The sequence below is a fragment of the Manacus vitellinus genome, unplaced genomic scaffold (assembly GCF_001715985.3).
Source record: "Manacus vitellinus isolate BGI_N305 unplaced genomic scaffold, ASM171598v3 scaffold_7_pilon, whole genome shotgun sequence".
NCBI classification, from domain to species: Eukaryota; Metazoa; Chordata; class Aves; order Passeriformes; family Pipridae; genus Manacus; species Manacus vitellinus.
Window position 1 is genome coordinate 16051597 of NW_021940813.1, and position 144179 is coordinate 16195775.

The 144179-nt window shown below is 39.3% G+C and overlaps 1 protein-coding gene across 1 annotated transcript; it reads left to right on the top strand.

The window, feature by feature from the left end:
- The first annotated feature begins 12749 nt into the window (after positions 1-12749).
- On the top strand, positions 12750-75889 carry ARHGAP6 (Rho GTPase activating protein 6). The gene is made up of 12 exons (XM_008926814.3): positions 12750-12903; positions 33339-33410; positions 42636-42892; positions 47768-47963; positions 50978-51033; positions 54645-54795; positions 55981-56129; positions 59417-59596; positions 64224-64321; positions 70481-70743; positions 72413-72493; positions 73745-75889. Exons 1-12 carry the CDS (start codon positions 12765-12767, stop codon positions 74449-74451), a joined length of 2349 nt encoding a protein of 782 aa, XP_008925062.2. The 5' UTR covers positions 12750-12764; the 3' UTR covers positions 74452-75889.
- Positions 75890-144179: the final 68290 nt, after the last annotated feature.

The window sequence follows — 144179 nt, forward strand, 5'->3', positions numbered from 1 at the left end:
TCTTGACAAGCAGTGACAGTACTTCTGAGGTTATTCAGCTATCTTTGCAGATAAGACAGGTTTTTTGCCTTATAAACCTTGTGTGGTTTGATGCCTAGTGTGCAACATGATGGCTGGCCTTAGCACCTCTCGACCCTGTGCAGTGATTGGAAAAAGACTGGAAATGGAGGTGAGGAGCTGCATGATTTGAGGATTTGGTGTCTGATTTAAGAGGCACTGAAAATGCTGAGGCCTCTGCATCGGTTTCCCTGGGCTCCAAAGCATCTGACATTGGATGTCTGAGTTTGGTGCTACCAGGAACCAGGCTGATGGCCAAGATGTCAAGTCAGGAAGGGCTGTATGTGTTTCAGAGCCGTGAGCGGGGGCTCTTATACCCTGGCAGGTGGAAGGCTCTTCGGTCTGCTGATTTAGAGGTGGATGAAGTGTCTGCATAGATATTTGAAAAGAAAAAAAAAATAAAAAAAAAATTACACTACATAATCTCCCTTGCCATTGCCATGAATTGTAGCCCATGGTTTTTCTCCTGTTCTGAGCAATCTGATGAAGCACTAAGTCGTGCCAGCTGACAAACAAACTTGTCACTGAAGAATGACTTGGTGAAATGCCACGTAGGGCAGAGCTGCCATCAAAATAATTGGTGATTCACTGTTTGTTTCTCACAAATTTCCTACGCTCCCTACCCACGCATTATAGATGACAGCATTTCTGTATGGGGACTGTGAACATGACAGACATCATTTATGAAGCAGAGCCTTTATCAAGGATTTTTTTTTCCCTAGCAAACTGTGTAAATTGCTCAGTTTCTAAGTTGCTATTGTCAAAATCATGTTGTAAATTTAGCTGGCCTGCCTGCTTGAGTAAGTTTTCAAAGGTGTTTTAAAAAGCTCTAAACTGCGTGAGAAGGTCAGGCAGAAGCTGCTGAGTGCTCCTCGCTGTCCTCCGAGTGCCATGGCAGTTGCGTCCAGCACTCTTTAGGCTAGTTCTGGTAGAGGGAGAGTTGGGTAGTTGGTTCTCAGCTTGCACAGCCCCAGGCTGAAGGATTTTTGGGCATTTTTGCCCCTTCCTCACTACCACTTGCGCTGCCTCAGGACATCTCTGGAGTCAGAAGCTGGGAACCCAGTCACAACCTGTCTTTGTGCCTGGGCTTTTCCTTAGGCCTGGCTCTGAGCTCACTTCAAAGCGGAGAAAGGAAATGATAATTTTTCCTCTTTAAGATTCATGACGTCTGGCAGCAAAAGGTGTCCTGGGAGTCGCAGCTGCTCCAGCTGGGCTCACTCTCAGCTGTTTAGTATGCAACTTCAGGTCAATGACATTCTTAACTTGTTCCTGTTTTACGAAACGGCGTATCTGGACCTGGGTCCTTAATTCAAGTCCAGTTTGGTCAAATACTAAAGGACACTGAAGACACAAGAGAGCTCAGTTAATGGGTAAAGAAATTGAATATCTTATATGTCATAGGATGGAGGTAAGTGTAATAGACAACATGGGCTGAATGTGGGGCTCACGGTGCCACGGGGTTTAACTTTTTTGGACTTTAGCTGAATTTGAAGAAAAGTGAACAGCTTTGATTCACTGGGAAAAAAAGCTGGCATTACCAACTACTTACCGTGCTCTGGAAATTCATCAACAAACTGAGAGCCCTCATATACTGTTTGTTTTCAGACCAGTTTCATGACCTTCCCTGTTTTCATAGCTGGACTGAGAGGAATGAAACTGTGGAATGAGAAGTGGCATTAACATTTTCCATCCAAACTGTGTAATTAGACCGATTTGTATTTGAGTGGCTTCGTCAGGTGCTTTCCTTTGAAGTCTGTGGTGACATGTTTATCCTTTTTTGTATGCTCTTTGCATAAAGGGCAAGTAACCCAGGCAGTTGTGAGCAAAATATGCTGAGGATAAAGGGTTTTTGAAAACTGACAGCTGCAGTTGCATAGGTTTGGTTTGGCAAATATGTGGCAAATTTGGCAAAAAAATTTGGCAAATAACAGTTTCTGTAAGCATCAGGGTTTATGGCCATGACTTTTATTGTTGCATTTTTAAATTCAAGTTAACTGCATACAAGAAAGTAGAGACCAAGAGCTGTTCATCTTCTGGCTTTGTCTGTGAGGAGCTTGTAACTCTAGCAATTGTTTCTGTTTTTCATAACAGTGGGAACTTTATGGCTATTTTCCCCCTTTTCCATCCAAAGTAAATGTGCTGCTTAAAAAAAAAGATGTGGTGGACTGTCTGGCAGGCACACAGTTTGCACTTGGGGTCCTTCAGGTTGGAGGGGCAGTTTAGAAAATACACCTTTCTCCCGAAAACTGATGTTGCAGCACAGTGCACTGTGTTGCAGCACAGTGTTTTTAGTTGTGTGCATCCATTTTACATTTCTTACTTTGGAAGTCACATTTTTAACAAGCCTCCATGTTAATAGACAATGATGAGCTTCAAGCTACTCTTTAGAGATCTTTCCAGGTATATACACTGATCCATCAGTCTAACCTATAGCTATATATACATTCAGAGCTGTTTGTATATTTTCAGTGTAGCTGAGGTGATTTCTTGAAAAATATTCAGACTCTTGTTTGGTATTTGGTATAACTTAATGGCAAATCAGCAGATTTGTGTGTACAAACAGTAATTTGTTTTATAAGAAATGATAAAATAGTGCTTTGCAATAAGGTGAGGTATTGTCCTGTGCTGTGCTTTGCAAGAAGGGAGCACGTGCTGTTTCAGTGAATAGAGAGAAGAGAAAAAGTAATTGCATGGATGAAAAGTATTCGTGATGCTAGTGAGTGCAAAGCCACCTCTTTGTGCTTGCAGTATTTTTCCTTATTATTAGACTTTCTTTATTTTCTTATCTTTTCCATAGAGGATTGTCTTTGCAGGGTCTTCTGGAAAGAAAGAGTCATCCAAACAGCTGCTAGTATGGGTGGAATTTGATATCCCAGATCTTATAAAAACGCCATCAAAACAAAGCAAGAAATACCATCCCAATAAACTGGAGTAGATTGACAGAGCACTGCAACTGACTCAGTGGTACAGACTTGTCCCAGGCTGCATGACATAAGTGTGTAGGACAGGGTAGTGTTTGCACCTGTGAACATAGTGCGAGAGTGATAAAACCGAAGTGGAAGTGTAGAGTGATTATGTAGCAAAAGAAATGAAAAATCCTATCCTCTAAAAGCTAATTGCTTACTTTTTGCATGTTTGAAATGTACCCGTCCCTTCCTCCTAGAGGCATCTGTTGAATTCTTGTGTCACTGACACTGCAGCACTGCTGACTGGTGATATAAATTCGTGACTCAAAGAAAACTTCCTTAAATAAGAAAATGGCTCCTTCAACCTTTTTTTTCTGCCTTTATTTCGACTAATTTATGAAAGAGAGAATGTGTGTGAGAGAGTGCACATGGTCACACTACAGAGTGAGTGGGTAGTCACTGTTGGAGGTGTTCAAGTCAGCTCTGAGAGTAGCCATTCATGTAATGAGTCTGCAGGTTGCTCTGGAAGGGGGATGATAATCTTTAGGAAGGTTCAGTATAGTAGTCAGGGTAGATGTTAGAGCAGTTGGTACCCTCCTGATTGGGGCATTTGCCTGGGATGGGATAAAGCTGGATCAATGGGCCAAGGCCAACAGCATGAGGTTCAAGACTAAGTGCCAGGTCCTGCACTTTGGTCACAACAACCCCATGTATCGCTCCAGGCATGGGGAAGAGTGGCTGGAAAGAGACCCAGTGGAAAAGGGCCTGGGGGTGCTGGTCAAGAGTGACTGAACATGAGCCAGAAGTGTGGTCAGGTGGCCAAGAAGGCCAGTGGAATCCTGGCTTGTATAAAATATAGTGTGGCCAGCAGGACCAGGGAAGTTTCCTTCTGTACTTGGCACTGGAGAGGACATACCTCGAGTACTGTGTTCAGTTCTGTGCTCCTCACTGCAAGAAAGACATTGACGTGCTAGAGCGAGTCCAGAGAAGGGCAATGAAGCTTCTGAAGGGTCTGGAGCACAAGTCCTATGATGAGGAGCAGATGAGGGAGCTGAGGTTGTTTAGTCTGGAGAAGAGGAGGCTCAGGAGTGACCTTATCGCTCTCTACAGCTACCTGAAAGGAGATTGTAGCCAGGTGGGGGTCAGCCTTTTCTACCTTTTCTACCAGGCAACCAGTGATAGGACAAGAGGACATAGCCTCAAGTTGCAACTGGGGAGGTTCAAGTTGGACATCAGGAGGAGTATTTTCACTGAAAGGGTTAAGCATTGGAACAGACTGCCCAGGGAGGTGGTGGAGTCACCATCCCTGGAGTTATTCCCTTAGGGCTGTGATCTAGTTTACATGGTGGTGTTTGGTCAAAGGTTGGACTTGATCTTGGAGATCTCTTCCAACCCAAATGATTCTGTGATTGTATGAAAGCTTGGTTCAAGGTTTTGCTCTAAGCCATGTAGTACAGACTTCTTCCCAAGTCCTCTGTCTTAGCTGAGTAACTGAGAGCTCTCACTCTACTTCCAAATGTAAATATTTAGAGATGTCTTACATTTTGTTCCTGTCAACTAGATCACACCCACCCTCACTCTCCCCCGCAAAAGAAGTGAAAAAAACCCTAGAATTGTTTTCCAGCCAGACCTGTTATGTAGTTAATTGGATGGTTGTTTTCATATGTGCAACAGATCTCATTTTCCTTTCTGTGAGTTTTACAGGTATAAAGAAAATACTGGCATGAACCACTTGAAACAATAAGAATAGGGGTTTGTATTGAATTAAAGACTTCACTATTAGTCAAATCCTAGTTCTTGGAGTAACATAATTATTTGACTTTACCTTCATTACGAGATTCTGACAGTATGCTAGTCAGACCATACAATCTACGTGAGTCTTAGAAGCTCAAAATCCAGGAAGTAAACTAAAGTACTCAAATATGTATTTCTAGCCTTGTATACAATACTCAGGCTGATATGGTTTTTGCATGCTTGGAAATGACAGTGTGTCCTCATACATGCCTTCTCTCTTTCAAATAGTAGATAATTTACTTCTCTAAAATGTTTCACTTTTTTTTTATAAGGAACATAATATAAATAGATGCCACTCCTAACGGTTCAAACCGTTGGCTCTGGTCACATTGATACTTATTGGGTGCAGAAACTGTTAACTTTTGTGCTGTGCTAGCAGAGATCTTTATTGTTTCACCAGGAGATTTTGTACTACTTCAGGACCATATATCCAAATAGGATATGTGATTATATTTGTTTCCTCCAAATTGTTTAAATACACTTCACATATAGTTTCAACCTTACTATTTTATTTGCTTAACATTAATCTCATTAGGCTTAGGAGAAAGAGCACTATTTCATATTCAAAATCTAATTGGAAGTCTTTACATTTAGTAAGAGTGTAGCTTGAATAGATGGCATTCGTGGGTACTGTAAAACCTGCATATTGTGTAAAAGTTGTCCTCAGGATGGAGTCCACCTTTTCCATGACTTGGGGCACAGGACAACTCAGAGAGGACATGACAGTCTTCAGTATATCGTGAGTTGTGGTTCCTTGTTCAGCTTCACAAGCACCTGAAAACTGAGGACTATTGGAAGCACACTCGATAATCCTGCAGCTGTAGTGTTGGATTTTGGGTCAGCTACCATTAGCTTGCAGAGTTCCTGTTACTCTTGATGAAGCAGGAATCTGTTTTAACACTTGAGAAAAACACAGCACCAGCCTCTCAAAATGTACACTATATGAACTGATAAAAGGGATAAGAATTCTCCTCTTAATGAACCCAGGCTACCCCGATCTTTTGTCTTGAGATTGATGAAACCTCTGTAGCCCATTAGTGTGCTCTCAGATGGTTTAATTACTGCAGTTCAGCTTGTTACTGCATGCATTCGGGGTTGTGGCAGCACTGCTTGTACCCTCAACCTGCAGCAAAATTTAGAGTATTGCAGTATGGCTTCATTCTCTTTTACTCACAAAAATATCTTTACGTGAACACTGACAAAATTTCAACTGTAATTTTAAAGTTGGATCTAGGCTTTTTAAGGTGTTCTGTCTTCATTTTGCCACCTCCAGAAAAGCACTCACACCTTCTGGTTCTAATTGTGGTGCTCCTTGATAAATCCCTTAAGAAATACTGATATCCGCTGAAGTAAGAAAATCTGACCATGTATTTTGATGCATTTTAATGGAGTTTTCTAGCTTCTGGAGGTTGGTTTTCTGGACCTATTGAAAAAGTTCGGTACAGAGTGGGTATGCTAGGGATGAATATTTTGCTAGGCAATACCTTCAACATAATTAATGTTTAATAATGTCAGAAAAGAAATTAAATACATCTCCGTTATGCATCAGTCTTTTTAAGAGAATGCTTTTTAAATACTCTAAACATGAAATAGTATCCTGAGGCATTTGGAAAACTTGGAGAGGTTGCTCCGGAAATATTTTTCTCTTTATTTTAACAATTTTAATACTGCTGTGAAAGCATGCTCATTGTTCTGCTCTCTGTTTATCCTTAGACTAAAGTTAGAAGGACTATTTTTCCCCCCGGTAAATGGAAATCACCACTGTAATATTCTGAAATATGTATCTTTGCCTGGGCACGGGTTCATGCCATCTTGCTAAGTGAAGTATTTCTGTTGTCAATGTGAATTCTGTCTTCCCTGAGTGGAATACCAGCTTTCCAGTGTTCCCACAGTGATTGCCTTGCAGTATTGATCCTGGGTACATGGATTTCCAGCCTTGGGAATGAGAGAGGATGTTTGCTAGGAGTAAGGAAGTGTCTGTCTTCGGCAACACTAAACTGCCATTAAATAGTTTTGATATCTAAACCTAAACAAAATCTTTTTTTGTAAAGTGTGATCTTTCTGACAAAACTACACCTAAGTGCAATATAGCATGAGATAAGGCCACTAGTGCAAGGCTTCAAACTGTAACACAGGATCATCTGGACTGTACATTCTTTTCCTAGTGGAGACATTATATTAATAATTTTGCCACTGACGTCAAGGGGAACAGGATGTCACCCTAGATAACAACCTTACTGAAGTCAGTCTTTCTTAATGAAGATTAATTGTGCATCCATACTTGGTGCATACATGTTCAGACATCTTCCTCTGAATGCTTTGGTGTCACACAGCAAGTCTTGTGCTTCTTTTTATAGTGTTTAGGTGCTATGTGCTACTAGTAGATCCTTGGGAACAACTGTGTGATCTCAGAGCATCCTAGGTTGCAGTAGTTTGTAATGCCAACTGCAAACCAGTGCACTGCCCATAATACCCTGAACTGACTATGGAAGAGCAGCTGGAAATGGGATGGCAGGCTGTAGCACACTTGTACCATCCTGTTTCTTCTTAACTATTCATTAATCTACAGGTGGTTATCTAGGGTGGCAATAGCAAAGAAGTTTCCATGCAGTCCTTAACCTGTGTGTAATGCTAAAAAGGCAACTTTATTTAGCTTATTTCTCCCTTCTCCTTAATTCTCATCCTGTCCAGGAACAATGTTCTGTACGTTGATTCAATAGGACAGAGTACTTAGCTGTACTGAAGTGACTAGCTTTCATTTCAGAACTGGTTTTGGTTCTTCCTAACAGCAACACCAGGGAAATGAAGAAGAGAGGGATTACTTGTACCAACAGCCAAATGTGAGAGTTTATGCCTGAGGAATCTGGAAATAATTTTAGAGAGAGTTGAAATAAATGACCAGGGTAAGCAAGAGGTTGTAAAGTGGCAATTATATGTTGTTTCATGAAGCTTAAAAAAGTAATTAAGCAAACAGAATTAAGACACTGTAATGCTATATTTGCCATGTTATTTGCAGTTTAATCTTTTAGTGTGCAAAATCACTAAATTCTTTTACAGTGGACACCCATCTAAATACAAGCACATAGCTGAGTTGCTAGAATAGGATAAGAACAAGTAAGCATAATTGGTTTTGATCTTAGTGATTTCAAATGGATTTGAGCAAAAGACTAATGAAAAGTAGACAACTAATGAGTAAAGACCAAAGTCATTAACAGTAACAATAAGTCAGTAAGATAAAAATTGTTTTCTCTATCTTGCAATAAAATCTGTGTTTTCTAAAACTATGATGTGTGGGGGTTCTTATTTCCCACCCTATGCACCATCCACATTACTCCCAAAACCTTAAAACTCCACAGAAATCAGCAGAGGTTGGTCATTGCCCATAGTTTCACATTTAGCATTCTGTGCAGTAGTTGTCAGCTGCTTTCTGTATTGTACAAAGGACAGGAGAACAAGACTTTATTAAAAGACATCTGAAAGACTCTGTGTTGGAGTCTCAGGAGAAAGAGGTCAGGTACACAAGAATAGCTTAGACATGCTTAAGAGTAATTTAAGCACACAGTGTTACTTAAGTCAGGATGTACCACTTAATGTTTATTTTGGAGCCACCAAACATCCAACCTATTAAAAAAAATGCCTGAAGATATATTAGTAAAACTACAGTCTGCATCCTATTAAAAATATGCTTATGACTGTGGACGAGAAGTACGGGGAAAATTGATAGATTCTTCAGAGGCAAAAGATGCAGTTTTTCAGTCATCTCCTTTGCTGAGTCATCTGCTCTGGTATTTTAGTTAGTTACCTGGTACGTGAACTGCTCGGTTGAGTGGAGGAAAGATGTTAGATGTTAGTGGGAGTGCCAGAGAGAAAATGCAGCTGAAGCTGGAGGCTTGAGAGGAAAAATACGTGACTGATTGATGTAAGAAACCAGAGAAGGCTTTTAGTCTGGATTAAGGTTTCGTAAAATTCATTTATGAAAACAGCTTTGCAGTTAGCAGTTCGTGTCCTATCAGGCTGATCACTTTATCCCAGAGCAGTATTTCTGTTTGCACTCTTCTTTCTGTGTGTTGTCTTTTTTATCTTCTTGGTTATGAAGAAGTCATTTGCAGGTCATATTTAGACCTACAGTCCTACAATCTAAATAATAAGATGTGTACCTGTGTCTGAACACATATGCTGGGCATGAACTTCAAAAAAAATAAGTCACTCTGACTTGTTGCTTGAAGATAATCTGCTCCTTTTAAGCTTGCCCAAGGAGCTATATCAGGTTGATGTTGAAATAAGCTGGTGAAGTGTTGCCCCTCATATGGAGAGAGAAACAGAAAATATTCTTCATGTCTGTGCTGCCCTTATCGTCCTTTGGTTGCCCCACAGTGTGGAGAATAGCTTCAGGCAGATGAATTACACCGGCACCCATTCTTCAATGGAGCTTGACTTTTCTGGACCTCTCCCAAGCTTGTTTGATTTTGCAGTAATTTACAGTCTGTTTGTAAAACTCAGCAGTGCTTTGGGAGGAAGATGAGGCCTTTAATTTACTTTGTGTTATATAAAGCATAGGAGTATTTTAATAGCTTAAATTATGAAATACTGTGTTTTGACTCATAGAACACATTGATTTTTATTTGCAAAATGAAACAGACTTCTTTGAGGAAATGTTTCTTGAGCCTCTAGCTTCTTTAAAGATTAAGAGATTCCACTGGCCCTACCTACCATATGATTTTCCAAAAATATTTTAATTTATTAGTCATGTGTTCCATTAGCATAATAAAAGCCTGTGTTAATGTGACCTAGCACAGCTGTTATCAAACCCATCAAGTGTTGAAGAGTAATGTCTTCTTCAGTGCACTGCAACTGGACTGTGATTCCACATTCTTTATCGATGCTCGGCAACCTGTCATGCCATTGTAAGGTGCAGAAGTTGCATGCCACAGTTTTCAGCTAAACTGTGAACACCAGGAGCATGCTGGCAAACTGCCAGAATAAAAACCTGGTTGAAAGGAACAACCCTCAGTCTTGTTTGGTGCTTTCACCTTTCTGTTGGTTTTAAGCCCTTGAACTCCTACCAAAAAAAGGAATAGAAATAATTTTTTAAAAAATCATAGAATCATTTATGTTGGAAAAGACCTCTTAAGATCATTGAGTCCAAACATTAACCCTACACTGCCAAGTCTACAACTAAACCATATCCGTAAGTGCCACCTCTGCGTGGCTTTTAAATACCTCCAGGAATTGTGACTCCTCCCCCTCACTTCCCTGGGCAGAAGGATGGGTTATTCCCATATGAAGATGAAATTAGCCTGGTAGTGCTGAGTTGGGTGCTCTGCTCGTAAAATAACAGCACAGCTCTGTGCAGGGGTTACTGGAGTCCTCAAAGCAGAATCTTAGTGCAGAGCTGTACCACAGCTTGCAAGCCTCATCTCTCCAAGGTCAGCTGTTTTAGCAGAGCTAATGTTAGAACTGGGCATTGCAGTGATACAGCTCACTGCTTGCAGTTACAGAGCTAACTCAGAGGATGTGGAGTTACCTCCAGAGTTAAAAATTGCCAAGGGCAAATCTGTCTGAAAAAGAGGAATAATTTATGTGTCCGTGCAAAATTCAGTTAAGGACCATTTGTTTAATTTGTGGTAATTTCTAAAAGTCCCATGCAGCCTTTGGTTTTTTGTGGTCTACAGGAAACAGGACATGTTCTAAATAGTATAAGTATTCTATTAGCTCAGCTTCTTCTAAGGAGCGTCATTTTTGCTTCCCATTCCTCTTTTAAGTGTTTCAGTTTGAAATTTTTTATGGTAGACATATCAGTGATATTTTTGTTTATGAAAATGCTCATGTCAGAGAAATAACTCAGATAAAATAGCCTTAAACTCCGCCATAAAGATGTATATTTGTCTCTCTGTACCATTTTGACTGTAGAATATTTTATATATTATATGTTCAGAGGACTGTATTGCATTTTCTGTACTTGTAAAATTTCTTTTGCATTATCAGGGTTGGAAAGGAATTAGTTTCATAGTATACATTATTTGGTTGTGGATTCTGTTCTTGATGACTTTTATCTATAAATGACAACAGCTTTTTAAAAAATGTAAATGTTTACTTGCAATTTTGCAAATAGGGTTTGTGTGACTTGCTGCTTTGGTTTTGCTTGAGTTAAACTGATCAGCTGGGCTTGTGACACCGTGCAAACCTTTAGTTTGAGATTACTAAATCTGGTTAGTCAACAGTAAGGCTCTAGAAGAGCAAGAAGAGGTGAAGAGGCAAAAAATGAAGGAACAAATTCCGGTAGTCAAATAAATACTGGGCTAACACAGAAGTTTGCATATGTGGCCCATGTGTATATAAATGTCATAAAGACATTGAGCATAGTACATCCACTGAGTATACAGAGGTGCAGCTGTTCATGTTGAGGTAACATCTATATCTATTATGGTTGCACGATGACTTAAAATAAAACTACTGTGGCAAAAAAATCTTCCTAGATGAACTCAGATGTACTTCATGAATCATAAATGTTGTTTATTGTGTAATTCTATATTGCTAAATGATGCTAAATCTATATTGCTAGATGATGCTGCACATTTGTGAATAATTTTTGTCTTGTACCTATATGAGAATACACACAGGCAGTCATAAGTGTGCATATATATGTTTGTATACAAAAATGTATATACAGGTTGTGTGAATGCATATAAATAACATGCACATATATAGGCAAAATATGTAGACTGTTAATGAAGATGTTTACATGCAACAGGATGCATAACTCTTAAGTAAAGTCAAAATTTACTGATTTTCATATTAAGGAGTTTCAGCCAATATCTTTTAAAGTCAATGGACATCCTTTGCAGGTATATGTGCAGAACAGTGTTCAGTGAAAAAAATGAATATGCAGTGAATGTACAGATGTTGAAATGTAAGCTGAAAATGAGAGTGAAGTTTGTTCATTGTAAATCTGCCATGTTGTGATGAAAGGCAGGTTGGTGAGTTTGTTGTTACAGCCCAGCAGATGTACATCAGAGCTTTTCATTATCTGCAGGTGCATCAGGTTATACCTACTGACAAGACTAATGCTTATTTTTTAACATGGATAGAATGAAAAACAAATTTTTCTTTCTTTCCCTGTAGTGCTAATGTGTGCTCTTTGATGGTGCTTTGATGAATTCTGAAAGCCTTGCTTGAAGTTAATTGTCATCCTTTAAGCTTGTTTTGTGCTTGCTCTTCTCTTTGAGTAATGATTACTTCTCTGACCCAAGCTAAGTACTCAGAGAATAGTTTCTTGTATATTTTTTCGCAGGTGGGAGATAGAAAAGCTAAAGCTTTTTGTTTGCTTTCCGAGAATAATTGGTACCTTGCAGAGATGTAACATATCTTAACGCTGTTTTCCTCTTTAAATGTTAACACATACGTTGTTATTACAGCTCTTCAAAAACATGTCCTTTAGTCAATCGTATTCTAAACACAGTATCCTCATAAGGAGGGGATGGGATGTGCCAGAAAAGAGGCTCTACCAGGGTACTCTCTGAACAGTCTGGTGGAATGGGATTAGCAAATTGAGGGAGATAAAATCTGTGTTGTCCATGGACCTGTGGAGATCTGACAGTGCAAGAAAAGGAATTAAGTGATGATCAAGTACTGTACAAAGAAAGCAAACTGGGAAAAGCAGATAAAGGTTGTTTGGGCTGTTTTTTACTTTTTTATTTTCCCCTACTTTGTGCTTTTTTTCCACTGGAGTCCTAATGTTTTTGCAACAATACTTGATTAAATGGTTTCAGATAGAATTGACTTCTTGTTTCGCATGTCTGTACCCCTTTTAAGGAATGCTACTCTAGGGAAAACAAAGATATTTGAAAAGTTAGAAGTGTCCAAGAAAATTGCATTTTAGTACGAAGAACCTGTGTTGTTTTTTTCTAGCAGTAAAAGAGATGGTTCTGTTTATTAAACTGTGCATACCATATGATGCTTGATATTTTTCCATTTGATTTCCTGTAGGGTGATTTCACTTGGAACAGCATGTCAGGGCGCAGTGTTCGGCTGAAGTCAGTTCCCGTTCAAAGCCTCTCGGAGCTGGAGCGTGCTCGGCTGCAGGAAGTGGCTTTTTATCAGTTGCAGCAGGACTGTGACCTGGGCTGTCAGATTACTATCCCCAAAGGTAAGGGCCTGATAAACTGTCTCTATTTAGATTGCTAAGCCACTGATTTCATATCACAGCAATAAACATTAGATTTTTTTTTATTCCACAGATATTGTCTTCTATTTCAGTTTTGCTTAAACATAGTCACTGTGTAAAAGTGACGAGAAAAGTTGTTTGTCTGCTGTGTCCAATTCGGGCCACCTGGGGATGGGATCATCTGATCAAGGACAGATGTCTACAGGGTAGATAATCTAAATCAGACCTATTCATCCTAGGATGTCTTGATACTCAGTTGAGGCAGAAAGGTTTTTCTCACATTTCCTGACATCCTAAAGTAAAACTCTATGTAGGTCAGATAGATCATACCCTAGAAGTGGCATTTTCACTCTGTATTGCATTGTCTATGAAGAAAGCCAAGTATCATTAGTTCAGACAGACAGTGAAGATATTTACATCAAATAAGATGAATCCTACCCAAGTTTTCCTAAAGACAGTGGTGTTTATTTCCTAAAAAACAAGTTAATCTTCAGCATAAAACATTGAACTCTTAGGAAACAGGAGGTTAACTGAAAAGGAGAAACTCAGCTCTTAGAATCCTGATGCAGGATGTGTGCTTAGTTTACTATGGAAGAGATCTAAAACTAATGAGAAAGTTTCTGTTGTTTCCTGTAGGCTGGAGATCAAGGATAGCATAGACAACTGTTGTGCAGTCATCTGCAAATTTGGCTTTCCTGTTGTTTCTTTGCAGTTGTATACTTATGTAAGGAATATCAAGGGATCACTGAATTCTCACCTTTGGCTATGAGCAGAGGTGCTGTGTGCCACAAGACCAATTTTCTAATGAGTCAAAGTTAAGCAGGAAAAAAGTCATCCAGTCCATGAAAATAATGATGTGGGAAAGAAAAAATGTGACAGAGACAGGCTTGTGTATTCATCAGCTTTTCAGCATCTGCAGAAAAGTCCTGCCAAAACCAACAAAGTCCAACTTACCAATTACAGGAAGGCATCAGTTTGTAGTGAGATGGATTCAATCAACTTCTTCAAGTCCCACCAGCTCCCCTGGTGCCTCAAAAAACATTTGATCAATAGGACAACAATTTTACAGGATATTCATAGGAGGAACTGGATCACTAAGGGCACTGCAATAACTTTTGACAGTCTGAACTGCCACAGGCAGTTCCAGTGGGAGATAAAGATACACAAATGGAGCTGATACCATCAAAGACAATAGAGTATACATATTCATAGAATAATAGATTAGCTTCGTTTGGAAGGTACCTTAAAGGTCATCTAGTCTAACTCCCCTGTATACATACATATATATATATATATATATACACATACCTGGTCTAAATACCTAGTCTAAATCTACCTAGTCTAAATCTACCCTCTTTTGGGTTAAAACCGTTATCCGTTGTCCTGTTGCAACAGACCCTACTAAAAAGTCTGCCCCCATCTTTCTTATAAGCCCCCCTTTCATTACTAAAAGGCTGCAGAGTTTTCTCTCTCTGAGCTGAACAACCCCAACTCTGTCAGCCTGTCTCTGTAGAAGTGCTCCAGCTCACTGATCATTTTTGTGACCCTCCTCTGGACCTGCTCTAACAGGTCCATGTCTTTCCTGTGCTGGGGACCCCAGGACTGGATACAGCACTCCAGGTGGGGTCTCACCAGAGCAGAGTAGCGGGATAGAACCACGTCCCTCAACCTACTGTCCACACTACTTTTGATGCAGCCTAGGATGTGGTTGGCTTCCTGGGCTGGGAGCACACGTTGTTAGCTCATGTCCAACCTCTCATCCACCAGCATCCCCAAGTCCTTCTCTTCTCAGTAGGGCTACTTCGAATTCATTCAGCTCCAGCCTGTATGGATGCTGGTGGCCGTCCAGGTCCAGGTGCAGGACCTCATTGGGTTCCCATGGGCACACTTCTCAAGCTTGTCCAGGTCCCTCCTGATGGCAACGCATCCCTCAGGTGTGTCAGCTGCAAATTTTTGGAGGGTGCACTTGGTATCACTGTCTGTGTCACTGATGAAGATGTCGGGCAGTGTTGGTACCAATATGGTGCCCTGAGGGACACCACTTGTCACCCGTGTCCATCTGGGCATTGAACCATGTTCAGAAACTTTGAGCTGTGAAGAGTGAGTACTACTTTTGTGTTCTTCTTGCTGTTTCCTCCTGGGACTGCCATGAAAGGCCAACCATCTGGGGAATCTTTCAGGTTTGAATCACACACAAGAACAGTTTTTGTTTTCACCACACATCTATACATGGATAAGTGTATAACATGAAGTTAATTTTAGATATATGGAGTCTGAAAAGTGTAATTTTAGGCATAAAAACTAAATAAGAATATAAATTCTTGTTAAACATCTTAAAACAAAAGGTATTTCACAAAGTCAGGAGCTCTGGGCTCCTGTTTTATCTCTGCTGCTGGCCCCATCATTTCATGTATCTTTTGGAGCAGTTTGAATGGGAAATATTCAGTTCTGCTCTTCAGGTTAGAGGTACCGGTGAGATTATTGATAAGAGGTAAATCATTTCACATTTGCATTCTTACCTTGAATGACCAGATTATGAATTTTTCTGTATTCTAAGGTATGGAGGAATAGTTGTTACAATTGAATTTTAAAATGTTTTAGTACCATCTATTGAAGGCAATGAAGGTACATCTAGTTTTTAACTGTCCATCCTGTTTCTGAGTCTGTCACCAATTTTGACAATAGGTATAAATAATATTTTGCAGTAGGTATTACAATAATCATACTATCAGTCCATCATGCTACATGTGTGCTGGTACTTTGGTAGGAGAATAAGAATCTGCTATATTCTTGAATTATTACAGATTGACTTAGGCCCTCTGCAGAGACACTCTGAAGTCCACCTCATGTACCCATCATTTTTGAATGGTGGGGAATGAAAACGTATGGTAAGAGATTACAGGTGACCATCCAGTTGATCTGCTAACATCACAGGACTGTGTAAATGGAGAATTCAAGTTTTATCAGTGTGAAACTGGCTTGGGCACTTTGGACATGTGGGAATACAAATAAAATAAAACTCTGTCACAGGCATTTGTGCCTCAAGTTAAAAACACACTGAAGGCTGTTGAACATTTTCTATTTAAAAATCCAAACCCACAGCAGTGAGATGTAGAGCTATTACTGTCTGCTTGAGTGAGTTGGAGGAGAGATCCAGAGAGATCCAGAAAAATGAAAGGTGTACTCTACAACTCTCTTCTACGTCAGAAAATGCCATATGAAAACATTCATGAGTAGAGGTTAATGGAACAATTTATGTATTGGAAAATTTAGAAAGCTGTTTTAAAAGTTGAACTTCTTTGACTATTCTTCAAAACTTGCTGGAAAATGACATTACAACATACATGTGCCTGCTAGGCATTTGCTTCCCACAGGCATTTGAGTATTTGCATTTACTGGCATAAGTACTGTAAAAAGTAAAAATTTATTGTTCTTGGGTAACAAGTGTTTGCTCCAAACATGCTTGTGTGGAACATTAGTCAGAGTACAGAAGCATCTGCCTTATTGTTACAACCACAGTGATGTTGTTACTGGTTGCTTCTTCATAATGTTTTGATCTTCCCATGCTCAGAAGGCCCCTTTGTCACAGCAAGTGCAATTAACACTTCCAGGACACATCTGGCTATTCCCACACTTGTAGAGGAACTCATAGGTAATCCCTCTCCTTCACGGTATTGCAGCCATTACCATTAATGAAGAACATTACTAACATCTCCTAGTAAAAAATCCTGTGGTTGCAGAGAAGGGACCACCTCCCACAAGAATTTCTTTAACCAGTATGTCATTTCAAATATACTACAGTTACACTGCAGTAGGTAATTAGAATAAATTCAAGTTAAAGGTTAGTATTTTTATATGTATGATAGAGATACTTCAGATTTGTTTCTTGTTCTCTTGTTTTCCTGTCTCATATATTCAGATTCTGTAATCATCATCTTTTTCGCTCCCGTGTCACTCCTTCATTTGCCACCAGAAACTAGACCAAGAATCATTTATCCTCTCTGGGTTAATGTGTTAAGTTGCAAGGTGCTACAGGCTGGGGACAGAGTGGCTGGAGAGCAGCCAGGCAGAGAGGGACCTGGGAGTTTGGATTGACAAGAAGCTGAACATGAGCCAGCAGTGTGCCCAGGTGGCCAAGAAGGCCAATGGCATCCTGGCCTGGATCAGGAACAGTGTGGCCAGCAGGACCAGGGAAGTGATCCTTCCTCTGTACTCAGTGCTGGTGAGGCCTCACCTTGAGTGCTGTGTCCAGGTCTGGGCCCCTCAGTTCAGGAAGGATACTGAGGTGCTGGAGCAGGTCCAGAGGAGAACAACGAGGCTGGTGAAGGGACTCGAGCAAAAGTCCTATGAGGAGAGGCTGAGGGAACTGGGGCTGTTCAGCCTGGAGAAGAGGAGGCTCAGGGGAGACCTCATCACTCTCTACAACTCCCTGAAAGGAGGTTGTAGCCAGGTGGGGGTTGGTCTCTTTTCCCAGGCAACTATCAGCAAGACAAGAGGGCATGGTCTTAAGCTGTGCCAGGGGAGGTTTAGGTTAGATATTAGGAAGAATTTCTTTACAGAGAGGGTAATCAGCCATTGGAATGGGCTGCCCGGGGAAGTGGTGGATTCTCCGTCCCTGGAGGTTTTTAAGATAAGACTGGATGTGGCACTTAGTGCCATGGTCTAGTAACCGCAGTGGTAGTGGATCAAGGGTTGGACTTGATGATCTTGGAGGTCCCTTCCAACCCAGCTGATTCTATGATTCTATGATTCTAGGATGGTGGCATTTCCAGGCAGAGTATTACACGGTTTCTTTACCAATATAATTACTCTGTGCATGATTTTTAATTTAGTGTCTGATATTTTGAATGGCACAACAGTACCATTCTGGTGATGCTCCTTTACAGTTCCTGTTTAGAACATACTGTGTTTTTTCTCATTTTAGGGAAGTAAATCTTCTCTTTGTAATGGGAGAAAACAAAGGTGATGGAATTCACTTTAGGTATGCTTACATTTTGGTGACATTTCAATTCTTTGTGTGTCATGGTACACAAGTAGTGAGAAAAGCTAAGCTTTTAGAGCAGGTCTTCACAAAAAGTGGTAAGTCAGATGGCTTTTATGGGGTAAAACTGGGATCAGAGCTAGAGAGGAGCTCATTTTCTTTTGTTCATTGGCTCCAGGTATCTCTTGAGTAGAGGAGTGATTGAATGAAGTTTATTTATCTCTTTCACAGTCCTGTCCTACTTCACTACACCTGCATTTGGAAGCACTGGTAGGCAGTACTAGGACTTTTATGAGTTAGAGCAAATGAGGAATTAGGGCCTCAACCCTAATTCAGCTCCTCAAGCATCTGGCTGGGTTTTAAGGTATAGGGTCTTGATTGGGATTTGGGGGTCACAGTTGCAGTTTTCACTTCTCTTTACACAAGAAGAGAGAGTGACTGCTCATGTTGTTGACAGTTTCCAACAGGATATGCTGCTGTCATCTCAGCTGTGCAGTGTCGTAGGGAGAGAGGGAATAAAGGAGGGGAAGGGGGGAAATACTTGTTATTAATTCTGAATATTGCCTAGGTAGGTGTCTGTTTACCAGTAAGACATGCAACCATACGTGGCTGAGCTGCTTTTTGTGGTCACTTGTTAAGAAGATAAATAAGGGGGATACACACATAATTAGGAATAATGAAGCATTTATAAATACTACCATAGAAAAAGAGAAGATGAATGGGAATCACTATAAGTACTGTCTGCAAATGGTTCAGTCTACATGGCCTGTGTTCTGAGGCATCAGCAGACACTGAAATTTCATATTTGTTGTGAAAATCTACTAGGGAAGTAGGAAAAATACGTAGGTACTACCAGTGTTCAGACAAGTAGATACACTGTAGCTGAATTGTTACTGAAAGCTTGACCATCCCATGAAAGTCCCCAAAAGTACTATATGAAATTGTTTTAGGGATGATTTAGCACGTGATTAAGTTCATCGGACCGTAAGGTGACCAATGACTTGTAAATAGTGGCTCTTGCTAAATGGCAGGGTATTGCAGTGAAAATAAAGGTCAAATGGGATACTCAGCAGATATTTAGAAGTCTGTGTGTTTTCTTCTTTCTTGTACAGATTGAACTATTGGACCTGGGTTTCTCATATACTGATTTCTCATTTGTTTGAAAACTCATATATTGGAAGTGAAAGACAATACAGGGGGTGTGGATGCAGGAGGAAGAGGTAGGAGCTGGGCATTTTTCAGGTCCAGTTCCCTACAGCTGTGTGTCCTGTGGCTACTATGTGCCACAGACCCAGCCCCTCCTCCTCTCTGCTGACATTAAAATGGTGTGATAACCACTTTCTGCTGAGCCCGGTTGTCTTTGTTATTCCTATACTTTGGGTGAAGTCCTGACTTCTCATCATAATTTTGGGATTGCTGATTGATAGCCAGCTTTATATGAGCCAGCAGTGTGCCCAGCTGGCCAATGAGGCCAATGGCATTTTGGCCTGTATCAAGAATAGTGTGGCCAGCAGGACAAGGAAAGTGTTTGTCCCTCTGTACTCGGCACTGGTGAGGCCGCATGTCAAGTCCTGCGTCCAGTTCTGGGCCCCTCACTTCAACCATTGAAGTTCTGGAGCATATCCAGAGTAGAGCAACAAAGCTGGCTAAGGGCCTGGGTAAGTCCTATGATGAGCGGCTGATGGGGCTGGGGTTGTTTAGTCTGGAGAAGAGGAGTCTTAGGGGAGACCTCACTGCTCTCTGCAACTATCGGAGTTTGTAGTGAGGTTGTAGTGATGTGGTGCCACGGTCTGAGGGGGGATGGGGCCGTGACACAGCACGGACAGGTCCAGAGTCGAGGTAGAGGTGCAACTGGAATACTTTATTGAGGTTTCCAGAGGTTTTAAGGGTTCAGGCAGGGAAAGGACTAGAACATGGGGTGGAGCGTGAGACAGACAAACGGGGGAACAAACTGGGGTAGGGACACAGGCAAAGGGGGAGGAACGTGGGAGGAACCAGGGAAGGAAAGAGCAAATGGTAACTGTCTCCTCTCTGCAGCTTCTTCAGCCTATCAGAGGGGGGAGCAAGGAAGCAGAGAGCAGGCAAACTCGTGGCAAACCCGGGCATGGCCAGGCTGTGCACTGTGTAGTGTGGGTACAATGCGATACACATATCTGAAACCACATAATAACGGTAAAGTCCATATAATAAAGTCCTGTCAATTGCTGGATGTCTTTCTCCACACCTGGAACCGTTCCCATCCTGAATCTTGCTCCTTCACAAGGTGGAGGTTGGTCTCTTCTGCCATGTCTCAAGTGAAGGGCAAGAGGAAATGGCCTCAAGCTGCATCAGGGAAGATTCAGATTAGATGTTAGGGGAAAAAAAATCGCTGACAGAGTAGTTAGGTATTGCAATAGGTTGCCTAGGAATGTGGTGGAGTCACCATCTCTGGAGATGTTCAAGAAGCATCTGGATGTGGCACTTGTGTTTAGAGGTGCTTATGGTGGTGCTGGGTTTACAGATGGACTAGATGACCTTGAAGGTCTCTTCCAACCTTGATGATTCTGTGACATGTGGGTAGAGAGAAGGTAATCTTTAACTTTACTGCCAAATCTCATTTCATTCATTTAGTTTTAATGAATATGATCTAAGGTTGGGTTTAGAAGCCCAAATGCAGTCCCAGTCATTTAAGAGAAGGTATTACTGATGCTACTTGAACATATGCTGGTGTACATTTTTCCATGCAAGATTTGTAGCTCATTCCACCAGGCATATGACACTGTGCATCTGCTCAAATGAAGCGAACCATTGTCTCCTGTACAATTTGTAAGGTAAATTTGAAGGAGCAGGGCTGGATAAGTGTGTGATTACAGCCTGAGAGCTGAGACAACCCCATCTCTGAAATGAGAGAAAAACGCAGTTGGGCTTTCTGAATTTTTACTCTTCATTTGTGCACTTTGCCCCCAGTACATTCCAGTTAAACTCTGAATAAAAATGGAAATTCAGAGTTACACATTCTCTCCTTCTTATTTATTTTGGCAGGGAGTAGCTCTTTGGATCTGTTTTTTGCTTACATTACTCGCCATTGTATTTCTTGATTCATTTTCCTTAACACTGAGATTGACTGTGATTTTTATCTGGGCTTGCATTTTTGTGAGGGCTCCAAACTGCTCATTGTTTTTAATCACTGACCATGTTATATACTTTATAGGCTGTTGCAGCAGTGGAAAACATCTAAGTAAACTGTAGCATATACATTGTGGAGCTATGGGCTTATAGTGATGCCAAATCAAAAGCATCCAGTCTGTATCTTTTAAGGGAAGAGGCTTATTACCACATCTCTTAATGCCAACTTCTACTGATTGTTCTCATATAAATACTGTCTCTAACATGGTCCTTTACGCTGAATTAGTAAGTCTTGGATATGCTGTATCAGACTGGTCAGAGATAAAAACTGTTTATCTTTCTGATTTTCAGATTGAAACTTCCCTCCTGTGCCCTCCAATTCAAATTTTTCATGGAAACGTATTTTTCTGAGGATTTTTTTTTCCTCCCAGGAAAACAAAACCCAATATCACTCAGTCTGGAAAAAAAAAAAAAGAAATAAAATTGACTTAATGTTTTAAGCTAGGAGAAGTCCCAGCTGCTGCAGGGTAGAGGTTGTAAGACACAGCCTTGCACTCTGCTACACAGGCATTTGTCAAAGTGAATGTGACAGGAGCTTTTACAGGCAGAGAGATAAGAAAGCAAATAAAAAACTTCTATTTTTTTTTCTCCCAGTAAGGAAATTTGCTGAAATTTTTCATTTTTTTTTTTTTTTTCCCAAATTCAACTTTGTGCCACTGTTGAGACAAGAACTAAATGGAAATACATGAAGCTTGCAAGAACGTGGTTTTTCCCACATTGGAACAGGGAAATTAATTTACTATCTTCAAAACTTAAAAAGTTTGTAGAGCCCTGTTTCTTTTTTAATTTTTGCTATGAGGCATTTTTTTAATAGAAGACTGCGCAGTGCTCAGCAAATTGATTTCCAAGATTTTCTTGTGTCACATAGCAGGTTTTTCTTGTCTGTTTACATCAGGAAAACTTTATTCAACATATCTATTTCGTCAGTTAAAGACAAGCTAATATGTTTAAAAGGAAATGTTTTTGCTGATTACAAAACTCACTACAAACAAAAAAAGTTTATCTTTTTACTAAACAGTATTTTGGTAAATAGCTAAGAGCTTTGGTTGAAAAGCAGCATGCGTTTTCTTCAGTGCTATATGAACACAGAACAGAAGGAGAAAATGCTATAGGCTTCTTGGGGAAATCAGTGCCACTGCTAAATGTAAACATGGAAAAATGAGTGTATAACTCAGCACGTTTAAAAGAAAGATTTGTGTAACTTCTGAAAATCTACCTGTTGTGTAGGCATATTTTGTGAAGGGGGAGAAAGGGAATGGAGGTAGGGATGGATGTTGAAGGAATGCTTTGCTGTAGAGCTTGTTGGGCAGGATAGGCAGGAGTCTTTCAGTTTCCTTCACAATGAAGGGAAGAGGTCTTGCTGAAATTCCTAAGATAAATAGGGCAATACTACAATCCACATTTTCATTTACAAATGTTGTGAGACATAGTTACTGGAGATGGAGTCATGACCAGAGTTCTTCACTATTAGGGCAGTTGCTTATTTAGATGCTGACTCTGGTGGATTTGGGGTACTGCTCTTAAAAATTCAGATCCAGAGACTGCTGCATGTATATATTTGATGATAAGTCCCATTGAACTTAGAAATTATTTCTGAGACAAAAAAAAAATCCTATCTAATGTCATTTTCTTATTAGTACACTTGAAATAGCTATTGATTTTAAGTACATATAAATATATTTGGTATTTTGTCTGTGTTAGTGTTACACATGGAAATCTCAACTTTCATTTAAAAACATTGCTCATGACCATTGGCTCTATTGCAAGGTTGAGACACATGGTTGAGAGAACCAGTGTTGGGAAGCAAAATACACATACAGAGGCTCTAAAACATCTTGCACAATTAGGTATATTTGATTTTTTTTTTCCTAAATCTTTGTGAGAACAGTGGTGTAACAGAGGTATTCTTGATTGTGTCCTGCCAAATTTGTCTTTAGTACTTGATGTAGTACCGACCCTTTGATTCATAACTAGGCTGTTCTGTACTTTGCAAATAATCCACGTAACTGTCTGGTGATTCTATAGTGACTTAAGAATTTGTGCTTTATTATGGTTCAAAGCCAAAGAATAAATACCAATAAATATATCCCATGTGAAAAGCTTTTGAACCTTTATAGAGAGTACTGAATTGCAGCCTACCAGTTTCCGTGTTCTACTTGCCTTTGGCAGAGCTTTGCTAGTATGTAACAGGAATATAATGTGTATTCTTCTGGTATACTTCTTTAAAAATTTCATTTGAAAATCGACCTTATTTCTGTTATCTTATGTGTTTTGCTCCTTTCAAAAATGCATTAGGGAAGTATTCCTGGTGATTTCTTCTTGCCTTAGGTAGAAAAGTTTTCTATAGTTTTTTCAAAGGCGTTGTTTAAGTGGAGTTGTTGTGGTTGGTGCCAGAAGTGTAATGTCTCTAAATACTGATTAGAAAAGATAAAGTGACTCCAAGTAGATTTATTATATCAGAGCTTTGGTACTATATATGTCTCTGTATTAGGCTTTTACACTGAAAAGGCTACCTTGAGATTTAATGAAGACCTAATCTCTTGCTGAAGGTTTTTAAGAATAGATTAGACAAACGTCCATGTGACTCTATTTCTGTGCAGGAAGTTGACCTAAGTGTTCTCTGCAGAGCTCCTCATGTCTTTTATCTGTATGGTTTACATTTTCAACACCTGTTCCTGTTTATTAATAAAAAAGTATGTAAGCTAGATGATTGATGATACAAAGGACAAGTAACTATTACAAAGAGACATCGTTAGAAAGAAGCTCCGTTGATTGTGGTTTTCATCTCAGTTATTGGGACCACCAGCCTGTCCAGAGAGAGACCTACTGCACCATGATTTCACTTCCTTGTGCTGAGGGCTTCTCTCTCATTTAATTTCTTCATCAATGCTCTGAGCAGGAGTATTGTAATGGACTAGTTTAATTAGACCTGGATGCTGTGAACCATCTCTGTGACCACTGGTGGGACTCCTGAATTCCTGCATGAGGGGAATTTCCTCTTCATTTGAAGAGCTCAACCAATGTTCACACTGAGAGCAACCTGGGGGGAAAGATCTGAGTGAGATGTAAAGAAACTTGGTTGCTGCTTCACCTGCCTGTACAGGCATGCAGACCACTTTATTGGTACGCAGTAAGTCCAATGCCAGTTCCATGGTGGCAATTGTGTGTCTGTTCTGCCCCAGCCCACCCTGTACTATGGGGATTAAAGCTAATTTTCCTTCTTATCAAACAAAAATAAGATGATATTTTGACTACCAACAGCATCAAACTACTCTGTTCCCTCCATATTATAAGATTACTTTTTATTTAGGTTATTGATGCCAGGAGACAGTCAATTTTCCCCTGCCCACAGTGGGCTGAATGCAGTTTTAGAGCTGTTATTTGTAGTTTTCCTATCTCAAATTATAGCATCAAGGCTTCTGTTTGGTGTTCTGAATTTTTTTTCAGCACATCTAAAATATTTTCATTGACTGTAGTTGTTTTCATGTATTAGTGTAGACAGTTTTTGACCTGTTTTACTGTTGACAGTTTATTCATCAGTTATGAAAGCACTCCAAGAAGGAAATGTTGTTCAATCCTTCTCAAAGCTTTTAAGCCTCTGCCCGTCATTGTGGTTTCTGAGCGTCTTCCACTTAGAGAGAAGGGCGGCAGCAAGGTCCCTGACATACCACAGTCTGTTTGAGTCTGGAACTTGCCTACCTTTTGAGTTTAGAGAAACTCTTGTCACACTGTGGATACTGCTATAGTATGAAAAAGTAGTGTCTGTATTTTGTCTTGCACCTGCTACTTGACATTACTATTTCATGAATCCTGTCATCAGTGTCAATATAGCAAATATGCCCTGAAGCATAGAAGGAGTGGTTCCCTCTAATTTCAGTATGCCTAGACACATTTTTTTCTTCCAGTATTGACACAAGGCATGTGCTCCATCAAAAGGCCTGGCCCACTCTCTCAGGGGGTTTTTTTAAGGATTTTGTTGGGGGGTGGGGTTGGGGTTTTGGTTAGGTTGTTTGTTTGGGGGTTTTATTATTATTTTATTAGGTTACTATGGCTTGGGATTTCTTATGACACAGAAAATCCTACACCAATGTAGGTACTGAAGCAAGCAGAGCTTTTTATGAATTGAGAATCTGAGTCTGTCTATGCACAGGGAAGTCAGACCTGACATCCTGCATCTTTATCTGTTCTCCCTGTCCAGGCATTTACCTGCTTTTTGCTGCTCTCCACTGACAGCTGCAAAAGGGAATGCAAAGGCATTTGACCCTTCCTTTGTAATCCTCTAAAGGCTGCCAGGTAGCTTTGTGTGCTTGTTTTGAGTTATTTCCATTGTCCCTTCTATGTATGGCAGCAGCAGCCGTTTTCCTCATTCTACCATAAAAAGAGGTTTAAGCAACTATTTATTTTCATGTCAAAATGAGTTGTTTTCCTTAGATCCAGCTGAAGATTTAGCAAGTGCAAATCAGCTTCTAAACAATTATAATTTAGTGTTATGATTTTTCATTTATTCTAAAACTCACTAATTATCTTGTTCCTCAGAGTAATGCAGCCATTTTAAATGTATTGTTAGTTTAAAAATATTTAAATTATGTAAACTACGTATGCTTTCATTCGGTAACGTCAAAATAACTGAAGAGATTTTTTTTTCCCCCAACTTTTCCAACACAGTTATCTCTACTCAAGAGTCCAAATGCAAAATTGTTAAAGAATACATTAAACAAAAAAAAATCAAATTTAAAAGGAAAACAGGGAAATTTATTCTTAGTTTTGGTGTGGTGGTTTGAAGAATTATGAAACTATATTAAAGATTCTGTTATTTTAAGGATATTTATGCACCGCATGCACAAACTGAAGGCAGGCATCCTCTCTGTACTCCCTTAAGTGTTTCTTCTGGTGCAGTTGTGCCATGTTCATCTGTTAGACCTGCAGTTTCCTGCACAGCAGGGATGCATGGCCTGGGGCAGGCCTGGAAAGCTGCTCCTTCCTGGTTCTTCTCCTCACAGGGGTGGGCTCTGATGACATCCCCTCCCTCCAGCTGTGGCTTCTGCAGCCCTGACCTCTCTCCAGAGCCCAAATCCCTTATTCCCTCTCTCCTAAGGTTTGGTTCTCACTTTTAGGGTACGTTGCACCTGCAACATTGTTTTGGTTTGATTTTTTGTGGGGTGTTTTTCAGGTTTGTTTTTTGACTTTGTTTTTTCTGGTGTTTGTTTGTTTGTTTGTTTGTTTAAGAAGAGTTCATACCTATGTGGTTACAGTTACAGTCTAAATCTGTATCCTGCTGTTTTCTAACATGCAACACTTTTTGTTCAGCAAGTTGGGACATGGCTCTTTCTGATAGAAATAGACATTGAGAGTAAGTTTCAATAGAAATGGTGCATTTTTCTAGATTTCATCTTAGTTTGGAACTACACTTCTTAGATTTGTTTTCCTAAAAGACATGACAGTCTACTAATAATACGTTCAGCTAGTATAAATTGATATATCACCTTTGCCTTCAGAATAGCTGTGCAGTATCAACAAATGTGCATCAAAAAGTCTATTAATACCTGGCAAGCAAATTATGAAGGATTGCTTTTTTGTTTTTTAAATTTATACCAGAACTATTGGAGGTTATTGTAAAGTGTTATTTCATTAACAAAGCTGAGGTTCCTGTGGGAAAACAGCTCTCTTTTGTAGTAGGTGAGGTTTCCAGCAGTTTTACCTTCTAGGCAGGTTCCACGGCAACTTATGAATACTTCATAGATAAATAATTTAATTCATATACCAGTATGACTTAATTCTTACTGTTCTGCACTTAAAATTTGTGTATAATGAAGGTTTTAAACTTCTAGCATCTGCATCACTTAAACCTGTGCAACTGGACTTTGTAATTCCTCTGGGTTTAATTTTAACAATCAGAAATGCCTTAGCCCAAAGGGACTGAAGCCTAGGTCTGAAGAAGATGCACTGACTGCAGATTACCAGAGAGTCTGCTGGAATGTAGAAAAAGAAAATGAAAAGCACATTTTTGTCTGATGGTTGTGGGTTTTCTCAAGTAGTGGTATTGTATACATTGTGTGTTGCTGAGAATGTTGTTTCCTGCACAGTCAGCTTTCTCCAGACCTCACCTGGTTTCTCACTGTTACCCTGAAAAGAGTTGGATCAGGCAGTGCTCTGGCTCTGGTCCTGCCTGTGCACAGCTCATGGAGAGCTACAGCCCTTCTCCTGAGGAACCAGCTTTGACTTCAGCTTTGCCCCTTTCACACTGTTTCTTTTGCCATAAGCACATTCATCAGGAACTTCCCAGAAAGGGGAATGCTGAAACTTGTTTCCTGCATCAGAGGAAGCATTTAAGGGGAAAGCTGCCTCCATTGTGTTTGTGGTGCTCGTGACAAACAGTCTGAACCTGACTCTGTGGGCTGAGGCCAACATACATGACTAGCTGCCATCATCATACCTTCCAGCTGCCATCTGGAAGGTCATGGCTGCAGCTGAGATATACTCTTGAATGAATATGGCTTTTCTTCCATCAGCTGCTAGCTGACAAGCACGAAGAAGTGCTGATATAAGTCAGTGTGAAATAAAGAGAGCAACACAGACCATAAGGAAAAACAGGATGATAGTCCAAGGCTTCTGAATTAATATAATAATCTGCATCACTGATGGAGATCCTGTATGTGTATGGCTGAGATCAGGTGAAAGAGAGAAAGACAGTGATGAGAAATACCTGTATGCTCAGCCTTTCCTGTTTCATATTGCTTTATGTGCCAAAATCTGTAACTCCTGTTTCTCTCACTGAAATTTTTTATCTTCTGTCTTCGTTGCAGCTTGCAGTGCTTTGGAAGTTACTGCATGGGGACAGGGCATTTCAACAAGTTTATTTAAATATTTCAAGATGGACATCTATAGTCACAGAAAAGACTAAGTAAAACCAGCACACTCTTCTTCAACAGAGCACTCCAAGTGTCTTCAGAAGTAAATTTGCTTTGTATAGTGACCCAAAGAAGCTACTTCAACCACAAACACAGTGCAGCTGTCAGTGAATGAAGTGCAGTCTTGTCTTTATTGTGCTCTGTCAACAGAATTTAGAAGTTTTCTATATGAGATCTCGATTCCTTGCAGTATTGCACAGGTCAGGGAGACTGCACACAGTGTTGTGCAGCTTGACAGGGAGCGCACAGGCTGGCTGTGAGAGGCTGGCACTTGGGAAATACATTGCTCTCTGTGAGTGAAGTGAACCAACAACTGCTCAAGAAGGGTCACACTTGCTGCTTTGTGGTGCCACTGGTAGTAATTTCCAAGACAAAATTGATTGCACTTTTAGAAGATACGTTCTTTTTTCTTTAAGTGCAGTTAGATCCAATTACTAGTGGCTATTAATGGAAAATGACCATGAATAGAATTACTATGAAAGTGTATTTTAGAAATCTCACCGTATCAACTTTTTTATTGGTTTCTGTTTTGATAGTTGAGCTATGGGTCTGATAATAATCTCTCACACAACTCCTCTCTTTATACTGTGTGAAAATCACCTTTCATTGTAGAACAAGACAACTTTCTTCCCTAAATGGACAAGAAACACATTTCTCTTAAGCAAAGGAAGTTGCCAATAGATGGGGAGGGGAGTTCTCTTTGCTCTACAACCCTGTAAGCAGCAGATCATCTCTTATGTCAAAACTCCATTGAATTAAAATAGTTTAAAGGATCTGTGATAATTTATGAATTATTTTTTTGATTAATAAAAAGTGTGCTTGCATGTAAGTAACATAAAAGGAACATCGATTCTTACAGATAATCTACCAGCCCATGTGTAAGTAAAGAAAGTGCTGAAGAATCCTATTTTTTTGCATGTTCACTTCATTTTTTGATGATCTGAAGCCTAATACTATAATAGTGTCCCAAAAATTACATATAAAGCTCAGATGCTGTTGTACTTTTTTACTGTATATTATATTAATTATGAAAAACATTGGATTATGATTTCACAGTATATTGACTATTAAGTGACATAATATGAAACTGGTGGCCAGTTCCTGAATGTTAACTTTAGGTATGCCACTTAATGTATCATTTTGAGCTAATTCCCTATACCTAATTAGTGATGCTTTAGCTGATGCTGAGCAACACCTCTACCTACCAAACAGATCTGTTGATTTCCTTAAATATAAATTGAATAAAGAATTACTGGAAGTAAATAGTAACAGGATTCAGCTTGCACTCTCTCTCTCTTTGAGTCATATGAGGTAGTGGTAGGTGGTCTTGTGCAAAGCAACAGAACAATCTGTCATTAAAAAAATTTACAAAGTTCTTTATGTTCTTTTTCTTTTTTTTTTTAACTGTTAAAGCTGAAATTTATATATGCTCATCATGAAAATGACTTCTTGTTACCTCATTTGTAGAACCATAGTCTCACATAGAGAGAGATTTAGGCCTTGAAATGGTCTGTAGAAAATCTGGGATTTGATAGTGTAACTGCTAATGAAATGGTGTTAGTGATGACACTGCAGGTGAATGTCAGCCTTAACTCAAAATATCAAAACTTAAATAATCTCAGAAGTCAAACTGCTCAGTTTTTGTCAAAAGTCAGTAGATCAGTACAAATACTCTTGTATTCTGTAGGCTGTGTGGTTCACTGACAAAGTCCTAAAAAGATGACCTAATTTTTTAAATAGAAAAGTCTTTTTGGCATTAACTGAACCTGGAAGTGCTCACCACTTTGGAAAAACAGGTCACATAGCAATTTAATGTGCACTCAGGAGTTCAATTATAGACTCTTGGTCTTTTAAATATTCATTGTGCTAGTCTTAATACATAGATGCCCAGGGAGTGATGTATGCCTTGCAGTGAAAAATGCAGCAAACATATAAATTAGTAAGTATTGAATGGATCAAGTCCATTTCTGAAAAACAAACTGATCTGCACAGCTGCCTTGGCAGGTGTCCTTCAGGAAAAACAGAATGGGTTAGCAAAGAAAAAAGGTGAAGCTTCCTTCACTTTGACAGTTGTTGTCTTTTGAGTGTTTCTTTTGTCTTGCTAATATTCTTGAGTGGAATCTGTTGGAGGAGTAGTATATCATTGATCTACAGAAAGAAGACATAAAGTGATAATTATATACACAAAAGGCTGGATAAAACCCCTACAGCTTTTATCACTTTGTGGTTTAAACATTTCCAAACTGGAAATGAAAATAGCAGTTGATATCTAATAGTACTTTGGACTGATACAATACTATTTTGCACAAATATTTGCTAGTTAATTAAAAAATGTACAGTTGGTATTAGGTGTGGGTTATAATGCTTCAAGAATGCTTTGGATATTAAATATATTCTCAAAACACACTGCAGTTAATAAGTACTAAGCATTCTTATTGTGAATTGGGTTCATTTAATATGTAAAACTGCTAGAATTGCATGTCTTTAAGCATGTTATGAATATTTCAGCAGTGTTCATGCCTGATGTACTTTGATTCAACAGTCATTTCAAAACATATTTATTTTTACAGAATATAGACTCTAATTTATCATATCTTTTTCTGGGGAGGAGGAGAGTTTGAACTGGCCTCAGACCTCTTGGCAGATCTCCTAAGTTTCAACTTTTCACTGAGATACCTCTCAGTCTTATTTTCATATGCAACTCTTTTTCTCTTGCCATGGGGTAAACTGTGAATGTAAATGATTGTAGCAAAACACTGTATTTTACATCAAATTTTGACTTTTTTTCTCATTTTTTATGTCTCAGTAGACTTCAGTGGGGTGTCAGAATATCAATAAGTTGGTCTTTGGAGAATAAGGCTCTATGACTCCAAAGAAATGTAAGTCATTTATCAAAATGCTACTGTGAAGCAGTAATTTGAATTTATAACATGAAAAAGAATTTGAAGATTATTTTATAGCTATAAAACCAGAACACAATGGTAGTAGGGAACCTTATGAAAACAGGCTGTACTTTCAGGTGTTTGTAAGCAGGCTACTGACTGTTCATGTTGCCAAGAGGTGAAAGAATTTCTCTTATAAACTCAATCTTAGCAACAGGAAATGTCAGAAGGTGTGAAAAGACTGGGCATATTAATCAATCAAAGTATGACTTTGAGTTGTAACCTTGTCGTGTGGCTAAGAAAAAGGAAAATGTAATCATAGACCTAATGATATCAGGCAATGAATTACTACCATTATACTGCTGAACTCTTATCTGGAATACCTTATCCATCTAATCAGCCTTATTTCAGAGAGATGAATTCTCACTGGAGCAGGTGCAAAAAAAGGGAATTAACTTAACCAGCACACGACAATTCTACCTCGAGTATCATGGTTGAGTGAGTGCTGGGAGCCCTTGCAGCCAGCAGGGCCCGTGGTATCCTGGGGTCCATCAGGAAGAGTGTGGCCAGGTGGTTGAGGATAGTGATCCTCCCCCTCTACCTGGCCCTAGTAAGGCCACATCTGGAATACTGGGTCCAGTCCTGGGCTTCTCAGTGCAAGAAAGACAAGGAGCTACTGGAGAGGGTCCAGTGGAGGCCACAGAGATGATTTGGGGTCTGGAGCATCTCTTATGAGGAGAGACTGTGGGAGCTGGGCCTATTTAGTCCTCAGAAGAGAAAAAGGGGATCTCATCAATATATACAATTATCTCAAAGGTGGGTGCCAAGAGGATGGTGCCAGACTCTTTTCAGTGGTGCCCAAAAACAGGACAAGATGTAAAAGCCATAAACTAAACCACAGAAGTTCCACCTCAACATGAGGGAAGAATTTATGTACATTGAGGATGGCAGAGTCTGGAACAGGCTGCCCAGGGAGGTCATGGAGTCTCCTTCTCTGGAGAAATTAAAAAATTCAGAAATTCGTACCTGAACATGTTCCTGTGTTACCTGCTATAGGTGACCCTGCCTTGGCAGGGGGGTTGGACTAGATTATCTCCAGATGTCCCTTCCAACCCTAATGATTCTGTGATTCTGTGGTATGGTGTAAATAAATGCAGATTGCAAGTGTGCAAGTGGAATTGATCAAGCCACTGTTACAAAAAGTAAAAAGAAATGATAATTTTAAATTAAAAGGATATTAACTGGCTATAAAAAGTGTCATAATTTGTTGAGCTGTCTGTTGAGTAGTGTTCTGGATTTGGTTTTCAGAAGAAGCTGAGGGAAAAGTATGGGGAAATGGCTTGTGTTCTCTCATGACCCCTAATTGCAAAGATGAGAGTTCATGAACAAAGATCCACTTCACTCCTCTGTGGTATGTTCCTTACTGTAAAAGACCATTTAAGACACTGGCTTATATAACCAGAAAAACCTGTTGAGACAGATTATTTGGTGACTTTCTTGCCCTTAAAATGAAATAGATACGGTATGTTTGTTTTTGAGTTTTTGCCATGTTACAAAACTGGTAAGGAAAAGGTACGTGTTCATTAACCTTTATCTGGAGTGGTGTCTATGTTAAAGTATTAGTCCCTGTGTTAGACCCTTTATATTGCTTTGGAACTTAAAAAGTTCAAAAGGTACAAGTTAAAGCAGGCTCATGTCTTAATCCCTGGTATATGTTGATAGCTAATAAATAAAATGCTTTTTTGTTGACTTTTCATTATAAAAGATGCTGCTGAAGGAAATAATGATAGCCAGCCTTTTGATATAATCATTTCAAGAACCAACTTGCCTCCACTATTGCTTGAAAACTTTGGTCCTTAATACCTTAGTGAAAACTTGGATGATAGATAGGTTATTAGAACAATCATTTCTCTGAGACTCTAATCCACGTGAACCAATCTGGACATGCTGTACCAAACTGCAAACTCCCAGAGTGAGTTCAGATCAGATGGGTCATGTGAAGGTGGTCAACGGGTATGACTGGTATGCAGAACTTTATCCTAGAGGCTTAGTAATCCTCTCTTTCCAAATACTACCTTCAGCTGCACACCTGAATCACAGTCTTGTGCCCATGGATGAAGGCTAACCAATACTTTTTAGGTTTATGGTACCTTGCTATCAAGAGCATCCAGCAACGAAACTCCATTATTAAGTCTTCAAAATTAGATGACCACACATGGGTAGATGTGGTCAGCATGCAGGGGGATACATTTGGTTCCCCTGTGCAGCCTCAGCATTTGGGTGAACAAAGCCAAATGCTTTGTTCTCCACTGAGGAACTGCGGCAGTCTCTAGCCTTTGTGCAATATATCCCCACACCCTTCCTGATTCCAAATGCTGTGACCTTCTCACTCCATGTTCCTATAGCTTGTGCAGCAGATTGTTCAGTGTTATTTCACTTCATTTACTTCCTTTTTTTATTTTCTTTTCTTGCCTTTTACAGATGGACAAAAGAGGAAGAAATCATTAAGAAAGAAACTGGACTCTTTAGGAAAGGAGAAGAACAGAGACAAAGGTAAAATAAAATGAGTACATACTTAGTGATCAGATCTTAGTTTTCCCTACGAGATTTCTTTAGTCTTAAACATATACTTTTTGGAGTAGGAGAATGTTGCTGAGCTGAAAAATATGTTTTATCCTTTCTGCTTGACTTTAGTATAACCCATTTCTCTTCAACTGAAAGATTTTTTTTTCTGGGAGAAAGGGAAGTGTTAAAGCACTGTGTCTTTTCTCCATTTTTTTTCTCCCTGTTTTCACCATCCAGTGCAGACTGTGGTCTGGATAACATGATCCAGTTATTTACCTGCAGTTGCACTCTCCTCTTTCAATTTACAAAGCACGTGAACCCATGAACCCAGCACTACCCAAGCAAGCCAGTTCATTTGCTTTTCTTTCTTTAACCTTAGGAAAATAGCCATTGTTTAAAATACATAAATGCTTTGGTGCTACTGATCAGTTGGATTTTAATAAACTCCATGTGACATGGATTTACAGATATGGTTGTACTCTTTTGTTTGGACACTAATCAGCTTTATGGGCTGGGTCCTAATCCAAGACTTGAACTTGACCTGTAATTTGGAGCCATTTGAACTAAATCTAAATACTGAGACACTGAAAAATGTCTGTGAAATTGCAGTTTTCTGCATTGTGCATCTAATTTTGTGTTCCCTTCTGGAAAAACATTCTCGAAAAATGGTAGTAAGACACAGTATTGACACCCCAGTTTCACAAACACACACAGAAATGCAGAAATTTATGACAGGGGTCTGGTTACTCTGATGTTATCGCTTTTAGTCTAGTTTTGCAGAAGGATGGAACTTAAATATTCCATTGAAAAAATTAACATCCCCATTTCAAAGTTACTTTAGATATTTGTCAAGAAGAAAGTATTTTTCTTTTAATTTTTATTTGTTTCATGACTTCAAATATGTGATTAGTCTTTTCTTGATTTAAAACTGGTTATGGAAAATATTTGCATTAATCTTTCTAACATTGAATGTCCCCTGACACATTTGTTTGGATAAATCCAGTGACCTCCTACGTTACGTTGGAAGTGCAAACTTTTTATTTGTTACAAGATCACCTGATGTAGGACTGAACCAACAGGCAGAAGGAGTCTTTAAGGAAAAGGTTCAATAATTTTATAGTCCCCTTTGGGGAAAATCAATTTTTTTAGTGCTCCTGTTAATGCACTACATTTGGCTACACTCTAATTAAGCAGTTATTATGTTGCTATATTTCTTCCTTAGTCATCCATGAAGTTAAAAGTGCAAAGCAACATAGTTCTGTTCAAAACCTTCCTTGCTTTTCAGTGCATTTGCCAGATATTGATCTTCATAGCAGTCTATGGGGTGCTCTTCTGCATCAGAAAAGGCTAACCACATCCTGCTCTTTTTTTGAGCTTTTATCTTTCCTCTCTTATGGGCAGCATGACTTTGGCAGTCTCCTTTGAAACTTTCTCTTTAGAAACTCTTTTGAGACTTTAAATACATTTTGACTTTTTATTCTCATATTTTTGATTGCTGTAGCAGATTTTAACAATGATAAATTGCTTTGATAATTCACCAAAGCCAGAATTTTGCTGTGTCACCCAAAGCTGGAGGATCTTTGCAATTGCACTTTTGGAGTTCCACCAATACCTCTTTGGTGTGGTGCTCTGAGAAGTGATAGCATCCTTTTGGTAATGGATACAGATGCTTAACTCAGAATTGGTCTTTATTCCTCTAAATCCTCTGTTGTCAGAGATCTTTAAAACAGTAATTTTTCTTACATTGCCTTGTATTCTTTTGTAGTTTCCTTACAACCACACTGACTTCTGTTTCTAATAGTTTAGATGCATTGATTGAGCACTTCCAGATAATATTATTTGCTGCTATTACACTTCTGGTCAGGGATTTTCTTTTCTGTCTATTTGCATGGGAGCATTTATAAGCTATTCAGTTAGTAGCTTTGGGGATATACTTTCTGGTTTTATTCCAAAGGGTTTTCTGAGTGCACTTTGCCTTTTAGGACTCACTAGTTGCCCATAGTGAAGGTCAGCACTTTATACTTATCCTTGTTTATATTTATCTTTATACTTATATTCCTATATATTTATATTTATATTCCTTATTTTCAGCATTGCTCATACCTTCTGGTTAACTATACCAAGCATTTTTAGAAATCACTATGTTGATTCTCCTAATTTTAATTCCTTTTTTCCTTCTTATTTGAAATTCAGGTCTTTCAAGTATATACCACGCTGCTTTTATCCTTATTTTCAGTTATAGAAATGTTTAACATGTTCTCTCAATTTATAAAATATTATAGGAGCACCCTCTGAAAGGAAAATACCCCAGGTCTTCTCAAACAGCTGAATCTATATTTCTCTCCTTCCTTCAGGAAGAACTTGGGTTAGTCAGTAAGGGTCCAGGAAATTGGAAGGAGTCAGGTTCTGAACAGGTTATGTTAGCAGAGTGAAAAGAAAGCCATATTCACTCTTATTTGTTGCCAACAGCAAATGTTAGGCAAAAATAGCCTGAATAGCAGTATATGGCATCCATCTTCTAAGGTTTTCTGGCCATTGTTGGTTCTGGTGTACTTTTCTCTGTCCTTCTGAGTTATTAAAGATCATCTGCCACTCAGGTACTTGCTGAGCAGACTCTTAATGTATGACAGCAGAGGGGATGAATAACCAGGGTGGTGCTGGATTGTGCCGTGTTGACCGTAAGCCTGGCACAGTGGTTGAAAGGTCACCATTTTCCCGTGGGAATCATCAGAACCAGCATCTCTCCCAGCCTCAGGAGTAAGGAGGGACAGCGTCACCCAGCTTTCAGGTGCTCTGGAAAGAAAAATGTAAGGCCTTGTGCTGCTGGTCCTCCATAAGGATGAGCCTACCATGCTCACAATTGAGCCCCACCACCTTCCCTAAGCAATTGTCTCCATGTCACCTAAAGTCCGAGTAAACATTCCTCTGCATGTGTGTCACAGCAAGCTGGAAGTGTTATCCTGGGCTGTTCTATGCTGGGTTTTCTAATAAACATTTCTACTGCTTGTTTTATGAAGAAAGTACCTTCCATTTCTGGACAACCAGTCCAAAACAAACACTCCCCACTGTGGACGTGGATGTGCTCACAAAAAAGACTGGGAGCACACATTTACCCACCTGGGCAGGTCCCTAGTTCTCATGTGTGAAAGAAATGCCTTCATTCTCTTTCTTTTTGGGGTTTTGTGGTGTTTTTTTTTAGTAACTAGTCCAACTGCACTGCTGTAAGAAGAAAACAAGACCAGGCCATAGGATGTCAGAGGGGAAGCAAGGAAGCTGATTTCCAGATACTTCATACAGAGGAGATGTAGCTGCTTTAATGCAGACTTCATTTCCATCCATTCAGCATCACTTTTGTAAGCACAGTTGCAGTTGAAAGAGTATTTAATTAATTCCAAACATTTTGAGTTTTCTGTATCCCACCCTGGGAGCCCCCACATACCAGGACAAGTAACAGCTGGGGCGGCCATGTGTTTAGTCCTGCCTTGAGTATGTGCCACCTGAAAAGTCTGTTGTAAACATAGACTCCTGAAGGTTAATCCTGACAATCATGCAGCACCATGGGATTGTGGGGGGGGGGTTGCAGCCAAAGATAACAGAGATGTGCCTGGCACAGGAAGCCACAGAGATGGAAAAAAAGGGCCACTTGTGCTGATTACCAGGGATGCACAATGGAGGTCTCGCTGCAGGTCTTCCCTGACAAAACCTCTCCTTTAGCACTGACATGCACTGAACCCAAGACTGTTCTTCCTCACCCCACATTGCCAGGTGTCTATACTTAGAAGGTATAACCAAAAGGAATGGTACTCATTTTCTCTAGCACTGTTTGGAGATTTAATCACTTGTATTTTAGGACTCAGTCTATTCTATGGGGTTTTTACTCTCTAAACTTCATGTTTTATTTGGATGGATGTCAGTCAACCTGTCTATCTGTTAAGTGAGAGTTTCAGCAAATTATTAGATTTCTGAAGGCCAATAAAGATACTAAAGTAGAATTGAATGCACTTTAAATGAGTTTCATATCTTTATTTTCTCCTTTTTGTCATCTGTCATTGTATCATTAAAAGGGGAGAAATACTAAAACAAGTGGGTTTTTTCAGTTGTTTTTACATCTCTGAGTGACTCACCGAAGCAGGATATAGCAAAACTTACCGGATGTAAACAGACTAAACAGGAGAACAGCACTCCACCCAGACATTTAAACAATATTTTCAGCTTCCATCATTCAAGTGTTTTGGCTTTACTCTACCCAGCCTCCTTGTTAATAATGGCCATGACTCTCAATCCTACTGTCTACATATGTTTCCAAACAATTGCTTTAGCTGCTGACAGACAGTACTCAGAGTCGAGGAGCAGTAACATGTCCATGCTGCTTAGAATAAGAAATTCTCAGGATGCTATGCATGCTGTCAGCTGGATACTGTTCCCTTACAAATTCACTGCTAATTTTGGCGGCAGCAGAAGCAGTCTTTTGTCTGTCTCCTGCCAGTGATATGGGTATCAGTGTAGGCATGCCCACTTTTAAAGTACACACAGGCATTCCAGAGTGAGATGCTTCCCAGAAATTGTTCGTCCTAGAAGATTTTATCAGTAAAACAGGTCCATTTTGCCTGGGTTCCAGTAAATACTACAGGTGAAAGAAGAGACCTGCTGAGAAATAATAATCACTTGTTACATGATTGGTTGAGCAGCTGAGAATCATCCCTTTTACTGATGTTTCTGTGTGGAATGTAAATATTCAGCAAGTTCATCTGTGGCGCCTTAGCGGAGCTGCTGTGTGTGCTGGATTTCCTGAGAAAAGGCCTTCATGGTAACTCAGTGGTATATACAAATCCAGCAGTAGACATTTGATTTTTCTTTAGTTCAAAATTCTTGAAAATGTCTTCTGTGTTTACTTCCCATCCATGCTCAATAAATTAAGATGTATTTCTTAATGTTTGCATTTGTTCTTCAGCCTGTCATGATGTCCATGTGCCTTGGCACAACCTAAGGAGAGAGCTGAATGAATGAAGTTTGTTTTTTACTATGGTTTGTCAGAAATGTTTCTTTTTCCAAGCCTTTCCAGCACCCCACCACGCTTTTAAAAAAACTTTGAAAATGTTTCTCATGCTCTCTAGACATACAAAAGGTTTTTTTTAAGCACCATATGTCATGTTTTGTAATGAGGTCAACTGAAGGACCAAAGAATCTCTAAACTTTTCTTAAAGAAATCCAGACTGACACAGAGAAATAGCATAAGTAGTTGGGAGGGCCTTATATCAGTCCTTGCAGGTCAGTGAGCTCCGCGTAGCTAGAGAAGAGATTTTCAGCCACAGAAGTGAGTAGCTGGAGAATAGACTTTTAGCCACAGAACTGATGCTGAGAACATTGTCTTATCTCAAGTCTCCTGGAGTCACTGCAAGTTTTGATGAACCTTGAGATGGAAGGAGTTTTGCTGTTTCCATTGTAGACTGAGGTTTCTGTTTTCCGTGTTTTCTGCTTCCATCACTGTCTCTACAGATCTGAAGTAATGAATTTCTGTTAGCAAAACAGTTACCCAGTCTGGCTAGCTGGGGAGATTGACTTAAAGACCCCATCTAAATATCTCTTTTAAAGTATTTTTTTCTCTGATCTCTCTCCCTCTCTATTCCTATCATTTAAATATAGGTGGTACAACACCTTAGTACATCTTGGTAACAGGATTTTAGCAGCCCAAAACTAGCACTTAAGGTGTACTTAAGAAAAAACTCAAAATGCTAAGGAGACTAATAGAAGTTGCTGTTTACTGTATTAGCATTGAAAGAGTCTAGAATATAGACCTCTTTGGTTCTTAATAGACTGATATGTTTTGTGGGATGGAAACCACAGTTTTCACCATCTGAAACTTCAGAGAGGTCTTTTAAGCTGTACTTGGATAGGGTAACATGAGGTCAAGTAAGCTATAGCTGTGTAGGTCAACATCCTGGATATTATAATTTGGTTAGCAAAGAGAAGGATGTGGGATCACTGAAACTCTTATTTGATCTGGCTAGGAGTTTTTTCTGTGACTTGCTGCTTTTTATTAGAAAATCCTGATTTACCAGTTACAGGACATACTAGATTCGATCAAAATTTTGTTAAGAAACTGGCCTCAGCTGCGAGATTGACTTTCTGGTAAGAGAAATTATGCATTTCTCCAAAATAGTAAATTGTCTCCTTTGCCAGTAAACACTAAAAACCAAAGTGTATCAAAATTGCTGCTGGCTAAGGATATGAATCTGCATTTCCAAGCTAATTGCCCTGTCTGCCAGGTTGTTTCACATTTTATATGGTACTTTCTGCAAAATTTATTTTTAAGCTGTACAGTCTCCTAATTGAATAAGTGATCAAATTTTTGTTGGGTTTACAGAAAGTGACTGACTTAGTAGCTTTGGCCCTCACCTAGTGTATATACAACAGATCAAAGTTTGAGCCACTGCTCTAAGGAACATTTCTTCATACAAATGAAACCTCTCCAGCAGTGGGGATCCCCAGCCTACAGCTGTAAAGAGGCAGTTGATACATCGATGGTGAGACCAGAGTCTCAAACCTATGCCTCTTCTGTCTGAGTTAGTGCCCTTTCTCCCCCATCAATGGGTTGCTAATTACTTTGCATGACTACAACTCTTCTTTTTTAATGAGTCTGAAACGTCAGAAGGGCTGACATTGACTCTAATTGCCTGTCCAACAAGGAAGTTGTTGGGATTGAATGCTTGTGAAGAGTAGTGGGTAGGACATGCTCCCCACCACCACCGCGCACGCACACACACACATTTTGGTGGGAACTTGGGGGTGTAGCCAGTCTGTGGAAGAACCAACTGATTCTCTCAATTTCAACAAATGAGCAAAAAGTTAATGGGTTTGCCAACTCTTTAATGTAATTACCACTGCCAGCCAGCACCACTTCCATCTGTATTTAGTCTGAAAAATCAGCCAGTTGGTTTTCATCCAGTTCCCCATCTCTGCCAGGCATTGAGAAATCAGGGGAGCAGTTCATGTCCTCTGAGGAGGCCTACAGCAGAGTGTCCTGAAGTAGAGGTTCAGTGTCCTTTCTCTGGGCTACATTGAGCAAGGGCAATTAAAAACCTGGAATCCCACATCTGAGAATTTCCAAGGAGGGGCAACACCTACCTCAAAATATCAATCTTCACATAATGAAGTAGGGAAAGGGTCATTATAATGAAATTCTTTTAATGAGGCAGCGTTGAGATCTCATCTCCTGCTGATCTTGCCCCAGTTGATGCTAGTGCTGTAGGATCAATGGCACCAGCATGGGTATCACATGAGCTAAATATTGCTGTCCTCTCCCAATTTGAAGCCCAAGTGGCTCTGACCCAAACCAGAGAAGTATTTTGTGTTCAGGTTTTCATTTGGCTCAGTGGCTTTTCTCAGGAAATGTTGTGGAAGGACAAATAAAAAGGGGTACTGGGAGTATAACAAAGCACCACGGTTAGACAGCTTAGAGGGGAGACATGTTACATATGTGTGTTTCAAACTTGTCATCTTAAATATTTACTGGGCAGATAATTCAGAACAGTAATTTAATACTAGTACTCTCAAAATTTTTCAGACACACTCTGCTGGGTACAGGAGGGACTCCTGGAACTGACAATCCTCACGTTGCTTGATATCTGTGTGATGATGTTCTTTCTTGTCCTAAATTAAATGCAGATGGTTTTGGATGTCATTATACTCACAGGTCACCTCCAGACTTGCTTGATATATGAGGCTCTGCTTCCTGATTTAGTTTTGTCTGGCCACCAAAGTTAGTTGGTGTTTTAACATTTCATAGTTCTAAAGAGCAGGAATGTTTCTCACTGAATTGGAACAACGGACTCTTGTTTCTTTAGTGTGATAAACTAGTAGTGAACTCAGTCAAGATTCATAAAATAACCTCTTCTTTTCAATACCTTAATGATATTGCAAATCTATATAAAATTTGAAAATATCATCAAAGACATAGTCAGACTTAAAATTCTAGGAGGAACTTTGGCCTTTAATTATTTACATGATTGTGGCAAAAGAGAAGCAGAGCATATAAGAATTTTTCTGTTTCTGGTTTTTTTTGGTTTGGGATTTTTTATGGGTTTTTTTGGGGGTTTTTTATGGTTTCTTTTTTCATACTTAAAAAAAAGGGGTTGATCTCTGCTGCTATATTTATTCCTGATACAAGCAGTTCTGAAACTGGAACCTAGTAGAAGTTGCACCCATTTTCATTAGGATGAATAGCATCAATAGCTATTTTTTTCATTCCATTTGAGCACAAACCAGTTCTAGTTGGAAGTCTGTCCCAATGGTTTTGGTTCTGCTAATGTCAGATAGGTCTGATTTGAAACTTAATGATGAGCATTTTATTGCTAGTTGTTGGCTGATTCACTGTAAAACATTTTTCTATTTTGTAAAATATTTAAGCATTTTAGAGACCTGAAGTATATGCTGGTTTTGTACATTACAGTTATATTGATGTGGGATGGGATTATGTCTTTTTGTTAATTGAGAGAAACATTTCTTCTCCTGTATTTCTATACATCATGTATATTTTTATACTGTTACAAAGGACCTATATACTGATACACCACTATTAAACAGGGTTAGTCTTATTTAACTTATTTAACACAGTATAGTTCTTGTGTATATTTAAAACTATATCCTTGAAGGCTTAGTCTGTATAGTGAATGTACTTACAAGCTCTCTGTACAGGTAGATGCATGCTCTCCTGAACTGTAATGAAAACCCTGCACGTACTGGTACCCCTTGACTCTGGTGCCTTACAACACTTATGAGAAAGAAGCCTGGTGAAGGGCTCTGAAAAATGAGAGGGAGTTGTGGCACAGTCCAGCTACGCTCCCCAGTCTCAGGATGAGGTTACCAGAGTTTCTGATGCCCCTCTGCACCATCTGGATATAACCAGAAGTGCCTGACTTCACTCACTTTCAGTGGAAGTGAAGATCTTAATTAGTTCTGCTCCCAAGTGATTTTCCAAGATTCTGCATGGTGTATCTTTCATGATGCATCTAGAGACGGGATTCAGATACCATGGGCTACAATTACCTGGCACTGTTGTTATTATTATGCAGTGTAGTACTTAATTGGACTTACTATATATTTAAAGGGACTTCAGATTGTTTTTCTTTTTAACAGCTTAACTGTTAATTCTTTTTGTAATAAATAAATAGCAGATGTTTGGTAAATATTAGGGTTTTGTTGTTATTGTTGCAGAATTTATTCCCCAGGCTTTTGGAATGCCTTTGTCCCAAGTGATTGCTAATGACCGGGCCTACAAGCTCAAGCAAGACTCTCAGAGAGAAGAGCAAAAAGATGTTTCAGATTTTGTGGCCTTTCTTTTGCCATTTGGAACTAAAAGACAGAACAAAGAACTTTCAAGCAGTAACTCATCTCTTAGCTCAACCTCAGAAACACCAAACGAATCCACTTCTCCTAACACACCTGAGCCAGCGCCACGAGCAAGGAGGCGTGTAAGTAGACCCATCACAAGGGGGTGCATGACAGTAGGTCCAGAGGGTCTAGCTGGACCAGGAAAACACCTGTTGTGTCTATGAATTGTGGAATACCTCTTTTGTTGTGTTTCAAATAGTGGGAGTTTTTTTCATGTGGAAGTCAACCTGGTCAACACCAGAAGATTCTTAACTGTAGTGGGAATCTTCTTTCTGTGATGCTGGTGGGAGAAGATTTTATAGATTGTGTAAGTTTGTTACAGATCACAAAGCAGTAGAGAGATTATCTAGAAATCTTCCTGTTTGCTCCCTTTATCAACTTCCTTCTATCTAAGTCTTTCAGATTTAACAAATTCCATCTGTCTTCAACCAAGAATACTAGAGAAGACTAAACCTATGTGATTGATACTTATAGATACAGTTCTGTTAAACTAGCTCTACAAACTTGGTAATAAGTCTTAACTATTAATCCCTATCCTAATAGTAATAAAAATCCTCATGTTCTAATTCTGATCATGTCCTTAGTGGTAAGTAAGAAGTTGTCAGAGTAGATTTGTACCAGGCTCTTTGAAGGATGTTTCTGCATACAGGCTATGAAGATGCCTTTGGTAGCAGAACACAGTGTGGTGGTTTTGGGCAGAATGTTAATCTACATGTAAGATAGGTACCTAGTTGACCATTTGTTAGCATGATTCTGTTCCTTGTAAGTAAATTTTACTCTCTGAACTTTACAGTAGTACAGTAACAGCAGTAAATCTTCTTCCTTTGCTACCATGGAATGGAGGTTCTAACATTTACTGCTTTTTGATTTCATTTGCAATGGAGGGAGGGAAAAAAAGCATAATAAAATACTTTAAATTAAACCCCTTTTAAGAAATCTAAGCAAGAATTTGGGGTATAAGAACAGACTCTGGAAAATAAAATATTTTCTTAGGAACCTCACCTTCTTTCATCGTTAGGATAAAACCTGATTCAGGGAAATGCCATGTAGGGCTCTTCAGAGTATTAAGAGGGATAGAACTGGAGTAAATTGCAAATTAAGAGAAGATAGAAGACAGATCATAAGGCTCTTTGTTCACTCTAGCTGCCAGCTGAAGCTAGAAGTGTCTATATTCTGTCTGCAAATAGCTGAAAACATGATGTTTGCACTCTAATATACGCATTAATGCACATCTCTTGATCTGTGCAAACCACATGAACAGGCAGTTGTGTTCACACAAAAGGGCAAAGCACATTTGAACTAAGTGTGAAGGGAATCCCATGAACTTCTTTCAGAATTTGTTGTAGTCACTGACAAAAAATAGAAGTTCACCGTATACACCCCTTGGCTTCAGAACCTGAGTAAAAAATAATTCATATGTCCGGATATGGGTCGTCTGCTGTTCTTTTCAAGTGTAATAAGATCTCTGACATGCATTTGACCAGCCAGGAAGCAGAAGGAACGTGATCCTTTGGTACATCTAAAGGATAGAGATCCATCAGGACCAAGTTCCTAGAAGCAAAGGCAGAGTTTTGCTTTTTTTTGTTTGGAGTTTTTTTTTGGAGAGGGGCGGGGGGGGCTTTATCTGTTTGATTTTGGGGGTTTTTTTGTTTGTTAATGCCAGGATTGCAGCTTTCACAGTGTTGAAACGGAGCCTTTAGTCCATAGCCATGAGAATGCAGTAGCACATGGTTCACCTACAGAGAAGTAAGGTAGACTAAGGTGGACAGTGTGACAGGAGGGAGCTGGCATTTTCTGTTGGGAATGCAGGTAATGTACGTTGTGAATTGTCAATTATTTAACATTAATATCAACTCATGTGCCATATCTTGCCTGTCTTTAGCCTTTAGAATTCTGCTTATCAGTGTACTTACTCCTCTCTCTTGAGTTTTTTTAGGGGATGGTAAGGAAGCCTGCACTTACCTTTTATCTCTTGAGCGCTATTGCACTGTTTATTTTCAAGTGTAGGAAGACAAATGCTTACAAAAAAATTTAAAAATGATTCATTAGTACATGCAACTGTTACAACTGGTTTATCACACAAATGCTGCACAGACACCTGGAGTGCAGTTCTCTCTGACTTAAATGTGAGGGATTGCTTATCACCGTACCATTCACTTGTTTGCTACTGTGTCATTCACTTTGTGTATTCCAGTGAGTCTTCAAACACTCAGCTGAGACTTTCAATAAGAGATATAAAGTAATGCTGGCTGCAGAGCTCATGGTATGAGTGCTGTGGTTCTGTCTCCTCCAAGAGCTTGACAGAAATCACTGTTGCTGCATTTTCTGTGTATAATTTTTGTCCAGCGGTTGGAAGTTCAGGCCCTGGTTATCATCAAAGCACTTTCTGTGTGCCTATTGTAGAGAATTCTGACTCCCTGTTAATACTTTATATATATAATACAACCAGAATTTATTTAAGTATGAGGAGTTCAGTCATACTGCTTTACTACTGAAATAGCATAATGTATGGAATTGAAATGTTGCTCGTCTTTTCAAAAGAGAAAAAACCTTCTAAAACCCTAAAAAAGTAAAATGGTAAAGAAAAGCTTCATCTGACCTTCATTGAACACCTATTCCTCTGGCCTTGATTTTGTTTTTGCTCTTTCCATCTTCTCTTTAAATTTCACTTTCCTTTGTGTTTCTGTGTGTTTAGCATACGACTTGCCCAGCTTATTTAGATTTTGAGCTTGTCATGGGGGAGCAGGGACTGGTATCCATTATGTACACAGGTAATGCCTAGCAGATGGAACTTGTTTTTCTTCTGTTGTTGGGCACTGCAGTCCAAGTATCACTGTGTATGTGTTACTAGTCCTGGAGTAGTGGGCAGCAGTGAGCACAGTCTCCTCCGTTGTTCCTCAGCTGTCCTATAGATCTGTCTGAGCCTGAACTAATAGGTCTAGATGAGTTTGAGCTGGATCCATGGAATATGTTGGTAGTGTTTTCCTGTACACTTTGAAGTTTAACATCAGAGCTGACCTGGACTTGGTATTGCCAAGCAGTGCTGTACTTCAGTCACTGAACTTAAGGTCACCCTTCTTAAAGCTAACTCCAGTTAATCCACAAGTTTGATAAAATGCCCAAGGACAACGGTGAACTGACTGCATTTACATCTATTTTAGGGATCTGAATCCGACTTAAGTGACTCTGTGATAATAATGATTCATGAGATGAGGATGCTTTGCAGACAGGAGAGGACCAGTTAAGGCAGGGTATAAAGGAGGGCATGTGTCGTATAGGATCTGCTTGGGAGCTGCAGCGGTCAGGGCGTTGTTAGGATTTTCAGTGTCAATCAATTAACTTGATGTCTGGAATGCCAAACTATTAAAAACAAAATCAAAAAATCGTTCAGTTGGAATTTAACACACATGGATCCTAGCCAGAGTTTCTTGTTTGGTTTCAGGTTTTTGTTTGCTTGTTTGTTTGTTTTTGTTTCCATTTGGCAGGAAATGGTAAAGGGAATCAAGCAGATGTACTTTTGAGAGACATCAGAAATAAACGTCAAAAGTTGCATTCTAAAGGGTCTAGTAATTGCATATAAAAATGTGGGTAAAAAAAAATAAAAACTTCACTGTGCTTTATTTATATGTCTTCCATGAGTTATAAGAAACAATTATACCTGGTAAGTTAAATGTTTTTTTTTGAAAAGACATTACAAACTAGAAATTTTTAATGAATTTGAAATCTCATTGGACTTTTTATGAGTTGGAAATATTTGTAAAGTTTGGTTGGCTGGGCTGATGGAAGAAAATACTTCTAGAGCTTGAAATTCCCTTGCAGGCTGCAAGGGAATGTTCTCATATAATACACATTGAGATCTAACTAGCAGTCTATAAAATACCTGTCATCAGAACAGTGTGCTTTTAAGAAACTATAGTTTTCAGCAAAGTTTTGAGTAGGAATTTATATTTTCTTCTTTACATGACACACTGGATCCCTGTACAGTACTTTTTATGTTACTGTAAAATTTGTGCTGTGTTTTGGAAAGAAAGAAAAAACTTTACAACATATTTTTAATAGGAATAAACCCCAAAAATTTTCTTTTTGTTTTATTATTATTTGTAAGCCTATATGTCCTCTAAAATGTTTCTGCCTGATAAGTTTAATAACAGTTGAGGAAATTGGTAATTTTGAATTGACAGTAATCTTGTGGTTTGAAAAAAAACCCACTTATTTTTCAAGTGTGAACATTGAAACATACCATAAACCTCCTGCTGCTTGTACTGCTTTTTCCTTTACAGACTGCTTGAACTTCTGTGCCTTGCTGTAATCCAAACATAGCTTTCAAAGCTTTCATTGGAATTTTAATGATTTTGAAATATGAAGATACATGAAGTAGAATTATCTAAAGAATATTACCCCTCTGCTTCTCTGGTGTGTCTTTGTTCTGTGATAATGTGGGATTAATTCAAACTCCACAGCTGTATGTATTTGTGATATTAACTCTTGACTATATAGTGTATAGTTTTAAATCTGTTTGCATGAGTTTCACTGATACAATGGTCCAAGCTACAGAAGAAGTAGGGAATCAGGTTTAAAAATGTGTATTTGTCTCCATGCACATAAATATGGTACTGCTGATGTACACACACAGACAGTGATTCACCCTTGTCCTACAGTATGTGCAGGTTTATAACAGTAAAAAGATGTGGCGAATGAGTGGAAAGCTCTTAGGTTTTCCAATATCTTAATTTGTATTTCTTGTAATATGTTAAGAATAGCATTGGTACCATTGTGATTTTCCCATCCATTACACTGGTATTATAACTTCATTAATTTATAAAAACTTTGTAGCAAATTATATTTTCATATTAGTTTGTTTAAAATGCAGGTAGGCAAATTCTTTGTTAGATGAGGTCCTATGACGTTTATATTTCTCCAGCCATACTGATTATTCATATGTGTGTATTTTACAGGGTGCGATGTCTGTGGACTCTATTACAGATCTTGATGACAATCAGTCACGATTGTTGGAGGCTCTACAGCTGTCTTTGCCAGCAGAAGCCCAGAGCAAGAAAGAAAAGGCAAGAGATAAGAAACTAAGCCTGAACCCTATCTACAGGCAGGTTCCCCGGCTTGTGGATAGTTGCTGCCAGCACTTGGAAAAGCATGGTAAGAATATTTTGTTTTCCCAGGAGGGGCAGATGTATTTTTACTATAATATAAATAAATGCACATTTTAAGAAGAAACTATATGCTTCCAATTGCAAGGTCATCTTTGAAAGTTAGACACTTTCCCTCCTATTTTGCCTCTTGCTAAAGATAGTCTCACAGTATGAGACTTACTTGTCTCGTACTTAGATGATAAATTCCCTAACTAGGGCTCTGTGCTACAAGCTTGGAAACTGGCCCATAGAGTGTGGGGATGGAGATTTTCTTGGAGGTCACTCATCTTTTATTGGGGTGCTCAGCTCTGCAGGAACGACTCTTCACACTCCACAGGTTTACCTATACCTTGAGAATAAAAGTTTGAAATGTGCCAGTCAGTCTTTCTTCACAACCAGTGGATCTTATGGTGTGAGAGCTAAATGAACTGTTTATACTACAGTGCAAGACTTCTGATATTTGAAGACAGAAAAAGAAAAAATCCCATGCTAAATATATATTAAGCTTCGAGAAGCTTTTTCCTGTTCTCTACAAGGCTTGAAGTCTGACTACTCAGTTTGTCTCTGACTTGATTCCTCCTGACCAGCCTAAGGCTCAGGGCTGCTCTCTCCAAAGGGAGTTACAGACTCCTGCCAATATTCTTCTCATGTCTTCATGGTTGTCCAGACACGAACCTCCCACAGCTTTATGTAATGCAGAAACAATAGTCAGTCAAGGTATCTGTTCAGCATCTCTGCCAAACTGTCTTAGTCTTGTAAAGTTTTTTAATGAGAATTGAAATAACTTGGCTGCAGCAAGACAGAGTTATCACATGGTCAGATAATAAACCATAAAATAATGGTGACTGCAACACCAAATGATGCATTTGATGCCTAATTTCACCAGAAAGAAATAATTTACTGACTCTGAATGAAAGGCTTTTGCAGATGAGGCACTGCAATTTAAACAACAATGCTGAGCTTTTACAATTTGTAATTGAAAACTATGTTGCTTACAAATATATCAAGGAACACTGCAAAAGATAGTCACTGTTAGTCTTTTACAGAGATTAGATACCATGGCTGATGAATAAGTGTTGGATGATTAAGGTTGAGATGAATGACTTGCATCCCTTTAAGCAAGGATAGCTGAGTCTGGAGAACATAAAAGTATCTGAGTCAGCCAAAAAAACCATTCAGCTGAGTATCATTTGGATATTGTGATTTTATGTCACTTGATCATCTGTGATAATTTTTTTGATCCCCTTAACCCACTGTCATAACAATGATTCTTTTCTGTACAACACTCTTTACTAAAATATTTGCTTTACATGGAAGTTTTCTCTTAAAGGAAATTTATGATGAGTTCATTGTCTAAGAGTGCACTATAGTACCCCACAACACAATAATATGATATAATTTGGGGCAAATAGTGATGTTCTTCATTTTTCAATTTAATCTGCTGTCCACAAGACAGTCATTGCGACTGAACGACTTAGGGAAATTTAAAGATTGCAAAAGATGGACATCACTGTTTGCTCACTGGGATCATAGAGGACTTCCAGTTCTAGCAAGAATCCTGTAGGAACATTATTCAAGGCTACATGATGGACCAAGTTTCTGATTCTTAAGCCTTTCTGATTTCTAAAGCCTTTAGGCTGATTTTTCAGCAACAAATCATCAGCATTTTCTGATAAATGCTTTAAATGATAATTTTGAACATTATATGACAAAAAATGGTTATGTTTTTAGCCATAAAAGCTCCTGTCCTTGTTCACCTTACCTGTCTTTCCTGGTATCATGTCTCAGAGATGTAAAGCTTGACTCCCTGTAAGAGTCAAGTGTAGAACAAATACTGTATGTCTTTCCAGGGACTGATAACCAGCTTGTGGGTTTTGCCCAATGTGTGTATCTCCATCTAGGATGATTCCCTGCTAATGTCTCTAGGTTTACTAAATGGTATTCCATCAGTGTAATATTCTGTTAATCAAAGACAGAAGATCTGAAGTGATATGTCAGGTTGAGACTAAAAACAAGAAAGCAGAATCCTGTCTGAATTTCTCTGATGAAAATCTGCAATTCCAAACACCATTGCAAAGTGACACATCCCTTCGTTATAAGTGTAGCTTGTAGATAATTCCATCCTTTTTGCAAAAATGTATAACTCTGTAAAATTATATTAAGTATACAGCTCCTTAAGGCTCTAAAATTTCCACTCACATTACCATTGCTAAAGGCCACGTCACCTCTAGGGTAGCATTTACTCTCAGATTTGTCTGGTCCTGTTAGTCTGCAAAGTATGTCCATTTGATAACCATGTTATTGTTTGTTTGATACTCTGGTGGTATCTACAGAGCTAGATGAAGGTTTGAACTAATTTCTTATGGAATAGCAGGCAACACCCATTTCCAAATCACTTTAAGTCTAAATGACACACTTCTGCACTTTGCTTCTTTATAGCTTTCCCTCTGTATAAAAACTGTTCCTACCCTATAAACTGTACAACTCCCATGTAGAGTTCTTGCCTCTCATGGTCTGCCTGAGTGCCCTATTTATGTCCCTTTGAAGGAAACTCAACTTTGTCTTGAGAGGCACTATAGAGCCAGTGAGTAACCCCAAACACCAACTGCTTCCTGTATCCAAAGACACAGCTCAATGCTCACACATTTAGTTATTTTATAACCTGTTCCCTTGGATGACAGTCCTGGAAGTGCCACCTCCAAACCCTGAGCAGTGCCTCACTCTCTGCATACCTCTGTTCCTCATGCAGCAGCAGTGGCACTACCAAAATGGCATCACAAGAAATGTCACAGAGATACCATTTTGCAGATTAGGTGAGGTCCTTAAAAACCACAGTGGATGGCTTCTTAATCACAACTGAGTCTTGCCTCAGCCTGGTAAGTACAAGTTTGTAGAGAAATATGTTACTAGTTTTTTTATTATTCTTTTAAGTACACATATAGCTCAGATTGCTTGGGTTGAATGCAATTGTCAGGAGAAAATTTAATGATAAAACAGTTCTATGATGTGCTACACTTGCAGGTCTCCAGACAGTAGGAATATTCAGAGTTGGAAGCTCAAAAAAGAGAGTACGACAGGTGAGTGGATATGGATATGGTTTTCCTTCTATGATATGATTTTCCTTCCAGCTACAATACAAACAAATCCGATTCCATTTGTTGTGATTTCCTCCCTTTCCATCACCTGGTGAAATTCAGGGTTTCTGGATCAGTGTCTTGTTTTTCTGATGGCTCATAACAGGCCATTTCCAGTATCTTTTACATCTGGTGAAATCCTTGTCAGGTTCTCAGCAGGTTAACAGTCTGTTATGTTTTACTCTGCAAAAGTATCACAGGGTTGGAGATCCAAACAGACCACAGTGATGAAATTTTCCAAAGGTTACACTGTAGGGAAAAAAAAAACAACTTGGCTGTTCATTTCATCTCGGAAACAGCTGAAGCTCCCAAAGTAAACTCAAACTGTAAATCTTTTTTGGAAAACTCACGGTATGAGAAAACATGCAAGTACAGAACAATTTCTTTGACCCTCAGATTGCTGCTCCTAAATGTCACCTCTCTTTTACCCGTGCTAAACTTGAAGGTCAGAGCAGGTCCTTCCAAGTCTTATTTTCAGCCAAATGATGAAAAATCAAAGGTGGTGTAAAATTAGGTTTCAGAGACAAAGTCAGAAGTGGGTGTTACCTCACCCCTAGATATTGCATTGTTATTTCCAGAAGTTGGGAATACATTGAGTTAGAGCAGTAAGAAATAGTAATTAATGTTTGTGTGATGTTTAAGGAGGGGATAAAACATTACAGAAAAATACCCCTCCCAGGAAGTATAAGACAAAAAGCATCAAACAGAAAAAAAAGCAAAAGAAAGCTTGACTGCATCTGATCCCAGAAGTACTTTGTTGCAAAAACAGTGTAATGTTTTGTCGCTCTGTCAAGTTACCTTGAGTAGCTAAACTGAATTGATTTTGGCTGGTAGGACAGTATAGCCTGCTGGTTTGTAGCTTATTCTCTAGCAGTTTCTGTTGTTGAGTGGCTGGTGTAACACCAAGCTAAAAACATTCATGGTCTGCAGAGGCAGTTGTTAGGTCAGCACTGAACTAGATAAAGTATTGAAGTTGCCTTGCAAGCTTTAATGTCAAAACATACATTATCATTTAGGGGTGAGTACAATTGCATCATACCTCTGGAAGCAGAGAGCTTCTATCATTTACTTGTGAACTAAGCTTTACTTTGAACATCAATGACTTTCACCGATTTTTCTTGTGTTTTCAAAAGGTGAGGAAATAAAAAGATTTGGGTATCTATGTGTTCTATTACACTGACTAATTTATTGAACTACATAAACTGATATATTTCATTAAACAACAAGGAAGCATCAACTTGGCCCTTGCAGTTACAATAATAAATGCTGTCAACATGAACACATGGGAAAGTCTGGATTCAATTAAAATTCCACTCATTTTCTGAACCATGGAAAGCCAAACCCAGGACTCAGATTTTGGTGTGCTTTTGCAGCTGTTCATTAGTTTTCCTTGTCTAGAAAGTAAGCATATTTTTGTTTTCCTTCCTTTCCCAGTTAGAAAATGTAATGTTTCCACTGTAGTTTATTGCAATAAATACATAAGGAAGAGAAAATCCAGAACAAGTGCACCTATTACAAACCTCCTCCTTCACGCTCAGTGGGGTGTAGGACAAAGATGCCTGAGCTCGTGTTGACTCAAGGTGGTAGGTCTGGTGCATTGGGATGCCAGGTACCATGTTGTGCCCAGAAACAATACAGACGCTTGAGCAGAGTGTTCTTGCCAAGGTTAGGGTGGGCAGCCCTCGATGCTGGGCCTGGTGACTTGGTGGCAGCTTCAACCCTGAGGTTGCAGAGTGACATGGCTGGAGCTCTGCTCTCCCATCCCCTCTCCCAGTATGGATGTCCTCATCTCTCATATCATAAGCTCCAGTGGATGCTGTAGTTCAACATAAGTATCTTCCAAAAGTCTGAAAGTATTCCCTCTGAGTGGAGTCTGAGAGACCTAAAGTTTAAACTTAAAAATACACACTTTAAACAACCGTGGTACCTGGGCCTGAAATGTGACCATGTCTCACCAAAGCTTATCTGATATGGTGCTGCATAGGACATCTCTATAGACCTCATTAGATATCAGAAATGCCATATTCAAGGCTGTAACAGCAGTTTATGATTTAGACAGCTATTTGGGAAGTCTCAATTCCTGATGCAGTGCTAAGCTGTTTCCTCAGCTACTTTTGGGCAGTAAATGCAGAAGAAATCTTCTGGATTGAGGTAATTCATGGTGCTCCATGGAGATGTTCTGCATTTGCCACCAGTCTGGAGAGTAGAATCGAGCCGGGAATGAAGTCCTCAAGTTGGCACTGAAAAATCTTTGACCACAAATCAGCAGGGGGAAGCATAATACTAGATAAAGAACATATTCTGGTCTTAGTAGAATAATTATTCATTATTAGTAATGACTGATATGAATAATGTTAAAAGTAATCCTAATAAATTAGAATGGAGGCTGTGGTTTTCAGACAATACCTTTCACAGTCATTATGAAAGACAATTTCAACTGAAAACACAGGATTTTCATGCTGTACACACTCAAGATAGATTTGCACATGGTCAGGATTTGCCACAAATTATCACAGGCACATAGTTTGCTTGTGACTTAGCTTCTTTCCTCTTTTTGTTACGTCTGTAATATTCCTGGTAAAGAAATCTGATACCTCAAATTTCCTTTTTTAGTAAGGTTTAGCTGTAATTACTCTCTGAGAAGATAGATTGTGATACCTCATAATGTTAGCAAAGGTATGAATTTTCTCTAGGAAATAGTTTTAAAACATCTTGACTCTTTTCAAACTGAAAAGAGAGTAAAAAGTGGAGCTGTCAACCTGAGGAAAGCATTCTGCTCTTGGTGCTGGGAAATCTCTCCAGAAGGGCAGGCTTTTATCTCTTCATAAGGTATCTTGGATGTGGGAGAGGAATTTCTTCTGCCTTTTGGAAGCATGATGCCTTTGAATTATACGGAATTTGTCTGAGGACCATAGCTGGAAAAAAAGTAGCAATACCTTGTAATGTTAACTCCGTAATGATGATCACTTAGTGAATATAACTAAATTAAAAGGCAGAACAAGGTGTATGTGGACGAGTGCCGTGCTGTTTGAGTAAACCTGTCTCTTTGCTGCTATCCTTACGTAGAGTCTTAAATCACAAGAGAAATGTGAGTTTGGTGGATATTAACATTATCTTATTATTAACGTTTTTGTACAAAATTGTAAATGTTATGAAATGCAATTTTAGTTTTTCTAGTTCTAGGGATAATGCAGTAAGGTGGTATAAGAAAGCCTTTCTTTCAATTTTCCTTATTCTCCCTGGTTTCTGCCTTTGATATGAATCTTACATTTCTGCAAAAATTATACTTGGGCACATTTTTTCATGTAAGAGTGTCATTTATTAGCTGGAAAGAAAAAACTATATTTTATTACAGTCTAGTACAAACCTTAAGTCATGTATCATGAAATAAACAACAATTGGACATGAATTATATCTTTTACCTTACCAAAAACTAGTCATGCCCAAGCTCAAAAGTGAAAATTAGTAAATCTACTTCTTAAAAGATTTTCTATGTTGGGATGTATTAATTGGGACAGTAAGTGACTGTGGTTTTCTGTCATGTTCTTTTCCAGTTACGCGAAGAGTTTGACCGAGGCATAGATGTTGTATTAGATGAAGAGCACAGCATTCATGATGTTGCTGCTTTGTTAAAGGAATTTCTGCGTGACATGCCTGACCCGCTTCTCACCAGAGAACTTTATACACCTTTCATCAATACTGTCTGTGAGCTCTGCAGCATCTTTATTTACCAATTTTGAAAAACTAACCTGACTGAATTCTTTTATCTCTACTAATCATCTTCTTTTATTCTGTGCATTTAAGGCTTTAGCCTTGATTTGCTCCAAATATTTGTATAATGTATTATAAACAATATAGTATATTCTAATATACTATACTATATATAATATACTATACTATAATAATATAATATTGTATATAATATAAATAATATAGTATATCCTTTAGTATAAATTTACTGAGGTTTTTCCTTTGTGTTCATACCGTGTAAGTGTAATCCAGAAAACTAGAACACCAATTATTTCACTCATACATATTTTTGCATTTGTATATAGGATGTGATTCATGTTATCTATTAAAATCTGACCCTGTCATTGGTTCAGCAGTACCTGATCACAGACTCCAGTTTGAATCCCAGTATCTTAAAATTTTTAGAGCTGTTCACTGACCAAAATTCCATCCTAGCTTAAAATATTCAAGTTTCTTCATAGTTAATGGTCCTCAAAGGCATCATATTAAGTACAATGTGTTGCCTGAGTGCAGACTCTCACAAATTTAGGAAAAAGTAAAGTTGGACCCTTCAAGCTTCAGCTGCTGCCCGGTTTGTGTTCTTCAGAATCTTTCTAGCTCCCATGTGTGAGATCCTGCCTCTGTCTTGTCTTACTGGCTACCATTGAGGTTCAAGTGGTGGTGTTTGCAGAATATCCTTTATATCTCTACTTGTTTTTCCAATCTCCCAGGACCTCTGTAAGAGGCAAAATTGTAAGAAAACTGATTAAAAATGGCTATACTGAAACCTGACTTGCCAGCTACTGTATATACCAGGAGCTGTACTTAAATGAATGGAGTAAATAGAAAAGTAAGCAGAATTTTGGAGTCCAGTTGCAGCAATGGAGTGTGCAACATGGATTTTGCTCTCTTATAGAATGAGAAAAGTTCCTATGAATTTGTGAGTGAAATGTTTATCAACCAAGGCAAAAATCTCATAATAGTAGTTGTTGCACTTTTGATATTTCCTTCAAGTTTTCTCTTTTTCTTCTGACGTTCTAAGGGAAATGATCCTTAAACAAAGCTATTCTTATGCCTTCCCTTGGGCTTGGAACAGTCTATTTGTTCTTCTTTTAGGTTAGTTGGAGTGATTTTCTTAGAATATATTTTTTCCCCTCTTAGTATTAGAGCCAGATGAACAGCTAAGCACCTTACAGCTTCTCATTTATCTTCTACCTCCTTGTAACTGCGATACCCTACACCGGCTGCTGCAGTTCCTCTCCACAGTAGCTGGCCATGCAGAAGACACCAGAGACAAAGATGGCCAAGAGGTAAGTCCTGATCACTTGTATCCTTTGACTTTGCTTAATTGATGGTCTGAAAAGAGATCTTGAAAGCCTTGAAACATTCACAGTGGTGGTATACCTGTGAAAGATGGGAGGCATTTAATCTACTTGCCTACACTTTTGCCATTTGGTTGTTTACTATGTTCTTAGGGCTGTGAAAGTTTAATTTTTGTATGACTTAGTCAGTAAAGCATCTACAACCTCCTTTGGTTGATTCACAGCGTAACCAACCTTGTTCTTAATGTTATTCATCTAACCTTCTTTTATCCTATTATGTTCTATGGAAAAAGTACTCAGAAGAGGTCAGGCATGCAAGAATATGCTTTTTCATTCTCTTTTTGTTCTCTGTTGTTACTTTCTTATATGACCTTTGGACACAGCAGTTCACTTCTTAGTTCCTTTAGCTTCCTAAGTAGTGAAAAATAAAAAACAAAGGACAGGAACTCCAGCTGTATCCTTTCAACTGACAGACCTCATCACTAGTTGGAGTCAGGGTGTTCATCTTTGCCTGTTTTCCTTCTGGCCTCCTTACTGTTGCAGTCCGGACCAAATTCAGTGGAGAGGTTGGTGTGCACTAACCCCACAGATACAAGAATACCTGTAGCAGTGGGGCTGAGCTGCACTTCAGAGCTTCACACGTCTGCATCTGTGCCCCTTCACACTAGAGAAGACCTGAAAATCCAGGCTTCCCATTTTCTACCAGGAAAAGACTTGGACTAGTAGACTGCTCTGCAAAAGGTGACAACTCTGTTAACTTTGAGTGGAATGGATACAGTCTGTCACTGCTTAACAGAACTGAACTGGTTTATCTGTGGGATGGACTTCTCTGTCCTCTGAACTGCAGCAGAATCTACTTCTGAGGTTACTTCTAAGACTCTTCTGAAACTCCTGGAGAATTTTGTCTTCCTAATGGAAAATCCTACTGATTTCATCAAATTTGGACACCTTTTGCAGTTGTCTGGTTTTAACAATTGGCCCTTTGAGACTAAGTTTTTCCTAATTTCTGCCTCAAGTCCTAACTTCCAGTGTGCTGCATGTGACTTCTAGGCCTATTTCACTTTTAAATTCACTTTAAATAGTATTATTTTTGTTCTTAGCAAGGAGTTGGTGAAAAACTACACCACTATGATGGAAAGCACTTAGAAAGAGCAGCTTGTAACAGTTTTACTGTGCTTGAAAACATGTATAAGCCAGCTAAGGTCATGGTCCCCTTGGTCCTGCAAAAAGTTCTTTGTTGGTTCAGGAATGTACCCAAGAGGATCTTATTGCAGGGCTAGGAGGTCCTGCTTAAGAGAGTTGAGTTGGCCCAACAGTTGTATTAAAGGCATTTTCATTCCACTTAACAGTACATCAGCTCTGCCACAGGTATTTTGGCAAGGCAGATTTATGTAAGCTCTCTTGACAGTATTGTAAGCATCAGGAATATTATGTGCAAATGGATACCTTTTATAGATAATACAGTATTCTGCTCACAGTTATTTAAGCCATTTATGAATAATTAAAAAATTAAGTGAATAAAGGCATACAGGGCAAGAGAGAGTATTTTATCAGACTGTTTGCTATCACTGGAAGGAAAACAGCCAAGCATTGGCACACAGGACCTTGTCATGATTTCTTTCAAAAGCCCTTCTCTCACAAAGATGAAGATGGATGACTAACTGTATTAAAATTACTCATTCAGTTCATTTCAGTGGATATGTTTACAACATTTTTAAGGGATGCCCTGAGGCTGCCCCTAAGAAAAGACTCACTATTTGTATCAACAGCCTGCACATGCAGATCCAGGCACAGCCAGAGGCTACCCCTGGCACACGGAGGCACCACATGCCTCTGCATCCTTGGTGACTTGAAACTCAGAGAGAGTTTAGAAAGCAGGTCACCCGAAAAACAGCTGGGTGCATGGTGGTGTGCAAATAAGGGAGTGTGCTGTTCTCACAGTCATGCTGGAATGAGTCTCTGAACAAAGAGCCAACATGTTTGCTACGACTGCCCATCCACCTACTTAGTGCAGATGTCTCTCCAACATTACACAGTGGTCTCACCAGTAAAAGGAAAAACTGTTTTTTACCGTCAGCTCTGTGCTGTCTAGTTGAGCTCTGTAAAAGATAAACCAGGTATAGTCAGTGCACAGTTGTAAGTTTAACTGGAGTATTCAGTAAATGACCAACTACAAAAAAAATTTTAAAATACTGCTTCGAGAAGATCCATTTTGTATCACTCATTCCTTGGAATTCCATTACTGCCTCTTTTTGGTGCCTCTTCATATCCTTTTGTAAAATTGTTCGTTCAAGTGTAATTGGAACAAATGAAAAATAACTCTCATGATTTTTTTTTTTTTATAATCCTGCAAGAAGTACTGGTACAATGGCCGAAATTCACTTACAGTCTTCACTGTTGGCATTTTCTTCTGCATTCAAAGAGTAGCAACCAAGGGGAGGGGTAGACAGAGAGAAGAACATGATCCCAACTTTTTGCTCTGTTGAAAGAAGAGAAGGGAAAAAAAGTAGTGTAATTACAAATATAACAATGAAATTTTTGATATAATAATGTATGCCATATTTTTCAATCATTCTTGTCTAGTGTAGTATATATTCCTAGCCTTCTGCTTCCTCAAAATTCAGGTTACTATTGCTTTTTTGAGCACAGATCTATAAAAGCAGGAAGAAAGGTAAAAATAGAACAAACCAAAAAATTCACCCAACAAGTAAACATTTGTCATGTTCTAACAAACAAGCAAAAATGCAGGCAAATACTAGTAAAAATAACGAACCTGTTCCTTAGTTATCTAAAGTGTTTAAACATGGAAGAGTATCACTGTATAGGTTTCAAATCATGAGTGCTATTTGAGAAAGGTAGGAGTTTTCAGTATTTGGTCCTAAGAGATGATAACGTGTTGGGATGGTGAAGTAGGAGGGAGGTTTCTCTGAGTTCAGAAGTATGCCACTGTCGAGCTTCCAGGGAACTAAGGGCAGGAAGTACTTCCACCTTCTACTCCTCCAGTTAATTTAAAAATATATCCTGAATACCCACAGTACTTGTTGCAGAGATGTTCAAACAAGGTGTTTCAAGATTTCTAAAAGTTGTTCATTTTTTATTTGACTTAGTGCTAGGTTTTGGTTTTGATGAGTGAAACGTCTGTGAAAATAAGGAAGAGAGTGTGTGTGGTTTTATGTGGGTGTGTAGGGGTTCGAGTGTGTGTAGATATGTGTATATACATGTCTGTATACATCACACCCTGTGAGACTCCACCTCATCTATATTCTGTTTTCTAGATTACTGGGAACAAAATGACATCACTTAACCTGGCTACCATCTTTGGCCCTAACCTGTTGCACAAGCAGAAATCTACAGACAAGGAATTCTCCGTTCAGAGCTCAGCTCGAGCTGAAGAGAGTACTGCTATCATAGCTGTCGTACAAAAGATGATTGAAAACTATGAAGCCCTTTTCATGGTAGGTGGATATTTTTTCATATTACTCCTATACATTTTTAAGATAAGAGAGAGAATACCTGGTTGGTCTTAAAGTAGACGAGATGAAATAAACTGTAGAAACTGCATTACATTAGGATCAATTAGTATTGGTAAAAAAAAAAGTAGTCTTCTATCAAGGAGAATGATTTGCAGTAAGTAAAAGTATTAAAAATGTGTACTTACATCTTGCCCAGAATGATTTCTGTGTAATTAAGGGTATATTCCTTAGATTTCTGTCTGTGGAAATGATGGGGTTGGCTATTCAGCTGTATACTAAGCAATGCATGGACAAGACTGAAAATGACCTTTCACATATCAGCTTTGGAAGTCAGGAAACCAGTTTTTCTGCAGGGATTAAGAGATCCTCGGTTAATTTAAGAAACAGAGACTTTTTTTGTTGCTTGGATGAAGAGGAAGGACAAAGCTTTCTCATTTTTCAGTTGGATAAGAGGAGTAAAACATAAATCTGTGTAGTTCCTGAGTTCCCTTCTGTTCTCTTGCTGAAGCAAGGAAGTTCTTCATAAGAAGGCTAATGGCCTTGGATTTGGACATGTTGTTTACTTAAGATGCAGCTTAGTTAAATCACATTCCTAATGCCTAGCAGTTACCTGGACAGTTAATTCTGTGGCTTTACCTTGTGCTCTTTTTGTGTACAAAATTATAGGCTACCTCAGTATGACTTGTGCCTGAGAGGGCCCTGCTCTGGGGTAGCAAAGGCCAGTCAGACCTGTGTGCACTATCCCGTCTTCATTTTAATAAACATACACATCCTAACACAACCAGTAGTCTTGAAAAAGTGGAAATAGCTTTGGTTGTTATGTCCTGAAACTAAGCAGCACAGTATGTTACACTGAGGAGATAAGTTCCCAAAGCAGAAAGAACACTCTGAAAACCTCCTTTAGTGCTTCAGCAAAGCTGAGTGCTGGAGAGCTTGTTGGAAGAAGATGGAGAAGCCTGAACTGTGGGCTGATGGCCATGTAAGGGGAAGGTGTCTATCAGATTTCAACAGGAAGAAGAGCATGAGAAGCCGTCATGAGCCCTGCCTATCAATCTTAGCCTCAGATGAACTTCTTTGTGGTTTTCCTTGCATATATTTTTATTCTTGTATCATTGAGGCATAGTCTTTTTTTCTTTTCTTTTTTTAATGCTTTTCACAGTTTAGGGAAATGTTAGGTGCTATTTTTCCTTCAACATCAGGAAAAGAAAGTGACAGAACTGCACTCATGGATGAAGGTCTGCTGGCCCAGAATGGGGATGACACTATCAAGTTTAAAATAATACTTGAATAAGAATACTTGCAATACTTGAAGATTTCTTCAAGTTTCTCTTCAAGAACTTCTTACAGCACAGACACATCTCAGTACATAATACTTAGGCACACATTCCAACTTTCACTCTGGAAAGGGTGGGGCTAAGGACTAACCTACATATGGGCTCTTTTAATTCTGACAGATTTTTTCCTCTATCTCTTCAGCACTTGCACTTTCATCTGAAGGTTAAACAAAGTGTGGGAAAAAAGTTTTCTTTTGTTTTCCAGAACAACTTTTACTGTTTATACTTGACATTTATGCTACTAAAAAAAGAAAAACATCTGGACTTAAACATTCAGCTACAGCTGTAACATAGTGTATTTCTACTAAGGTGCTTTTGTGTTTGGTTTTCTTTTTTTCTTTTTTTTTTTTCTTCTTTCTGTTACTGTTATATATGGGGAGGTTATAAAACTGTGATTGGCTTCAGCATTGAAATTGGAACAACATTTGTGAACCAAAACCTAGGAAACCGGGATGTGTTGGGGTACCCAGACCACAATATCAGATATTCTAACATACTAGTGGTCAGGGAGGTTCTGTTTGTCAGAACAACCCATGATACTGAGGACTGTTTTTACTAAGCCACTATCAGTAACATCAATATGGAATAAGAAATGTGGATTTCTTATAGAAGATGGAATCTAACCTTTCTTCAGATGTCAGTGATGATAAGATCTTTCATATCCAATTCTTCCATTTCAGTGAAACTTAGGGATACATTAAAATGTTTTATGGAAATGTATAAAGGACTGTTCTTTGCCAGTCTCTGAACTATGTCCAGCAGCTCAATGCAAGGAGGCACAACTCAACCACCCTTCATCTTTTTGGCTTTGACTCAGCATGGAGGATAGAGAACAGCAGCTTGGTCATGCATTTTCATCTCCTGGCACCCAAACCCAGCCCTGCTGCAAAGAAGCACTACATAATGATGAAATTTCTTATTTTTACTGTTAGGGGCTACTGTGGCCTCCCCACTGCGGAGAAAGGCACACACTGCCTTTCTGTGCCCCATCAGTAGGAGGGAACAACACAAAGGAGACACTTCAAGGGTCTCTCCACCTTTTGTGTCTCAACAGCTATGACTCTCATAATAGCACCCAGCACCAAACATCAGAATATCTACTGTACTGGAGTCCTGACAACTCTGATACATCCTTGTATGTTCTCAAGAGCTGTTATTTCAGCAGTGCCTTGGCTTCTCTTCTGTCCCCAAATTTCAGGTTCTCATCCATCTACTCAGACACAACTGCCAGTTAAACAATTAATTTAGTAATAGTTATTGTGACATCTTCCTGAGATACCAGTATTGTAGTTCTCTATAACTGTAAATTTATAATTACATGCATATCATGTCTACACTTACCAAATTACTTAAGTAAACTGAAGAAAATTGCTGCACAGGAGCAATAAAACCCAGTAGAAAGCTAGCAAAGAGACCATCAGTACAAATCCAGTTGAAGATTCATTCATTAATGTGTCCTCATTCATTCAGATGGAAGCCCTATAACTCAATAGAACTGTTAAGTTTGGGTTTCTGTCGGAACTGAAATTCTAGCTGGAACTGTTTCAGAATCATTTCGATGGAATGAAAGATTGATTTTTTTTTTAATAATGAAAAACATATTTTTATTTTACTGACAAAATCTTCTCAGTAGATTCTTGCAAGTTACTTGATATATAACTGAATAGGAAGTTTCAGACAGAAAGATGTAGATTCTGTTTTACCCTTAAACTTTATCTGGAGTTTATTCTACAGTATAGAAGGGCTGTCTAAATGAAGGAGTTACAGCACACTAGGTTTCCAAAAATATATTCCTATAAAGATAAAATAATTTATTTAAAGACTAGTATATCAGAGACCATCAGTAAGATATTTTTCCAGGTTAGAGACTGAATACAAATTTTAAAAAATGAGTGTGTGGTTACACAAGTTTCTCATAGAGATTGTGGATCAATTTGAATTAAATTACGCATATCTTCATTTGTTTTCTAATTATTTCCTTATTTAAAGAAGTAGGCCTTTTCTGTAACTTGATTCCCTAAATACCTCCCAAACTGAGGTATTCCTCTGGGCAATCTGTTAGTAATTCCTGTTTCCCAGGAAATGTCAGGGAGAACAAGTGGCCCATGCAGTGTGACTTGAAGGTCAAGATATTCAGGCCCTGACAAGTTGCATCCAAAAACAGTTGATGACCTCTTGCTGGGATTGTCTTGTCTCCAGTTCTATCTGTCATGAGTGAACCTGGGCTGTTAGTTCAAGTTTTTTGGATGGTTTCATCTGTTTCATTGTTTTGAAGTTCAAGTTGAATGTTCCACTGTGATGTAGACATACTCACTTAAGGATTGATAAGACTCCTGAAAAGTGCAGTTGGAAGCACAAAGTTTACTTGTGCAGATTTTGGGGTGCCATTTCTGCTACGTGCCCAGGAGACATTGCTGTATCCTGCATGTGCTGAAACTATCAAGGATTTTGAAGGTTCACCTCCATACAAAGTGCAAAGAGAAGGTTAACAAATCAGAAGGTCAGACTCAAAGAAGGTGACACAAATTCCAGCTGAGCCTGTTGCTCAGAGTGGCTGGAGATCTAGCAGGACCCACTTGTAAGCCTGAGTTATGGACAGGTGAACTCTGTAATTATTCAAGGTCTTATTGAGCATAAGCAGGAATTTAAATACTTCTAAGATCTCAGGATTTGGCTATATGGATACCTGAACATTAAATATTTGTAAGGCTTCATTTAGAAAAATACTGACCTTTGGCAGCCCTCATTGAAATGAAGCAACTGAAGATCTACATAGATAGAACAATTACCGTGAAATTTCCGTAAGAGAAGGACATTAATAAGTCAAATGCGATGGAATATATGAAGAAACATTCTCCTTCTGTTGTAATTACATTTCACATTGTTTCTAGAAGAAGAGAAGTACAGTTCCTTGGAATGGAGATTTGTAAATGTCAGTGTCCACAGATCTTTCAATAGGGATGTAAGGTGAGGACCTTCAACTGAAGCTTTTGAGATTGTGATACATGAGTAATCCCACTGTTATTACCAGGTGTAAAAGCCAACTGGATACCAACTGTATTCAACAGTAATCAGCATTTAACATTGTGCAAAGTGATCCTTAGCCTTACTTTATCTTTTGTTACATGAGATTTCTCTTTTAAGTGGAGGCTTCTGAATATTTTATGTACTCTCTGTAAACATATTGTGCTTGGTCTTTTAGATTAAGCATAGTACCAAAATTGCTGGTGAAAGGATATTAATCTCCAGCTGAGTATTTTTTGATGTCTTCATAGGTTTCCCCTGATCTACAGAATGAAGTGCTTATCAGCTTATTAGAGACTGACCCAGATGTTGTGGACTATTTGTTGAGGAGGAAAGCTTCCCAGTCATCGTGAGTAATCTGTTTTTTCATCATCCCTGTTTCTGCTGGGAATTTCTATCTCCCACTGGAAGTGTTCAAAAGGTTCCAGTTTTCCACAGCTCTTCTACACTGTCTACAGTGGTGTAGAACTACTCTCCCCGTTACACAGACTCTGCCAAAGAAATTATGACTCTTGTACAGTGTTTTCTAAAGACAAACCTGTTTCCCAGTTCTGAGGAAAGATTGTGTTCTGCTGCAGAGAACAGAGTGACATGTACATAAGAATATTCAGTGGACTATTACCTGACAGGATGTATTTTAGTGATCTGCTGGTTTATGTCTTGGGTTTGTTGTAGTCTTCAGTAACAGGAGGCGTTATTCCACTATCCTTGAAACACACTCTGGAGTGCCTTAATACCATCCTGGTGAGCTGCTTGACCGGTTTGTCGTTCTTTTCCTATCGTATACACATAGGACATTGTAAACAAATCAACTGCCACAACAGCACGTTTATGGAGACTCTTTGGATATTATTTAATTGTATTCTTTGTGAAAGATCTGAAGAGAAAAATCCCACACCGATCACTCTTGCAGTTATGATATATATCATATTGTGACTTTGTGTATGGTGTATATATGCCTGCACCCTTGTGCCTTAATGCTATGAGTTTGTACATTCATTTTAACAGGATTCCTGGCTTCCTCATGGGACCACACAGTCATTGTCTTTATTCTAGTGAATACCAATATGTCAGACCCAAAAATCACAAAATTTGACAGACTTGCTGTAAGGGATTTTTAAGAGGTTTCCTAGACTCTAAACTCTCTAGGACAGATTGGACTTTGTCTTCCTGTATTTGTGGAAAGTGCCTAGTGCATTTAGAATATAATTAAATCGAATTTGTACAGTCAGTTAGCGATAATTTTTTTTTCTCTCCCTCTGAACATTGTATAGTTGGAGGTAATATAATAGTGTGCCTGGATTTAAAGGAAGAGGTATACAAGAAATAGTTAAGTTTTAAACACCTAGGGGGAAAAGCTTTCTTCAGTTATAAAATTTGGAAATAAAAATCTATGGGGAATGTATTGTGTTATAAAGGATTTTATTAGTTTGCTAACTTAACCACATGAACAGATAACATACAGTAGGAAATTTTCTCTATGTGAAATAATTTCAGCTAGTTTGTCTAACCGACAAGTAAACATGTGTGTATTTAGATCACGATAAGTACAAGATAGTTTACAAGTACATTAACTGTCTTTTACACTTGTTTCACATTTGCCACGAGCCAGGATTACAATTAGGAGAGACTGCAAATCACATGATATAAGGTAAAGTCTGTAGAGACTTCTTTTTTTAAGCCCTCAGTTTGGAATGATCATATTATTTCTAACTCAAGCTAATGCAAACCTTCATGCTGGATTTCAATGTCTATATAATAAAAAGACATAAAATTGTGTCTCACGTGTGACTACACATATCAATTGAGCATAAATTAGTCACAAATCATTGTGGATGTAACAGGTTACTGTTAGATCCTGTTTCCTTAATTGACCTTTCCTTGAGCTTCCTTACCTTTAGCCAGCATGCACAGTTACAGGATAAAATGGATTTATTGTCGAAAGGTGGTCACAACTGACAAAAGGCATTTTGTAAGGAAAGGTTCTGAAACCAAATAGGAACGTATAGCTTCATTGGTACTAATTTATTGTGTTTTCAGTAATGGGCAGATAAATATCACTGAGATAGGAAAAACTTACTATCTGTCATTTTTCTTCTACTCTGCTATCATGTAAGTGATTTATTTTTAATGTTAATGAGATATGTTTTCACTGTGATTGCAACTTCTTGGTTAAGATATTCCAGGCAATTAGAGGGAATGTTGCTTAAGTGTTATTGCTAGGAGTGTGATGCTCTTAAGAGATGAATCTATTTCAGAGTATAATCTCAATTTTGAAGCTACATATTTGTTGCTTATTTTTCCAATAAGAAATGTGAGGCAGTAGACAACAAGGAGATGTTTGTCTTGATTTCATAAAAATGAGACTTCAAAATGCATCCTTACTGCTCTTGGAAATTGCCTGGCCACTTACTCAAGATCCAAATGTGGATCTGTGGAACAGAAAAGTTTGCATATTTTTGAGACAGTCTTCCTCAGAAGAGCTAGTTGGCTGCATATAGTAGAGTATAGAATGAGCTTCAAGACTTTAATGTCACGTTAATTGCTTTGACAGTCCTGCTTCTGCACTTGCCCTCACATTTCTGCTTTTGCTGTCATTATAAATACTTTCTTGGCTCTGGTCTAACAGAGAAGACACAGTCTCTTTTCCTCCCCAGAGAGGACAAATCAGATATTTCTCATCTTTTAGTTCTCTTAAGAGCTGAGCATTGTGAACCGTGTGTCAGGGAATTTTTGAGAGTTGTTCATGGTAAAGTGCTAATTACAAATGGCAGCAATTGTGAAGTGTGCTTTTGTGGATGACTCCCCAATTTTTTGTATATTGGCTTGATGACAATGGAATTTGGGGTTTACAGCTGTAAGATGAAACATCTTTAAACTAAAGAAAAATAAAATCTATTTCTTATGATTATTTATTGCTTATAATGGTTAGTAGTCCTTTTAGAGTAAATGAGTTTCAAAGTTACAGAATTTTTTTATGTTTTTGGATTATGATGATGGGTTTTAATCCATCTTGACCTGTGGCACAAAGATGAAGCCATAGGTCATACAGTATGTGTAAATGCAGTTTTCAAAACTGCAGAGGCTCTGTGAATCATGGAGTCCTTTACCCTGTTACAGTAGCGACCACATCATAATCCCATAGTAATCTGTTTTGTTGGTGGCACCTGTGTTGCTCAAATATGTGTGGAAATTACTGTGTGCTGCCAAGCACACAAGCAAATCCATATGATTTGCCTCTTGAAGGCATAATTGTTTTCCCACTCAGAAGCTTTAAGGTATAGCAGAAAAGGGGTTCTGCCAGAAACAGAAAGGGATTTCTGTTTTGATAACTTTGATGCTAGTAGAAAAGTAGGAATATCCCCAGTAGAAGTAAGTATTACTATTAACATTTTGCCAGTTTATCCATACAAGTAGACTCTGGTGACTAGCATAAATTCATAGAAGGATGCCTGTTGGTTTGGAATCTGAAATCATATTTTTGAACTTATGTGGCATAGGTTGATTTTGCAGCTTTCAAACCTTTCCATTTGTACTTAACCACTTTTTAAATATTTTCCTTAACATAGTTCATAACCACTGGAAAATACTTTACATGCCTTCCCGTTTCTCACATTTGATTGCACAGAATCATCTATTTATTCTCTGTGGGGGCCATAATCTGCCCTTCTTCACAAACTGCATATAAACAAGTGGGTATCTTGCTAAGTTTGCTTCCTAATTTAGTTTTTCCCTGGTGTGTGGGTAAAGAATCTCACTATCCAAGGGAAGAAGAATTTTGAATTTTAGTAAACATCTGTTTGCTAATGAACTCAAACAATAAAGCAAACAGATGCAAAAGTTTTGTTTTATGGAATTCGTGAGAATTTGTTCTTTGCAAAGATACAAACTGAAGTCTTTTGCAAGTTGTGTTTTATTTTGTTCATGAAGAGCATAGCAAATGTATGACTTCAATTTCCAGCTTTAAAGTACTCAATCCATTTTGATGATTTTTTTGTAGTAAGATTGACAGAATCCACAGGCACATCCTTTGATTTTTAAAGCTATTTTTTCTAAACAAATTTGAAAGTTATTATATATATATATATGATATATATATACACATGCATATATATATATATATATACACACACACACATATATAAAATAGCATGGTCTTACCAGCAGAAACTTTAAATCAGTTTAGAAACTTGAACGTTTGAATCTTTTGAAAGACTTGAAAGTTTCCATTCAGGTAAATTTTTAGCAGGAACTCTGTCTTGAGAAGAGATAGACTATAACAGATCATTCAAGGTAAGACATGAAATCAGTGTTTCACAAAGCTCAAATTTATGTTCCCACATTCTTTCATTTCCATTTCTGTTTCCTTTCTTCCTTGTGTTACCTTGCCATGGCTGAGTGGTGGCTTACCTCTGTCTTTGCCCTATGCAGTACAGTTAGGTTTTGGTGCTGCAAAGATTTAGATGTGATAAGCCTTTTTGGTGTCACCAGTAGTGTCACCAGTTAGTGCTAAGTATGTCTGTAAGCTGGCAGGGTGAGCTTTAGATGACATTCGGTCTAGAAAGCTGGAGAGAAAGACATTTGGTCATAGGAAACCTATAGATTCTAACAGTTCTCCCCTTTTCTAAGAGGTCTTTCTAGTTCTTAAGTTCCCAAGACTTAAATCTCATATCACTGTGCAAGAGTTTTTTAGAACTTAGGAGGGCAAAAAAAGGGAAAAAAGGTTTGTAATAGAATTATACATACTTAAAATACAATAATTCCTCAGTGTGTGGTTGTTTATCAATTAATTTGTGTTGGACTCATCTTCAGAGGAGAAGTTGAGATGGGAGGTTACCTAATTGAGGCTTTTTTTCTTTCTTCTTTTTTTCTTTTTTTTTTTTTAAATTAAATTAATGACTCCTCAACATTAACACACTGGGAAGCCTGGAACAGAGCTACTTAGCCAAATGGCAGTTCTATTTGTTTGAGTAAGCCCCAGTTAAAGTTCAGGATAGGATCAGTTCAGTGATGGTTTTCTCACTGAGAGTTAGTGAGGAGTAACCTTATTTAATTAATTCCCAACGCTTTATGGTTTGTTTTATACTGAAAAAAATGAATATTGACTAACATAATAATCATGCTGTTGAGTGTATATATTTTATTTTTTGGGACATACAATGTGTAAATTGGCCAGGTGAAAAAAAACCAGCTTGAAAGTTAAGTTTTGTCATTATTTCTGTATTAATATTTAATGTTTTGTGGCTAGCTGTGTGTTTTCTTTATTTCTGCAGTTTTATTTCATTTGTCTGGAAACAGGGTTATTGTTCCATAACGAGAAATGAGTTTTGGCTGCTCACACAGTTAAAGCTGTCTTTGGATTTGACTCTGAGAAGGGCTGAGCATTTTCAGACATTTACAAGAATGAGCCTCTGTTGTATCACATTTAATTAGAACAGATACTAACAAGAGGTCACAGAGAAGTGTTTGACTCAAGAGAAGGAAAAGATGATAAAAAACAAAGGTTCAGAGAAATTAAAAATGAGTAAGAGAAATATTAATTAGAGAATTAGGGAAAAATAGGGAAAAAAGTTATGTTTGTTTACAGAGTATTTCTACATATTCTTTGTGATGTTCAGTGACTCACAGTGACTCACAGCTTGCCTCCTGTTCTGTGTAGTAAACTGTGACAGTTCAAGAAATCTCCCTCAATGTTCCCAACACATTTCAAAAATTAGTTGTCTCTCTGAGCCTTGGCTGTACTTTGTCAGGGGCTTTGTTTGCCTTTCTTTGTCCAAATTAAATGCAGTTGCTGATGTAAAGGTGAAAAGGTAAAATAAATTGTAGAAGGTATCAGGAGAGCCAGTTGCTTGTTGCTGCAGTCATAAGTACGGTAGATACATCTATTTGTCCCCTGTAGAATATTTACCTTCTGATGTGTCTAGAAGAAAGTCATTCTCATACATGAGAGGTGAGCTGAGTGCTTGATTTCACTGACTATGCAAAACTTCACAACAGAAGAAATTATTTTAGCATACTGCTTAGCATCAAATTAATCTTCCCTATCGTGCCCTCAGCTTTACTGCTATAACAAGCTAAATTGTCAAGGTAACATAAGGAATTGATTCACTGCTTAGTTTCCTGTGGTTTACTGTACAGTTGTGTGGGGTTTTTTTTGTTCTCAACGGCAACATCCTTTGAGTTTGAGTGGCCTCTGCTGGCCATTTCATGACAAAAGTTTTACTCATGGAAAATCCACCTCTGTAACTGCTTCTGAAGGGTTTTCATTTCAGCAGCTGTGACCATTCTCATGTATTTGATTTTATCTGTATCATCATAGAATGTTTTGCGTTGGAAGGGATCTTAAACATCACCTATTTCCAAACCCCTTGCCTTGGGCAGGGACACCTTTTGCTAGACCAGGTTGCTCAGAGCCCCATTCAACCTGGTCTTGATGTTAAACTGCGCTTCTAGCTGTGAACATAAAGCATTTTTTATTAATAGTAGTTTGTTTATCAAAATTTATCAGGAGCCCTGAGATGATGCGGTCAGAAGGTTCCTACTCCGCAGGAGAAAGACATTCTTCCACAGACTCCAACAAAGCTTCAAGTGGCGATGTCTCCCCATATGACAACAACTCCCCAGTACTGTCTGAGCGCTCGCTGCTGGCATCGCAAGAAGAAGTTGCTCGCAGCCCAGATAAGCTGTACAAGGTACCTGAGCAGTGCATGCTGGTTGGACACTTGCAGCCTAAGCCAAAGGAGAATTCTTCTGCATCACAGGCTGGAAAAGGTATAGTGCCTCCTGCTCATGTTCCTCCTCCTCAGTGACTGATGGGGATTTCTGAAGTAATTGAAAAGTGCTGGGTTTGGATTATCAGCTACCATGATTGGAGGAGCCATCATGTAAATAGCCTTACAAAAAAATGGCAGATCAACATCCTTTTTTTTTGTGTTGAGCCCAAAGGGTCTGTGCTGAGTCCTCCCCATTAACTCAGCCAAGTGTCAGGGATGCTCTTGGTATAGCACTTCTCAAAACTTGGAGCTGTTTTTAGGAAAGTAGAACTATGTATGTCCTGCTTTTCAGCCTGTGACAGCATGGCAAAGTCTATTCCTGATCTGTGGGACTGTAATGCCTGCAAGGTTATGGTCCAGACTGGAAAAATCTGAGACTTCAAGCTACAGATTTTCTCCAACTGTAAAGATTTACCTCAACACCCTCTCACTGGAGACCATAGCCGAGCTGCACAGCTTTACATCTGCAGCCAATTACACACCAAGCAATACTAGTGCAGGGATCCATAATTTCTGTAGCTACTTAGGGAGTGCATACCTGAATGATTTCTTTGGTAAAGAACTGGGGTTTAGTCTAATAGCTCACCAGCACTTCAAGATGCTTTTCCTATAAAAATATGTATTAAAAAAATTGTCATCCATGAAATTCATGCTTAGTGAGCCAGACATAAAGAACTTTCAATGCTTAGGGATGCACATAACTGTTTGGTGGTATTTTTGAAACGGTTTCATTTCAGAGGTACTAGTTAGGCACTTCCCTTGGGAATTAATGGGATTTACACTAATATCTCAATTATATGCTTTATAAATGCCAGTGGGCATTTATCTTTCATATTCAGCATCTAAATCTCTGAATAGGTTTAAACATTTGTTCAGATTTCTATTAAGCTATGAAAAGGAAATCACATTAAGTTTTATCGTATTAACCATCTTTTGGACTTTAATATTCATCACAACGGTAGTGGGCCATGACAAATTAGGGAATTCCTCTACTGATAGATGGAACCAGAAGAAGGCATGAAACTGTTTATAATCCAGCCCAATGCCTGATATGTCCATTTCATTAAATCTCTATTTTGTGGCTGCACTTCCATGTAAGACCAGCAGCATCTTTGGGTTGATAGAGCATGCCTTACAGTGAACCCTGGGGCTGGGGCTACCTGAGGGAGCTTTGCCAGAAACTACCTTCTGTGGACCAAATCTTCCTGTTCCTGTGGCAAATTCTCTGGCTTCAATAATTCAGAGGACTTAAGGACTCAGCCCACTCAGGCGCCCTCCCCACACAAAGCTCGCTGAATCCATTGCAGGATCTGAGCCTGAAACAAAAAATAGCTGTGAACAAATACATAGAATACTCAGGGTTTGGAATGGACTTTCTCAGCCTGCCTTTGTAGGAGAGGTGCTCCAGTCCTCTTATCAACTTATAGCCCTCTTTTGGACTTGCTCCAGCTGTTCCATGTCGTTATGCTGGGGACACCAGAACTGTATGAAGTACTCTGGGTGGGGTCTCACATTTGAGATGTTTGTGTTAGGTGCACAGTAAAGATGCTAACAGATGTTAAGGACTCTGATAACATATACAAGGTTTTAGCATTCCACTGGTATATTTCTAAATAATGTCTTTAAGATTGATTCATCATCTTTCCCCTGCTTTTACTGCTGTTTAGATGTTTCTGAAGATCATTTTGATATCTGGGGCACTTGGCATTCAACGCTGAAAAGTGGCTGCAAAGATCCAGCAATGACAGGTCAGTTACTTCTCAAGTTTTAAGCCCAAATCTGGCAAAGACAAAAACAATTTCTTGGTTTCAAGAAATCGCAGTGAAACCAGCAGGAGAATTCATATTGTCCAGGGTTGGGCTTTTGAAAGGTGACTCTTCAGTAGAATACAGAGAAGCACCGTGGTTATACTTCTTGGTATTTAGTGGAATACAGGGAAGCAGCAACAATTCAAACTATCAAAGATAATATAAAAAGTAATTTTAAAGTTACTTCAATAAATAGTTTTATATTCTTTTAAAATTCATAGAGTCATAGAACTATAGAATGTTAAGGGTTGGAAGGGACTTTAAAGATTATCTAAGTCCAACCTCCTACCATGGGCAGGGGCACCTTCAACTAGACCAGGTTGCTCAAGGCCTTATCCAACCTGACCTTGAACACTGCTGGGGTTGGGGCATCCCCAGCCTCCCCAGGCAACCTGTTCCAGTGTTTCACCACCCTCATGGTAAAAAATTTCTTCCTAATATCTAAAATTTCCTAAATTTTCCTAAATTTCCCCTCTTTCAATTTGTGCCCATCACTCCTTGTCCTATCGCTACTGTTTCTGATGAAGAGTCCCTCTCTGGCTTCCCTGTAGGCCCCCTTCAGATACTGAAAGGTTGCTAGGAGGTCTCCATGCAACCTTCTCTTCCCCAGGCTGAACAGCCCAAACTTTCTCAGCTTGTCTTCATAGGGGAGGTGCTCTAGTCCCCTTATCAACTCATGGCCCTCCTCTGGACTTGCTTTGTTGGAAGGTGGACATCCAGTGGAGATTTGAGAGGAGCTGCCACAGTGGCACAAGCACAGGCTGTGAGTTTGGCAACTCCAGTGCTGACCCTGCTGCTAGTCAGTGTGTTCCCAGCCAGTTCCTGACCTGTCCTGCCTTTGTTTTTCTCCCATCTGCACTCACCTCACAGGGGAACTGTGAGACTAAAACACTCCCCAACCCCCTCCACTCTTCATTTGAAAAATGTTAAGTACTGTAAGGCTTTATGACAGAGCAAAGTATTAGAGTCAACAGGTAACATATTAGATGTGGTTCAGATCCACGTAGGGCTGCTGCTCCGTGTCCCCAGGTTCAGCTGGAGGTGGGGCTGATATACCTGCAGTGGCACAGCCTGATGGTAAAAGCCCCCATCCACCTTCTACAGTGTGGTGAGGGGGAAAAGCATTAACTTGTTTAGTGCCACGTAAATGGTTCTGCAGACTCATGTTGTCTTTCTGACTCTGTCCCCCAGGTTCTTACGGCAATATTTATGAAAGCACCTTGCTGCGACCCGGACAGTGCTCTCTTTCCCAGGGGAACCTCACCATGTGTTCTCCTCGGTGGCAGGGCAGCTCCTCGGAATTGGACAGCGGCAGGCAGGTCATGCGAAGGAGCCAGACGACAGCTGCCATTCCCGAGTGTCAGCTCCATCCCATGGTGTCCCGCGTGTGCAGTAACGCACAAATTGAAGTTGGCAGCAGGAGTCCAGACCTGTCACACTCAAAGTCGGAGCAGCACTTGACTTTAAGCAGTGTGGAGGACCTCAGTGAGCGTGACTCGAACGCGGGTTGTTTGCAAAGCACAGCCAAGCCATCCTACAGAAAAGAGCGCCCACCACCCCCCTACCCAGGCCCAGCAAAACCAAGCCCTTCTTCGTCACAGCAGTCAAGTATTTCTTCAACATTGCACTCTTTGTGGAGGCTTCAACGCCCAGAAAAAGGTTCAGGGCCGAGAGCAGCTGGAGGGCCACCAACCAGAGCCCCTGACCAGGCCACCTCCAGGCAGGAGCGTCCGGCCCCGCACACACAAGCGGGTCACAGCTGTTCCACAGCCCCTCACAGTCAGAACAGTAAAAGTGTTTCAGAGGCGGACTGGAATGAGTGGCAAAGGGAGAGGTGGCAAATTTGGGAGCTCTTATCAACCGATAACCCTGATGCTCTCCCAGAAACCCTTGTATGATCTGACTCTGCAGAGCTGCCACTCATACCTGTGCCTCCGTTTCATAGGAAAACAGCGGTGACATTGGAAAACAGGGAGGGCTTGTTTGTTTTATATCAACTGAATTGCATATACTTTTTTAAAACTTTGTTCACTTTAATTTTGTAACAGCACTGTCAAGCAGTTACTTTACAAATACAGTATGTTCCTGTTTTTCAGCAAACTTTTGAAAAAAAACAAGATGAAAATTTTAGTGTAATAACTGTATGCATATGCTGTGTATAAGATAAAACTGTTGCTTTGATGTTGCTAAAAATGTATTTATATATCTGCAGTTTTGATGATTGTATATTCTGTAATGGGTATTGTATGATAATCATATATTATGTTTTCATATACAGATGTCAATCAATCATGACTGCTTTTTTTTTAAAATCACTGCACTTACATTACCGTGATATGCATTGGAATTCTATAGAAAGTGCACAAGCTGGTTTCTGTGCTTATATATATATATATATATATAAAAAGCTGTTAAAGGGGAAAGTTGTCCTTCTTTTCACTGCCTATTGAAAAACACTAAAATAGAGTGGAACATGAAAAGCCATATATTTTATAAGGGTAGTAGTGAACTTAGAGGGGAAAATACCAAATATTTTTTTCTTATAAATATGTTTTCAAAAAAATGTAAAATTCGGTACAAGATTGTAAAAGTATTTTTTTAGATTCTGGTAGAAAGCAACTCAGAGAATCAGCTAAGAGCAACATCATGCCTAAACCAACTAAGGATGTAGTGCAAAGGTCTGCCCTCCCATTCTAAAGGAAACCCAATTTTATATATACAGGATATAATATATATATTTATACATGTATGATGTTATGTATTGTTCTAAAACAATAAACTGGAATCCAAATTTTAGAAAACCAAACCCCATAAATTCAGATGCGTAACAACTGAGAAGGAATATGGCTTTTCCTTTGAAATAACAAAGCTCCAGCATTAAGAAAGTTAGAGAAGGGAAAAAAATGCAGGCAGACATACGAAAGGGAGTCAAACAGAGTTTCAGAAATGAAGATGTGGTTTGGAGAAGCTCACAACTGCGTTTCTATAAATATTGTGCCAAAGTCTGGGTCAGTAATACTTCCTCAGTACCTATATGTTGCGTTGTTAATGTTGCTGTTTTATACACGTTGCGGCGTTTTTAAGTTGCAGAATGGTTTGTGACCAGCAGGTGGCAATGTGCCGCAGTATTTTAGAGAAAATCCTTATTAACACTCGATAAGGGAAAATGTATCATATAAAAGAATTTTATAAAACATATTAGTCTTAATTTTAATGAAGTTGAAGACATATACAGTAATGTTGTCTTTAAGTTCTATCTTGTGCCATAATGATGGAATAAAAAGCTAAGTAAAACAACGAGCATATTTTTTGCTCCTTTTTTTGAAGTAAGGTTTATGGGGAAAATAATGTGGTTTTGTTACATTCTTGAGTATCTCTGTCAAAAACATGTAAAAGGCTTAGGAGCTTAAGGACCACCTTCAAATGCTACTTAAATATACAAGATCCAAGGTTTTACTTCAGTTTGAGGCTTAAAATCCATCTTATAAAGAGTCTGCCCATCATATCTCCATTTCCTCTTATATCTCCATTTCCCAAATAAAGTTACAAGATAAAAACAAGAAGCCAAGTAGAAAGGGGCAGGATTTGGCCTTTGACTATTGTGGTTCTTTATGAATGCTGCGTGCAGAAAAAATCTCACTCCTTTCTGCTGGTTGCAAGGCTTTTCTAAATACCATCTTGATATGAGACTTTATAGGAAAAGGTTCTTGTGTCTACCTTGTTGCAGCAGCGCTGTGTCAATTTATTCCAAAAAAGGCAGTCCACCCCAAATTAAAATGATTGTAATATATAAGGAAGGAAAAAAGTGAGCTCTCACAAGCAATCTTTACTATTTGATCTTGTCTCAGTATTATGCCAGGCTTGATACAGATTTGCTACAGGGAATTAGCTCCCAAATAATCCTCAAAAACAGGCATAGTGTAAATCCTGCTGCAGAAGATACTATGTTCACTAGATATCTATCTCTTAATTTTAAAACCCTTTCTACATACAGAAGCACATGCATATTTTTAGTGAAAGCTGTCTAAGGATATCTCAGCTTCATAAAGAGATTGCTCTCTGCCAGTACCTTTCTCTGTATGTGTTTGTAAATATCTGTATATTATCATCTACATGGAGTTTAAACAAAAGACAAAACCAAAATACAAGACCACTGCTGGAGGACAGCCTTGTCTGCACAAATTTCAATAAACTGTTATTTGGAAAAAAAGAAGGTATAGTATAAATTCCAGTGGATTAAAGTGACACTAGCCAAGATTACATTATTTGTATTATTTTCACTTGAACAGGACAGAGCAGAATTATCAGAAGTAGATTAAGAATGTAATTTTTATTTGTACTGCTTTCCAAGCTCAAGTCAGTGACATAATTTTTATGTCTTTTTCTTACATTTCACAAGAAAAGTAGCCATGAAAGGTTGTTTCTAGTTTTTTGTTGGCTGATAGATCTGTGTGTGGTATCCCATTGTAGATCTCTGCAGTGTTTTTCTTCCTATGACACATGCTTTTGTATAACCATAACGCTCCTCTTACAAGGAAAGTCTGTAGTGTGGGGATATCAAAGCTTTTTCTCTGTTTCTCTGGGGAGGAGGATTCCTGCCTTAGCAAAAGGGTCATGGGCCTGTGCTTCAGTGAAGAGTGTGATAGAGAAGGTCTTCTCTGGAGGTCTTGAGGCCTCACAGCAAGATCCTGTGGTTCTGTTCTCTCCTGTCATTTCCTGTTGCACCATGCTGGTTCATACCTAGGATTGTAAATAAACTGCTTCCCCCTGATGGGCTGAATTACTTCCTCTCAGGGGTTGTCTTCCAGGTGCACTCACAGGTGAGCCCAGGGGAGGTGGGTGCTCAAGAACAAGATGCCTGCGAGTTTCCCGCAGAGCAGGGGTTGCCCTTCTCTCTTCTGCTGCAGAAAGAAAAAAATTCAAGGATTCAGTACAGCTCTAGGTACAAGCCAGATGTGGTGGGGAATTTCTCAGACAAGGGAAAAAGGGAAAAGCACAGACTTCAAAATATTACTTTGAAAATTGCTGTTGCCACTGTCTTTTAAAACAAGATGTGGTTGCACTGTTGAGCAACCCATTCTGAGACTGTGCTCCTCTGCTGAGGGAGAACCTTCTCCCTTTTCCCCAGCCTCCTATCCCATCAGTTACACCAGCTCTTGGAGTGGTGGGAGGAATTCCGGGGCTTGTTGACCTGGCTAAAACTTGCCCTGTGCAAAAGACACATAAAATCAAGCAGCTTAGTGGCTTTCACAAGTTGTAGGCCCAGAGGAGGAGGAGGGACAGGGTCAGAGAAGGGGAGAGGAGGAGAGTGGGACTGGCTGCCCCCTCTGACAACTGCCTCCAGTGAGCCCTGCTCAGCTGCTTGTGCAGCCTCAGGGCTTGGTGCTGCAACCTGCAGGCAGGAGCCCGGCCAAGCACTTGAGAGTGACTGAGGTACAAACCTGAGCCAATCCAACTGTTGGCTTGGGTACTTGAAATCTCAAGCACTCTGCTGTCTCCGTTTGGAGCCCAGGCTGCCACCATGGCATGGATTAATGCTGCTCAGAATTTCTGTGCTGTTGAAATGATGTGGTTCAATGAACTGAAATTTGTGCTTGTATGGTCTGAGGAGGGGGGTGTTTCCTGGTCTTTTACTGGTTTTGTTGTTTCACATGCACTGGTCAAGGTCAAGACCCTCAATTCCAGCCTTTCTGGAGCATCAGCTTGTTCTGTGTTGCTGGTCTGGCAGAGGGTCAAGGACTGCTTTCTCCTCTGGGAAACACAGGATGTCTGAGCCTCACCTTGCTCCCTCTCTCTGTCTCTCTCTTCTTTTTGCATTAATTAAAAGAAAATAAAAAAGAAAGTAGTATCTCCATTGTGCAATGCTGTAGCCTCACAGAGCTGCAGAGTGGTGATGGTTCTCAGCCTCATTAAAGAGTATTTTGACATCAGTAAGTCCTTTTACAACATCACTGGGAACAGGGAACCACTGCTGTGCTCCAGTTGCTATTGGGGAAAGCGTCTCGGCGTCCAGACACTGTTGCAGAGACCACAGAACTATTCAAGGCATGTAGACACCCACCCAGGCAACTGGGTCATAAAATGCACTGTCTCTGAAAATAGCATTCATCTAATTTTTCTGAAGTGTAAAGCATCTCAAAAGGTGGTGTCTGCATTTGGAAAAGTTACAGGCTCCCATTTGATTCAGTGGAAAGAGTTGGGTATTTCTGTGCCACCATCGATACAGCCCACATGAGCCTTTCTGTGAAGGATGGTGTCTTTTGAAGGGCTGGTCACAAGAAGGGCCCATTTCTTTCCCCTGCCTGTAGAAAGGAAGCCTAAATAAGTTGCCCAAATATGGTAGCCCTCCAAGTCTGATGGAATGAATCCCACCCTAAGGGTCTGGTAAAATAGGAAATGGATGGTGAATGTTCAGCACACCTTTCCAGCTCCTAGGAAGAGTGAAACTTATCCAGAGGCCTCAACAATGTTGTGTTATTCCCTGGGTTCCTGGGATAACCTAGGGCTACTGGGGCTGGCAGAGTCAGTGCTGCTTCTGGGGTCCTGGGGAGCTGGCCAGCAGAAGGAGATGGCACAGTAAGAAACCCAGGCTTTTTGGAAAGTGAGGGAGAGTCTGGAATTACACTTCTTGTTTGTTTGTTTGTTTTTAATATGGATTTATTTATTTATTCACTGAAACCTCTGTTTCCAGATGATCTAAAAGTGTTCATGAACAGGGTTGTAATTTAATTAATTTGTTCGGTGACTTAAAAAATGAATGTAGGATTTATGAAAGCAACCTGATTTGGGCATTTTAGACATATAAAGGGAAGGGGACTTATACTGATTCCCAAGTAGCACTGGCAAATGGAGGCAGGCAGATAAAATCTTCCTTTTGAAAGATGGGGGTTAATCCTCTTTCCTCTGCTTCTGAGTAAGCAAATATCTTCACCACTGGAGTTTTAGGGTCAAAGAGCAAGGGAGAGAGGGAAGAGGAGAGCTGTCTTGATGCACTTCTCTCCTGAATTGCATTTGGGAAAGGATGAAAGAGCATATTAGAGCAGGTGAGAGGAACATCTCTGGCTGGGTTGTTGCCACACTCTCTGGGTGAGGACTTCAGCCCCAGACTCCAGACACTCTTCTAATGATTATTCAGACTTTTAAATAAAACCGAATAATTTTTAACAGTGTCTCTGTTAAACAAAGGGGACATGAGTGGACACTTCAGTCACCATTTCGTTTTGCTGGGTTCACTCTATTCCATTTCCCTATGTCTGCTTCCAACCGTAGCTATGAGCTTTAATTAAAAGAAAATAAATTTAAAGGGCCCTGAGAAAAAAAAAGCATTTGCTTCTGGTGTGTAAAGAAAAATATATGGGAAAAAATATGGGAAAAATATATGGGAAAAAGATCAACAAATATCTTACCCCATCCAACCAAACAACGAGCAGCCCCTTCCTCTTTCCTTGGCACGTGTGTAGGGGGCACTGACAGCAGGGAGCGCGGGTGTGCTCAGGGCCACAGCCCCTGGGCAAGGTGCCGACACCAGCCCCAGCTCTCTCTGCCTGGCAGATGAAGCCCTCCTTGAAGTCGGGGCCATCCCTGCTGCCCTGGCCAGATGGGACCCTGCCAAGCCGAGCCACCTCTGCCCAGACCAGCCAGGTTATAGACACAGAAACCACAATTCCCAACACGGAATCACTGGCAGACGGCTCCCTGCTTGAGTGCTTTGCCTCCCTGGTCAGGAAGGAAGATTACTTACTGCATCATCTCAATAGACATTCAAATTTAGTCTGCTTTGAAAAAGAGCTACCAACTAATCAAGGCACCCTTTAGAGTTTAAAAACTCTTCAGTCATTAAGAGAAAAGATCACCTGAGCCCTGGTTACTACCTTCAACCTCACAAAGGTGAGTTAGATATAAGGGAATATATAAATATAACGGAAAGAAACAGAAAGAAAGGAAAGGAAGGAAGGAAGGAGGAAGGGAGGGAGGGAGGGAGGGAGGGAGGAAGGAAGGAAGGAAGGAAGGAAGGAAGGAAGAAAAAGAAAGAAAGGAAGGAAGAAAGAAAAAGAAAGAAAGATAGAAAAAAAAGAAAAAAGAAAGAGATAAATAGAAAGAGAATGAGAGAGAAAGAAAGCAAGGAGAAAAGAAAGAATGGAAGAAGTTTGAACTGAAAAGCACTTTGTCATGCAGAAAATAAAAAATGCATGTGGTAGCCTGCCAAACAGGGTTATGGAAGTAAAAACACACTGTTCACTCGAGGACAAGAACCATATGATCACTTTGGGGAGACTGAGTGTTGAATATGGAAGCAGCATCTGGCTCTTCTCCTATAAAAAGGTTTAAAAGGGTGAAATGCTGAACAAACTCTTCCTTACACCCATAGGCTATTTCTGTAGCTCCCAATAGCAGCTAAAGGTTACTAGCTGTGCTTTTGTGTAGTTGTGGCCTTATTTCTGATCTCAGGGAGAGCTGGAACACTGGAAGAGCTCTGAGCTGCAAGAAGGTTCTTCTGAAATATTCCTAAAAAAATTCCCTAACCCCCTGGCTTCAGTATTATCAGCCACTTTGAAGTCTGTGAAAAAAGCAGTAAGGTTCAAAAAAAGAGCTCTGGAGTAGCAACGCCATCCCACTGGGGCTGTCAGTGAGTGATCATTATTTGGGAGGAACCTATTGCTAACTCTGTGAGCTGACAGTGGTAAATGAGTGGTAGGACCTTGAGAGCTGGAAGGCTGGAGTTGTAGAAAGACAGAAAGACAGACAAGGAAGGAAGGACAGAAGGAAGGAAGGAAGGAAGAAAAAAAGAAAGAAAGAAAAAGAAAGAAAGCAAGAAAGTTAGTTTGCAGTGGAGAATGAATGCTGTTTTCCTGTGTCAACCATTGACAGACCAGCTTCCAAACCTTCACATTTCCCATCCTTGAAGAGTGAAGATTTGCAACTAGGAATATCCAGAATTGATGTGGTGGAGCCTGGGACCACGAGCACCAGAGAAGGTGTGAGGAGATCTTGCTGGCTGGTGTGTTTTGCCCTCTGTGCCCTGGAAGTACCTGATCCTAGTGCTAGTGAAAAGATAGGTGTGAGAATACGTGTGAGCTTCAAGCTTTGCTGCAATGGCATTGCTACACAAGTGGTGGGACAGAGTCATAGTGCCTTTTGTTCTGCTTTTCTTCTGGTTTTATGGCTCCTGCATACTTCCTTGTGCACTGGCCAAATCAAAAGAAGTGACCTTCAATATGTCCCTCCTTTATGGTATCTTCCTATCATTTGGTGATTTGAACAGTACTCCTGGGATATATCAGGCATATTTAAGTTCTGAGTATCTGTCCTCTAGTTCTCCCATTCCCCTGTTTAGTGAAGGGGACGAAGGGCAGACCAGCAGCTGCACTTCACTCGTCAATGGACCACACACAGATTTCAGGTCCTGCCTTCCTCAAACCTCTCCCATTTTTCTTTTATCCATCCACCTGGGAAGGGGATGCTCAGCTGGATCATGCAGTGCTGAGGCATGTGCTGGTAGACTGTATCTGCCCAGAGGTTGGAGCATGGGGCTGCAAGGTTGTGCTGTTGGTAATGGTTTTGTTCTATCTTCTCTGCCTGTAGTGCAAGTCCTGTTTGTGGTTGTTGTGGGGGTCTTGGTTTTATTTAATATTTCTCTGCTCTGCCCCTCAGTCCCACTGATCTTCATGAACTGTAGTATCTGCCTTGTGCACAAAAGGAGCAGCAGAAGTCTGTACTCCTCTTCAAGGAGAGCTATCCAGAAGCTTTTCGGTTTAATATTCATACCAGCCTCGGGCAATTTTCTACTCTGTGTTTTAAGGGAGTGGGGAGGGAGTCCATGTAGTTTTCCTTTCCTCTGGTATCAAGGGATTAGCTTAAACCCATGGATAAGGAACATCGGGGATGCAGATGGCAATGGAAGTACAAAAGTAACCAAAAGAGACTGGAAGACAGAAAGCCACACTGTCCCTTTTCATAGAAAAGACTTTTAAAAAATTTTTCTATAACCATTCTTCCTTCAAGCAAGTGAGCATGTCAAATTGGATGAGTCCCCACCCAATGGACTGAGACAGAACTGAGTGCAAGAAAAGAAATTTGGGCACCAAATACAATAAAACCATGCTATTAAGGTTTGTTTGCCATGCTCTGCTGCACTTGAGCTCATATACTAATTGTAAAATATGGATAACTTCTGCCTAGTTGCAGAGGTTCATCACAGCATGCACAGTAAACCACTGTGAACCCCTCAAAACGAAAAGGAGTTAGCTTAGAGTTTTCAGGTCATGATTTTTGTTTCCAGCTTATTAACAAGTACTGTCCCCTTCTTTTTTTTTTTTTAACCTTAATACCTAGTGTTACTATAAACTTGTCTAGGCACAGCAAGAAGGGTATTTCTCTGCAATGCTGTGTATTAGAAAAGGGTAGCGAAGACTACTGTGCGTCCATTGTAGGGCTTGGCTTGGACTTGGTGTCAAAAGCCAAAAACTGACTCCTGCTGACTCTCAGGTTTACATTTACCTCTGAACAAAACTTAGGCGGTTTCTTTGGTGGGAGGGAGAAAGAAAAAGAAAACATGAACCGCAATCATGATGCTTTTGCCACTTGGTGCATGTCCACAGCTTTGTAGGCAGTTTGGTGGATTTGGCATAGTCTCCTTGACTGCTGTGGAGACAGCCCTCACTTGCAGCAAGCACCTCTCCACCGTAACTGCTGCTGTGAGGGGCACACTGAACTTTCACCATCAGTGTCAGCCATGCACAGCTGTGTGTGGCTGCAGCAGGAGTGATGCTGACTCTCCCACGGGGCCCTGGGACTATTTGCTATGTCTGTGCCCTGGATTTCCATCTCTCCATGGCTGTGATACCCCTCTATAGCACATCTCTTACTGCCTGGAAGTTTTGTGCAGGTCAGGACTCTGTGTGAGAAGGCAGGTAGGCAGGGCATGAGCTCCAGGCAGGATCTCAAGGTGGCCACGCACCCAGCTCTCACTGCCAACCCACAGGCTTTGCTGTGTAACCCTGTCAGATCTGGTGGTCAGAGAAGTCTTTGTAGAGCAGAGATGAGATTATACCAGAAGGATTAGCATCCTATACTCAGAATTTCTTACACTTGTTTCCAATCACCCAGCAGGAGACGTTGTTTATTTGGCAGGTGCATGCAAACACACTAGCAGGGCAACTGAAGTAGACCTTTTCCCTTAGAAACTTTATGCTCACTGCACGATTGTGTTAATATAAATCCATTTTATGGCAAGAGCCATGCTGAATGACCCGATTCTTCCACCTAGCAAACAGGCTGCTGGACTGAGTTCCTCGTGGCTGGATCCCAAACTCTGCCAATCTTGTCCACTGTGAAACAGACGTTCAGTGAGGGGGGAAACAGAGAAAAAAGGCTTTTCTTAGAATGTATGCATACAGGCCTTGCCTTTCCACTTTTTAATTTTATTCAGTAAACTAAGACACAAGTTGCATAGCTATGTCAGTGGAAAATTCAAATATCTGTTGCATGTCAGAGCTTGTGGACCTTTTCTTTAAAGTATGAGAGTTTTGGGCCATGTTCCCACAAAGGGATTAACCAGAGAAAGAGCCTCATTGCCCAGCTCTCCATGCCAGTCAGGGTGCTAAGCTATCTTTCATGTTTTCTGAACATTACACTCTTGTAAATACAGCACGACAGACACAAAATTAGCTTTGTTTGTGGGATCTTTTCTAAGGGCATTAAGTTCTGCTTCAGTTTTTTCACTTGTTGTCACATGTTTAACACCAGGGCCACTCTGGAGTAAACACTGAATGATTAGGCTGCCAAAGAAAGTCTGTTTAGGGATTCATGTTAATAGGATGGTATTACAAGCCAGACCAGACTTATGCAATACTGACCATTTCATTTGAGTGAATTCAAGAAACTGTCATTTGGAGAACTGAGATCCCAGCTGCCAGGAGAACAAATATAAAGCAAGCATGTGTGCTGTGAGAGACGCAGTAACAAGACCTTTGTGTACTCTTCAGGCAGTGTCTGAGGCATTTGAGGACATTATAAGTGCAATGTCCCAAGAAAGGCCCTCATGGCTCACGTCTAAGGTAACCTGTGCCCATTAGAATGACTCTCCTTTATTTTAAGCATCAGTTCCTGAACATTATAGGGGGCATGTAAGGATACTGCCTGTACTATTACAAAGCTAATCCTTGCATGGCCCCAAGTGTAGATGGGATGCTTTCCCTGAGCTTTGAGAGAGCAGCTGAGGAAAAGCAGCACTGAAACCCTCCTTTCCACTCTTCTTCCATCCCAAGCACAAGGCTGGTTGCCTCCTAATGCCTGTTCTCAGAGGCAGGGGCAATACTGAAACATTTCTTGGTATTTACCTCAGTATTGCATGATAGATGCTCAGCAAAGTAAATGATGTGGGCTCAGATGAACATCCTGTGGTGTGATGAGGTAGTTTAGAAAGGACTTCTTATACCATAAACTTTCAGGCAGCTTGAAACAAAAATTCACAAAACCCCCTTTCAGAATTATTATTAACTGACATTACTGCACTAGCTATCCAAAATGTTTGGGGTTTACCTTATTTTCCTCTCAAGACAAACCATTTTATAAACAAAATTCCAATCTTGGGTAGCACCCCAGCTCTGCTGCTATCACTAACTGCACTTTGATGTCTTGGGCATGACCTGGGATAGCTAAGTTGCACACTGGCAACTTGTTATCTCATGGTCTGGGGAGGCCACCATATACAGAGCACTGGGATGATGAAAGCATCCACATAGTTCCCCAGATCTCTCCTTTTGGAAGGCTCTGTAGGGAAAGGCAGACTGGGTTGCTATTATTCGTTAATGGTTTCTGAGACCTCCACTATCATGGGAGACAAGAATATATATGAGAGTGCATGTGGTAGAGGAGGAGGTTCTGTTTCAGCCTTGCATGAGTGATCCTATCACCTTCTGTCTCACCTAAGTGGGATGTTACCCTGTCTGTTTTGCAATGTAAAACATCAGGATGAATATTCCAAAGCAGCTCATTACTATGTCATGAAGCTCTAGGATTTTAGAGGATGATGTGCTATGGCTTTCAGTCAGGCTTTAATTTCATCCAGGTTTTGTATTGGCCAGCAAATGCAATAAAGCCTTGAAGGCTTTTGAGCAGTCTGTTAGTACTGCTAAGAGAAAATGCAGCAGAAAATGTGAATATTAATCATAGCTAGGTTTCAGCAGGGATAAAGGAAGGAAAAGAGAGTGCCAGTAAGCAGCTCAAATCCTGGCATTTTCAAGGGGTCTGGTAAGACAAGGTGCAGCCTCTGCTGCTTCAGCTGTGCCTTGGAGGCAAGCAGGTGTCCAAGCAGGAGTTTTAGGACTTCTACTTGCAAGTTATTAGTTGCCTTGCACATGTGGAAGTCTCCACCCAGACTGGTGGGGATCTGTCCACACGCAGTTGCTGTGGGACTGAGATGGTGACATGACAGACACAATCAGTCTAATGGACAAGGAATACAACATGACCTTGAGGGACAGGTCATAGCTTCAGGTCCCTCACTTTGTGCAGACCTGTGAGGGGGACTGAGGCCTTGGACTTTCATGGATGGTGCTTCAGATGCAGCAAACTAAGCTTTGTCTCTCACAGGCTGACTGGGAGTTATGTGCTAAATTATTACTGGCTGTATGAGAGGTCAGTATTTAGCTGGGTGAGCAATGCACTGTCCTGTTCCACCCAGGATCACCTGCACTTGGTGCAGACAGAGGGGAGAGCTGGGAGTGGTCTCACAGCACAGTTGAGTGGGAAGGGACCTCCAGGATAATCTGGTCCAAGCCCCCACTCAAAGGAGGACCAACTTCACAGAGCAGCTTACTCTGTGTCCCATGAAGTTTTGAGACAGGGATGTCCAAACTTCTCTGGGCAACCTGTTTCAGTGCTTGACCACTGTCATGATGGAAAAGCTTTTCCTTGTATCTTATCAGAATTTCCCTTGCTACAGCTTGTGACCATTCTCATTCTCTTACTGTGCATCTATGAGAAGAATCTGGGTGTATGGGAATGTCTGTCCTTCTGTAGTGCCAGGGAATAGAAGGGAATCACAGCTGAGCATTCGACCCCTGGCTGCACTGTGTTGGGGCTGGGGAAATGAAGGGGTCCTACTACTGCACAGAAGAACCACTGTAAAAACAAAGGTACGAGCAAGTCCCAGCAATTCTATGTCATGAGCCATCACTGCTTATTCAGACTTTTGTAACCGTGTGAGCAAAAATGACCACTCTCCTTTTCTTTGTAAATGCTCAATACCAATCCTCATACTGCACTGTATATATACTTTTTTTTTTCTATCATAGTTGTCTGTGTCTTGTGACACTATCTAGATCTCCAAGCGTTGTCTGAGTTGATCACCACAAACTGTGGTCAAGGGACACTGAGAACACAGGAGAAATCTCCTTGGTCAGCTGTTGCCCACCTTTCTTCTTTTACTCAGAATTTTTCCACATAGCACTCAATTAGTGGTACTCCCTAAGAATGTATTTTTTTAATGGTGGGTTTCTAGGGCTCATAAAAAAAGGAGATGCTTCCAGGAGACATCATTAGGGATACTTGGGGTGTATTTAGATTGTGAAATTGGAGAATTGGGGAATTGGGAAAAAACCTCACTCTTGTAGACCTACAAGACAGAGTACAGCTCTATGTGGAAACACTAGATCAATTCCAGCTGGTAACAATTCTGGTATACTGTCAGGCACAATGTAAGAAGATTTGCCTTTTTAATCAGTTGATTAAAATGTACTGTGCTCATACAATACTCTAATGGGGTAACTATACCACTACTACATCGACAGCCAGCTACAGCAGTTTAGAGATTTTTATATTGCACACCCTTTTGTGCCATGGGAGTATCTATGCTTAACCTACCTGGGCAAATTACATTTTATTTTTGCAGAGCCTATACCTATCAAAGGAATCCTTGCATGTGCTCTTTCGTCATGTGAACTTTTTCTCTCCACAAAGTCTCTGTGACTCCCACCCAAAATCTAGGTACCAGTGCTTAACATCCTGCAGCAACTGAAAGCTTTCTGTATTGTGTTTTCTGTCTTAATCTGTCATGGCTAAAGGACAAACTAGTAACTTTTTGCTGCTCTGACTGACAGTGGAACATATGTTCATGATAGGGAGCCCCAGCAGCCATCACTGATGTAGCCAGACATAGGAATGATAACCAAATACTTTGCTACTGAAGTCCATTCCTTCCAGAAGATCACTCATTTCAGTACTGAGTTGCACAGAAAGTTGCTGGGCAAGGAGTTAAGTCCTTTGCTCTCATCCTATCTATTCACCACCAAACTGGTTTTGTGTAAAACACATTCTCTTGGTATTGAAGTTATAGGCAATTGCCTTCCTTCCTCCAACTCGTCCCATTTTACCAAGGACAGTTTCTGCAGCCTTTGTTTAGTGTTTCTGTTCATCTGTTCTCACAAAATTGTTTCTGAAAAATCCCTTGTTTTCTCTGTTCTCTGTGTTCTGTACATCTTTGTTTTCCTGTTCTGTCCTGTTGTATACTTCATGCTTTCCATACCTCTACACTTCTTGACCATGAATTCCCCAGAAACGTTTACACTGTTTAGTGTGGAGTTGTCCTTTGGGCCCTTCTGTGCTCTGTGGAGTGAAATAAGGATGGTGAGTTGGAAGGTAAAGGATTTATCTGAGGCAGGATCTACAGTTCCTTTAGATGCACTGTTATAAGGGACAGGAATGGAATATGAATATGCTTTTCTACTCAGGGACCGACCAGAGAATAAAAGGGGTAGCTTCCCTCCTATCTATCTGCCTCTAGAACTGCTCTCCTCTGAGCCTATTGTAAGAAATCCCAGCCAGAGGGTCTATACTATGTTCCTTACTCTCAAAGCAATGCACTAGATTGCCTTGGCAAGATCAGCAACATTCTCAGTTTCAGGATATTAGTTGCAGGTTTACTTTCTGGAACTGTATAACAAGTTCTTGTTAAAGATATTAACTATGAATTGTTGTTCTTTATTAGAACCAAGAAATATTTTATTTACTAGATGGAAAAACTATTCTGACTCAAGAGATAAATGCTCTTATAGAGGCCTGCTTTTGTATAGGCAAGCCTGGAGGGATGGGCTGGCAGATTCTTTTTAATCCCTTTGGAAATGGGGTTGGGGAGAGGGATTATTTCCTTCAAGGAAAAATGCAGATTTGGCATCCTAAAGCTATTTGTCTGAACTTGCTTGGTAGTGTACATTCTGTTGTTTTATGCTAGATGAATAGAAGGGGGTCGGGCATCTCTGTAATTTGCTCAATAGCCAATTCCCCTCCTCCTTCCCTCCCAGTTTTCCTAAGGACAGGGTATGAACTTCAAGGCTAAAGTGTGTTTGCAGCGGATCTTCCTCAGGGTCACATGGTAGTGGTATGCCATCCATTACCAATGTGCAGATATTAACTGGAAAAGAAGTATGTGACAGGACACGCACTGAGAGGTGAGACGTGCTGGGAGTGGAAGATGCAATCCAACTCCTTCTCCGGGTAGTAGCCCAGTGTTTTCCACAAAGCTCTGTGGTGTGAACAAGAGAGTGAGGGAACTGTGCCCAGACAACCCTTATCGCAGGAAGACCAAGGCTTGTAGAAAGCATATGATAAAAATTAAGTAACTTTACATAGAGGATGGGATTGAACCTAAATTTTCCACGCCTCATGTAAAAAGTGCTCACTATTTGGCTGAAAGAGTGGGAGTGCACCAGTACTGACTGAAATGTTTGGTTTAGGTCCTGCCAAGTTTTTGCTTGCTTTGGAATGAAATGTGGGATTATGTCCAAAGAAACAAAACCAAAATTTTCCATGATATGCTCCTTATTTTGGCCTAAAGGCCAACTCTTGAACTGAAAATGTCCATTCCAGGGCTGGAACACGATGCTACCTAAGAGCGAAGTGCTCATTCGGATGCAAGATAGATAAAAGCAATAACACAGTCCTTCAGGCTGCTGTGCCAGGATTGTCCAAGTATCTTCAGGAGGACAGAGATGCTCATTAAGGCTTGCCCAAGAAGTAAGTCCTTGCAAGTAAAGAAAAAATATCTTCTCTTTCTTTCTTTTCCTTATTTCAGATGTTTTGGACCATGCTGAAATAAGACTTGATCCTAGAGCCATCTATTCCAGTGAATTCTGAATTGGTTCCTTGCTAAATAATCTGATAGAACTCAAGAAAGCAGAAAAGCATCACCATAGACAGAGGAAGAGCTTGTATTCCTCTTGTTAGTTCTCATGGTCACTTACTGCAGACAACAATTCAAAATATACATCACTTACTTTGTATTCTTGGCTTACTGCACTCATTTTGATGTCTGAAAGTTTATACACAATATGTAGGAAATCTCAGAGGCCAATGAAATGTTTTGCTTCTTTGGAGTGGAAACAACTGAACTCCCTCTAGGATTTTTGGAACAAGACCACGTGAAACACTTGGCTTTTATTTGCAAAGTTGGCCATGTAAATTTGTGCTGAAAACTGAGACTTTCTTCCAGGTGTGTCTAACCTGGTTTTCTTTTGTAACATTAAAATCTGGCCCTCACAAGCAGCAGAGTGATTGTTAGAAAATTTATACTCACTGAAAACCTACAAGATACTGAGTATGTTCAGTCCTTGCAGTGAATTTGCCTGCCTCCGAAGTTGGCTGTGAGTGCTATTGTGAATGCAGATGAGAGCATCTTCATGTATAGGGAAGTCATGTTAAAATTGTTAGTGGTCATTGAAAATAGATGCTTTATATAATGAAACTTGAACAGAAAAAAATCTAGTCCATCAAGAGGGGGAAAGAATTGGCATTTACAAGAGAAATATTTCAAATATGATTAATGCAACTGTAGTCTACAGTATAAGTTGTGTAGGTATGTAAAGACTGGGGTGGGAGGGGGGAAATAACCAAAGTGTCAGTTCTTTAACCTGAGGAGATTTTATCTTATCCTGTAGCTATTTCAGTTGACTTAAATATTACTGTGCCAGTTTTAAAGCCCTTGGAGATGAGTGTATGCACATTTCTGGAAGCTCTCCTAAAAATTCTCTGTATTGTCGGGGATGAAAGTTAAATTTAAATGACCACCTCATACCCTATCTGCACAAAATAAATGTTAAAAATCTCAAAATATATCTTTTAGGATAGGGAGGTTTGCCTTGGCAAAGCTGAGCATCCTCTCTTTCCTTATCTCCATGTAGTGCAGCGCATGCACCACTCAACCCTCTTCTTGCCTCAAGAGCAAAGCTTCAAGTGTGCTCATGTGAAGCCTGCCTGCACACATGCACATACTCACTCACCAGAAAAAACCTGCTGCTTTGCACCTGGAATAATCAGTTTCAGGTCTTTAGCCAAGTGAAAGGAGAGCTCATTTCCCTGCCTGCCCAGGGACCTCAAGTTAGCTCAGGGCAGTGGAGAACGGCATCTGTCAGCCAGGAGTCTTAATCCTTCTCCTCTTCTGAGCACCTTCCACTATGGGCCTCTGGCCTGGGAAAGCCTTTTTTTCTCTTTTTTCCTCAGCTCATGCCGATGGTACAGCTAGTTAGACTGAACACTTTCTGTGATGGCTTATGAGACACATGAGCTTTAACCAGCTCATATATGTTTTCACTGCATTTCACATAACATATTTTGTTTCATGATTCAGTTATGCTTTCTGATGAATATATGGTTACATTTATAATACTGTCAGAATACAATCACAGTCAGGATTAGGTGCTTTCTCCCACAAGGACTTAAAATCTTTCTGAAGTTCTGAATGTTTTCCCCCCTCTTAGATCACTAAGTATAGTCTTGCAAGAGTTTGTTTTCCTAGAAGATAAGTACAGGAATAATCCAACTTCCCTCTCTTTAGTAATTGACTGGATTTCTAAACTTAAGTGACTGGAAATGTCCTATCAAATGAGGATTTGTTCAGTGAAGTGAGAAAACACTTTGAACTTCAGGAATACATACATTTAGTGAATGATCTATTCATTTACCTTCATTTTTTCTTGTCATCAGGGGTTTGGCAGAATGGACAGAATTTTTCACAGGAAGCACTTAGCACAGTTCCCCAGAGTTAACCTCTCCAATACCTGCATTCACTGTGGGTTACTACTACCTTTAGTGCATGTGCCCAAAACTTGCCTTCTCCTTTGCTCCCACCTTTCTGCTGCATGCCCCCTCTCCAACACAAACCCCAGTGCACCCTCTCCAGCCTGAACCCCACCCTGCAGCCCCAGCAGAGGTAACGCAGTAGATTTGGCAGCAGGTAGAGTGGGGCTGATCTGAGGTTTTCTGCAGGTTTCCATAAAAATGGGGGCCAGTTTGCAGCCCACTCTGTGAGACTCTTCCTCTGCTGCCTGTGGCCCTCCTGAGAATCCACGCAGGGGCTGTTACACCACCAAGGTGCTCCGCATGCACCTTCTATTGAGATGTCTCAATACCACCACCATGTACATCTCTGGATATAACTAAATCCACATCCTCATCCCTCTCTGGTGATTCTTTGTCAAGATGAAGGAACAGGACATTCTGATGAGACCCCACCTGGAGTACTGTGTCTAGCTCTGGGGCCCCCGACATAAGAAGGATAAGAATCAGTTGGAGCAAACCTAGAGAGACCATAAAGATGATCAGAGGGCTGGAGCACCTTTCCTATGAGGACAGGATGAAAGGGGTTCTGTTAATCCTGGAGAAGCAAAGGCTCTGGGATGACCTCAGCACCTTGCAGTACCTGAGGGGACCTATGAGGGAGCTGGAGAAGGACTTTTGACAAGGGCATGCAGTGATCAGGCAAGGTGAGAATGGTTTAAAGTGAAAGAAAGTAAATTTAGACTAGATATAAGGAAGAATTTTTTTACTGCGAGAGTAGTGAGGCACTGGAACAGGTTGCCCAGGGAAGTTGTGGATGCCCCATTCCTGGAAGTGTTCAAGGCCAGGCTGGTTGAGATTTTGAGCAATCTGGTCTAATGGAAGGTGTGCCTGCCCATGGTAGGGGACTGGAGTAAATAATCTTTAAAACCCCTTCCATCCCAAACTATTTTATGATTCTATGGTTCTATTCTACGGCAAAACCCTGTGCTGTCTTACATGGTACTCACAGCCTTTGTTGTTTGTAACCTTGCACATGTTTTAACTGCTAAAGAGACTGACTAACATGCAGTATTATTGTTTTCTAAACCTTAAAAGTTTGGGGTCAAAATACTTGGACAGAACCGGTAAAAAGAGAAACCAAAAAAACCATGGCTTGGTTTCTGCCTGGAGACTTTCTGCAGCAGCCCTCAGAAGCTTGTCACAGGCTAAGGGAACAATTACAATCAGTGCCCATCAGGATTTTCAAAGAGGTGCCTCTGGTTCTTATGGAAATCAGCAGTGAAATCATTTCAGAGAAGTGTGATACTACTCATTCCTGGTTTTCCCCTTTCTTTGACTGCTAATGCTTCAGGCTTTGGTGGGTTTTGAATTACATATTTTCTAAGTGGTCAGAGTATTCCTCCTGCATGCTCTACATTTGGCTTGGAGAGTATATCTACCTTTCTCTTACATATATTTTTTTTTAAGGATATGCTCAGCACTATGTCATTTGGGCTGCATGCCAATAACAACAAATGCATAGCGACTAAACAACTTAATTCTTTGTCACAGTAGAATAGGAGTGTTGTTGTAGAGCATAGGGCCAAGGAAAACTTTAGGCTCAGTGCTGAGATAATTGACTGAACCCTGAATATAATCCTATTAAGAAATTGATTACAAAAATAAGAACCAAAATTATGAACAGGGTTCTCTGTACGACACATCTCATCCTAGCCAGATTAAGGACCAGCTGAATCCTACAACCAATTTAGAGAAAAGCAATTGCAAAGCCCTACAGAAGATAACTGCATATTCTATTTGCAGTTTAAATTAAAGATGGAGACCTAGTCATGCAGACAAGCATAAGCAAATTCTTGGAGTCAATACGAGTTACTGTGTTGAATTACTTTAACCAGAGGATTATATAGATTATTTATTCTATGGATTTTTACACTGGTTTGGTTCTGCTACAATAACAAAGACTTGACTGTTTAATTTTCATTTAAGTATCTATATTTCATTTATTAGGAAAACATAGCATAGCTTCTGCTTTGTAACCCTGTGTGGTTTTATATTTCTATATACACACGCAGTGCTGAAGAAGCCAAACTTGCCTTTGGCATCCATATGTGAGGGAGCTTCAGTATTTTATTTGCTTAATGAATCCATTGAATTTCTCTCTTTTTTCCATAGACCTTTGCAAGTGGTGATTGTGCTAATTCCTTCCCCCCAGAAACATATTCTTGAACACTCAATCCAACTGAAATTTTGGATGGTATAAAATGAGGATGTAAGTGGTCTGGGTGAGCCTAACTGCCATGTGGGTTTAGGAGGAGACGGGAGGTAGGAAAAAGACCTAAATGAGACTTAAAGAAGATTTTCCCTTTGGTTTGCAAAGCTTGTATACAATGCCATTTGTCCCCTACTATGTCTTGGAGTTTCTAAAATTATATTTCTACTTCCTCAAGTAGGGTCCAGATAGAGTACAGATGTCTAGTTGTTCTGGCACCCCTAAACACTGAGCCACGTCTTGGCATGCTTGGGTGTCTTCAGCAACAAAAGCAGAAAAGGAAGCTTCAGGTTCATCCAAACACTTCTCTACACCGTGAGTCACACAGACCTCTATTTACCATCTGGGTTTAGGTTTCCATAATAATTTTCATGACAAGATTTTCTTTGGGGTTCACTTAGTTATCCAGCCAGGAAGAAGTCATGAGGGACTCAGATCATGGAGAACATGGTCCATTTTGGAGCCTTCACAGACACAAGCTGCTGCTTCTTCCTTCCTGCAGGGAAGCTGAACTTGCGTTGAAACACCTGGGAATTGTTCACAGAGGTAAGAAACAGAATGATTTTTCTCTAAAATCTCTAAAATCTTTTTATTGTTTCCAGTTTGCCTGCTTGAAGTAGTGAAGACTGGGGAGGCCTGTGGTAGTGACTTTCAGGGGACTTGTATAAGAGCCAGAGATCTCTTGTCCTAATGCTACAAATCCAAAAAAATCTACAAGGAGAATATTAATGTGGGCTTTGACTCACTATTCCATCTGTCTTGATGGGCATTATTGTCCTTAACAGCAGAGGAGCCATGTTATCCTAATCAGAACCACTAACAGACAAATATTTCCTTTCCCAAAGCAAGACAAAAATGCAAGAGACATCTTTTTTTAGCATCCTGGCAGTTGTATTTCCAGCTTCCTAAGAGAAACCAAAATAAACTCCTGGGGCCAATTCTTTCAGAGAATTACCAATTTTCTAAACAATCTAAACCTCAGAATTTAAGTAATGCTTAGAATGATGCAACAGAAGCAATACATTGGTCATCTCTCACTTTCTGTAGCATCCGTGCTGTATATACTTGTACTACAAAGAGTCCAATTGCGTCTTTACTGTTCTAAGTAGCATGGAAATAGATAGATAGACAGAAGAAAGAAAGAAAGAAAGAAAGAGAGGGAGAGAAAGAAAGAAAGACAGAAACAGAGAAAGAGAGAAAGAAAGAAAGAGAGAAAGAAAGAGAAAGAAAGAAAGAAAGAAAGAGAAAGAAAGAAAGAAAGAAAGAAAGAAAGAAAGAAAGAAAGAAAGAAAGAAAGAAAGAAAGAAAGAAAGAAAGAAAGAAAGAAAGAAAGAAAGAAAGAAAGAAAGAAAGAAAGAAAGAAAGAAAGAAAGAGAAAAAGAAAAAGAAAGAAAGAAGGAAAGAAAGAAGGAAAAAGAAAGAAAGAAAAAGAAAGGTCTCTGCCCCATACAGATTGTATAAGGATGGGCTGCATTAAAATTGAATTATTTTTATTTATAGAATGCAAGAGAGAGGAGAAAAGACCACAAGCATGGTCATACAGAAACCTTAAATAATCCATCTGAAACACAACATGCTACGGACCACTTGCAACAATAAAAATGTCCAAACTTCTACCTTTAAAAGTTCCCGTGTCTGTAAGTTTTAATTCAGGAAAAAACTTTCAGATAAACTTCTGGAAGGATAAGTATTACAATGGCATTTTAGAGCAGCTGGTAACACCAAATTGTTTACACATAACTTTGTCGTTAAAGTGCTTTCATTATTGGATTTCTGTTATGATTTTGTTACTGGGCAGTAACAGATTCTTGAGATTTCTCAAAAATTGGGTCAGTCTCATCATCAAACGTTCAACAAATGCTTCAACAAACGTTTGTTCTTTTAACAGAGAAATTCAGCATTAGCTGAACTCTTCAGAACATGGGTGCTTTATCCAACAGGATGTGTACACTGAGTATCTGTAAGTAGTATACAAAACACATGCAATCTTTGCATGGCAGTCAAACCTTTGAAATACCAAAGTTTATACCTCAGCCACAACTGAATGGGTTAGGTAAAAAGAAAACTGCCTTAGGGTTTGATACGAGGTAAAGGATCAGCCACAAAATATTAAGGATTAAAAAATAAAATACCCTCACCCAACATTTACATTTTAATTTTTCTCTGATATTAAATCACTAAAAATTTCTGTAGATTCTGCTTTTGTTAAGGTTTTAGGCCCCATAAGTGGAATGGTCTTTATTCCAGGTAGGGATACAAATTTCTCATATTGACCCAGCTTTTCAAGGATGAACTAGACCTCTCAAAAAACTTCTGACATGTGAGGTTCATGAGTGAGTGAGATGCCTCCCTTTGGCACTGGCTGGGACAGAGAAAACACAGATATATGGATATCTGTCTTACAGTGAAGAGGTTCTGGGCAGAAGGATGCTCCACCCGCCCAAACCAGAAGGGCCAGAAGGGAGCCTGCGGGGCCTTGGTAGACCTGTCACCTTAAGTGCTTTACATTTAATTGCTGTTCCTCATGCCTGCCTGTCTAAGAGAGTGAAGGAAACTGTCACTCACAAAGGTTTAGCAAAAACCCTTGACTTTTAACATTGCAACTTTAATTAGCATTATTGGAGTCCCTTAAACAACTTAAAATGTTCATTGTATGACTAAGGTTGAAATTTGCTCTGTAGTTTCTATAGGAAAGTATTAATTATATGGAAGTGCGAAGCCATTTTAAGCAAAATTCGTGGTGATTTTAACACATAGAGTATGTGAACATTGTCCCAGCTCAGCTCCTTGAGCTTCTTGCAAGTTCAAGTAATTGCAAAATTAGTGTGTATAGTCATGGTCACCTATGTGAAGTCTGGGCTTGTAGCTGCAGTTACAGCATACCAGCCTTTGGAAAGAGTGCTGAAAACAATAGCTGAACCTCATGCCAAAAATTCTTTTGATAGAAAGTGATTTTTTGAAGTGTTAAGATGACTTTGAAGCTTGTAGATTGATTTTTTTAAAGAGAGTTCTGCTAGAAATAGCATTTGAGGAAAAAATACATTTACTAAGCGACTCTCCCCTTAGAGCTGAAAGTGAGTTCAATTCTTTGCTTTAATACATACTACTTTTAACCACACTTTTTTTGTAAACTAGTCTGGAAGAGGAGGGGGAAAGAAAGGGGGATCATTGTTTGCTTCTGAGCCCTAGTGTCTGCTAGGAATTATTGCTGTTTGTTTCACAACGGGGTGTGAATTACTTGGTTGCAGTCAACCATTGTTTGGAAATATATTTTGGAATGTTTCCTTTATGGAAGGTTTTTATTTGCTTAGGATTCATGATTCTGTATTTCTTTCAGCTGTTCACATATTCTGTCGCTACAGTATTGCTCACTTTTATAATAATGGGTTCAACTAATAACTAGACATTTGTTTCAAACTACATCTTGAAGCATGGTGAAAATCTAACTCCTGAAAGCTGTATTAAACCAGGATCTCATGCATTGTGCACTCTGCTAAGAGTGATCCTGGGATTTAACTTTTAATAGAAATCTCCCATTACTTCCTGGAAATAACTAAATAAAAGGTGGTCCTAAATTTTTGCAAGTGTGGTGAACATATTTTCAAATGTGATGACCTTGCTTGAACTGGTTTGAATCTTTTTAATATGTTGGAAGACAGTAGTTGTTTTTTTCCATTTTGTCTGACCATACGTGAATAGCTACATAATATGCATCTGAGTTCATTAGTGCTGGATGATCTGGGAGACTAAAGTTTACTTTTTGGGAGTGGAAGGGAAAGTGGAGTTTTCTTCTAGTAGTGTTGATTAGAACTGGATCACTTCTGGATGGATCAGTTTAATCCAAATATTGCTATTGCCCTTCCCCTCCCTTCATTTTGTCAGAGGGAGAAATGTGCCTGTGGAAGGACATAGAGGTGGCTGGACTGGTACAAGAATTAGAGTTGGAGTGCCTTTCTCACACAATACCAGTGTTTGAGGGCCCAAGTTGAACACTAAAATTTATGCTCTAGCTTTTGGCTCAATGCTACAGTGCTGGATATCCAGATGAACTGCTCATGGGGCTGTGTTTGTGGCTTAGTAAGCATTTTTGAAGACAAATTTTGACTTTGGGACTTAATGAATTTTGGCATTTGGCAACTAGGGTCATGGATGAAAAATCAAACTTTGCTGACCATGTAACTATTTTTGATCAAAATTTTGAAGTATCAGCTCTCTACCCTTCTCTTGCAGGACTTATTTGATTTTCTTCTGGATCTACTTTATTTATCTAGATTCAAGTGAGCAGATCACCTCGGCAGAAAAAAATCTGTGAGATGATGTGTGGCCTTTGCGTCACAGTTGCCATCTTTCATTGTGTTCATTATGTGGAGACATACAGATATGGATGGCAAAAGACCTCCTGAATCACCTAGTCCAGTCCACTGCTAACCCAGACAGCCATATGATATCTGCATCTGAGAAATTCATCTTTACAGGCTTGAGTTCTAGTCCCACTACTCTTTTTGAAAGGCTGCTCCATAGGTTTGCTTTGTAGATGATCAGAGGCCTTTCTCCAATTACATGTGAACTTCCTCATTCAGAATTGCCCTTGCAATTGGTTTGCAGCATCTGTAACTTCTTACCCCTGTGCAGAAGAGGCTATTTTTAATAATCTGAAAGCTCTTTATACCCCTTATATTCAGTATAAATGCTGGCTTCAGACAAATGCAGCTGCAAAATGGCATCTAGATTTACTTCCTTCTTTTCCCATTTTCCAGAGAAAATGCTGTTTTCTATGTTCTTCCTATAAAAAACAGAAGGAGTTAGGGCTGAAGTATGTCAGGAAGCTATTCCTGTAGAGGAGTTTGGGGATTTTGCTTTTCCTCAGGTTCATCTGTAATGTTTGGTTTGGATTTTGGAAAGTAAGTGCAGACCTTTGTGTCTGCAGTCTTAGTAAAGGTTACAGTAGACTAGAGGACTATGGTAGGAGCCTACAGTATTTCATCCCTTGCTTATGTCCTGCTGTACAAACTGGAAGACTTGTTCTCATTCCTCTCACCTCTCCACACTCTCAGGCAGAGGAGGTGAATCAGGGAGTAAGTGGGATTGCTGCATTCCTCTGACTATCCTGTTATTTTAACTACACTGAGTGGTTCCTTTAGCAAATACCATGTTGTTTTTGCTGCAAGTTGTTCTGTTAAACATATCATATAAAATTCAGTGCAGAAGACAAACCTAGGCAGTCCTGAAATCCAGTACAATTCCCAGGTGCTTGAGTCATCTGTCAGGGCTCCTGCGTGGTCTGCAGTACCATGGCTCAATTTCCTGTTGGCCGTCTGCTCCTGTGGGTTGGCCTTCAGTGCTTGTTTCCTCTCCAGAGGAATTCACCTTTATATTATTTTGCATCTCCTGTACCAAGTTTTGTTTTCTCACTTTGCTTCATATTTTGACTTCTGATACATATAGGATGTTTGGAGGTCAAACAGAAATGTCATGTGTTCCTTTTCCCACTTCCTGTGATGATATTTCCTAACAAAGAAAATTTTAACTGGTGCTACTGGGACAGTGAAGGACTGATGGTTTCTTCTCAGAGATGAGATTGGATTCAGGATTTATAGTTGCACTTCCAGTTTCGGTTTAAGGGAAACCCTTCAAGAATAACTTCTATTTTGTAGGAAAAAGCCATTCTCAGTCATGCTTTGCTTTCTGATCCTGGCACATTTTGCACTGCATGTAATTCGGGACTGTTTACATATACATAAGATTGCCAGGTCTCAATTGTAAATGGTATTTTAGAAGCATGGAGAGAACTGGCAGGCATCAAGTGCCACAAATCTGACATGTACAGTTTCTCAGGTTTTGTCAATGGAAAGCGAGCCAAATGTTGCTTTGCTGCCTGGTGATATTGCAGTTTTTTACCAATAACGTCTGTGAAATAAATACAGTTATGCTTATGACTGTGGGTTTTAGCAAGTGTATATTTGATAGGTTGTTTTCTGAAAGACCTAATTCTATTGCTTTTGAAGTCAGTTGGGATTTCACATCTTTTGTGCCCAAATATACAGCATGCTTAGCCAGCACGAGTTACTTAAGGTGTAGATTTGATTAACTTTTTTTCCTTGGTCAGACATTATCTATTCCAGTTTTCTCTGGCACTTTAACACAGATTGTATTTTTTTTCTTTTCAGTTCTTTTGGATGATGTTTAAAATGAAATCAGAAGTTGACAATAAGAAAAGCAGAGCTAATAAACACTGTGTATACCCAGCTACTGAGCTGCTATCCTGCTTCCTTTCTTCCTTTGGGAAGCCTCAGGGTGTATTGGATTGGAGCTTAACTACTTTTTTTTTCCTTTTTTTTTCTCCTCTGTTTATCATCCTTTAGCACAGTAATTCTTATCAGCCCTCTAGAGCACTGGGCAAAGGAACCATCAGCTGACAATGGAGCCATGATTTTCCTGCGTCTACAGATGGCAGTGTTCCTAAGGCTGAGATAATTGGGATCATTTCCTACCAGCGTCCGTGGGGGCAAATGGAGCTGAGCGTGCTCTGAAGCCATTCCCTTACCAGCCCCCCTCCCTGCAGGCAATGGTTGAGAGGAAAGGAATTTGATGGGCATGAGCTATTTCCCATTAGGGGGCAAACTTAAACAGCAAGATTTTGGAATGAAGTGTGTGTTATTTGGACTGCTCAAAGTTGTTAAAAAAGGGAGAGAAATAGCCAGTTGAGACTCCTCCATTTTTTACATGATGGGATCAGTTTTCAGAGAGGAGAATGATTATGAGTGCCCCACACTGTAATTGCTGGCAGGACTCACAAAACTTCAGTCTCTCTGGATGCTCAGAGGTGAGCAGGAAAGGCCCATCTCAACAAACAGGAGCACCGTGTCTTAATTTTCATAGCCTCTCTTCCATAAAGATAAAATTCAGATATATTCAGTTTGTAAACTGGGACTCCTACAATTAGATGTAGGTGTCCCCATGTGGGTAAAGTGTGCTCAAGAGAAATTAGAGAGCTGTTCAGGATATCTGTTAGAGCTCCACTTTTAGATGAGGGAATTTGAGCATGGTGGGACCTGAAGCCTCAAGCTGACACGGCGTCACATACATATGACTATGTGTAGGTGACTTTAGTTGAATCCTACCCTTTAAATCTGTTGTCTCCTCTGCTAGGGTTTTTTTTGTTTGGTTTTGTTTGGTCGTTGTTTTTGTTTTGTTTTGATTTGGGGTTTTTAGCCTTTCTTTTTTTCTTATGTAAAGCTGCAATACTTGCATTCTTCCATCAGAAATTGAAGATAACTCCAACCAAAATCACTAAATTCTTCCACTTGCTTGTTCGAAGGCAGTGGTACCGCACACTTTTCTCTTGCCGTCCTGGCAAAGGCAGATGGACTTCTTGTGTTCCTTGAAGAACCCAGCTTTGTGGTGCAAACTGGTGGTGGTGGTGGAGGAAGAGCAAAGGCATTAGCTGCTGCCAAAACTAAAGCTTAACACAAGGAAAGCAGAAGGGTATCTGAGGCCATCTCTCTAAAGAGCCTGGGATCCACCCACCTTTATGAAGATAAGCTGCTTCCTGTGTTTCTCACTATTCAGAAGTAATTACCTTTAATAGAATTATTTCTCCAGCAAGATTTTACCTTGAAAAATGCCCTGTCAGTTGTACAGCTGATGCTAATGATCATGGCTCAGGGCTGGTGTCAACCAAGTGAGATGAACTGAGTCAGCATCTGTATCAGTGAAATGAATCCAGTAACATTTAGATCAGATGTTTTCTCCCTCACTCCCCTTTGCATTCAGGTCATGTTTCACCAGTGTACTGTAGTGGCACCTGAATAAACACTTGCAAATATTTATGATTCCCCACCTTCTCATAGGGGGCTTTTTGAGATCTTTCCCACAACTCTCCCATATAAAACAGTTGAATCTCTCTTCTTTCTTAGTATAAACATGAAGGTAATGTGCCCCTTGTCACAGCAGACATCTGTTATATGTATAGTAGTTATTCTGTAGCTCACAGATTAATCATTGTGCTCCATCTCATCTTACACTGCAATCTGCAAATTACAATGATTCCTTGAAGAGACAGAAAACAGGTTTGTTCTTTGTATTATTAATAAACTTGAAATCACTCCCCTATTTATAACGGTGTTTCTGAGATTTCTTCCATTCTCCAGATGACAAATATTGGCTGCTAAAGACACTTTACTAAGATGGGTTTTGCTAGTTGCCATGAATGAAGCTGGAATTGAACATTAATTAACTATTTCTGTAAAGGGCTCATAACAGCAAAGCCGCCTGCACTTGTGTAAATTTATATTTAACATCCCATGACAAATTGGTTTGCAACTCCTGACAAATGTTTCTATTTCATTCTGTAAGTTCAGTCATTGCATTAAAAATAGCCATGGCTTAGATTTGCATTAAGACAAATTACTCTTGAAATGCATTTCCAGTTTTTTGGGAAACAGCATACTTTCTCTCAAATGAGGATCTTCCTCCCATTTTCCTGAATGTTTATGTTTTTATATAACAAGAGAATAAAAAACATCCATGAGGGCACTGCAGTAATTCATATTTGGGGACGCATGCAGTACAGGAATTTGTTCCAAGCCAGATTCCTCTGTACTTTTTTTTAGATTAGGCTTAAAGTTTCCATCACTGGAAAATTATTAGTTATACTCGGGATCCTTTCTTCCATTCCCACTCTCCAAAGAAGAGCTTAGAGGAATGCAGGATCAGCTCTTTTGTAACCACCTTCATTAGCAATTTTATTCTTTAGGATAGAAATTTGGTGTTCCCAATATAATCCTAAAAGGTTTATTTTAGGTCTGCAGTATCTCATAATGGAGAAGCCAATGGCATTACCTTGATGATAACCCACCACAACAGAGTTAATCTGGTCTCTTGGTCTTTCTCCTTCCTCCAGCAGTACCAATATCAAAGCTTACAAAGGTGGTGGTCTTAGGAGACACAGGTATTAACAGCACCCACCCACAGTGTTTATAACCATTCTGCCTTGGTGCTCTGAAAAGAGAGCTTGCTCCTGCAATTGCTTGAATTGTGCTGCAAAGACTGCTTCTCTATGGCTGAGCATATCATACGATCTCCTACTGTATGTTAGGATTTTAATTTCCGTATATACAACCAAGTGGGTCCTTCTGCACTAAAGCTAAACTGAAAGATGTGGTGAGCACTACACCAGTTTTTGGTACGCAGCTGAATGATATTTTAAGCTATTTTGATGTTGAATAAGTGCTAGTAGGACAATGCACCCATCTAGCAGGAGTGTGAAAGGACAATAAAGTTACAACTACCCATTATATCAAATATTATGGGTGAGTTCTTTGTTTGTTTTTTTCCCAGCATAGTTTTTTAAAAGTTTTGACTTCAGAAGTCAGAAGCTTATCCTGGAAAGAAGAGTTCAAGAGTGATTTCAAGGAGACATCTCTAGAGTATTCATTTGTCTGTGTGTGTGTATATATATATATATATATATACATACACATGTATATATATATATATATATATACATACATATGTGTGCGTGTAGGTTTATTTATTTTTTTTTTCTAGAGGCTTTTGTCGCACAATTTCCCTTTCCATTTGTCTTTCATTACAGCATATGCTCAAGCAATTGTTCTTGGAGAAGACTTGTGCAAATATACATGAGTTTAATCTATTTGTGCTAATAGAAATGACCCTGTGATTTTCTTGGTTCTGTTGAGTTTATGACATGTACATCCACTTTATTTTCCTCTTTCCAGTATTGTCTATGGTTTATCTTCATTAGTCTCAGGTTTTACAATTCTTTGTCCTTCATATGTCTTGAATTTTGTGCAGGGTCTAGGACTGCATACATTGGGAACTAACCTGGAATTTAGGAGAAGCAGGATTGCTTTTCTTCTCTATGATTTTGGCTCTTTTTGACTCCAGGTAAGTCTTCTGTGTCCTGACTCCTCCTTCATTTTTGTCTTGTTAGAATCTGAGAGCAAGCTCTTCAGGGACTCTGGCTTTGTGTCCACACGTTGACTTTAGAAATCTGTGTGTGTCTAGATGTCACCATGGCTCCAAAAAAGTGTTTGCCTTAGGAAAAAAATTTCATCAGAAGTAGAATATATTTTTAGTACTTTTTCATGACCTGCTAAATCCACAGGCTTCTTGTATGGCCACAAATGTTTTTGCAGCTATACAGAGGGAAAGATGCCTCCTCCTTCCTGGAATGGAGTTCCCCATGGACTTCACTTCTTCAGGGGCATTTGCATGTTCTCTTCTCTTCAGGGCTTTCTCATATATTGTCTGTGCTGTGTTTTATTTGCAAATCTGAATCTTTCTGTATAGATGCAGAGACTCTGACTCCTTGTTATGGATGCAGGAAACCACAGCCAGCATATTCTGCCTTGGGATCTGCAGAGTGCCAGATTTGGGACAGTCAGCACTGTCTTCAGTAGCTGGATGAGCTGGATCTTTAACTAGCAGCTCATGCTGCCCACTTCTTGAAACAACCCTGGAAATTATGCATCTGCTCGTTTAGGTAAGTTTTGGGGATGCAGTTAATTGGACATCTGGCAATTGAGAAAGCTGCCTTGAATGTTCAGTGGTTCGTAATCACAGGCTGGCACATACAGGCAGTTAAAATCTAATTCCAGGCTCATGGAAGATGAGGCTTTCTTCCATCTAGCAGCACCACCAAGCTCTTGTCCAGACTGAAGCTGAGTCAGCTGTCTGTTTTCAGGTACTTATCTTCTAAAGTGATGAAACATCATATGCATTTCACTGCCTTCTGTGTCATGGGAACCTCAGTTAAAGTAAATGACTGGAGGAGAGCTTGTCTTTCTAGCATTTCCAGGCACAGCAATGAGAGGAGTTCATGGAAGAAAACTCCACCAAGGCCCTATTAAACATTAAGATTCTGATGCAACCATTGGCTCAGAAAGTCCTCGATTTTGCAAGGCCAAGAGTTAGTGGAATATACAAGGGAAATACCTCTGTCTTCTTTCCCTTGTCTCTTACTCTGTTCCAAAATATTCACTACTCTCATATCGTCTTCTGAATTAAATGGATCTCCAGTGTGGTCCTGTAGAACTGGATTTCTCTTCTTGACTTTTTAGAGTGTTTCTCAGTTATTTGAAAGCATTGTGTGGTCTCCACAGACAGTTGCCAAGGGACCCAGATCACAAGCTGGACAAAATGTATGCATTGGCATTTAATATGAGTGTTTTAGTAATCTCTGGTGGACCAAAAGAGTGATCTGCTCAGGGTAGAGGCAGACAGCAGGGCTGACTAAGAAGAGAACGAGAGAGACTTTAAAAATGTAAGTTGACCAGTCCCATCAGTGTTCATATTTAGATCATGCGTTCCTGGATGGCTATGTGCAAACTGGGGCTAGAGAAATCCTGCTGAATAGTCAGAAAGACTGAGCTATGTAGATTGTCAGGGGGCACTTGAATTAGAAGGAAAATTTGACTCTAGAATATAGGGAATACCCGGGGAGGTAGGAATGTGTTTGAATTCAAGGTCCCAGGACCTACACAAGGAGAGGCAAGATAGAAATTCCTACAGAGTGGAGCTGAAACAACCAGGCAGGAACTTAAGTATGGCTGATGATTTTATTTAAGTTATGATTTACTCATTTATTTTTTTCATTCTGTGTTTGTATCTAAAGCCTGTTCTTTAAATCTTGCAAAGTAGACAGTCCTGCTAAAAACACCTATGCATTTGTCATGGTTTGAAGTGAGAGGAGGTGATGTTAAACTTAGGGTATGCTGTTCCCATGGTGGTGGTAGATTAGTGTAAAGAAGGGTACAGGTAATGTAAAGGATTTGCTAAAAGAAACTTAGAGATCATAGTCTGCTTCCACTAAATCAGTAAAATGCAGACTTAGTTCTGACACATGCTCCTCCTTCCTTCAAGAAGTAGAACCATTCCAAAGTAAGAGTCATGCACTGAGGAGAAGAGGTGCCATTAGCATCTTGCATCTGACAGCATTTCTTATATATTCTGGATCATGCTCTGTTTTGATACAGCAGAATTAACAAATGTGGGGCAAATCACTTTTTTTTCTTGGCCCATCCCTATGTGTAATAGGGGGCAGAATGATATCTCTAATCAAAAGCAAGCTAGAAAGAGAAATACAGGAAAACAAGGTGAGCTGATCAGAGAAGAATGGCAACAACAGCCATAGAGTTGTTTTAGCTAATTATAGAGGGAAAACCAAAACTAACAGAAAAGTTCACCCTGCTCTTTAGCCCTGCGGTAGAATTCAGTCCTGCTTTGCTTCTGTCATCTGAGGAACTGTAGGCCTCAGCAACTGTAGGCCTGATCAACCAGCAATGATTCTTGGTTGTCAGATGGGATCGAATTGATAGTTTATTAATAAAAATAACTATTTGGTGTTACAGTCTATTCATTATTTCCTGTTTGTAGTTCTTTTATAAATTAACCGCCCCACATAGATATTAACCCTGGCAACTTAGCTGTAGCACTTAGCAATATACTGTGGTAATAAAGGGAACATTTTCAATAATAGCACCTCACATACTAGGTAGTCCTGTTGAGCGCATGGACATGAATTGTTGAATAAGTTAGCATTAAATATGCATAGCAATCAGTGACAGACTCTGCCTGAGATACTGAGCCTTTTCCTTAAGTAGCTGATATTACTGAATGCTTGACAGTTCCACTGTATGATAGTTTTCATGAATTTCCTGCCTTTGAAATTCCAAATGGACCACTTCAATCTCTATAGAGACATTAATTTTACATCTGCTTTTTTTTCCCCTTGGAACTGAATTTTTTAATTAACACTAAATAAATAATCTTTACAAAGTGTTATAAACAATAGCCATAAAATCCAGCTGGTAACTGGTTTGAACCTCAGCTGTCCTGTTTCCTTTTTACATCACTGGGGGCAACCCTGTCTGGGCTTTGTCAATACGAACTCTTCTGCCCATCCCCTCTTCTCACATACACCTCTCTCCTCACATTCAAACCATTGTGATTCCAGTCGAATAGCAGCCTATTAGGTCCCAGTTTTTTAAAGCATACAGTAATTTCCCATCAACATCAAAGTAAATTACCCTGATTTAGTTTCTCTTTAGAAAAGGAAGTAGTCCTCTGTTTTCCCACTGGAACTCGTTCATCCTTGCTTAAGTGCTGCTGCAGATATCACTCTCTCCTTACAACTTCTTTTTTTTTTTTTTCTTTTCTCCCTGTGAGTTGAGAATTTCGGTCAGGCAGTTTTGTCATTTTAAAGGAATGTGTTGTGTCAGCTCAGCTCTCACTCGTGCTCTTCTAATGTGGTTGGAATAAGTTCATTTGACCACACACTAAATGGTTTTAGAAATCAGATTTGAAAAAATTGTGAGGGCCATGACAGAACAAACAAATAAATTTATCAGCTTTTGTGCCATTGAGATCTCATTTTCATATCAAAACATATAATTTCTGAAATACTCAGAGCTTTAAATTGACCTCTGTTTTTTTTGTAGACTTCAGTCGAAGTTCTTGAGGGGAAATTTGCCCCTTCATGAATTACTAGACACCAATTCACAGATGAACTTCAAATTCCAGTAACTACTACAGAAGTGAATATTTTACATTTTTTCATAGAAAGAAAGAAATCACAAAAATAATAAATGAAAACCTGTCTCCCTCCAGACTTAAGCTGAAAAGTGAGGTTTCTACAAATTTCTAAAAGTTCTCTCTTAAAATAGGAGAGAAAGAGTGAAAAATTTAAAGAGGAATTGGCACACTACTTAGAAATCACCAACAATTTTGAAATAATTTCCTTCCTGCATATTCATCTAATTTTTCCCCCCTTACTCAAAATTAGCTTGCATTTATGCTTTCAAGATCTCCTTAATTTTTGTAGGGAAGAGGTGTAATGAAGCAAAATGGCTGATGATTTGATGTTAACCATCAATAGCAACATTTGTTAATCACAATTTCAGTGATGTCCAATTGTGGCAGTAATGTCCAATTGTGAAAGCTACCCAGCTTTACTGCAAAACTCATTAAAACTACAATTCTGCATAGTTGAATGCTACTCTGGTAGATTACTAATGTAAAATGCAAGTTCAAAGTACATATTTAGATGAAAATTCATAATTTCTGAAGGTTGGGTCACTGAAGTTTTTGAAAGATCTAAGAGCAAAGCCCGATGTGGGAATTTCAACTTCTCACTACAGGTGAGGATTTACTTTGACCGATATCCAGCAAAGATGGGAATGAGAAACCATGAAATGGAACTTTAATTCAGTTATTATTCAAAAACTAATGAAAAAAATTAATTCATTAGTGTTTCTGGGTTTGGTCTGGAGAGATTCTAACAGATTTCTGTGTAGATTTGTCTTCAGTGTTTTGAATCAATTTTGCCTTCCAGATCCTTCCAATAAAATCTAAGTGCAAGGGCATTCAGTGTGGTTTTGCTTACACTCTGTTTTAATAAATAACAATGAAAGCTGGGAGGGCATAGGGGGAAGGGGAATTGGTTTGGTTTTTTCTCTATACCTGATGTTGCAGACTGAAGATACAAGTTGTGAAGAGAGACTTTAAGCTCCCAGCATTTTTTTTCAGTGTGTATGACCAATTAATTATTTTTTAAGGTAAATACAATTTTGACAACTTCTTCTATTTAATTTATTGGCTAAATTTTCCAAAAATAAACAAAATTTCTGCCACATTAAATTATTTAGAAAAACTATTAGCAAAGTGTTTCTCAAATTCATTGTTTTGAGATAAAGTCTCAAAGTAACAAGTTTTGAGGTAATTACAGAAGAAAAAAAGTTTTTAGCCAGCAATAATATAATGCATGTCAAAAACTGAAATCACAGCTCACCTAGGTTTATTTTTTGACTAACACACCAGAATGTACAGAGTTCTCCTGCATTCCTGTGCCTGCACAGCAGCCTGCCATGGGGATTTTGCTGACTATCCCCAGGCTCGCAGATACAGGCACGTAGCAGCTCAATCTGCGTGTGAAAAAGGACACATAAGAAGTTGCTACAAAGTCCTTTACAGATAATGACCCTTTTTTCTAATTTACAATAAATACTCTGGTTTGGTTCGTATTAATCTTGACAATGAATAATCTTTACTGAAATGCAGTGTGAAAAACAAACAACACTCTGCAATTCTATGGGATTTTTTTTTTTGATAACTACCAGAAGAGTTAAAGTGCTTACAGAGGGCACCAGGAACTTTTGGGATTTCTTCATATACCTATTGTGTGATTTGGGATACATCTTTTAATCCCTTCTTTGCAAGGAAAGATTAGAAAATCTAGTCTAGTGGGAACCAGAAGAGTGTAGAGCAAACCTTCCCTGTCACTGCCCTTCATTGTGCCACTGTCACTCTCAGTTGCATGAGGTCATGGCTTGTGCAATCCAAGTTCAGAGAAAATACCAGATAATCCTGATCATGCTTTTTTTCCTGTGATAAGCAGGGAAGTAGTATTCCTTCTCCTGATACAGAGCAACCACCCTTGATTTTTGCTGGCTTTATAACTACTGTGCATCCATACTTCTATGCTGTAATGTTTTAAAAGAAAAGTAATGACAATTATGAATAGCTGTTTTCTCAAAGACACTCCTCAATTCTTACATACATGCTAAAAGAACTTGAAAAACTGTAAGTCAGACATGGGTCTGCTTGTGTTTTATGGTCCTGGACAGGTTTGATGGCTCATCCTGGCACCCAGTACCAGATGCCAGGGAGTTGGGCCTGTAGGTGTTTATTATGGTGCACCAATGCTGGAAACCATTCCACCAGGCACCATACCACTGCTGTGTGAGGTGAGCTGCCTCTCTTCTCACAGCAGGAACAGATGAGTTTTCCAGAGGGCAAGAACTTGGAGAGAGGGATTTATATGACCAGATTGAACCACTGTGATAATCTGGTATAAGCTCCCAGATAATTTAATAAGAATTGGCAAGAGCAGGATGTCAGTTCCTTGACGGTTTTTTTGATGAGGGGAGAGAGTGGTGAAGTGTTAATTAAGAGGGAATTAGCTCTCGTTAACTCTGGATATACATGCTCAATGATGTGCTTTCCTTTCTTCGTTCTGGACACAGAGTGCTGTGCTAGAATCCTACTGACCTTTATTTAAAACTATTTGAGACCCTGAAGGTCAGAGGAGGAAAGCAGATGACAAGGTATCAGTGGTAGTGGTGCAGGCAGTCTGTCTAGATTTGCTTACTGGAAAACTTGGTCCTGTGGCCTGACCCCGGAGCAGTGATGGAGTAACAGCTCAACACCACGGAGTGCGAAGGTGCCCGTGTTAGTGAGGCTGGTGTCTTCTATTTTGGATCCTGTAAAGCTGATAAGGTTTAAATAGGAAGTCACAGTACAAGTGTCTGGGGCATGCTAAAGTTGGCTTTTAAAATAGATATCCAGTATGAAACACAGTGCTAACCTCTCTCAAATCCCTCTTTGGGGTTCAATCATATCCATGACGTGTATTCTTCCATCAGTCAGAGACCTAATATACACGGGGGGTGCCAGAGTGAAGAGGTCTTGAACTGCAGAAAGTGAGGGTGGGTGAAAGTCATTGAGGGTTTGATGGATAAGAGCAGATTCCTGAGCTCCTCATTCAGGGGCTTACTGCTGAAATAGGGCTGTGCCACTGTACTGCAAAGACTGCCAGAGACAGCTGCTCAAAGAGGCGACTTTTCTTCAGGCATTACCAAAAATCATGAGAAAAAAATAGCAAATGTCTGGAAGAGGAGCAGACTGAGAATTCACTTCCTTTTAATAAAATTGTTTCTTCATCTATATAGGCATTTCTGTGAGACTGCCATCTCTTTACAGACCACACAGCTAAATGAACAGCTGAGTACCCACTTGTTCCCTCAGCAGTCACACACTGAAAAACACCTTGGAAGTGCTAAATGCTTTTCTTTTTAACTCTTTAGCCAGTTTAAACTAGTAAAACTCTTCAATATATTTTTTGTTTGGTGTTTGGTAAAGATGTGGTCATATAAAATTACCAAAATTACAATAATTAGCAAATTGCAGAGAAATGTCTTTAGGACTTAAAACTCCAGTGTGTAGGCAGCAGAACTGTAATTTATAGGCTGACACACCAATCCAGCTATAGGCAACTCCAGCAGTTGCTTTGCTGCTCATTAAATAAGTGCACAGCTATCAGACTAATTATAGCATGGAGCTATGTAGAAAACTGAACCCAGACAGGGAGACAGGAAACCTTCTGACAGAAGTAGCTCCACAGCCCACTGCAGCCTGGAAATCCTGCTACATTTTAACCTGTTGTCTCCCTAGACATGTTTTCAATGCTGCTTATTTTGTACATCTTCCTTTGGGTCTCTCTCCCATGCCTCAAGTTCCTCAAAGATACCATTGAGTCCCAGAAGGGGAATTACCAAAGGTGCGTGGGATGCAGCAGTTGCTGCTTTTGCTTTTTGCTCTTGGAGAGTGCAAACTCATCCTGGTGACTCCTGCTTTTTTATTATTAAAACAGATTTCAGCAACTGCCTGACCACGTGAGGGCAAAAAAAATTGCTATTTTCTCCCTCATCCTCTCTCTTAAAATGGAAAGACTGGATCTAATTTCACATATTTGTTCTGTGTTAAGTTTGTGACTAGGGCCAGTGTACTGTGTCAAACTAGTTTAGGTGAACAGGCAAGTCAGGTGATCCTGATACCTTCCTGGAAATGTCAGGCTTTGTAAAAGGTGACCAACTTTAGACTTTTCCTGCATGTCAGTGGGTTAATTTGTATGCCTACCTGTGTTTCACGTTTATGTTCCTGTAAACAGAAGTCAGGTGCTACTGCTCATTTTAACTAGGCATGTATATAAAACAGCCAATGGTTTTATTTCAAGGCCCTTTTTGATTAATGAGGCTTAACTAAGCTTTTGGGAAAAGTACTGTATTTTATTGTCCTGTGGTAGCTGGTGTGTGGCAGGAAGGCTTGGTGGGCTCTGCTCTGGGGAGAGGGGAGTCCTTGGCTACAGCACTGGCATCAGCAAGTCACTCCACACTTCTTCAGAGCAGGTTGTAAATAGTCAGCATTTGGAGGGATTTATTCTGCTAAAAGAAGCAAACTGGCCTTCAGCTTCCTTCTGCGATGGTGGGCTCACATCTTGGTTCTTAGCCAGTGTCACACAAGCATCCTCACTTCAAGATGCAAGCTAGGCTTGATAAATTTTGGAGTATTAACCCGAACTCCACTGCCTTCATTTACATCTTCATATCTTGATTTGTACATTTTCTTAGAGAGGATATCTCAAAAGATAAAATAGATTTGGCAGAAAAAGAAAAAAAGAGAAAACCCCTAAAATCTGGAAAAACTTTCTAACCTGTCTTGACACATCTGTTGTTTTAGAAGAAAAAAATCTCCTGGTTGCACTGGGGCCCTGCAGCTATGGGTGTTAGGGGCCTGACTGTATAATTTTTGGAGCGTAATAATTCTATAATTACATTGCTAATTGTGTGCCACCACTTCTTTTTTATAATAACAGAGTGAAGTGATTTTGAATTTAACAGTTTTACAGGAGCTTAGACAGACTGTTAACTGAAAATGAGCTCTTGCAATGTAGCTCCTAATAACTGTTATTGTTAAGGGCATGCTATCAAGCTGTGTGAATGCCTTGCTGGAAGGTGTAGGTTGGCAGAAGTATTTCAGATTCAAAATCTCAGCAGTTCAGTGACTTTGTGGTCTTACCTGCATGAAAAGTAATAGGAAGGAAGATGGAAGAAAGGTTAAGAATAAGAGGAAAGTAAGTCTAAGCAATACCCACAACGAAGTCCAAAAGATTGCAAACAGTAGGAAGAATCCAAATAGCAAAATGGAAGACATTTGTAGTGAAAAGTACAGGAACTGGATTTTGCAGGCTAAATACTTTTCAGTTTGGCAATGAGGAAGAATTGGCAATTGGGAATTAGACAGGATCTTCTTTCACAATACTTGAAAGATCTAGAAATTACAGACTGGATTGTGGAGGCAAAATATTTACATTCTTTTTGTTGATGCTTTGGATTTTTGTCTTTTCTGACCTGAATTTGACTTTGGAGAGCCACACTGTCTTTCTTTGTCTGTGGATACAGTTTATCTGGGTGCTGCCAAAGCTGCTGTTGCTTCCCAAGGTAGCTTTACATGGGCTGGAACAGAAAGGAGTAGCTGCACTGAATCATTCAGGCAACACATTGGTGGTTTTGTTCCTCTGGATTATATAAGATGGCAATGTACAACATTTTAAAGAAATAAAGAGACAAGAGAAAAATAATCTTTAGTGCTTAGTTACATGGAAATTCTATGTGTAAAAAGAAACGTTTTTTTCTTCCCCCAAAAATAGAATATTTAACTGTCTGAGCTGGTGTATTAAGTGCACAGCAATATCTACCTGTTGGGACTTTTGATGGCATACTGTTTACCATGGGAGTATTTTACGTTTTTGAAATTCAAGGTATATTATGAAAAGAGTAATTCTTCTTTCAACTCTGAGTATTAGAAGATGAAACACATCCTATATTCTTCCCTCATTCCTGCAAGTGTCATTTTATGGCACGGTTCATTCACGATTTTGGCCTTTAAAACTGATGATTTGGCTTAGATTTATACTGCTTTGCAAGTATCATTTCAGATATAAAATAAGCATGGCTTACCATTTCAGATATAATATGGTCTAGGTTATGAAATAATTATGAAAGATTCTTCATTAAGAGTCATACAAGATTCCTTGAATTATTTTATTTCCAGGGATTTTTTTTGTTTCATTTCTCCTTGGAGAAATTTTCAAGACAGTTGGTTCTGATATGATATAGAATATATACAATACTCATTTCGTACTCAGAGTTGCTTGACATAAAGATCAGTAGATTAAAGGACACATGCTTCTTTTGGGAAAATGTTTGAATTTGGAAACAATATTAAAGTGAATATACCTCAAAAATTACCTCACTGTGTGTGTGTTTACATGTGTAACCTAAGTGTTCTGCAGAATATGATACCAGAAACATTATCTGACTCAATCTGTATGAGTCGTTTTGGCATGTTCAGAATTTGCCTCATAGACTGAAGTCAATAGATAGGAATAACTTGTTCAGCATGTCTAGACAAAGTAGTTATAAAAGAAAGAAAGAGAAAAAAATTAAAGCGGTGAAATATTTTAAATAAAGGGACAGGAACTTGGAATAGAAGAAATGAAATAGAATACATGAATACAAGTGACAGTTCAGTATTCATTCTTTTTATTGTTCCAGCTAGAACAGTTCAGGTCTGCTTCTGCCTCTCTCAAAATCTGGCTATAAGCATACAACTTCTAGTATACATGTCCAGTCTGTCAACAGTCTTTTTGTTGTTTGTTGTTTTGTTTGTTTGTTTGTTTTCTGTTTGTTTCTCAGTGTGACAAAGCTATTGACTTTGGGCTTTTACTTGTGAGAATTGCAGTCTGTGATGGACATGTGCCATTGCTACTACTAGGCAAGCATGTAAAGCTCTACTGTTATGAAGGTAGGAAATGATTTTCTGCTAAGCACAGCTTTTGATTTTTTCATTTCACTTATCGATAAAAATATTAAGATAGACACTTTTAGAGCTCCAGTTAAATGCACTTCATTAATGCACAGCATTTGCCTTAGTTTCTCATAATGTTATTCTGTTAATGATAAAAATTATCTTTAAAGCTTGTCACACAGTGTTCCCTTGCACAGATTAATGTAGGTCTTCGACTCATAATCTTCACTGTTTCACACTATTTAATCTGTTTTAATATTTGACTTTACTCTATGTTGTTTTGCAGCCCTTACAGCTACTAGTTGAAGTACACATCCAAGTAGAAAACCGGGAAACAAAAAAAATCTAAGCAAATAGGCTGATGCTTCTTTTTCTTGCTTATGCATTTCTCCTTCTGTGAAATGGATACAGTACTACTTGCTTTGGATCTCTGGATGAACTGTTTATATGAAAGATTACCAGTAGTGTCTTTTGCTCCATATCTTTTCTCTGCTTTCTACTTCAAAGTCGCATGTTACATGAGATGCCTAAGGAGGTGATTTTTGGTAGATATCTTTTCAAGCAATTTAAGAAATTACTAGAAAGTTTTCTGCTCTAAATGTGTACAGAAAATCAATCAACATTTTTTTTTGGTACATTTTATAAGGTACAGTAAAATGCATATCTCTCACTATTAGAACTATTTCTTTCTGTTGTCTTTTTGTTCTCTAAGTGTGTATAGGCTTCTTCTTGAAAATAAGTATTGGTAAAGATGGGCATATAAAATTATAAATATTCTCAGTTTGTTAATGTATACCAATCTGGGAATATATCAATTTGATATGAACACTCAAATGGATTTGCTGGAGAAAAAACATTCCTGAGATTATAAAAGCACTAATGAAACAAAATTCCATTTCTTTCTTGAGGCAAATTCCACAAAAAGACAAAAATATATTTACCAGTATAGAATAACCACAGCAAAAACACCTGCAACACCACTATTCATTTACTCCTCTCAGAGACTGACACATAACCTAGGCAAATCCTGCCATCTTAAATGCAGCAAGACATAGGGATCGTTTGCAAAAACATGAGATGGATCATAGCCCCACAGTTCTCAGAAAGCTGCTTAGTTGAGCAGCACTAGGCATGTGTGTGGTGTATGAGCCTGGCTACTTATGTGCACTATTTAGAATTTGCTGAATCATTGTTTTGTGACAACTCGGGCATCCTTTTGGAAAAAAAAAATGAGAAAAGTTCTTTTGCATCAGTATACTGACTATCAAATTTCAGTAGCCTTCAAACATACTTTATGCAGGTATCAACCTTGATACTGTGTCAGAGCAGAGAGTTGGAACTTCTGAACCAATTTTTAGAGTTGTTCTCAGAGCGGAACCCTTCTGTAGCCCACAAACCCTTTAAAAGCCTCGGTCAGGTGAACTGTAGTTATCTGTCAGACCTAAGGGATATGGGACTGTTACAAATAACTAGGATTATCTCCTGTGTTTCTCACTAGTGAACATTCTAATGCTGGTTTAAAAGTACATTTTTACAACAAAATAACTGGAAAATTACCACAAAACTGGACACTGAGTAAGTTTGTTCCTTTGAATACACTCTCTGCACCTTAAAAACATCACAGGGAGTTAATAATAACTTTTTTTATGCTGTGTTATTTTATGGAAAGTATCTCTCACCAGCGAGAAAGTACGAGGACTTCTAGGAATCACTAGGGTATAATGAAGGTTGCCAAAAATGTAAACTAATACAGATTTACAGATTTTGTTATGAACCATGAAAATATTATTTCTAAATTAAAACCCTAACCTTTAGACTTTATATGAGAACAGAAAAAAAGTATGAACAGGAATTTTTTTTAAAAAATGTGTGTATATAAACATCTGAGGTCTCAGGCCCTATTTATTTAATAGAAAAAAAAATATGTGCCAACTAAACTAACATCAGAATATCAATGAATGATCTGTGAGTAAGTGGAAAACTTCTAGTCTGATTAAATCTGCAAAAAGAATCTTAGCAGTGGGGTCCCCTCTATTAGCTTCTCAATGCTTTAGTATGCATTTAATTGCAGCAAGATACCTTTTCACCTTCATAAGGGCATTTTTCTGAGATTTTTACATTCTGCTCTTACTTCTTTCCCTTAGTAAGTCCACAGACTTCAGCCAACATACCAGCAATACACCAATAACAAAGGTGATCTACCCAGCAAGGAGCACCCAGCAACACAATATCAGGACAAAAAAAGTATTCCTCCTGAAGAAACAAAACCAGTAAGTTCCCAGGATGCTACTTGCTAAGGTGTCAGTGTTGAAATATATCAGGAGAGCATTTCAACTTCCCAGCTTAAGGGTTACCTATGGGGGCACTCAAAGCAAGAAGCCTATGAAAAATGAATATATTTTAAAAAAATGAGATAGATTTTTTCAGTGATTTATTTTCTTGATCAATTCAGTTGTGAATTGATTGATACGTACTGAATCCATATTAATAATTAGTTTTGGCAACAACATATGAACCAAAATTAGTTATCTCATTTTGAAGTTTAACCAAAAAAAGAACCATTTCTGAAAATCAGATACAAAATCCAGAACACTGTTGAATATCTTCAAAAATGGAATGATGTGATTTCTCTGTTGCAAAACTTGTTTCCCTTTTGAAACAGAACAAGTTTTTTTCCTTTTTTTTTTTTTTATTGGTTGTTTGGTTTGAGTGTTTTTTGGTGGGGTGGTTTTTTTGTTTTTTTTTTTCTTTGCTAAAGGGAATACAATGATTAAATAATCTGAAAGAAAGCAAAAATGAAGTGAGAGTTCCACCCGACCCCAAACATTTTTTTACAGCTTTGGTTCAATAACCCAGATGAAATATCCCTTGTTAACACAATTCTAAGTACAAGGAACCTTAACAACAATTCCCAGGAGATGTTGTAACACCTTTGTCAAATTCATTTTAATGTCAAAGTGGCTGAGAACATGTTCATTCTATGAAAAAATAGGTATTTCAGTATTTCCTTTCTAATTTTGGAAGAAAACAAATGTTGAAATATTAGAATTTCCCCCAGGATGAAAATTCTAATATTTTGCTCGGATCTAGTTTCCAATAACTCTTACACTTTAATTTTGTAATATTTAACTTAATGTTTCCCATGTGAGTATTATAGCACTAGTGGGTGAAACTTTAGTCACCTCACAGATTAGGCATGCAAAGGAAAACAGTTCCTATATGTAGAGGGACAGATTTCTCCCTTCACAAGTACCTTCCTCTTGTTTCCCCTGCTGATGAGATGTCAGTTTATTACAGACTTGATGAATGGAGTTTCCTTTCTCAGGAAACAGTAGTCAGGCCTATGGAAGCATTTATGTAACAGCATATGTTCCCTCCGTGGAAATTTCCTTATTATCCCTTCCCTTGGCAATGTTGGGCCACTGTCAGGGACCGTCTGAAGGGAAATAGTGAAATGTGGCTGCAGGGATATTTGTGGGAAATGAAACTGATGTAACCTGCTTTTCATGCCTGGGTAGGGCAACTTTACATGCACATGCACTAAGCCTGATTTCACCGTACACATCATGTAAAAGCTCACTTAAGGGCATTCTTCCACCATCATTTATGAGAAAATGTGTCTTTTCAACCTGACAGATAAGAAGGAGAGGAAGAAAGGGATGAGTCCTGCTACTGAAATAGTCCTTTACTGCATGGTAGGTTAGACTGGCTCAAGATTGGACAGTAATAGATCCCCTCCTTCTGCCCTTGCAACAGCTAAACCAGAGGAGAATACTTCGCTTAATCCCTTCAATGTATTAACTCAGAAGAGTATATGCAGTGTTTTCTGCTGGTTCTTGAGGATTTACCTTCTTTCAGTTTGGATTTCTTGTTTCCATACTTGAGTTTGGTGTTTCTTCAATGCTCCATCCCAATACAAAGTATGGTGCTAGGTCAAAATACTGCTGTAGTTATGACAGTCAACCTTATTAAAGGGTCGTGCTGGCATATTGATACACTAGCAGAGCCTAAGGAAATTATTTTTGTCACACACTAATGTGTGTTTTCATTTTTATGAGTTTCAGAGTTATCATTTCCTTTGTTCTGTCCCTCAGCTGGTCACTTATCTCTTGACAAACTGCTCCTCCCACGGGTGAAGTGTAGATCTCCAGCTCTGCCTCCTGGTAACCCTCCTGTGATGTACTACTCTTGACTGGTGGTCATAAGAATACAATATGAAGAGAATGATACTTCATTACTCTTTCTTCTTTCACCTGTCTGCCTAACCATCATTTTATTTCCTCATACTTCTATCTCCATGTCTTGTCACAGCCTTATGGCTAAACTAGCATGAAATATAATGTAGCTTTTTGTTGCCAGGGTCAATTTTTGAAGGTATACTAAAATTATATATATCTTTCTATCTTTTCTTCATTGGTTAGAAGGCCTCAATTTTGTTGACATCCACTTTTTGCGTTATTATTAGCTCTTTTGATAAAATACACAACCTTTGCTGAAATCTATGATAGATGAGCACCTGGTATATTCATGTATTAGTGATAACACTGGAAAGAAGGAAAAAAAATGAAGAAGAAATGTCTTGCACTGATGTTCTTGTTCTGTTCTTCTATTCTCATTTGATTTTGAGTGAGTGGGTTTTTTAAAATATGTGTGTTATTCCTAGCTGGCTGTCTCAGTGACTTATCATAAGTATCATTTTCAGGATTATTTTCTTTAAGTGTGACCCTATGTATTTATGATATATTAAGTGTGACTGATCATCTCACTCCTCCTTATTCAAGCCAGCACCTATATGTTGTAAATAACCTTTATATGCAAACACTCCAGAATAAACTCTCAAAAGTAACAAAGATGAGAACTGTAGTTCATGGGTTCTGGTGCCTGCTATTTTTCTCATTTTATTGGCTTTCTTTGCACTTTGGGACTTCTTGTGTGTTTTGAATTAATGAACAATTATATTAAGATACATAAGCAGCTTGTGGAAGGGGGATTGGAATCTAAAATTCCTCCCCATCAAAGGTCAATCCCCCTGCTGCTGGGCTGCTGAATCATGGAATCATGGTGGGATCTTTTGTTGGGTCTCCCCTTGCCCAACATGTCTTTTATTCTGATCCATGTAAAGGATGGACAGTGGTCAGTCTGTCCATCTGTCTCCTGAACTGAGGAATGTCCCAAATAAAGAAATGCTCTAACCACGTCTTACAGAGAGGTAGGCACCACCACTGCTGACTTTATTACAACAGTGTAAGTATTTTTAAGGGGTAAGTCAATGCTCTCATGCCAAATTCTTGCTGGAATTTCAGGCTGTGGTCCTATGCGTGCATGAGACTTCAGAAAGGTCAACCCCCACAGCATGTTGGCTGTGTGAATATTGCTTCTGAGCATCAATTTCTTCCTTCTTCCTATAGGCCATAAGTTCCTGGTTCAACTTCGTCAGGGTAGCCCAGGAACCAAAACCACTCATATGGAATGGCCTGAGGTGGCCCTCGTACAAATATGGACCTCAGGCTCCACACAGACTATTCCTGTAGTCCTAGGAACTAGGAACCCCTAGGAACTAGACTATTACTGTCACTTAAAGAGAGGTGTCTTATGAAGGAGTTAGATTAAGTACAACTTAAAGTAGAGGCAATTTAAAAAAAAATGTAAAAGCTCAAATGTGCAAGCTTTGGTACAATTATGATTAACTCATTACCTGGAGAAAGTTATTGAAAGTAGCAGTTTACACAAAAAAATATATTGTACATGCTAATATATATTATATGATAGGATACAATGATGGTACTAAAACAAAGAGCTGTAAGAGCAAACTTAACGATACCTTTAAATATTTATAACCAAAATGGAAAATTATGTCGTTGTTGAATAAACGTTTCTTGATTTTCAAATTATTCTTCCAGTGTATTATGCTTCTTGGCAAATGTAGCCAACAAGACAGACCCAAGAAGTTCAGGTTCCTAATAAAATAATGACTTTTTCCACCCTCCCAGCATTCTATTCAGCAAACTACTTCTCAGGAAAATATATTCCTAGGGTGCACATAGCCAGGAAGGACTATAAACTGATGTTGGTGTGGAGGAAGAGCGAAGTGAAGGTTATTTCCTTATTCCATTGCTATAGGTAAAACAAATAAAGCTTGCTTTAAATGATACTTTGTGTGCAACAAACCAACAATAGTAGGGAAATTCTGGGTTAATGTCTCTAGAAACCAACCTAGCTCTGCTAACCCATTATGAAGAACTATTAATCCCATTAGTGAACATGACAACAGGCACTGAAACTCCTGAATTGTTGAATTTTCTATAGCTTTGTTAAAGGCTGTAATGAGATAGTTTTTCTGCTGTTTTCTTATCTGTCAAATAAGAAAAGGAAACTGCATAAATGCAAGCAGATAATATGGGTTTCCTAAGTGCTAGGTAGTAAATACTGTGTGATTCAAAATTAATGCGACTTCTATGATGACAAAGAACAATGATCTGCACTGAACAAATTATTTGTTCCTTCCTGAGCCAAGGAAGGCTGGATGAATATATTATATATGTCTTGCCAAATTTATCTAACCTGTTCTCAGGAATTACAGTGATAGAAATCTCTGAGTTTCTTTAAGCAATCTTTCACAAATTCTTCACAGTACCTGCCATCTAACCTGAACCTCATTTGCTTCAGTTTAAAACCTTTTACTTTTGATTCCCTGTATGATCAATTTGATAAACAGATTTTTTAGAAGATTTAATCAGACTTTTACAAAGAAGATACTTATATTCTGTAGGTTCAGTTGAGATTACACACATTGTTTATATTCGTTATATCTGTCACATATCCACCTGTTTTTTCCAATTTGAACAAGCTTAGGTAAAAGAGTCTTTGTTAAAGTTTCTATTTTGTTTTCTCTGTATGATTTAGTAACACAGCTTTCGGAAGGGTTTTTTTTCTTATTAAGCTTTGTATTGGTAGAATGCAGATAAATGTTTATGCAAAAAGATTAGTGATCTATTTTGCTTGGGAGGTGATGTGTGATAACTGACCAATCCAATAGAAAGATGTTTATAATCACAGACCAGATTCCAAAATCCCTCTCTCCTTTACACTTGAATGCTTCATTTCAGACATTTAGTTACCCACATCGTGAAATACCGTGGTTTCAAGGAGCAGATTTCTAAGAGGGCCTCACTCACTGATAGCATTCAAGCTCAGAAATTCAGTATTGACCAAGTCAATATGAATGAGCTAAATTGTTTTACAATAATGAGCAGAAACTCCATCTGTTCCTCCTTTGTGGTAGGAATGATAATATTCAGAATAAAAATATTGCTGTAATAAGGACTGGACTACTCTTTAAAAATAGCAAATTAAAGAAATAGACATCCCATTTTATTCCCCATGCTAAGGGCTGGAACCTGTGGGTTTTTGCTTTGGCTCTTTAGATTCCCAGCACATCTCAATGAAGACTTTCTTTGAATTTTATTGATAGTAGGATCTGGTTTGTTTGCAGTTTGACTCTTGTGGAGGTACACAGCAGGGGTAATCAAATACGGCTGCAGGGATTGACTTGGACAGAGATTCCTCCAGACGTTTATTTTATCTCAGAGATAAAAAACCAAGAGATTACAGATCAACAGTAAACTTCCTTAAGGTGAGGCTCATGGTCTAATGACTCTTTTTGCTTTACAAGGCCCAGGGTGTGCTTGGGAAGGGAAGCTATTAAGACAGATGCAGTTTGGTGATATATTTTATTTGGTGCTTGTATGGGACAAAGGGATCCTTTGATTCCTGCTCACTTCTATCCCCTCAGTTGCGTTGGAGGGACCATGCTTCAAACTCATTAGAGGACCAGATGTACTTAAAACACTTTGCAAATGGTTTTGTTGTTGCTGCTGCTGCTGCATCTTAAAAGCTGGGTCTGTTCTGGGGCCCTGAAGCAGCAGTTTGGCCTGGCTGAGAAGGCTCAGGGGAGAGGTGTCTGGGTGGTCAGAGGTTCAGTGAGCTGCTGAGAAAAGGAGTAGGTGGAAGTAAGACCGTGGGGCTCTTTAAATGATATGATTACTTAAGGCAGTTGGCTACAGAGATGAATGAGAGTGAGAAAACAGTGACTGCTGACTGCCTGTGATCTTGCTGAAGAAGGGCTATTTGAGGAGTATCCGTTCACTGAATGCCTAGTGATACTGGTGCTGCTGCAGAAGGAAGACCCAAAGGAACTGGGTACTGGATGGAGGGGAGGTGACTGATGCCCATCTTTGGTGTGGCAGAAGGATCCACAGGTCCAATCTCTGAGACCCTCCTGACTCTGGCTTCCTTCTCCTCATGGCACAAGGAGAACTTTTCTGACAGCCTCTGTCAGTTGTGTCACTGCTGCTGGAAATGCAGGGGTGTAGGAATGTGTGGCGTGAGGGGTGACTAAGGGAAGCAAGGGAGCTGTTAACAGAGGAAGGAAATGTTTTCTTTGGTGAGGAAGGGCAGAATGAGGAGGAGCAGAGACAGGGAATCAGGATGTCTAATCTGTGGGGGAGATAAGGGCAGTCTAGTTAGGGCACAAGTTCTTTCTGGCTATAGGGGATGTGAGAGCTGCCCCTGTGCTGGAGTAAGGAGGAATATTTTGATGAATGGTTGGGTTGGCACTCAGTGGGGAGAGATATGGAGTTCTCTGTCCCCGCTATTTACCACTGCTGGTAAACTTTCTTTCCCCTCCCTGAATATCCACTGAGATTGCCCTGGCTCCCATCCCATACAGCCTTACTGATACTTCCCAAAGCTATTCAGTGATGCAGATACATGTGAGGAGCTTCCAGCAGGTACAGATCAGCCATTCCTCTGTCTGCCAGGTTCCCACACATGTAGTTTTGCTGGACAAGTGGAAAATGAAGGAAATCTTCCTGCTCCATATGAAGTAGCTATGTTATTTTAGCTTAGTCCCCATACGGTAGGACTCCTCTTGGAACTTGCTATCTTCAGACAGGCCTTGGGAGGCACAGCTGGGAAGGCATGGGACCGGGATGGGAGCATCCCTTGGGAACCTGGGAAGTGGAAGTGCCCTGCTGTGAATGGTGTACAGCAGCTGTGATCCCCTTGACCATATCTCCTAAGGCAAGATCTCTAACACATCCTAGCTAACTGCTAGTCTCTTTTGGAAGATGAGAAGGAATGCAGATATCAGTCTTGTGCTCTCTTCAATGCCTGCACTGAGTAACACATTGCTGTGATTGATGCAGCCTATTTGTTATCAGTGTTTTATTATTCAGTGCTGGTGTTGTAGAGAGAAGGATATAGAAGGCATATTTTGTTTTGTATTTTGTTTTGATCCTGTGACGTGTATCTCAACCAGCATTATACTCCTGCAGCTTTGTTTTAATGCCTGAGTGAATTGAGAGGGTTTATCGTTTCAACAAAATACACAGGTGATCCTTGGTCTGAGCATTTGAGACAGGTGTGTTCGGTGTCTGCTGATGCAGAGAGGTATAGCAATGTTTGCATTAGCAGGAAATATCATGGCTTGGGTGCTACAAGCAGCTATGCTCTCTGAGGTGTAGCTAGCAAATAAACCTAAGTCTGGTTGTGCATACTAGTGCATCCAGACACTGCTGTCCAGTCCAGAGCCTGCTCCAGTGCATTTGGATAACACTGCATCATACCATGAAATTATCCCCATTCTTTCACATGGAACAAAGACGATTTGAAGGAAAGAAGAGGGTTAATAAGTGGCAGAACAAAATATTAAAGAAAGTTTTGGAGAAGAACAGACAAATAGAGACATAATTTGTAAGCACATAATAGAATCATAGAATCATAGAATCGATTGGGTTGGAAAAGACCTCCGAGATCATCGAGTCCAACCCTTGGTCCAAATCCAGTCCATTTACTAGATCATGGCACTCAGTGCCACGTCCAATCTGCGTTTAAAAATCTCCAGGGATGGTGAATCCACCACCTCTCTGGGCAGCCCATTCCAATGCCTGATCACTCTCTCTGTAAAGAATTTTCTCCCGATATCCAACTTAAATTTCCCCTGGCGGAGCTTAAGCCCGTACCCCCTTGTCCTATTGCTGAGTGCCTGAGAGAAGAGACCAACCCCCACCTGGCTAGAACTTCCCTTCAGGTAGTTATAGATGGTGATGAGGTCACCTCTGAGCCTCCTCTTCTCCAGGCTAAACAACCCCAGCTCCCTCAGCCTCTCCCCATAGGACTTATGCTCCAGTCCCTTCACCAGCCTTGTTGCTCTTCTCTAGACCCACTCCAGCACCTCAATATCCTTTCTGAACTGAGGGGCCCAGAACTGAACACAATACTCGAGGTGTGGCCTCACCAACGCAGAGTACAGGGGAAGGATCACTTCCCTGGTCCTGCTGGCCACGCTATTTTTGATACAGGACAAGATCCCATTGGCCTTCTTGGCCACCTGGGCACACTGTTGGCTCATGTTGAGCTTCCTGTCAATTAGTACCCCCAGGTCCCTTTCTGCCTGGCTGCTTTCCAGCCACTCTGTCCCCAGCCTGTAGCGCTGCATGGGGTTGTTGTGGCCAAAGTGCAGGACCCAGCACTTGGCTTTATTGAACTTCATCCCATTGGAATCAGCCCATCTCTCAAGTCTATCCAGAAAAGTTACAGAAAAGTTATGAAAGTATTGAGAACAGAGAGTAACATGGAGACTGAAATGCACAAAAGGAGGAAAAAGACATTCTTTAGGTGTTCTACAGCTTAGAATACATGAGGCAGAACAGGACATATAAGTGATTTCTAGGGTATATTGCAGAGCATTGTACATACTTATTGCACGCGCATATTACACAGTATCTTGGATTTCTGGAATGGTGTTTGTAGCCCAACTGTTGATGTCTCCTGGGCTCTCTTTGGTCTGTCAGTCCATATTTGAGGTTACTTCTGCATATGCTGTCCATGAACAGGTGGCAGCCTTCATCCTTATGCTCCACACAAACCGAAGTGTGTAAAAAGCTATTCCCTCCTTGTAATTTTAATTTTTTTCACAAAATGAACATGAAATGAAACTAGAAACCCAGATCAGACTTCTCTGCAGTTCACAAAACTCTCTTGCAAATATAGTTGGACATGTGGTTAGACTAACACTCACTTTTCCCAGCAATTGTAACATAGCAAAAAACCCCACAACATTTTAATCAGGATTATCACATGAATTCTTGGTAGTTTTTTGGACAAATGCTTTCGACTAGTGCAATATCATTTAGGCACATACTGCCTATAATAATAAAGAAATCCTGGTTACCATAAGCACATAGTTATTACTGCTAGTATTACTATTCCATCTCTAAGGAAAATTAACAATTAGACCAGATGGCTAAAAGGTAAATAATGATTCGGGAATGCTGAGAAAAAAATTAAATACATTAATAACCATGCTTTGGTCTTTTCCAAGGGGAAAATGATACACCATAGATGTATGTTTGTCTAATCTTCTGTAGTAATAATAATTTTCAATCCAACCATTCCTTCTCTTAAGCATATGGTTTATCAGGCTTTTCTTCCCAGCAGCAGAGTCCCCAGTGGAGGGACTGCATTGCTGTTGCAGTACAAATACAGAAATCTGTGTCTGAGGAGTATGAGAAAAGCGTGCTGGAAATAGGTGAAGACAGGTGCTGATAAGCATTGTCAGTCACATTCCTGCCTTAAGTTCTTAATAAAATGCATATTATTTCTTTTTAAAAATACTTAATTATTTGGGTTACAAATGTGAATCTAACTATATATATCTGGTAATTGTTACTTGGGATGAAGATAAAAATAAAATATATTGACTTCTGTGAGCTGAACTATTTGCACCAAAGTATTCTTCCTCTTATGGTCTTTCATGCATGATATCTGTGAACAGCTAGATAAACCAGACTTCTTATTATGAAAGAACCTAGAACTTTATTTTTCCCTTCATTTTTAGGAGCAGAATAAAGTAGATAATTTACTTCAATATTAGCTTTTTTTCTAGTATTTTTTTCCCTTTTATCTTGTCTAATGATACTTTTCCTCTTATTTTAATCTGAAAGATGAGGAACTGCTGTTGCTTTGGTACAAGCAGGATTTATTAATTTTTTTTCCCCCTGGATGTTTTTCATCTTGAGGGTTTGTGCAAAGCCTGAGGAGAAAGGCTGAGCAGGTAATGGAAACAGCTCAACATTTTGCATTCCCCATGAACAAATTAATCACAGTTACAATTAAATATGCAATGACATTTGTGAAGATGTACAGTACGAATGAATTGAACCTAACTCATTCTCAGCAGACTTGTTCTCCATGAAATGTAAATAGTAATAGAGAATGCTTCTTTTGCCTTCTGATGTCCCTCAAGACTCTTTGCTAAAGTCATGCCCACCATACGACGGGCCTTATCCTGATATGCTTATGTAAAACTGATTATTATGTACTCTTACAAAAAAAAGAAACTTGAAATACAAACCTAAGTAACTAAGGCCAATATTAAGCAATGTTGTGATGCTAAAGCAGTGTAAATAGGCCTCTGTGTAAATGAAAATCAGACTTTATGTTTATGTGAATTACACATCTGCAAAATATCTATAATATAGAACATAGCAGTTGTTTAATTTTTACCTAATTAGAGAGGCTTGAAAACATCTGGCAGTTGACACCAATCCATTTTTTCATTGTATCCTTTCTTGGTAGGTTGGGAACGGAATATAATATATCCCATGAGATGTGCTTTAGTTTATGACAGGTGTGCATTTCCTAGCTGTTCACTGCATGACACTATTTGTTTCCCACAGATACAGCTGGAAATACATTTATTTGGCAGTGAGGAATTGCAGGGGGAAAAAAAACTGGTTTAGGAGGAAACTTACATCAGAGATGTAGATATATAATGTTTGCACAGAAATCTCAGTGTGGCATTTCATAATTTTCACAGGCGTTTTTTTCGTCAAACAAAATATCATAAATTTAATAAAGGATTGGTGCATAATTTCAAACATTAGTATAAAAAGTAAAATAAAATGTATATTGTCAAACTATAGTCACTCCCATAGCATATGTAACTTTTATTTAGGCAGTGAACAAGTTACTCCTATTGTGCTTTCTGCCACTAGGAATAGGGGGATGAGTGAAGTTGACTGACTGCTGGCCAAGGGGTGGTTTGGGCTTCGTGTGGGGTCCGTGGGCAGGGACCACTGAGTTGAGCTTTCTCCTCCTAGAGGATGTGGGAGCCACTGGGACTGCACAAGAGAGACTGTGGGAAGAGCTTTACATACTTCAGCATGGAGACTCTCATCTTCTGATTAAAGAAAAAGCAGCTCTAGTGCTTGCGGAGTGTGCTTTGCTTTAGCAATAGCATCAGTCTGGCATTGGTCTAGACTAGTAAACTCAACAGGGCCAGCACATTACCTGGCCCCAAGGCCAATGTACCTGGAGCAGTTCATAGCTATGCTATTAAACTCTTACCCTTCAAAACAGTCATGCAGACCACCTATTAGCAATGGATCCAAGTTGATTGAAATTATGCCTGGAAATATTTTGAGAGTGTTCCCCATAGTTTAAGTCAAACCCATACCAGAAGTGAATGATACACATGGTCAAGTTGTAGTTTCTGGGAGTGTCCCCTTGTGTCACTTACTGGTACAGGCATAGTCCAAATGTTCCCATTTCATTTATTCTCTTGGAGTTTCCCTAAAAATGCCTGTGAAAACAAATACTGACTTGTGAAAATTTCTACCCTACCTAAACTTCATGGCATAAAAAAGGCAATTTCCCTATCCAAGACTTTTTTTTATTGTAACACTTCTGGTTTTTTGTTCTTTTGATTTTTCATTTTAGAGGAAGCTATTCTTTCTAAAAGCTTTCACAAATCTTTTAGAATGGAAAATGTCGTGTAGCCTCTTGCCATATAAAAAGATGTAGTACATGTGTTTTTTAATCCCTTATGAATATCTCGCCAAGTGTATGCACTCAGACTACAGGTAGTGTGATCCTACCGCTCTGTAGCCCAGGGTCCCTCCTTTCCCTCAACCAAAGGAAGTGACTATATTTAGGGATTTTCCCTGCAGATGAATGAAAGAAGGTGATTGATTTTCTTATTGGATTTGGAATTTAAAAAAAAAATATCCATCAAAGCTGTGTAATAGGGAAGGGATTTTTTTTCCCATAGGGAATGTGAAAAACCTTCACTCCTGGTGGAAACAGATCCAAGTCAAATGCTGCTGAATATAGAGAAATGAGGTTGATGTGGGGTTTTGATAACTATTAAATTTTGTAACTATTATTTAATAACTGTTTTCTCTGAACTATTCATGTTTTCTCTCACTTCAGCTTTTTTTTTTTAAGCTTCTGTCATTCTTCTGAAGTTGTTTCTTGCCGTGTCATGCTCCATCCCTACCCCCAAAAAGCCAGTGCCTAATCTGATGACATTGTCAAAATGGATTTATGGATTTGTTTACCAACCAGGATTCAGAATGGGATGAAACAAGTTTGCCTCTGGGAATGGATATGACTGAGAGTTGGTTCTTGTCAAAATTTTTTAAAATAGATTGCTAATAGAAAACAATTCATAACTAATGGAAAATGAGAGTAAAAAGGGTTCTTATATAAGTTCTGAAAATGGCAGCCTGGCACTTGTAAAGCTGAGAGCTGAAATGCAGCTGCTCTGTGAAAAGCATTTCCTCTTTTCTTTTTGGCATGTTTTCACTTAATATCCAGGGTGGTCTTGAGGATTTGTGGGCTCAGCGAGCACAGGAAAGATTTCTCATCAAATATTCCTTTCCCTCCCATTTTCCTCTTTTTTCTTTGTTTGTTCTTTCATAGATATATTTTTTTTTTGCATTTTTCCACTCTCTCCTATTGTGCCCATGTCTGCAGGGCAGCATCTCAAACATTTGGTTAAGAATATGTCCTACATCCTTAAAAGGTATCACGTGCAGCTCTCAGCCCCACCAAGAAGCCCATTGTTAGCATGAATTGTCTTGGGCTAGTGCATGGGAGAAGCCCAGTGTCTTTTCCCAGGGGCTCCCAACCTTGCTGGGGGTTTTGCTGCTGCTTTTCTCCATGTACACCCTCTGCCTACAGCGGGCGGGGGGGGAGGGGGGGGGAAGGGACGTTTTGCATCGTGTTGCATTTGTGACACACTACAGTGAGTAGGAAGGGGGCAGGAAGCCCATGGCAGGAATGAAGCTTGATTTCCCTCTGCCCCGTTACTTGCAACTCCATTGATACTTGGTTGTTTCAGTTATTTCGTTTGGTTAGTTCATTGCTTCTCAGAATAGCACTTACAGCTTTAGTGCAGTTGTATTTTCAAGTCTCTGACAGAGTTGTCTCCCAACTGCTTTTCTCAGTCACTGTAATCTAATATTCTCTGGTTTTTATGTTGAAAATTTCAGGCCTTTTTTCTTCCAAAATACACATATTAATGCTATCAAACCCTCCCAGACCTTAAACCCTACTCAGTCACTTCAGAAAATTAAGGGGTTTATTCATCGTGGAAGGAAAAAAAAATTGCCACTTCCATTTAATAGTATCACAGCCAAACCCAATGATGTGAGAGAGCACATTGGCATTGAAATAGCCCTTGCTGAGGAGAAGCACATTCCAGAGGAAATTGATTTTCATGTCACCAACTTACACATATTTTGAAAATTAGGTTCTGAGCCACAGGGTTCACAGCTGATTTATTTGTCATTTTTTGCTAGACTTGTTCAAATGAATTTTTGGTGAACTAACAAGTTGCCTCTGATCTGGGACGAGGAAAGGTTCACATAAAGAATGTATAGTGCAGTCCAGTGTATAAGTGAAGGTCCAGACAGCCTTGTGATATGCATAAAAACAGTTGATGGCAGAGTATGACTAAGTCCAGCAAAAAACTCAGGGATTTGCAAAGCCTAAAGCTGGAAGGTGATAATGTGGTCTGCTCTCTGTATTTCACAGGCTGCTACACTTCATCCCATTATCCATGTTGAACACATTACTTCCTGTTTAAGTTAAACATGCCTTCCAGAAAGGCATCCGGTTTTGATCTGAAATTAAGGAAGGTTTGCTTTGATAGCATTTTGTCGATGATTGACGAAGTCCAAACAAACGATTACTTTCAATTTAACTTTGTCTGGCATCAGAAGCTGACCACTGAGGATTATGCTCTTCAATTAATGAGCCTGCTATTTTTCTCCATGACATAACTGTGTGTAGCCATGTCACCTGTCAGTCTTCTCCTTGCTAAACTCAGTCTTTATGTTTGCCTGTTGCAGATATTTTCTATACCTCAGACCCTTTCTTTTGTACCTTTCACAATACTTTCAATAGCCTTTTAGAGATGCAAACTGCAGATTGTATACAACATCTTAATATGCTACTGTGTGTCCCCTGGTAGTTATGTCAATTGAGAAAATCAGTTCTTTGGCATAACATATAAAAGCTGAATGCGGTCAATGAATTATCTCCATATACATTAACTTAAGAGTATGAATCCAGTTAGGACCTTCCAGCTAGTGACAGCTTGCCTCCTGTCACATCAGTACATACGTGGCTGGTACTGGTTTTGCAGGATTCTATTTTAGCCTATGCCAGAAAGAACTTTTTCATGAAACTGCTACATACTTTAAATTAAAAATTTATGTTCACCACATACTGCGAAATGTTCTTTTCATGTTCTCCAGTCATAAGATGTTTGAAATTCTGCTAGTTCTCTTCTTGGAAAAAAAGAAAAAAGAAAAAAAGATTCTTCTAGTCTAGTCTGGGTTTTGTTTGTGTTTTCTTTGATAATGGGCTTTAGTGAAGGAGTGAGAGAAGAGGAGAAAAGCTTAGGGGACGGTACAGATAACTCCCTAGCTGGTATATTGGTTTCCTCTCAGGCTGGAGACTGGTGATAATAAAGGTGTGTCATTCCCATGCTGAGGGCCTTCTCTTAGCGCAGTGACTTCAGTCTTGTGGAATCTCCTGCACCACCTGGCAGCCCAAGGGAGATAATTCACCAAAGAATTCCTTTGCCTTTCCTTGCTTTCCTGAGCTGCCAGGCTTTGCTTATCAGAACTGTTTCACTTAAGAAAGTGTGCATCCGTGGGACATAAACTTGGCAATGGTTTCAATAATTGCTGTTTGTATTGCACACAGTCAGTGCTTCTCCCTGTCATTAATGGTCTCCTAATCGTGTCTGGAATTCTGCAAATGTGAGGAATTCAGGCAAGACATGGCCTGGATTTTTCAGGGCAGTTGCACTTTGACCCTTTTTAGGAGATGATTGAGGGGGACGGCTGGAGTTATTAGTTTTCTTTATCCCTCCACAACCTCCTTCTCCAAATAAGCCCCTCTAAGCTATTCAGTGCAACATGTCTGCTTGCACAGTAGAATTATGGTTAGGAGGGTATGCCAGTGACTCTGTGAGTAATGTATTCATTCCAGTTATTAAAGAAAATAGCCTTTTTTGGAAAGAGATCTTGTAGAGATAGGGGTAACTTGTTAAGTGTTGTATTTCTTCTATGAGGATGAGTAGGAGAGGGATTTTATCAGCAGTTCATATCTGTCTCCCCAGTCCTACTTGGAAGTTTCTTTTAATCTTTGTCAGCATGTTGTATTCTGCACATGACAAATTGCTGTTTCTTTGTCACTTACAAGTTCAATCTTCTGGTGTTTTGTGTATTTCAACTTTTGTGGGAATGTTTGTAAAACTAGTTCACTTGGGTTTTAACTCTTTTCTGTGGTTGAGGTCATGAACTCGGCAGATGTTCACAATACACATCCCATGATATGCTCAGAGACACTACCTGGGGAGTCATAGGGGTGATGTCTGACCTGTTTAGAAAAATATGTGCCTGAAAACTAGGAAAAGGTGCTCAGGATATTTGTGTCCTGACTTATTTGGTCCATTACTTCCTAAGCTATGTGACAATTCTGACTGTAAGCTCAGCTATTAAGATACTATTTCTATCACATTTACTAAGAGGCTTCTAGAAATGTGCTTGATGTGGCTGAGTAGATCTCAGTTTATGACATAATTTCTGAATGTTCATTAATACTCAGTTTTAATTTCACTGATCTGATTTGCTGATGGCTGATGTGTGAAGTGACCCTGATTCTGCAGAGATTGGAGAAACTCAGGAGATGCTTGGTGTTCCCAGTTGCCTTGTACTTCTGAATGAGCTTGATAATTTGAGTTCCCTACCTTTTACCTCATGGCTTTCAACATGACAGCTAAAAGAAACTTATTTTTTATTGAAGTCATGTGTTAGACTCACTCTGTAGTTTTCTTCTGTGAAATGCATATAGGAACTTAAATGATTCAATTGGTGTAACCTTGTGCTGTCCTCATTTGGTATAGCAGTGATCTGAGTGGATTACCTGTAAATGCTGAGTAATCCTTGCCTCAAACTGGGATAATATAGCTGATAATAAACAGCATCATAAAACTGACATCACTTAGCCAAAGTTTTTCTTCAGACTTAAATGATGGCTTGTATATGCTTCAAAGAAAGAATTCCTCCTGTTAGAAAGGCTGGGAGAAGCCACCTGGAAAGTAAGCTCATCTACAAGTGCATGCTTTGAGCCTAGTGTGGTCAAATAATTTAAAATGACAGAGAAAGAAATAGGGTAGAAAAAATAAATGTGTACAACTCCTCTATCTTGCACATTTTGCAAGCAATAACCAGAGGGATGGCTTTGACCTTAAAGCAACGTTCACTTATAGCACCAAGGATTTATCTTGCCTGATAGTTAATATTGTCAATATTTATGAAGAGTAGGTTGCTTATCCAGAACACTTGCTTCCTTTCTAAATAAATCATGGTGCTAAAGAGACAGTTTTTTAACATGCAAAGTGATTGGGTGTTGTTCTGCATACAATACAATATTTTTTTTCCCATAGCTATAAAGCAAACACGTATTTTCAGTTTGACTCAGCATCTGAAATTTTAGGATTAACTTTGTTATGCTAAACATTATTTAAATATTTGATATGGTATTAGTTAAATTCTGGTAGCAGGCAGTTACAGATGACTTTACATATGTACATAAAGCAGAGTGAGATATCTTGCCCAAGGTCATAAAGTAACAAGCTATAGGTAGATCTCAGACATTTAGATTTATTGTCTAGTCCCTTTCACATAGATCCAGTTGCTCAATGACTCATATAAAAATGCATCTCTGTAGGAAAATATTTGATGAACTTCCTCTTCGAGAGCTAGACTGCAATACATGAGAGGGGCATTTTCTAGTTACATGCAAACAAGTGCATTAAGTATTAAAAATGCAAGCCATGGATTATAGCTTTGGAGTTTCATGTACTTCACTGAGGTCTCAGAAAACACAACTTTAATAAGGGGCTTACTGCTGTATAGCCTCAGGAGTGAAAACCCAAGCACTCCATAGCTAGCTCTAATAGTGTTCCCTTTTAAGATATTGACTGTTTATTTATAGTTACTTTGCTTTTTGTAGCAGGGATAATGTCAATGACAAATGAATGTTGCAAGAAAACTCTCCTGTTTTTAGAACTTTTTAAAGACAGAATGTTATATTCAGTGTTTCGTGTTATGAATAACAAGTTGATTTATGTGGGGAAAATTTACTTTGCATAAATATTTTTAATGTTTTTAATAAATTGAGAATAAATGTATTTGGTTTTGCATCCAATTTAGAATGAAACTACCAAAGGAGAAATGTAATGGAAAGGAGTAATGAAAGCACAGGAAGCAGATGAAGGAACGACAGTAGCAACACAAGAATGAATGAGACAAGCCCTGTTGGACAGAAAGGGACAAATCTAAATTAACTGGACAAATTTATCTATCTATCTATCTATCTGTCTGTCTGTCTGTCTGTCTATCTATCTATCTATCTATTTAGCTGAGGACTCTATACTCTTTTTGTAGGCACAATATATAAGTCAGAAAATAAAGATGTCAGAGGTTACATGAAATGAATTTGCAGACCGTAACTGACCAATATACAATTTTTCCTCATTCTTGTCCTAGATTAAGACCTACCTACTAAAAGTACACACATTTCTTATGGGAGAGACAGCAAGGTTGTCTGATGCACTCTGCACCATCTGGGTAGTGTGCAGACCTCCTTGTGCTTGGCCCTCTTGCTGTGGTACATATCACAGGTTTCTCCCTTTCTGGAAAAGCAATGTTTGTATTGGATGGAACTCAAGATAGGGAACTGTATGTGCAGGCATTAATTATAGGAATCAGGTTCATAAACTCTCCCTGTTAGAAAATTAAACACAGGTTTCAATTTTGCAAAGCTGCTATTTCCTCCACATCTATTTTCTTATTGCAAGAGATTTGTACCAATTTTCCTTGGATTAATGGTGGTCAGTCTGCATTTAACAGCAATAGGATAAGTCAGACCTCTTGAAGAGGTCCTTGTTTGTTTCCATAGCTTCAACAATGACTGCTAAAACTGAAGCAGGCACAGCTGTATCATCCTGACATTTCTCCACAATGGTTGATGATGCTTATTGAATTAAGAAAGCCTGAACACAAGAACAGTTGTAGGAGAATGGACAAGGTGGAGTTACACCAAATCCCATCTCAAATGGGAAGAGCAGCAGTGGGAGTTGGGGCTTGTGCTCCTGCAGAGAGCTGCCTTCATAGCTGTGTAGGGGAGGCTTGGACTATTACAGAATGAAGAGCCTCTAATGCTGTGTTTGGCCACGGTGAGTTGTCAGCACATGCTGGCTAGTTCAAGCTTGTGCACAGATGCATTCTATGCAACTTTGTTATGTTAATAAAGCAAAAGAAAGTCAAGCATTGGGGACTTTGGATGGGCGTGGGTAAAACCCTAAAGGGTGATCTGCTGGCAACCTATAGTTTACCTTGGACATCCTCTCTAATGGAAAAAGGCAAGGTTCTTTAATTTCTCAATTCTTGTATCGTGTAGTAGAGAGGTGGTTGTTAGAGGAGGTTCACTTTAGCCACCCATTTTAACTGGGGTGCTGCAGTCTCTTTTATAAAGCATGTTGCTATAGAAAAGTTGATATGTGAACTGAGGAAAATATATCACTATGGTACTAAAGCTAAGCATGTCAGCCCTTGCTTTGGTAATGTAATCCATTTGTCACTGTAAATAAGGAAAGAATAAATTTAGATTAAAAAAATCCACTGAACTGACTTTTTCTTTCTTTCCTATACTGTCTGAATCACTTCTAGTCACACAGATGTGTAATTCATCTTCCTTTTAATCAAGAGCAAATTATAAAATGAAAGTCAAGGTATTAAGCTCTTTTCTTAAACTGCTGAGATGATTAGGTTCCAATTTGATGTTTTAATTTCCTATCGCAAGAGTTTTACTGTTTGCCTCAGAAGAAATGCCTTTAGAGAGTTAGCTCTATAATTCCCTAGACTCTCATAACACATCCACAAGTCTGAATAACCCCAGACACTATACTGGCTTCCAGCTTCTGCTTTTGACAGCTATTTTTAGGCTGTCATATTTCTGCCTTTGAACACTAGCCCAGTTGAGATCCAGACTGAAAAAGCAGAAGCTGCTAATAAGTATTTTGCCTCATGAGTGCAGATGAACCATCCACAGTTTGTGGCTGTATGCATAGTGCTACCCCCACAGATGGGGGTAGCCTTTTCTGGAGACCCATTTCTCTCAGTGTGTTGTCAGAGTGGCAGCAGGTCTGTGCATCCTGTGTCTTGTGGCACCCCTGTGAGGTGTGTGACTTGTGCCTCACATGACAGGCATTCTCACCCTCTTACCTGAGGCATTGTCACCACTTGATCGGGTTTGGTGAAGTTTAAGGCTGAAATCCTTTATTTGGAGTGATTAATGATTGCAAACACCTTCCAGCACTTCCAAGGTCTAGCAATTTTGTTTGGTTTGTTTCCTGTAGAGTCTCAAGCCAACTCTGATGCTTTGTCACCAAAGAATGAAATCTTATCAGGAAGGTGGCAGCTTTCCCTTTTCATCACACTCTCAAACCCATAACCACTGGTTTGCTGCCCCATCTGTAGAGCTATCTGGCAAAAAGGATGCTGGATTTCATAGAGCCCCTGGAGGAATACGAACCCTGCAGGTATACCCAGAACCCTCGGAAGGTGGAGAATGTCTGTCTCATGGCTTTTAAGTAACTGCCGAGTGTCATCTGGTGTGAACTGTGGAAATGGGGACACTTCTGAGTCTGGTCTTGTTGAAACTTGGAGGGAAACTGGAGGCTGCTGACACCTCATCAGATAGAAACACTGCTTAAACTAAGAAGGAACACCAGTAGAAGGGAACCTTATTTTTTTTTAATTACTGCCAAAGTACTTGACAGACTCTGATTTTTCAGACAGTTCAGGCAAAGGAAACAATATCATTAAATGTGAAATGGCACAGAAAACCAAGAACTAGTGTTTTGCTTTTAAGTAAGGATCAAAGTCCCTGAGAAGGGTTTGTAAATAATTTAAAATGAGGAGTGAAGCTGCTGCATCCGCAAGTGCTAAATTGAATCTTTGGTAAAAAACCAAATGGGGCTGGAACAGAAATTAGTAACAGAAGACTATGTTAGCCAGAAAGGTACTTAACCAAGAGCTCCTCTGTCGATGGTGCAGTGTGATGCCTTTACTGCACTGTTTAGAAGTTTTGCTTTGATCTAGTTGTAGTCTGGGCCTTTGGATGTTCACATTGAGGGTACTGCCAGTTTTGTTTCATTTGTGTGGAGTTCAGCATGTACACTCCTATCACCCAAACCAAAGAGACAGTGGAGACACTGGGAGGATGGCTGCAGAAATGCACTCTTGTGAGTGCGTTAGTTCAGAGCAGAAAGCATACTGGGGCTGTAGGAAGAGGTATATATTAGTACCTGTCAAGTAAAATAAGTCTCTACATACAGCTCATGAGCAGGACTCTGAGTTGGGGCCACAGAATATCTCTGTGGGGTGGAGGGAGCAGGGCATGTGGGGTGATAGTCCCAGGCTCCACACAAAACCAGGGCAGGTAGCTGAATGTGCTGAAACAGCAGAAGCCAAGAAGATGCACAGCATTTGGGGAAACAAGCTAAGGCTCTAATAAATTCACCATTTTGCAAGCTGGCAGGCAAAGATTCTTGTCTTGAAAAGCAATATTATCTGCCTATTCATAATCTGAGCTCTGAAGAGCACCATGCAAGTTTCTAGAGACTCTCAAGTGCGGAAGCCAACACTATTGTAGAAACAGTGACAGCACCACTAAACAGCTCCAGGCCAGTTCATCTCTTGCTTCCCACTCCTGTCCCCACCTAAAGCAAAGACAGAAGTGTAAGTGTATAAAGCCAAGGGCTTTCACCTTTTCACAAAGAAAAGAGAAACTAAGAATGACATGTTTTGGTAACATGGAGTCCCAAAACTCTGAGGGAAGTAATTGAGGACAACTGTGGAGGAAAGTTGAACTCTTTCTTTACTCAGCAATAATTAGTGCAAAAGACCAACTACTACATAATTGGTCCACTTTTAAAAAATAAAATTCTCCTTATCCTTGAAAAATAGTAAAAAGAATGGTTACTCATTAGTATCGGAATAGACAGTCACGCAAGTTCATGTAGTCCTATCTAACAAGCTGGGAGAAAGTAAAGTCAAAATTAATTAAGCACTTATGGAAACTACTCTGAATTTGCACAGTTACACTACCAAATGGCACTTGGGAAGCATGGGCTCTTGTTGGTTAACTTTTCTCATTTAAATAGAAAGCCAAAATCAAGAAAAACTGGTTACAGAAGCAGTGTGGTCAGCTATTTAGAACTAAATGAACTATAGACATCTTCTCATGCTCATACACACAGAGAGGCAGAGTCAGGGCACATTGTGTATGAGAAGTAATGGGCTCTTACAGTTCCAATGTCTGTAGGGAAAGCCAAGAGTCCCCATGACTCACAGCAGAGCAGGAGGTCTCCTCAGGACTGTAGGATGCCTTGGAGAGGGGCCAGTCTCTGTTCCAGGAACAAAGCAGCCAAATTCACCGCTGAGTACATTTTTTCCAATTTGGAACAAGCTTGGTTGGCACTGTATTAGGTGATCATGCCCCATAACCCATTGCACTGTGTAAACAGATCCTTTAGGTACTGATCCTTTCAGTATAACCACCAAAACAACATGCTTAGTCACTCCTCCGAACCTGCACTCGCACTGGATTAGGAGAGCTCTATGAGTCCACGCTAAAATTCACTGCATGTCCTAGGTCAGAAATCAAATAAAGTGTCAGGATTGAACTGATTTAGCTGATGCTCTGGCAGAGTTCTATAGGGGAGCTGCTTAATGGAAAAAAAAGCATAAGACCATGAGTGCCAGTTACAATAGGTCACTGAGTTATAAGGCTTATTGGGAATCTATCTCATTACGTCTTGGGCACTTTGTTGATGTTATCAAACACCTTTATAGCTGGGTGTAGATGTATGTAGACATAAAGTATATTGCTGAGTTTGTAAAGAGAGGTAACCATGACAAGTGCTAACTGTACTGCTGCCCAGCAAATAGCTAAGGTTCCCTAAGGGTTTTAGGAGATGGATACGTTCTGCAGGGTTTTTGACAAGAGTATGGTAACAGAAGGGGGAAAAGAAAAAAAAAAAAGAAATTAAAATAAGAGGTTTAAACCCATCATTTGCAGACTGGAAAATGGCCCCTGATGAAGCATCACCAATTTTCATGGAAGCCTTTCACAACTTTATACAAATTTCATACTGACCATACCAAATTAAGCAAAAAGGAAATAAAATTTCAAAGAAAACCTTCTTTCAATAGTATATGCTGAATTTTCTTCTGAATGGAGAGATCCTTCCTCTCCCCTGTTTTAATTTAGCCAGGGAAAATATGATATTACTGCACTCAGTCCTGAAAATAAAAGAGGTGGCCTGTAGCTACACATCTTCCAATAGAACTTTGCAGCAAAACAAATTGCTAAGTCAGTGTATCCAGACTATTTGTTCTGGCAACAATATTGATTTGAGTAAAGCTCAGTAAATCTGCCTTAGATTTCTAAGAGAGTGGTTCCTAGATTTCTGTTAGTTTTATCTTAATGCAGGGAATACACACACCAGTATTTTGAGCAGATGTCTTTGAGGATTTTGACCCTTTGCTCAGCAAAAATAACTTTTTCAGTGATGATGTTAGTGGTATCACTGATAAAGTCATTTTCTCTGAGTAGCTGTAAATGTGATCCATGAAAATTCTTTTGGCCCATCAACAAATTAGGTACTGAATAATGTATATTTATAAATAATGCATATAGATAAGGGAGGAATTAAAAACTCTTTCAGAGACCAGACAAAAAGAAAAGAACCTTTTTCTCCTTAATATGTTAAAGTGAAGTTGTTAGTCACCCTACAATTTCAGATATAACAGGGTTACAATGACACATATGGGGACATAACTAGAAGTAATGAGTAAAAATGAAACAAAACTGCCAACAGAAACTTTAATTTCAAAATTTGCAAGCATCGTCTCATTTGACACGCACAGAAAAGAGCCAGTTTTAAATGATGATGTTATTATTTTTTGTGCAGGGCCATAATATTTTCCACTCATACATCTTCAGTAGTTTCTCATTTTTTCTTCCATGCTATCTCCAGGACTGAAAAAGAAGTGTAACAACGTCCTAAATACTTCAGTATAATAAAATAATATTATGATTTGAAAGTTGAAACTTGTGTGGTTTTGAATTCGGAAATCCTGGGGACTCAGAACTGTGGTTTGTGAAGTTTTCTTATATGCTACACTGGGTTACTATTGAAGCTTCTATTTTTCTTTAATATTACATTTCATCGATTAAGAGATTCCTTCACTTGATACATTAAAGAAGGGATAAAACTAAATTAGCTTAACTCACTGAATTTTTGGGATATACCTACCATGATGCCAGTGTTCTTTCTTTTTCATTGACTATAAAGTTGGTATTGAAGAATTTTTCAAATGTTGGTGGTCAAATCTTTGCTTGAGTGAGATTTCTTACTTCGGAGACTCATTCTGGGAGGCTGTTTTTTTTGTGACAAGCTGATATTGGAGAAACTCACTTTTGATGGGTACTTCGAACATTACAAACCAAGTGAGTTTTCTTCAATCAGTTTCCTACTGGTATTTCAAAACTGTGTCTAGAGTTTTCTGCTGGGGCATACCATGCATGCCCTGGGGTTCTGGTCCATGCATCACTTGCATCTTGCCTGACTTGTGTATTTGGGTCTTCTTTCTGTGGAAAGTGGGGAATAATGTGTGTTTGGGTTTTGTCCTAATTGATAGGGAATTGGCTGGGGTAGGGAGAAAAATGTAAAGCAGGGAAACATTCTCAAGTTCCCTGATCAGATGTAACCTAAGACCTCGCTTATGAGAGCAAGTATTTATTACATATAAATATATCTCTTTGATGTGAAGTCATTAATGAGCAGCAGTGAATTATACTGTCTGGAATTTCCTTTTTTTTTTTTTTTTTCATTTTTAGAACTCCTGAGATAGTAGTTCCTTTAAATTATCCCAAAATGCCTAATGTTATTCATATTTAAGTGATTAAGATGATTATAGCTTTTGAGATAACAAGTTACTTGTCTGAAATTAAAATAAATCTGGTTTTCTAACTCTTAAATCATGTGTCATGTCTAACTCATGCCCAGTTTCTTGTAAAACATTAGTCATTTTATTAAAAACTATGATGTAAATAGGCTGAATGGAAACAGTAGATTAAATTTTCTTGTAAAGTTCCAGGAGGCCAGAATCCCCTGCCTGTGAAGAAGACGGTAATCTTACTGTTATTGCAGGCATTACAAAAAGAGCATAGTTATTCATTGCACTAATAGCTCTACTGCCTGTCCTCTCTTTCTGGGCATCAAAAGGTCACCTGAGCTTTTTGAGCCTCTTAGACCAGGGTGGAAAAGCTGTGCCAGTTTTTGTAGCTCAGCGTAGATTATGGTTTTACAAGTCAGTATGGTTTGCAGAGAAATGTCATGCCAAGGATCACATGTGACCCTTGAGCTCCCAACTCAAATCAGTAAATTCTCATTAAAGCTGTGTTATTTGGAACAGGGTCTAGCATGAATCTAGAAAGAGAATTTAGTTGTCCTTCCTCCACTGTGAGATGCGTACATTATATAGGAACACATTATTTTGATAGTTCCATGGAAAGTTTTTTTTATAGTTATTATTGACCACATCTTTTTACTGTTGGATTTCTCTGTGGGTGAAATGCTAGATGATTCTGTGGTTTAAAACCAGTGGAAGGTTTCTGTGACCTCTGTGAATATATTACTAATGAAACAATTTTGTCAAATTTATTAGTCGGTTGGAATTAAAAGATGATGATTGTATGTATTGTTACTTTAGTTTACATGGTATGGAACATGAAAAGACAACAAGGGGAACATAATTCTGATAAGTCCCAAGCAGCCAAAGTGGACAGCAGACAGTTCATCTTATTCTTCATACCCAAAGTGATAAGTTATCATCTCACCATATCAACCAGACATTCTCTTGACTAATTTACAGTTATAAATTTATACCCTGAAGTCTTCATCTTACACCAGCCCTGTCATCTGGGAGACCACTACTTTTCTTGCTCGTTGCTAGCTGTCTGTCAGTCAACATATACTGATCCACATGGAAAGTCCCTGTTTCTGTTGGATTACCTTACATTTCAGATGTTTCAATCAAACCAATAATTCAGGTGCCTCTTGTTCTCACTTGCCGAACAGAGTTCGAGCTGAATCTTGGTGTACAATGGAAACATATTCTGTGAAGAACATGGCTTGAACCTAAATGTGATGAACCTTTTCTTTTGCTGTCTTCCCCTGAGCAACTCAATTAAGTCTTTCATACATAATCCTACTCAAAATACAGAAACTAAATTATATGGCACCTGATGGCCCACGGGTGTTTTAGAAGAATCTCTTGCTACTGCCACATGGGTGGAGCACCTCACAAAAAAATGCGGTTGTAGCCAATTTTTGAACATCGGGCTGGCAGGGTAGGGAATGTCTGTTTCAGGTAGTGGCTGGACTACACATCTGGAAAATGAGGGACTTGTGCTCTGGAGTCCTGCCTTTGCCAAGAGAGTATCCCATCTATAGATCTTGCCTCAGAGACAACCTGGCTGTGGACTACATGGAAAATCATGTGAGCAGGCAGGGAAAGCCAGCACTGCCTCTGCAGATGAATAGCCAGGGTGACTCTTTTGGGAGTAGAGAAGTCAGTCCTTGCTTAGGGCTATTTTCTTGGAGGCAGAAGAGGCAGAAGAGGCAGAAGAGGCAGAAGAGACTGTTATGGAAGTGTAATTGTGCAGTTCTCCTGCCTTTGATATCTGGATTCCATTATTCAAAACGATCTTGGCCACTGTGAATGGCATTGCATAGAATGTAAAGACAAACTTTATGTCCCCAATAAGGCTGGTACTACAGAAATACTTTTACAGTTATCACATTTGCTTGGTTATATATGGGTGGCTCATTACACAAAATGGTTCCTTTTGACCCAACCTCTGAGTCACCTGTTATCCTTTTGTGCCAGGGAGCCTTTAAGACCAGGGGCAACCTACATCCTAGCTTTGGACTTTTGATGCCTGACTTGAGATGAATTCCCTGAGAGGTTAGGAGTCCACAACAACTATCTTGTAGGCACAAAACCAGTTTACTGGGTTATGTTCTCTCTTGAAGCCACTCTGTAGAATCCTCCTAGATGCTGGTTGTGGCTGACCCAGCCTGTTTGAACTTATTTCCTTCAAAATTCTGTTTCCAGGGTATATGAGCAGGCCAAAATAATGTACCTTTCAGTGATGAAGATGTGCAGTATGATGGGCAAATAATCATTTTTCCAAAGCAGCAAAGTTCAAGCAGTACTACCTTAAAAATACTGTCAAGCATACCTTAAATGTAAATATTTAATTTAAAAAATAAATGCACCTTGGTTCTTTTAATTCTGTTCTAAGTGATGGTTAGGTACACGGGATTAATTTGTTTGACTAATTTTCCTATTACAATGGTATAATCTAATCCAGGTGAAGACACATATCTGTTCAAAGCTTTCTATGTTAACTCTCCAGCCACAGTTAGAAAAATAATTCTTTCAGAAATCTGATCTGCATTGCTTCCTTTTGTAGTGTTTTTGGCTTCTTTCATCTCTCTTCCAAACCTGTAGTAATGGCATTCCTCTATTATTCATATTTGCTTTCACAAATCCTAGCTAAAGAATGCAAGAAAATGAGCAAGCTCTCTTCTAAATCAGCAGTGACTTGAACTGAATGGACCAAAAATACCCTTCTGCTACAGTCTTTCATAGACAGCTTTAATTTAGCTGTTAATTAAGACCATCAAAATTCTGCAGTTGTACTCATGTCAGAAATGTAGTTCTCTTTCATTAAAGATTAGTAGGAGTAACCTCCAGAATAAGGAAATGAAAATTAAAGTGGCGTGGTTTACTTTGTTTAACACAGGAAGATGGTAGTTCTAGTGTTTTCTCTTTCATCATTCTGTAAAGGAAATATTTTTCAGTCAAACCGCTTCTTATACCAGTAACACTAATAACCTACTCTTGCATACTGTTTTAGAATAAGTTTAAACAGGATAGAACAGTGCATTAAATGCACCACAGCTGTTACATATACACTTGAGTTTTGATAGTTATTAGAAAGGGCTCAGAAAGTGCATTGCCATATCTGACTTGGCCATGCTGTTCCTCATGGAGTGAGCTGATCATTTTAAGGAACTTGGGGGGACAACCTAAACGTTCCAAAATCTGCCATAGACCTTTTCTGCTCACAGTATCGAAAGTCTTGGTGAGGTCAACAAAGGTTACATAGAGACCTTTGTTCTGTTTCCTACACTTCTCTTGCAGTTGTCTGAGAACAAATACCATGTCTGTGGTGCTCCTGTTGGCTCTGAAACCACATTGGCTTTCAGGTAGAATTCCTTCTGCTCTAGCGGGTATTAGTCTGTTCAAGAGTATTCTTGCCAGGATTTTGCCAGCAATGGAGAGCAGA

Excerpts from the sequence above, each read along its gene's own strand:
- ARHGAP6 (XM_008926814.3), top strand. The coding sequence starts at position 12,765 with ATGTCAGGGCGCAGTGTTCGGCTGAAGTCAGTTCCCGTTCAAAGCCTC. Across the intron at positions 42,893-47,767 it reads CGCCACGAGCAAGGAGGCGT|GGTGCGATGTCTGTGGACTC; the intron begins GTAAGTAGACCC and ends TGTATTTTACAG. Across the intron at positions 54,796-55,980 it reads ACCTTTCATCAATACTGTCT|TATTAGAGCCAGATGAACAG; the intron begins GTGAGCTCTGCA and ends TTCCCCTCTTAG.